General features: G+C 41.9%; 4 protein-coding genes across 9 annotated transcripts in view; all 4 read left to right on the top strand.

The window, feature by feature from the left end:
• FSD1L (fibronectin type III and SPRY domain containing 1 like) overlaps window positions 1-23,624 on the top strand; it is a 33,610-nt gene extending 9,986 nt beyond the window's left edge. Inside the window, exons 3-13 of one of the 4 annotated variants that reach the window (XM_061364953.1) lie at window positions 3,073-3,174; window positions 7,168-7,190; window positions 9,040-9,161; window positions 11,981-12,190; window positions 12,474-12,572; window positions 14,287-14,413; window positions 16,291-16,323; window positions 19,793-19,884; window positions 20,334-20,585; window positions 20,910-20,998; window positions 22,806-23,624. In XM_061364953.1, coding sequence (XP_061220937.1) covers window positions 3,073-3,174; window positions 7,168-7,190; window positions 9,040-9,161; window positions 11,981-12,190; window positions 12,474-12,572; window positions 14,287-14,413; window positions 16,291-16,323; window positions 19,793-19,884; window positions 20,334-20,585; window positions 20,910-20,998; window positions 22,806-22,928 — 1,272 coding nt within the window. In that variant the 3' untranslated portion in view covers window positions 22,929-23,624. The remainder of the gene's footprint in view (window positions 1-3,072; window positions 3,175-7,167; window positions 7,191-9,039; window positions 9,162-11,980; window positions 12,191-12,473; window positions 12,573-14,286; window positions 14,414-16,290; window positions 16,324-19,792; window positions 19,885-20,333; window positions 20,586-20,909; window positions 20,999-22,805) is intronic. The other 3 variants (XM_061364950.1, XM_061364952.1, XM_061364951.1) reach the window with 3 other exon arrangements.
• A 3,948-nt stretch (window positions 23,625-27,572) lies between these two features.
• FKTN (fukutin) lies at window positions 27,573-41,764 on the top strand. 2 transcript variants are annotated; one of them, XM_061364947.1, is made up of 10 exons: window positions 27,573-27,794; window positions 27,862-27,939; window positions 29,051-29,110; window positions 32,403-32,606; window positions 33,742-34,019; window positions 35,450-35,582; window positions 36,807-36,936; window positions 38,024-38,157; window positions 39,037-39,164; window positions 41,436-41,764. In XM_061364947.1, the coding sequence occupies exons 1-10, from the start codon at window positions 27,690-27,692 to the stop codon at window positions 41,647-41,649; spliced, it is 1,464 nt and encodes a 487-aa protein (XP_061220931.1). In that variant the 5' UTR covers window positions 27,573-27,689; the 3' UTR covers window positions 41,650-41,764. The 2 variants fall into 2 exon arrangements, with proteins under 2 accessions (XP_061220931.1, XP_061220932.1); XM_061364948.1 differs by lacking the exon at window positions 27,862-27,939.
• A 5,575-nt stretch (window positions 41,765-47,339) lies between these two features.
• TAL2 (TAL bHLH transcription factor 2) lies at window positions 47,340-72,623 on the top strand. 2 transcript variants are annotated; one of them, XM_061364945.1, is made up of 2 exons: window positions 47,340-48,319; window positions 69,654-72,623. In XM_061364945.1, exons 1-2 carry the CDS (start codon window positions 48,018-48,020, stop codon window positions 70,012-70,014), a joined length of 663 nt encoding a protein of 220 aa, XP_061220929.1. In that variant the 5' UTR covers window positions 47,340-48,017; the 3' UTR covers window positions 70,015-72,623. The 2 variants fall into 2 exon arrangements, with proteins under 2 accessions (XP_061220929.1, XP_061220930.1); XM_061364946.1 differs by lacking the exon at window positions 47,340-48,319 and adding an exon at window positions 59,522-59,915.
• Window positions 72,624-86,801: 14,178 nt separating this feature from the next.
• Window positions 86,802-105,950, top strand: TMEM38B (transmembrane protein 38B). Its single transcript, XM_061364944.1, has 6 exons — window positions 86,802-87,019; window positions 93,386-93,542; window positions 96,899-97,083; window positions 99,447-99,534; window positions 101,517-101,634; window positions 103,222-105,950. Exons 1-6 carry the CDS (start codon window positions 86,914-86,916, stop codon window positions 103,426-103,428), a joined length of 861 nt encoding a protein of 286 aa, XP_061220928.1. The 5' UTR covers window positions 86,802-86,913; the 3' UTR covers window positions 103,429-105,950.
• The last annotated feature ends 37,205 nt before the right edge of the window (window positions 105,951-143,155 follow it).

The following is a 143,155-nucleotide window of genomic DNA, read 5'->3' as shown; positions in this document are numbered from 1 at the left end:
TTACTACTTTCAAATTAATGAATACTTTCTGGGCTGAAGTTGGTGTCTTTCTCCAGTTTGGAATACTAGCATCTGAACCTGTGTACACAACAGAGTGATTTACTTGGGCTTGAACTTGGAGAATCACATCAGATATCTTAAGCACAAAGTCTCTTCTCCTGTTGACTGAACTGGCCACTCCATTAGTTAGCATGAAGGAAATTGTTCGTGCACAGTGAAAGAAATACGGGAATTGCTTGGGAGCAGGTTATACTGGTGCCAGCTAGTAAGCCTGCTGTGTGAGTTTTGGCAGCTTGTAGTTTTATAATTTCATGAAGAAGAATCTTTGTGATGGGTTTCAGAGAGGAAAAAATATTAACTTTCTGAAACATGCATAAGGTCTGGGTTTTTTTGTTGTTGGTTTTCCTTTTTTTTTTTTTTTTTTTTTTTTTTTTCCCAGTAGCATGTAGCAAGTTGGCTTTAGCTTTCACAAAGTCTGGTTGCCTGGGGCCAAAGCACAGTTAAAACTTCTAAGCAGAAATTGTTTCTGCAGCCTTTTTCTTGAAATGATTCTAGTTGCAGTGTTCTGCCGTTTAGCTCTTCCCTTATAGAGATGAATTAGGAAGATACTTGTTCCTGAAAAATTTCACCTTCTCATGTCTAATCAGTTTAAAGACGTTCTAGGAGCAGTTTCCTGAAACAAATTCCACAGGCTTCTTTATATAAGGTCTGTTTGTGTCCATACTTAAAGACTGGGTGTAAAACATTCCAGAACTTCTCAGTGCACAATTGAAGTTAGGTACATAAGTGCACTTTTTAACCTTCAATTTCATCTCCCCGTATGTCTGTTCTGAGTCCTTCTGAAGTGTCTCAACAGACAGAGGTCTGGCAATATCCAGGCATGCTTATGACTTAAATGCTTAAAGAATGAAAAATGAACAGCTCGCAGGTGAAATTCAGCTGTGGCATGTATCAGTTTTTCTGTCTTCCAGTGAAGGAAACCTAACGTTAATCTTGCAAGCAATTATTCTGGAACTGAAAACTGTTTGATAGTTACTCATCTGACACTTAACTTGACCATTGAAATTTTCTGCTAATATCTGTTAGTTTTCTGTTAATAACTGAAATTTAATCTAATTTGATCAAGCTCAGGTGTGTTTGAGCCAAATTATTCTGAAAGCTTGCTGGTGTGGTACAGTTGTCAAGTGTCAGTGTTGAACAGATGAGCTGATGCTTAGTCAGAAGAGGATGAAGAGAAGTGGAAATGTTACAAATCACTGATATAGTTAAGTGCCTTACTTGTTCTTCAGCTGAGGCTGTTCTCTAGTCAGGGACCCAGAGGACATTCGCTTTGGTCTGTAACAGACCAAGCATCCTCTAAGGGACTGCAAGAGTGCTTTTCGCAACAGTCAATCTACTAAACCAAACTAACACATGAAAACTATTGCATTGAGTGTATTAATTCAAGCCATTATCTTTGCCTGGAACTGAAAATTAACTTTGTATGAAGAAACCAAGGAACTTCAGTGAGATAAAACATCCTGCTTAAAGGAGTGGACTTGCTTAGTTTATTGTACTTGTGTCCTTAGTTAATTGTGCTTGGGCTGTAGTTAGTCTTCTGTAGTTGACAAGATGCTCTTGTGAAAAATAAGCTGTAACTTAAAATACTGGGGCTACATATGGTGGAAAAGGGTGACGGTTTCATATTTAGACTGATCCCTCAAAAATAATTCCTTGGATTGGCTGAAAATGGGAAGTTTTCCTTAAACCCTTGCTTTAAAAATATTGTTATATTTAGGATCAGTGCATTTTAGTAACAAAGTATTTATTTTTAATGGAAATGCAAGTGCGTCTCAGGAAGATGCTGATGGAAGCATCCAGTTACTGTATCAGTCCTGCAAATCTGTTTGAAGATGCCTTTGGCATTTTCTTCTCTGCTCTGAGGTGTTTGCTTGAGACATTTTGGGAGTATCATGGTGTATCTGAGTTTGTCAGCATGGGGTATCTTTCAAAGAGGAGAGCAGCTGTAGTAGATGAATCACAGCTTGCATTAATGGCATGCTTCAGAAGTTATCTGGAAACTCTGTACGAACTTCTGGCTGTTGGACTGTTTCCTTGCTGCTATTTTATCTCTGAACAGTAAATCTGAGGGGCAACTGGCCCAGGCCAACTCAGCCCAATTGCCAAAACTGGTTGTGCTTCTACAGTGCACAGGCAGGTCTGTTCTTGAAGTTGATGCAACTGTTGGTTGCTTTTGAGGCAGTGATGACCTTAGAACAAGCTGTCTTTCCTTAGGTATTTTAAAGAAAAAGTTACTTGCTATTGATTTGTTCTAAGATACTCTATCAAGTATAATATGAGTATAAAACCAGCTGTAGGGTGAATGCTGACGCAAAAGCTGCTGCCAGGCTTAAAGTGTGCATCATTAAACCTATTTAGGATCCTGCAGTATATTCAGAACTAATCTTTACACGATACGTAATACTTGAAGTTCTCTGTGGACTGTTTTATGTACTGGGATTGGTAGTTTACTAAGAATAGAGTTTCAGCTAATCCTGAAAAATTTCTCCGCTGTCCTTCTTTGTCTGTTCCTTTTCATCTACTATCCCCATTTGTTATACAGCAGTATCGATTTTTCAGGACTGTTTTTGTGATAGTTGTAGAGCTTGTTGGGGATATAATCATTGCCTTTTTCAAGACTGCTGTTACATTAAACACTATCAGTTAATTGATGAAGTACAGTTTTGGAAATAAAAATTGTGCACATAAATGTAAACATTCCTTTGCTTCTGGAATCCTGATGATGTGAGAAAAGGGCTTTAAAAAGAAATCTGATTTTTAAATCAGACTTCGGCACTTATTCAACTTTTTCCCCTTTGGATTTATAAGATGTGGCATATATCACTGTGCACTTGTCAAGCACAGTGAAATTCTAGTTAATATGATGTGTCAGAGGTGATAGCCTCGATCAGATAAGGTATTAAGTTGTTACAAACGAATAGCAAAGCCATGTTGTTCTAGTACTGGTAGTTTATAAACCAGTTTTTTAACATGAATACATCTAGTTACTCTTACTTTCTGTTTTTGCTTCAGGATCAGCTTAGCCAATGTCGTAATGCCCTAGAGAGTTCTGAAGAACTGCTGGAACTTGCTACTCAGTCACTGGACATAAAGGACCCTGTGGAGTTCTTAAAGGTAGAAAACATTGAACAAATGCGCGTAAGGCAGATGCTGGTATCTGTCTGTTTGAAATATCCTTGCATTACTGTACTGTGACCTTACCAGGAATGTAGAGAATATGGATAGAGAAGCATATGAAAGTGCAGTTAATGCTCTGTTGAGGAGGCAGAGCCATGCATTATAGTCTTGAAGTTTTATGCAATCTCTAATAAAATAAAGTTTTTTCTCTTAGAGTGATGGGGGAGGGGAAAGTAATGACTTCTCATGGGCAACAGTCAGTGTTAAGCAAACTTGCACTGATGGTAGGTAAGTGAACCCAGAAAGTGAGGGTAAAATAAGTCTCTAAAACTGAACCAAGACTTACAAAGTGTGTGATGGCCAGAACTCAAAAGCTGTGGCAAGTGACCCATCGGTTGTTAAGTCCTGTTACATGACACTTGCAGAGAGTCACTTGCTTTGCAGCTTTGCAGGGGGCTAACAACAAGACAGCTCTCCACAACAAAAGAAAAGCCAGTTGCCCTGCCACTGAAGAAGTTACTGGTGCTTCTAAGGAAAGGTGGTAGGTTAACAGATGGTTGAAGGGGTGGTGCATAGTCAGGGGTTTGGTTACTTAGACTGTGGGACTTGCTTTGGGAAGCTGGGTCTACTCGGGGCTGATGGGGTCTGCCTGACAAGGAGGAGAAGAGCATCTTTGGTAGGAGAATTGCCAGGCTGATAAAGGCAGCTTTAAATCAGATTTGTTGAGGGAGGGGGGACTGATCAATCACAAAACTGCTAGTCATCTGCCAGCACCTGCAGTGAATGCTTGGAGCAATGCAGAGCTAATCCAGCCATTCCAGCCAACGAGTCAGCTTTATTTAGAGCTCGGCTAAGATGCCTCTATACATATGCCAATAGTATGGGGAATAAATGAGCAATTAGAGGTGTGTGCACGTCTGTAAGGATATATCATTTGCATGAGGGGTACATGGTGGCACGGCTCCTGTGACTGGAGTGTTGGAATGGAAAGTTACAGGCTTCTTAGGCAAGACAGGTCTGGGGGTATAGCCGTTTATGTCAATGAGTAGACAGAGTGGGGGGAGCTCTGCCTGAGAATGGATTGATGAACCAACTGAAAGCTTATGGGCCAAAATTGAAGGGAGGGCAGTGACTGAGGATGTCACTGTGGAGCATAAAGGGGATGGAACACCTCCCGTATGAAGACAGGCTGAGATATTTGGGGCTGTTCAGCCTGGAGAAGAGAAGGCTGTGTGGAGACCTCATAGCAGCCTTCCAGTATCTGAATGGGACCTACAAGGATGCTGGAGGGGGATTCTTCATTAGGGACTGTAGTGACAGGACGAGGGGCAATGGATTTAAACTTAAACAGGGGTAGTTCAGTTTAGGTATAAGGAAGAAGCTTTTTACTGTGAGGGTGGTGAGGCACTGAAACAGGCTGCCAAGGAAGTTGTGAATGTTCCATCCCTGGCAGCGTTCAAGGCCAGCTTGGACCTAGCCTTAGCAACATGGTCTAGTGGATATCCCTGCCCATGGCACAGGGTTAGAAATAGATGATCTTAAGGTCCTTTTCAATCTAAAGCTTTCTATGATTCTAGCTGTAACCATCTGTGAATGACAAGCGGTTTGTTTTGCAGAACCTTATGCAACCTGTGGGTCTTTAATTTGCAAGCCTGAACTCTATGGCTTTACTGAAAGGTCCTATGAAACTGAATGCAGGGCAAGTCTTCCTCTGTTTCTCAACCTTCTAATGCATTTATATACTGTATAAGTGAGAGCCTGACTTGGGTCTCATGTTGCGATTCTGATACTCGTGTACTTTACAACAGACTTGTAAACAAGGCAGTTTATCTAACTGGAAGAGTATACTTACAGATTAGTGAAACAGTTTTACAAATGGACTGAGTCAGTACCCTAGGCTTGCTAGCATAATCTGTTCATTAGTAGTGGGGCCAAACCCAAGACCCAATTACTTCTGTATTTCTGAATTTTAACTGGAACAAGGACATAAATCAGTCTAAAAGAGTGGGCAGGAAAGCTGTCTTAATGTCAGTTATACCTTTTGGCAACACATTTGTGTGGTGTCCTGAGTGTCATCTTTGATTTGTGTGCTTTGAAGAGTGACAATTCCGAAACCGAGTATTTTTCTTAGCACTTCAGTTTGAGTTGTCCTTTCTGTCTTGTCATTCTGATGTGTAAAACTTAAGTTAGCTCTTGAGCACTAGGCAGAATGTAGCTTTGAATTTATTGCAAATTGTTTCGTTTCAGGTGTATCTAATACATCTTTTTTTTTTTTTTTTTAAGTCTATACATTTAGGAAAATTATTGTTTGCTGGGAGTTTCGAATTTAGTGTCTTGTATTTAGGATACTGAAATCTGATTTAAGATTTGAAACTTGTCTTATACTAGTTGCGTTTGTAAATATGCGTTTGGATATGGTGTTTTAAGGTAATATTGCCTTAGCTATTAGCTAGCTAAATCTATTTTTCTGCTAATAGGAATACCAAGTGTTCCTGGAGCACAGGACAGCTTCAGACCTGACAATTTTTTTGTTGGCAGAAATTTTCTTTGGATCCTCCAGTACATCAGATTATGAGAAACTAGCATAAGACTGAACTAAGATTACTTTAAATTTCTTTTTTCTGTGTTAGGTTTTTGGGTGGCTTTATTGGCTGAATTGAGTTACCTGAAAGTCAAAAGAACGTGAATGCCAGCATACAGAAGGGTTTGGTGATTAGACAGGATGTGATTTGACTCTGCTGGGCAGGTCATCTGAGGCGGGCTGAAACCCATAATTGTCTGCAGCCTGGAAACAAACTAAATTCAAAGGAGTTAAGCCAGTCCTGTCTTACAGTAGGCTGTTGAGTCCTGGCTACCACACATTCCACAAGGCACAGAGGTTATGAAGAAGGCCTTTGTTTTAAAATAGCTTTGGAAAGTTAGGCAGTAGTTCTTACAATACATTGGTTTGAGGTAAAACAAGCTAACTCTTAAGCTAAATTATTTCTAAAGATGTTTTTTTTTTCTGCTTCTGACTTTGGGAATATAAAGTTGGTTTTGTGGTAGGGACATATAAACAATTTTAATTTTTTATTTTTTTGAGTGTGCTTTGCATTTAATGAAATTATTGAAATTCCTCCACTTTTTTTCGACTTTAAGTTGGAAAACTACCTGATGTTTGTGTCCCCTTTGGAAGGGAGTGGTTCAGCTGAACAGCAGGTAGATCAAGTAGCAATGTCAACTCTAGGCATGGGTTCAATGGACTTAACTAAGCCATCACTACTTCAAAGTAACATTTTATCTTGGGTTTGCAGTTCCTCTTGGTGAAGGACAGGGATTTTGTCCTTCCTAATGACAGTTAATGTTTATCTTTGAAATACGCCATCACCACTTGTGCATCTCCTTCAGTGGTAGCATTTAAATGCTGGGAAAACTAGGTTCTGTAGTTTTGAGTGGTGGCATAAGGAGAGAGCCTTTTTTGAAGTATTTCATGAATAGTACAACACGTTTAGAAGAAAAGTGGAAACAAGCTCTAATTTTTTTTTTTTTGGAGTTTGTCGGAGTATACATTCTGTGATGTATACACAAACAACTCAGGTATGTTTACATGCCACTAATAAGCACTTAATATTTTAAAGAAAATACCATAATAGTTAAATTTTACCGACTTAGTTGAGTTAGTCTTTCAAAATGTGTTGGAGAGCAATTTAGCTGATTAAGAGAAATCTGAAGAGACGGTCACACCCAGAAAGTTGAGTCCTTTGGAATTAGTTTGGTGTGGTTCTTGATACCAGGTTTTTTTCCTTTGTGATTAATTGTTGCAGTTCTAACCAATAGTATATATGTGCTTAATGGGAAAATTTATCTTAATGAAAATGTTAAACTCATTTTGATCTTCAAATCTGAGCAGTACATCTGAGATTGTTCTCAACCTTCTTGCATGTTACCACCATTGATAAATGCATGGAAATACTAACTACTTTCTCTCTCTTCTCCCTGACATGCATCAAGGCTGGCAGAGAGATCAAAGATAGGTACAGTACAAAGTCTGTCACTTTTGTCTTTGTATTAATCTTTTCCTTGAAACCGCATTTATTTTGAAAGGGTCATAGTCAGCTTAAATCAAGTTCATTGACTCTTTCCAAAGTCTTTGTTGTGATGTCACAACTTTGAGAGAGCACTAAAAACTTCTGTGCTTCTCATGTAGTGTTTTTCTTTGCTGTTGGCCTTAGTAAAGAAAAAGATGTTTTTAATGTAGGGAACTACAGCTCCACAGTAGCCATTATTATCATGATACTATTATCATTATCATAATCTTTACATATTATTAATAATAAACTTCTGATTTGTTATTGATACCTGATGGCTGAGATTTAATAATTTTTCAAGCTGACTCTGTCCCTTTAAATTATGAGAATCTTGCTGCTGTTTGTTTTTTATTTACAGACTTTTCCAGCTAATATCTCTTTGAATATAAGAAGTCCTGTAGCTGCTTGAAATATTGTTGGTGAAGTCACTGCCATTGTCAGGCAAATTGCTATTTCTACTAGTTTTTTCTTTGAACTCTGTTTTCAAACTGTTGTTTAGAAAGCGAAACATTACTATTTTGAAAAAAAAATAAAGCTAAGGTCATTTTTTTCTTCATTTGGAATAATGAGAATGACCTTGTGAGAGTCTTAAACAGAAGTTAAAAAGCTGTGTGCAGTTGACTATTTGATGTTGTCTTACTGCTAATCAGAGGATTATGCTTTCTTAAGGTGATACTTACCTCTCTGGCCAAGTAGTGAAATCTGCTAGGCAGCCCATACTGAATTTCAGAGCATCAGCTCTGTCTTGGGAAATCAGTTGACCTGTTCTTCTTAAGATTTTTGGTTTAGTGTCATAACTGTCTTATATTCCAAAATTGTAATGCTTGTCACTTGACGTGCTTATGTCTTTAATGCTCAACTTCATGTTTTCTTCCCCTTTTTCACTACCTGAATTTCATAGTTTTCTCCTTACTTAATGCACCTGGAGTTAGCACACAATCTCTCTGACAATCAGTGGTATTCAGATTCTTCTGTGTGGCCTGGTATCTTCATTGTTACAGAGCTATACAAGAGACTTGTCTTTTTTTTTTTCTTTTTTTTTTCTTTTTTTTTTCTTTTTTTTTTTGTGGTGTCATTGATGGAGTACAGGAGTGTCTTAGGAGTGTTCAGAATAAGAACTGAGCAAAGGTTTGGGAAGTGGAAATAGAAGATGTGGTTCAGTGTATTCTTGTGAGACTGATCAGATATGCTGTCTGCAACTTAAGTCTTTCTTCATCCTCTGGTAAGAGCAGAGGTAGATACGAAATCAGAATACTCAGCTTGTTCACTGCTACTTACAAATGCCTTCTGAGCAATATTTAATATGTGGAAAATGCACTTTGGAGATAATGAGTGGATCTTATTGACCAGAAAAGTCTTTGGGCCTTTTTAAGCTGAAAGTTAAAGTTTCAGATTTCTAAGTGCATAAAAAATGGTTGTGATTCTGCAGTGCTTTAGATTATTTCATGCTTCTTAATTTTGTCTAGAGTTTTGCGAATTTTGATTTGTCACTTTTCCAATTTTTTTACTAGTAAAAGAAGTTAGTTACATCTATCATTTTCTTAACGTAGTAATATGAAAGAACTGGGAGCAGCTTGTACCATATTCTGAGACAATCGCATTAGGAAAACTTTCCGTTTTGGACTCTGGGCTAAGTGGTAAATAGTTATTTAGAAAAATCTTCTGGTCGCGGACCAGTGTTTTGGCTAACAGTTTGACAATAACAGTACAGATTATCTGACTGTTGTCTGTTTTTGAAAATGGCTGTAGGACTTACTGCAAATACATTTTGCTAATGCTGCTTTCTTGACTTTAGAGTCACCATGGCTTCAGCGTTCCGCCTGTCTCTGAAACCAGAGGTCAGTGATAGTATGACTCACTTGATGGTGGACTTCTCTATGGAAAGGCACATGCTCCAGGCTATGAAGTTTTTGCCAGGTAAAATCTGTATGCAGTGAGTTTGATTTTTGTTACTGCGGGAATAACTTACCATATTTAAACAAAAGAAAAACACACCTTTTGCATCCTAATGAGCAAATTTTTCAGAGTACCTAAACTCATTCTTAGTTATTGAATATTGAGCTGAATACCTTGAAAGTAAGAGTTTTCTAGTTTTATTATTTATTTTTCTACATAATTTCAGAATATAACTGATCTCAGAAGTGAGGATGAGTCTTCCAGACTGTTCTTCCTTGACTTGCTAGTTCCTCTATTTTCCTAAAGTTCTTAATTTTCTCAGGACTGTACCTGCTAGCTTGATGGTGACACTCCAAAGTCCTAGTCATCTGCAGTAGTGTTATTCATGAAACTGTAAGCTAATATATCCCTTAAAGAGTAGTGACACTGTCTGAAATGCAAGACAGGGACAATCTTCTAGGCCAGTAATACTACAGTAATACAAAATGTGTATTGATGCATCTACTTATTAATGTTTGAAAGTATACCACTATATATCTTTCATGTCTTTTTATTCATATTGCTTTCCTATTTAAACCACTTTGTCCTTGACTGTTACCAAGAATATATCAACAAGAATACTGTTGGCAGGGATATAAATTATTTCATCTATAGGTCACTAATCCAAATCTGTTAAGGACTTGGCAGCTTCAGTTTACATTTCTGCACACTTGTATGCTGCAGATACAGTATGTGGTAGCAGGTGTAGCAGATGAGCAGCATTATTCCTAGTGGTCAGCTAGTAGTCTCTAGGCAGAAATTCACCTTTTAGTCCCAGAGCAATGATTGCCACCCAGAGTCTGTATTTCATAGATAAGAGAACAAGGTAGGTAAGCTGATCCAAGTGCACCTTTTAACAGGAATGGGAGTGTAAAGATTTAAAAGCAAACATGAACAAAGTCTTGTATATAGGCGAAGAGGATATTAAGTATGACCCTCTTATAAATGCATTTTCCATATCAAATATGTAGGAATTTATATTGTTTGGGCCTTTGATTTGTAAACAGGAAAATAAACTTGCTGGTTCTCAGTCTTGCTTTCTTCTACTGTAGTGCCAAGCTATTGAATTACTCTGACACTAAATACCAACAGCTCACTGTTGCAGGCAAAATGGCACTAAGTACTGGTAGACCTTCAAAAATCAGGAAATACTAATCTGCTAGTTTGGGAAGTTGGAAACAGGTTTGGTGGTGTGGTAATGCAGGTATTTGAACACTGCTTGCCAGAATTACACTGAAGATTTTGTTATGTCAAACACATGGAAGGTTCTTATCTGGTATCTTATACAGTAACAAAAATAGTGGGGGTGTTTAATTAAATTTTCAGGTATATGTTTTGAAATACTTCTCATATTAATTTCAATTTTGCCTAAGAAGGGATCTTAGTAATATTCTCAAATTATTTTTGGATGACTTTGAAATTTGATGGTAAAGGCATGTGACTAACATTTGAGAATTTGTTATGGTTTAGTCCTGTCAGGCCGCTAAGCAATGCATACAGCTGCTTGCTCACGCCGCACCCCCTCCCACCCCCCCCATAGCTGGGGGGAAGAGAATAAGAAGAGTGAAAGTGAGAACTTGTGGGTTGAGATTTACCACTTGCCATTGGCAGGCAGGTGCTCAGCCGTCTCCAGAAAAACAGGACTCCATCGTGTGTAACAGTTACTTGGGAAGACAAAATGCCATAATGGGGAGGGTGCCTTCCATTCTTCTTGTTCCCCCAGCTTTATATGCTGAGCATGATGTCATATAGTATGGAATACCCCTTTGGTTATTTGGGGCCAGCTGTCCCAGCTGTGTCCTCTCACAGTATCTGTGCATTCGCAGCCTACTAGCTGGTGGACAGTATGAGAAGCAGAAAAGGCCTTGATGCTGCTCAGCAATAACTAAAGCACCTGTGTTATCAAAACTATACACACACACACACAAAAAAAAAAGGCATGGCACCATACAATCTCTATGAAGAAATGTAACTTTGTCCCAGCAAAAAAACAGTATGTATTTGAATATGTCTGCTTTCAGTCTCTTCTGTGCTGTTTCTTTGTCCCAAAGCTTTTTAAACCTATACCACCAGTTTCAGTGTAATCGCTGCTTGGCTTACACCACAAGGATGCGAGGGGTGAAAAGGTGTATTTTGGTAGTGCTACGTTAAAATATGTGAACAGATCATGAAGGGAAGGTTTGGAGAGGTGTGAAACGGTATGCGTAAAACAAAGTATATTTCCTGCTTCAGGTGGACTGGTTGTAGCTAGAAGGTGTTGATATCTGGGTGATAATATTACACATCTCTACAAGACTCAGCCATAACTAGTGTGATGCTGATTGTCATCAGTCATTGTGAAGGGGAATCAAGGCTGACAACGTTAAAGAAATAGTTGTTTCACCTGCATAAAGGCAGTTGTAATTAGGACTTGGTCACTGGGACATAAGTGCAGAAGAACACAGTAAGCTTACTCTTGCTGTTCTTATTGTGTAGCATTATTCTGAATGTGTGTCCACTCTAGCATCTCCTTCCTGCTGCTTGCAGAAGGGCATCAAACCCAACTTACTGACAGAACATCTGGAAAAGGTGATGCAAATGTTCAGTACAGAGCTAATGTGAATTTATTCTGTAAACTGCATGTTAAGTGCAAATTATATACTTCGTCTTCTGTGATGCTTTGCTAATGGAATAAATCATCTAAAAGGAATGTGTGTTACTGGGCCAAGGGCAACTTCTGAACTCTATAAATCCAAGGAGGAAAAATGAATATTCAGTCCATTTTCTTCTTTAAACCGATCTGTATATTTGTCTTTCTGCAGTCCCTAGAGCTCCAGAGATAGATACAGCAGCCTGTGTGGTTGCTGATAATTGCATAACAGTATCATGGAGAATGCCAGAAGAAGACAGCAGAATTGATCATTTTGTACTGGAGTATAGGAAAACCAACTTTGGAGGCCTTCCTAGAGTAAAAGATGAACAGCATTGGGAAGTGATAGACAGTATTAAAGCTACTGAATATACAATATCAGGTAAAGGTTTGTTTTATATTTAAAAAAATCAGGAATGTTTATACAATTCTTAATGCTTGGAAGTTTTGCAGAATATCCATTTTCCTGTATGTAACGAAGCTTTCATTGTTTCACATTACTCTTAGGTGTTTTGTATAATAATAGCTCTTCCTCTTATTTGTGGGAAAAAAAAAAAAGTTGTAGCTTGATATAAATGGAAGACAGCTACATGGAATAGATCTTAGTCTTGTAAAAATTGTCGGTAATTAGTATCAATTCAAGTCTCTGAACTTTCACTTTCTAGGTCTGAAATTTGATACGAAATATGTGAATGCTAGAGTAAAAGCTTGCAACAAAGCTGTGGCAGGGGAATACTCTGATCCTGTGACTCTGGAAACCAAAGGTAAAATTTGAGAAACTCTAACCTTAGATGTAGTGAAACCGTATACTTACTGTTCTGTTCATATATGAACTTGTATGCTAGACCTGTTTCTGCATGAGCACTGCTGAAACGTGTCCCAAGTGAAAAGGAAAACAACCATGTCTTTAAAAGATTAAGAAACTTACTGGCACAAAGCTGGCCTTTTAGTGTTCAAACACTAAAAATGAGATAGTGATGTAACTTCCCTAACAGAGCTTGGCACTGGTAGTTTTGAACTGTGGATTGACTGTGTGCTGCCACATCATGATATAGCAAAAGAAGAGGAACTTTGTGGCTGAACATCAGTAGGACTCTTGGGGCATCTAAGTAGTTGGTATAGTTGGACTTAATGTGTGAAGGGGAATAGCTTCCTGTAAATAGAAAGGGCTGAAAAGCATATTTTTTTTAGCTACTTTGTAGCTATAGATTCTAATCACTGCCAAAATTAAAAAAAAAAAACAGGCAGTTCCAAATTGCTAAAGTTATTAAGTCATTTTGTTAGAAACAGTTGGCCTGAGGGCAGTGGCTTCCTAACATAGTTTTGTAAATAAACTAAATGAAAAATATCTTGGAAGTGGTATTTTGGCAGAACACATCTTAACTATTATGATGGAGATAAAGATGCTTTAATTTATAGCCAAAGCTATAGTGTGAAGGGAAAATGGACGATATAAAATACGTAAAATGTAAGTTGAGTGTGAAGGTTATTTCATAAAAACAAAGCTGTATGCAGTTTGAATGAACTGGTGAGCATTTTGGTAACTTTTCTAAAATGCTTTTAATACTCTGAAGCAACAGTAATTGTCAGATTTATAGTATCTATTTAATAGCCACTTGCATTCCTTACTCCAGTACCAGAAAAATAATCCTGATTTTAATTGTCTGGGCAGTTATGCTTTCCATATTTTCATTATTTCTATTACAGCATTTAGTTCACCTTCTTCAGTAATCAGCCCATAGGAATTCAGTATCATTGCCTATGAGTTTACCTTATTGTTTTTCAGACCTGGGTACTGTTAAGCTCTAAACTCTTAAAATCTCAAGTATGCTTTCTTTCAGAATCAGAGTATAATACCTCATGATATTAGGACACTTGCAGAATAGTTCGTAAATAAACATCTTTAGGGAACTTGGCATGTTGTATTAGTTTCATATTATTGGATGAAGGACTTGGCTGGGATGAATACAAAGTCTCTTCTAGCTGCATGCATCCTGTGCTGTCTTGTATCTGCAGCTGACTTCATAGTTCAGCTCTCTCTGTATGTGCTACCCTGTCAATTCAGTATTCTCCAAGTTTGCAGTCTTTACTAATAATAAACACCTTTTTAGAGAGTTAGTACTGCAGAGGGTGGAAAATAAGCATACCATTTTAAATCATTCATGGTTGCAAGAATGTAGGGAGTAAGCTGTAACTAATAGAAAGCACTATCTGAATTTAATTGCTGATATTGCAGCATTATAAAAATGGAGAAAACGTTACTTTGATTTAACCTGTGCACTGAAGGTAGGTAGTTGGGCTTTATTTAAAGAGCTCCTTACCTTGATTACAAGTACCAGATTTAAAAGCTAATATTTCTATGAAGTCGAACAGTACTTTCCTACAGCTTTACTAGTGCTTTTGACATTTTCTTTGAATAGCCACTGGTTGGGAGAGAGCATTATACCATTTCACTGTCGTACATTTTCTCTTGATCAGCATTTGTGTTCAGTTTGGACAGTACTTCATCTCATCTAAACTTGAAAGTTGAAGACACCTATATTGAATGGGACCCTACTGGAGGCAAAGGCCAATTAAAAATAAAAGGGAAGGAAAATAAAAGCAGGTAAGAACTGTTTTGTAAATGTTTACATTGTCTGGGATGCAACATCTGGCAGTCAAAGGAAATGGGCAGGAGGAATAAAATCACTTGAGGACAGTGGGAAACCAAAGGAATTTTCATTCAGAAATCTTTATCTGGAAGAAATTTTTATTTCCCTTTTTTTGTCAGAGAGATGCAGAGGCTGTTTATGGAAGCTACTAGAAATGTGCCTTAATCATGCAGTCTATTTTAAAAAGAACTAAATCCTATTTGTAGTGGGTTGACCTTGGCTAATCATGAGGTGCCCACCAAGCTGTCCCTCCTCAACTAAACAGTGGGAGAGAAAACACAGTGAATAGTTTGTGGGTTGAGGTAAGGACAGAGAGATAACTCTGCCATTACTGTAGTGGGCAAAACAGACTTGAGTTGGGGAAATTTTAAATTATTGCATATCAAAAATCAGAGTAGGATAGTAAGAAATAAGAACAAATCTTAAAATACCTTCCCTCTATCCTTCTCTTCTTCCCAGGCTCCACTCCCAACTTTTTTACCACCTCCTCACAAGCAGCGCAGGGGGATGAGGTGTAGGGGTTGCAGTGAGCTCATCGCACATTCTCTGCTGCATCTTCCTACTCGCACTCTGCCCAGCATGGAGTCCCATCCAAGGGAGACAGTCCTTCACAAACTGCTCCAGCATTGGGCCCTTTGCACGTGGTGGAGTCTTAAAAAACAGACTGCTCATGTGTAGGTTCCCTGTGGGGCCACAAGTCATGCTAACAAGCCTGTTCCAGTGTGGGCTCTGTCCATGGGCTGCAGCTTTCTTCAGGGCACGTCTGCCTGCTCTGGCATGGGGTTGTCCATGGGCTGGCTATAGCAGGGTGACTATATTCTCACTTCTCTGTCCCAGCTGCTCTTGCACAGCAGTTTTTACTCTTCCCTAAATGTTACCACTGGCCCTCTAGTCCAGGCCACCTTCATGGAAGGGAATGAGTATCCTGATATCTGGTTGTAATTTCCCTTGGTACAATGAGTACCAGGTGCCCCACAGCTATCAGTGTGCACCCCTCTGAGAAAAGCCTGGCTTGATCTTCGTTGTACCTTCCTGTTATATTCTTTAAAGACAGCAGTTAGCTTTCTTCTTTCTGATCCTGAGCAAACTCAGTTGTCTTCCTATTCTCCAGTCCCTTAATTGCATTGCTCCCCTCCACTGGACTTGCTCTAGTATGTTAGTATATGGTCCTGAGGAGCCCAGACCTGGACACAGGACTTCAGGCTTAGTAAATGGAAGGGCTCATTGCCAGATGGATAAGAACAGTCATTTGCTTTGGCCTCGTGGTTGTTGTCTTGTTGCTAGTCCAGAATGTCACTGGTCACCTCTGCCACAAGGGCACAGTGCAGTATGTTGTCAGTTCCTGTTGTCCACCAAGAATCCCATCTGCCTTTCTGCAGAATTGTTCTTCCCTCAGTTGTTTCCCAGCCTGTCCTATTGCATGGGGTTCTGTCATTTGGAGAATACTCTCCACAGCTGTGAGCCTGCTGTTCAGCTGGTTCTGAACACAGCTTTATGGCCCACTATCCAGTCTTGTATCTCAACTCCTGAGGTTTGGGGATGTTGTGTTGGAATGGGTCAAAAGCCTTGCCAAAGTCAAGGTGTGAACAGTGTCCCTTCCTCTTGCCTTGTCCACTGAACTGGCTACTTTCTCAAAGACAGTTGACTTTCAACATGCACTCTGGGGTATAGAGTGCTGCTTGAGATAATTCCTAACCCTAACCCTAACCCTTCCCTACAGGCATATGCTGCCAGCAGCATGGTAGAGTAAGTTTTAGTGGCATCTTAAAAATGGTGTAATTTAGTGTGGTAATAGAGCAGTTGTTTAATGGCTATTTATTTCTGTTGACAGTGGCCAGAATTTTCTGCTGAAGAGCAATAGAAGGTGATAATATACCTCTTACTAGTAGGATCTAGCACCTGATTTTGTTGCGAGTCCATTCTGCTTTGCTTTGCTTGATGTAGTGAGAAGTCTAATAGCCTTTATCAGTAATAGATATTTAAAATATAGTACATCATTAATAAATACATTTAAAATTAGTCTGAAGTCTTATTTTTGTTCACAGATTACGTATATATTTTTTCAGTGACTGTAAAACAGTCTTCCTGGAAGGATGCTTCCTACCTCGTGTGTAGAAGACCTGATCTGCAATGGTTGAAAGAGCGTTATGTATTCTAATGTTGATACAAAGATCCCTGTTACAGACCTATTGATACTTAGTTAACCTTATGGCACACTCAAATTTTACAAACACAACAAAGAGTTCTTTTGAGAACTTTAAATTTTTTTTGTTACCTTTTTGCCTCTGAACTTCTGCTATAACTGTTATTAGAGATCAGATGAAAATAAAATCACTGTTTTTACACTTAAGAGAGGAGAAGATGTAGCCTAATGGCATGTGGGAAAAGCTTCATGGCAACTCTACTTGTGGAACTAATTGCTGAAATAGGAGCACTTCTCTTTTTGATATATAAAGGCAGCAAAAATACTCTCCTATTTGTTGTGCAGTTGTGGTTTTTAGTGGAATTTTCCCCATAATTTTTCTAACAGAAATCCTGATAGAAAATTACTTCTCCTGGTTTGCTATCTTGTGTTTTCACTGGTTTAAAAGCTGTGGGACCAAAACAAGGGCTCAGGTTCCTGATTTCTAGGAGGTTTTATTCCTTTCTATTCATCCATCAGGTGGATCTGTCTTTTGACTTGGTATCAGCAGTAAATCTCCAGTACTTAGAGCTCTGCTACATAAAGTGTATCAATTTCATGGAATCATAGGATGGTTTGGTTTGGAAGGGACCTTAAAGCTCATCCAGTTCCAACCCCTTGCCACGGGCAGGGACACCTTCCACTAGACCAGGTTGCTCAAAGCTCCATCCAGCTTGGCCTTGAACATTTCCAGGAATGGGGCAGCCACAACTTCTCAGGGCAACGTGTGCCAGTGCCTCACCACTCTCACAGTAAATAATTTCTTCTTACTGTCTAATCTAAATCTACTATCTGACAGCTTAAAGCCATTCCCCCTTGTCCTGTCACCACATGCCCTTGTAAAAAGTCCATGTCCAGCTTTCTTGAAGGCCCCCTTTAGGTTATAGCCCCTGAAAGGCTCCTATAAGGTCTCCCCAGAGCCTTCTCCAGGCTGAACAGCTCTCTCAACCTGTCTCTCAGCTGTTCCAGCCCTGTAGGCAACTTTGTCCAGGTCTTCCTCTGGACTCACTCCAGTGGGCCCCCTTCTTATATTGGAGGCCCAAGAGCTAATGCAGTACTGCAGCTCGGGTCTCATGAGAGCAGAATAGAGGGGCAGGATCACCTCTTTTGACCTGCTGGTCATGCTCCTTTTGATGCGGCCCAGGGTATGGTTGGCTTCCTGGGCTGTGGGCGCACACAGAAGCCGGCTCATGTTCAGTTTCTCATAGACCAACACCCCCAAGTCCTTCTCCTCAAAGCTGCTCTCAATCCCTTCTCTGCCCAGCCTGTATTTCTGCTTGGGATTGCTATAAAATTGCCTTAAATTTCTTCAAGTGCTCAGAAATAAAAACAAACAAACAAAAAACCCCCAAACCAAACAAACCCCTACAGCAAACGAACCCAAAATTGTTTGCTTTTGTTTGGGGTTTTTTTTCCAAACTTTTATGCCAAATATTTGATGTCATTGTCTAAACTGTTAAAGGTTATTAGATTTGGATTAGACAAAGCACATGCAGTGGCTGTTTACGGAAGACTTGAACAAAGTAAATGATACTGAGGATGTTTTAATGTCTTGCTAACCTTGAGAAAATATTAGAAGCACAAGCATTTTTTCTTACAGTGATTCTTTAAATGACCACATTGCTTTCTGCATAACTCATACTGAATCTAACAGAAAAATTTCAGCAGCTTTTGTTGGGTGAGTGAATGATCTCTGATGTACTGAAGCAGGATGGCTTCTGCAGTTATGTCTCCCCCTGAAATTATGCTTTAATTCTTGGCTTTGTTGTTTTGTTTCTTTTATGCTATCATTTTTCAACTTTTGGTAAGTAAACTACAGCTTATTCCATGTTAACAAAATTCAAAAGCATGATGTGGTGCACCTGCAGTATATACTCTTGTCCCCTCCATGTAACTTACAGGTTATTTAGACGCTTCTGATCAGCACTGGGAAATTTATATGATAAACAGTGATGCTAAACTGGACAACTTTTTCACTGGTGATTTCTTGTAGACTGTATAAACTGCATAGCTGTTTCTGAGAAGTTAAAATTCTTTGCTACTAAGTGCCTTTAAAACAATAACCAAATGTAATTCCCTGGCTACTGAGGCTTAATATTTGCTGTAACTTGCAAATGGCCTTGTTTTTCTTTAATGGTTAAATTGCTAGGAATTATTTTTGAGGATGTAACTGAGGTAAAATAGAATGCTTGAACACCTCATTATGTTAAAATTATTGTTTTATGCATCTGATTACTCATTAGAATATTCTCCAGAGCAAAGTATGTCTCCATTTATTTTGCTGTTGCTTCCTGAGAATGCTTTTGAAAAGCATGATTAGAAAATTTAAGCCTTTCTTGATTGGGATTAGACTCTTAAATTTTATAATGACTCTTAAGGAGTTCTTCCTAGCACAATGTGTTGTGACACAATTGTATTTTCTGCAGTCTACGATAGAGTTAATATAATCAAATGAAACCCCACCCTTTTGGTGTTTGGGTGGTTTGGGTTTTTGGGGGGGGGTTGCTTTTTTTTTGTTGAGAATTCTGATGGACTAAACTCCAGAAGTCTCGCTCAATATTTTTATTTTTTATTGTATAAACTGCACTTAGCTTCAACACCCCTGTGTGTATTTTGAAAAGAAATTATTACAATTTTATTCCTTTCATCTTCATTGGGTTACACTCTTTCCTGGGATTTCAGTCACTGCTTATACAAGCCATACATGTTCTGAAAAACCTACCTTTAATGCAAATGGTGTTGTTTTCTTATTCACTGCTATTAAAATTCCAGTGATAATTAGGCATTTTGGCCTGGTGTGTTCATATTTACCTGACTGTAGCTGATCTACAAGACTTTTCAGAAATCTAATGCAGAGAACAAACGTGTTCTCCAAGATACTGTGTAGCACAAGTAAAACACTTTTATACAGGTGTTGGTTCAAACCATGTGCCCCACATTGGCTTTTTTTTTTTCTCCTGCTGTTTCCTTTCTCACCTGCCTCCAAACTTGTCTGTTATAATGCCTTGTATATTTTCTGGCTGTCTTTTCTCTCTGTGGCTGAACTCATATGTCAGCTTTATGTATGTTTATTGCCTCCTAACTGTCTGGGGAAAATCTGAGTGTGCATTTCTGTAATGGTGCCAATCATGAACAGTTCATTTCTTCTTAGAAGTGGTGCACTGTCTCCAAAGAGGACATTTGTTGGACCTTCAGCGAGGGGCGGCAGAGATCGTTTTATTGGTGAATCATATACAGTGTTAGGTAAGGTGAACCGTTTGCTTTTCTTAGAAGTAAAAAAATTCCACAGCATACTGCTGTGGAATGGCAGATTAGGGTATGTGATTGTTCAAGGCTGTGTACTTGATGCTGTCAGTAGGTAGTTTTGCCTATATAACACCAGAATCTTGTGCTACAGCAAGGGTTTTCAAGTCTGTTGAAGCTCTCTATTACAAAGCTTTTAGTCACTGACATTCACTGCTATTAAATGGGGAATTGATGTTAAGTGCATCTTACTGAGTGTAAGTAAAACCGTCTTATTATTCTACTTTGTATTCTGTCATCTTGTACATTAATTTTGTTCCTTATAGTTCATATTTTTGTATTTCATCTTGAAGTAAAACAGAGAAGGCATTACTTAAGTGTCTACAAGGGAGCAAGCATTGTAAGGTGCACTTAATTATAGCAACTAATTTTTATTTTTTTTTTGGTAGGAGACACCACTATTGAAAGTGGACAGCACTACTGGGAAGTGAAAGCCCAAAAGGACTGCAAATCATACAGTGTGGGAGTAACCTATAGAAACCTGGGGAAATTTGATCAGCTGGGAAAGACTAGTTCAAGCTGGTGCATCCATATCAACAACTGGCTGCAAACTATACTTTCAGCAAAACACAATAACAAAACAAAGACTCTAGATATATCTGTTCCAGACAGGGTAGGAGTATACTGCGACTTTGATGGAGGTAAATTATTATCTTAATCTAAAAATTTGGCTACCTGTGTGAAGTTGAAACAGTACAAGGCTAAAGTACTACATTGCTTCAAGATTGATACAGTCTTTTATGCAAATAAGGCCCTGAGCTGTTTGTGTAATAATGCTTGTAATGTCAAATTACCTGAGTTCATCTATGTAGATACTGAGCTACTGAGAATTTTCTAGTCAATGTAGACTGTATTTATTGTGTTCTGGAAATCTTTCCCTGTGGAACAGTGAACTTCACAAAAAGTTATACAGTAACACATAATAACCTAAGCATGTATTTCAGTTTCTTTTCTGTTTCTTTTAGGTCAGCTTTCATTTTATAATGCAAACTCAAAGGAGCTGTTATACACCTTCAGAGCAAAGTTTACCCAGCCATTATTACCAGGCTTCATGGTCAGTATTCATAAGATTTTCTTCAGTTTCTGCAGTAAATTAAGTTTACTGAAGACTTAATTGTTTATTTGTTTATTTTTTTTTGTTGGGTGGTGGTGGTGGTTTTTTTTTTTTTTAGAGGAGAAAACTGGGAGCACTGGTTTTGGCTAACTAGTAGGGTTTTTAAATGTTTTAACTGTTTTCTCTTTGATTTCATATGGTGCTTATAGTAGCACTCCAGTAGGAGAAATCTGCACCTGGATGTCTCAGCTATGTACATTAAAGTATTTAAATTTTTGTAGGGTAAATTAACAGCACATTCTGGTAGCTGATGAACCTGCTGTAATAACCAATCCAGACCAATGCAGGTAGGAATCCAAGATGCTGTGAGCTGTCAGAATAGGCGTCACGAGACAAAACACCACCAGATGCTTCCCTGTTGAGATACAAGACTCTTAGCTTTCAAGTCTTTAAAAGCTCAGTTGTTTCACTGTTCTGCATAACTTTTTGTGGCTCTAAACTTAACAGTGAAAACTTGCTGCAATTCTATGCAGGATAAAAAAAATGCACAGGAGAAGTGTTAATTACTGTATTTAGGCTTGCATTTAATGGTTTCAGTAACTAAATCTGGAGGCCTCAGTTGTGTTATAAGCTGCCATCAAGTGCATCATACTTTGGGTGCAGAGTATAAGTCTAGGAAAACTTAGGAATCTGAAGGAAGCTAGCATACTAGTTCATACTAACAACTCAGCTGCCTAGGTACTGATCTCTAGCCTATTATAATTCAGCCATAGAAAACACAGCATGGTAATTCTGAACTGTGATTAGGCCAATTAATAAAGTTGGTTTTCTCTTGGGCATGGAGGAAGAATCAAAAAGTAGTAATTTGCCCCAGCAGCCTTTATATATAGCACTTCCAAACACCTGATTTTTCCTTCTATTGGACAGAATATTTTTCACAATTTCTACTGTTAGCTAGATGTATTGACAATAGGATTTTGGACTTTTAATTGCTAGCTATTTGGAGATGACTAAGCAAGCTGCTTTACTGATCCCTTCAACATATGGGGAACTTAACAGCTTCAGAACTGTTGGAATGCAAGTATTAGTCATCCTTTAGCATTGTGAAGACTGACTCTTTGAGTCAGTTCCTGAAGCATCCAAGGAAACGCTTACCACACTTCAGGCTGTTAGTCTGCATCTCATACAGCCCCTCGTACCTAGTGATAGCAGTCTTGCAGACATTACTTGGGTTAGCCTGAACAGTTAAAATAAAAACAAAGAAGCTAATTACAGTTCTCCATTCATAAACATGGAGATACGTTTTTTTATGTAACTTAGTTGTAGAATAAAGGTCACTAGCACCTGTGCTGCTGAAGCTTCTCATAATTTAATGTAAACATAGTACACAAATCGGCATAATCCTGCTGTGTCATACTAAAACTAAGAACTGCTTTCAAACACTGGAGCATAGTAAGAGTATTACGTTTCATTGTCATTCTAACTACTTGCTACTAGTCTTCAAAGAAGTTTTCTTATTGGGAAAACTTTTTGTGTTATATCTTAGACTTGGTTGCTCTAAGTTCATAATGAAGTATAGCATGTGAAGCATCTTAAACTTTATCATCTTAAATTTATCAGATTAAAAGTTAGCTTCTATTACGTCAGAATGTTTTATAGAGCGCTGTGACTAGTGAACAAGAGAAGACAGATGCAGCTGCAGGATAAGTTTTGTGGTAGTTCCATTGTGGGATGGGAGAAGAGAGATACAGATGTTTCATAATATTCAGAATATTGATCTTCTTATTTTTTTTTTTCTTCTCCTTAGACCTGGTGTGGTGGGCTTACAGTGAGTACTGGATTGCAGGTGCCAAGTGCTATTAGCATGGTCCAGAAAAGTGAAAATAGATTGAGTGGTTCAACAAACAGCCTAAACAATATTGCCTACTAATGTCTGGTAAACACTTCTCTTGCTGAATGGGTGTTTTTTTTTTTCCTATGTAGCTGGTACTCACAGAAGCTTGTGAGCACTGGATTACACTGGGTTAGCTACCTACTGTTGTTTAAGGCCTGCGTACTGATAGTGCAAAGGTTTGGGGCTATAGTGTTGATAAAACCTACTGTGAATTAAGACAAATGTCAGAAAACTGAAATGTTGCCCTTTTGAAAAAAATAAGTGAGAAATCAAAAGCTGTAACTTGTGTACTTTTCTAATGCTGTAAACATTTTATTATGGACTTGAGTATTTTTATTTTTTTATGAAGAATAAATATAATTAATACCATTTTCTTAGCTGTCCTAACATCAGTTACTTCACTATATTATTACTGGGCTTCCTGTTAGAACTTGTGATGTGAAACATGCATTTCAAAAGGATATTTATTTGAGCCCAGGCACACATTTTTGCTAGCTGATTTGACTAGAAAGCCTAGTGAGGATTCCTGGAAATTTCTGAATAACCAGGTAACTCCAAAAATTGCATGAAATTTTTTACCCAGCAGAAACATGGAATTTCATGCATAACCTGCTTGCCTTGTTCCGTACACTATGTTAATGTGGCTGTAAGACTGTTTTTGTGGATAAAAAATCGGCTGGATGGCTGCACGCAAAGATTTGCAGTCAACAGCTTAACGTCCAGTTGCCCTCAAGGATCGGTGTTGGGACCAGTCCAGTTCAAAATCTTTGTCAGTGACATGGACAGTGGGATTGAGTGCGCCCTCAGCAAGTTTGCTGATGACACCAAGCTGTGTGGTTCGGTTGATACGCTGAAGGGAAGGAATGCCATCCAGAGGGACCTTGACACACTTGTGAGGTGGGCCAATGCCAACCTCACGAAGTTTAGCTATGCCAAGTGCAAGGTCCTACACCTGGGCTGGGGCAATCCCAGGCACGGCTACAGCTTGGGCAGAGAGGAGATTCAGAGCAGCCCTGTGGAGAAGGACTTGGGGGTGTTGGGTCAATGAGAAACTGAACATGAGCCAGCAGTGTGGACTCGCAGCCCAGATAGCCAACCATATCTTGGGCTGCATCAAAAGGAGTGTGACCAGCAGGTCGAAGGAGGTGATCCTGCCCCTCTACTCTGCTCTCATGAGACCTCACTTGGAGTATTGTGTGCAGTTCTGGTGTCCTGAACATAAAAAGGACATGGAGCTGTTGGAGCAAGTCCAGAGGAGGACCACGAGGATGATCAGGGGGCTGGAGCACCTCCTCTGTGAAGACAGGCTGAGGAAGTCAGAGCTGTTCAGCCTGGAGAAGGCTGCATGGAGACCTCATAGCAGCCTTCCAAGTATCTGAAGGGGGCCTGTAAGGATGCCAGAGAGGGGCTCTTTATCAGGGACTGTAGCAGTAGGACAAGGGCAATGTGTTTAAGCTAAAACAGGGGAAGTTCAGGTTAGATGTAAGGAGGAAGTCCTTTACTGTGAGGGTGGTGAGGCACTGGAACATGCTGCCCAAAGAAGCAATAATTGCTCCATCCCTGGCAGTCTTCAAGGCTGGGTTGAATGAAGTCTTGGCTGATGTAGTTTATTTAGTGTGAGATGTCCCTGCCCACGGCAGGGGTGTTGGAAGATCTCTTTATAGCTTCCAACTTAGGGCATTTCCTTTTTTTAAGGGCAAGGACAAAGTGTACAGTGAACAAGTGCTTTCCCAGCTAACTTAATCTGCTGCTGGATCTGCAGGTTTACATTTTCTTTCACAAATCAAATGAAACGTTGAGCCTTGGTGTTCCATCATCTCAATTTCTATTGGGAAGCTTAGTAAACACAGTCAAATGACTATTAACAGTGGGAGAGCTAAAAAAACCCAAAACAAATCATGTTACATTCTTCATGGAAAATCCCAGCTTTTCAATGAGAATAACTTGTGTATTATAGACTGCTTAAATTAGCTTTCTTCCCTCTAATCAAGTCCAGGAGCCTAGAAGCAATTTTCAGATACACAATTCAATTGACTATTTCCTAACTGAAGATTTTTTCTTCCTAATATCACCTGAGAATTGTTTCTGCTTCGTGCTGATAGGGTCCATAATGAATTGGCTCCTTTCCTACAGGGCCAATGTAGGAAAGGAATAAAATTTTTTGGTATATGTATCTCTCAGTCCATAAAAAACAACCATCTAATTGTGTTAAATTTTGTTAGTATCAGTGGGTCCTTTGCATCCATCAGGATTTCTCAAGAGGAGGAGAAATTCCTTAAAAGTAATAAACTGGTTGTGGTGTTCAGTGGAAAATTGAAATTTTCCTTTTCAGCGGAAAACTTAATTTTTTTTTCTAATACCTGCTCTAGAAAGTTTTGTTTCCCTTGAGAAATCATGAAGTTGACAGGACAGTTGAGCCCCTAATGTTCATTTCGTATCTGGAACTTGAGCATCCCTAAATATTTGCATTTTGAACAGTTAGCTGTAATAGTTCTTGCAGAGGAAAGTGCAGAACAATTCCTAGTTTAAGTGCACCTTCCTCTACCAGTCGTTTTGGATCTTGAAACAAAAATCCTGTGACATGGTTTTAAAATCAACAGTGTCTGAATCTTTCACCCATTATCTACAGTTGTTGTTATTCACATAGTCTGTGTAATAATTTTCAACATTTCTTCCTAACTTCTTTCATTTCTACTGCAATTGTCCTGGGTTCAGCTGTAGCTGACTGGGTGTTTAGGGGCTCATCTGCTATTAATTCAGTGGTATATGAGGGAGGATTGCATGCTTGGACCCTGGTGGTGTTTAGAATGAGGATGGTTAAGACAGATGCTTCATGTTTTGAGGCTTGTTCTACTGAATGACTGTGATAGACATCGAAAGAGGATTGTACCTATTCCCAGTGCCCAGTCATTTGCTTCCTCTTGGGTGTTCAACTACAGTTCCTATTTAAATTTCCCTTCTTGAAAAGAAAGGGTATGTTTACAGTAGTTAATGTGGGATGTGAAAGAACCATGAGTAATCTCCAACCCTTCATAAAAGCATTTAAATGATGAAGTTTTTCTAGCAAGATGTTGTGCAACCTGCAAGGTAAATTTGATATGCACAAGTAAAAATGTAATTTAACACTTAGAAGAAAGCTTGAAGTATTTCATACTGTAACTTGTGACTTGCAAGTTTTAACTGATGCCCTAGATGAACTTAACATGTGACTTTTTACCCTTAAAAGATAAATTTGTTACGTAATAGTTTGCACAGATGTCAGATTTTTGCTGCTAACAGCTAGTCCAATTATTTCTAGTAAATGGGGATATGAAGAATTGCCTTAAGCACTTTAGGGTTTTTTTTACTCTTTTTTTCTGAGCTAGTGTCTGTTGGATACCTATGTATTGCTGATGCTTTGTTACAGTTGGTGCACTGTTTGTACCTGCAGCTAGAGAGGGTTGTGGCTGGTGAAGCTACCGTTTTTTTTCTGGGGATGGGAGGGCTTGTTCTTTGGCAATGGATTAGACCTTTGAATGTCTGTAGCTTTTGCCCCGCAATTAACGCTAAATGTAATATGCCTGATGACTTTAATATTCTGTGAGCCTCTCCTGTGGGGTTAATGCTGTCTGGTGGCTAGGCAGTTTCCTGCTATATGACCAAAATGAATTTAAAATAACTTCAGGATGACTTGTGAGGAACTGAAGATTTCTCTGGAATTTCTGATACATCAGAAAAGTGTAACTTTGTTTCTGCATAAAGCTGTATGGACTGCAGCAAGGGATGCCGCTTTCAGAAAGCATTTAAAAGCATCCAGGTGGTAGGTGCTCCTCCAGATACCAAATCTGAATGGCAGAGTGTAACAGGCTTATTTCTTTAGCCATCCTCTTCAGCAGAGAAAGTAATGTACAAATCCTGTTTCCTCCTGCTTTGCGCCCCCCCCCCCCCCCATGTTACTAGTTTCTTTCAAGGACTAGGGAAACCAGTTCCCCCGGTAAGAACATCTGGCTCAGCAGTATCTTAGCCTGATAACGGTCACAGGTTATGAATGATGCCTAGTTTGACAGACAATGGCATCGACTTCTGCTCATCATTGCCCCACCCAGCCTCACTGGAACTCAGACACTCTGGATGCCCTGTGGAAGGGGAAGCCTGAATGTAGTCTTCCCTCCTCACCACGCCGAGCAACGACGTCCTCCATTGCCTCTTCTTGCGGCGCCTACCCTGCGGCCGGCGCGGGGTTTACCCGGTCCTCCCTTGGCTCTACCTCAGGTCTTCTCCATCAGTGCTTCACCGCGGCTCTGCGCAGCGCGGCCGGGAACGACAAGAAGGCGGCCCCCGGGCGTGGCTTTAGGGCCGCGCGGTGTTTCGGGATCTGTGACTTGTGTGAAGGCGAGCTTTTTCTATTAAAGAGACACCTGGAAGTGGATGTGCCCGTGTTCTCGTTTCATCCTTCCTCCGCGGAGGGGGGCTGGCTGGGAGGGCCCGGTCCCCCGATAGTTGCATGCGAACCCCAGGCCCAGCGGCGGGCGTGCTCTGCCCCTCCGCGCATGCGCGGGCGGCCGCGGGCGGTGCTCTGCAGCGAGGGTGGCAAAGTGGGTGAGGGGCCGGCGGCCCGGTGCGGTGAGCGGGAGGCGCTCAGGACCGTGCAGTGTCGTGCCGGTGGCGTTTCCTAGGGCCTCGGCTCGGACCTACTGGTTGCGGCCTGCTGCGGTCCCCGCTTCCCTCCGGCGGCGCGCAGGGAGGAGCTGGGAAGCCGGAGAAGATGAGCGACGTGACGCAGCTTCCAGGCGGTGATCGACAGCGCCCCGAAGACTAATGCAGAAAATCAACAAGAACGTGGTTCTGGCGCTCCTCTCTCTGACCAGCCTAGTTTTCCTTCTCTTCCAGTTGTACTATTACAAGTTCTATCTGTCGCAGAAGGTAAGAGAGCTGTGCTGCACAGGCTTGCTTTTGTGGAATAACGCGGTATAACCTCTGCGCTGTTCAGAGGCCCTTAGCAGCGCCAGAGCCACCTCCGAACTGCCCTCGTGTGGCTAGCAATTCCTGCAGTGTTGACGTGGAGCAGGTAGGTAGCTCTAGCAAGGTACTGGTGGCAGAGGTAATCAGGTGAAGTTGTCACCCTGATATTCAAGTCATTGTGTCAGCCGGAGGCATCCCGTTAATTCTAAAAAGGGATGTTCGCTGCTTAATCTTCACAAGCCTTCTTACTCGTGTTGTTAAGTGACTTTTGTGGAAAGTAAAGTCAAACCAAGTGCTGTCTTGGGGCTTTGAAGAAGCAAGGAAGGCAGCCTTTATTGGCTGCAAGTTTTTCCAGCAGTGGTGTTTTTAAAAGAACTGCAGTTGCCGTGCTGTTTTGTGATTCAGGGTTCATAATTTTCTAGGTGACAGATTAAATCGTGCTTTTAAGCAATAAGTGGGGTGTTTAGGTGAGGCTGGTCTTCTGTAATAGAGAAAGAGGTTCAGTGTTACTGTTAATTAAATACTGTGGGGCGTTTTTTATGGCTTTGTAATTTACAGTTGCAGTGCAGATTGAACAAACTATTTTTATGGAAGAACTGCGTAGGTATCATATTTCCTGAGTTTCTTTTGGTGAGGACTTTCTTAACAAATGCAGGCAGTCTTACTGCTGGGTAGTACCACAACCTTTGACTTTCTTCTAGTTTCTGACTGTGAGCAACAAGGCTGTGAATGAGAAATTCTTCATGCTTTTGAAAAGCTAAAAGCCAAGCCATTAACCACCTTGGCTTTGTCATATGAATATATTCTCTTTCAAATTTAACTCTTTAGGATTACACCTGGAAAGACTGAGGCGTAATCCTGTTGTCTTTCCCCTAGTGGTATTTGCCTAACAGGGTTTGTATTTGTCATCTTCTTATTTTACTTATGTTGACTTAGAAACCTGAAGTCTGATCATGCAGTCCTTGTATGTCTGGAATTTCTCAAGGCTTGTGTTGTCCCTCTAAATACACTATGCCAGAGCAGTTGTTTATGATTTCATGTGCAGTAGTGTAGTTGAGTGACTGGAGACATAAATAACGAGAGCTGTAACTATAAAATGCTGATTGAATAAATGCTTCTGAATGTCCTGTTAAGAAATCCTGAGCAGGAATTCAACCAAAACTTAATTTTTCTCCCTTTTCTTTCTCCCTCCCACTTCCCTTCTTTGGTTTTGGCAGAATGGAGCAGTGTTTTCCAAAGTCAGAGGAAGCCTGTCAGGACAAGACAGCACTAGATGGGTATGTACAATGTTACTAGTTCATACGGTGATTCTGCCAGTCTCTGAGAACTCTCATGCAACTGTACAGTTCTCTTTCAAATTCACTGGGGGTTTTCTAGTATTAACGGCTAAAAGATTCTTTCTTCACTGAGTAAAGTTAATGAAGTGTTTCAAAACATCAGTTTAAAACAGAACTGGGAAGCAGTTACAGGTTAGCAGCCTCTTCTGTGCCGTCCTTACTAGTGTTGTTAAAGTTCTAAGCAGCAGCAAAACTTGTTCTTTCTGATACAGAAGTTTTGATCCAGGCTTTTGTATTCTTTCAGACTGAGTATTGGAAAGATTGGCTTATTTCGAATGCAGCTTGTTGCTAGTCAGTAGCGTAGTAAAAAAATCAGCTGCAGGTTGCAGGTCACAGGATACCCCTTTGCTCACTCACCCCAGCAGTTATTTAACCTGCTGCTCAGTGTTTTCTGTTACTTGCTTATGCTGGGTCATAAAGTTCTTCACAAGCAGGAAAATGTTACATTTCAGCATTCACCAGTTTCTGTATTCCAGGGTTCAGGAGCAGTGATAGCAGTGCCATTAAATACTTGAAATGGGGTATTTTTTATTGTTTCTTGTTTAAGGTTTGAAGGATTGAGTGCAACCAAAGCATCATGTTGGCCCCAGGAAATCAGCTCAGTATGATTTCATAGTTAGCATTTGTTTTCTAAACACTTTATAGAAGCTTTTTGTTTAACAGATCTCGCAGAGAAAAACCAGCACAAATGGTTAAAGAACAATGTGCTGGGAGCTGGCTGCTGTTTTTTTTGGATGCTAATGTTACCAGTTAGCAAAACAGCCATTTAAACACCTTGCTTCTGCTGAGGAAGAGGAAGTGTGCACTGATTAAGAGCTGTTCTTAGGAGTAATCTTGATCAACTGCCCTATGGACTGTTGGATTGCACCTGGAATGTCTCGCTATTCTTGGAGGTGGCACCCCTTGGAACTACCTGCCATGTTAGGTGACATGGTCAGAGTGGGCTTCCAGTTTGTGGGCAGAGTTCTTATTAAGCTTTAACTTGCGCTTACAAGATCATCAGTAACAAAGCAGAATGTTGCACTCCAAACTTCCTTGAGAGTCCCTGTGAGATGAGTCCAAAATGCTCTGTTTGAATGCATTTCTCTTAGCTGCTTGACATGATCACCATCTCTTTCTGCCAATTACTTGTTTCAACTAAAAGCATTTGACCCTGGAGAAGTGAAGGAGGGGGTAGAGGGGTGTACATACCAGTCTGATATGCTAGTTTTAGTTACAGAAATAGTGCTAGCACATAACTCACCTTTCAGCTCCATGTAGATGAAATCACTAAAAGGGTGGTTGTGCTCCTGCCTGTACAGCACATGTAGCACTGTTGCCTGAATTCTGTTTGTTGATCCACATTCTGTCTTTACATTTTTACATCCTTCTGAAGCCAAAGCACTATGCCAGAATTGGAGGTTGGCCTGTGGAGTCTGACTGAACAGATTCAGCAGCTGGGCAGGAGGAAGGTTAGAGCTTCACTTTTAAAAAAGCCAGAATTATCTTGCTGGGTGGGTAGCTTGGGCTTACCACACCTCTTCTAGAAACCTGGAGATGTGACAGTCATAAAGCCTGGCAGTTCTGTTCTAAGAAAATGTTTTGGGGTATTTTTAGAACAGTACTTTAAGTAAATTTATCTGTTACAGGTAAAAACATTACATTTTTAACAGCAGGGTGGCTATGACTGTTGTGAATGGCTTCTGTGTGCCAGTGTCCTGGGTTCAGCAGTAGCAGTCATTTTCCTCCTTAGTAGCTGGTGCAGTGCTGTGGTTTTGACTTTCAGCCTGGGAACAGTGCTGATAACACTGATGTTTTTAGTTACTGCTCAGATGTTTAGTCTGACCAAGGACTTTCTGAACCTCATGCTCTTGCCAGCGAGGAGGGGAAGCTGGGAGGAAGTAGAGACAGGACACCTGACCCAAACTAGCTGAAGAGGTACTCCATACCACAGCACGTCATGCCCATGGTGGAAAACTGGGGGCAGTTACTCAGAAGGGCTAGCTCACTGCTGGGTTGCGCTAGGTATCGGTATCGGTCAGTGGGTAATATTGTATTCTCTTCCCTTGTTATTTCCTTTATCATTACTATTATTGGTGGCAGCAGTAGTGATATGTGTTGTACCTTAGTCACTAAACTCTTCTTATCTCAACCCGTGGGAGTTACATTCTTTCAATTCTCCTTCCCATCCCTCTGGGAGCAGGGGGAAGAAAGGGGGGAGGGAGTAGACTCTGTGGTTCTGATTTATGGCTTGGTCTTAAACCACAACAGTCAGGAACACTTAAAAGTATTTAATTAAAATCCTCCACTGAGTCAATTTAATAAATCTTCTCATCAGGCACAGAATCATCTTGCTGCAGCTTTTAACCCCTTATGCAGTGTTGCAGTGGTTAAGTGCTCTGGGTACACAGGTATCCAAAGACCGGATAGCACTCAGTTCCTACCTCCTCATTGGGTCACTGATGATATACAGCAGGTATCATGTAAATGATTTGGGGAGTGCATCAGGAACCTTGCTGAAATCAAGGTATGAACAGTGTCCATTGCTCTTGTCCACAGACTTCTTCAAATACAATTGGTGTGATTAGGTGCAGTTTGTCTTTGTCTTTTCCCAGTCATGTCCTTGTCCTTTATGTGCTTGGATTTGACTTCCCAGGGCCTTTTCTTCCAGAAGCTTCATGGGGACTGAGAGTAATGTGACCAGAGTTCTCCAGAACCTCCTTTTTGAAGATGGCATGAGATTTGCCTTTTCTCAGACTTGAGAAACTGCTCCTGATCATGGCCCTTCAAGATGTTGCAGGGCAGCCTCAGAATGGCATCAGCCAACTCACTTAGCACCCACATGTGTGTTGCATCTCATCCTGTAATTTCTGGTTAATTTAAGTGCTTTCCAACTCGCTCTGAATCTCCAAAGGATCTAGAGTTTAGCCTACAGTCTGCTTTCAAGTCTAGCACTCCACAGTTAAAGTGCTGTAAATTGTAGAAAGTTCTAATTGAAGCTGAAAGGTTTTCACTTTAGTCTGAGAGATGTGGAAGGGCTGAGAGCAGCCTGTTTTTCTGAGAGAGAAAATTTCCATTTCCACAATTGTTCATGAAGTAAAATGGATACTCAGAAAATGTATTGGGAAATAAAATGTCTTTCTGTCAGCTGGTTGGGGTTGTTTCTCCCTTCTGTCAAACAGTTTTAATGTATTAACCTTTGTATGCTTAAAGATGGTGTTTCCAACTTAAAATCTTATCTTCTGTCAAACAGCACGTGGTTAGGAAGTTCTTAGGCTTAATATCCAGTCACAATATACCAGTGTATTTGATCGATCCTTTGATTCTGGGACTGGTTGATAAAGATATTGAACAGATCAAAAGTTCTCCTGATGGCCCTAGTCCAGAATGCAAGTACTTTTGTGCTCCAGGAGACTTTACTACATTTGCACTGCTGGACAAAACATGGAAACATGAAGTAAGTGCCTTTTTTTCATTTCGCATTTGTGTATTTGAATGTACTTAACCGTTCAGTGATTTTATTTTTTTTTACACAGTGTTTTCATGTTTATATTAAGCCCTCTTAATTCATTGTGTGGAAATCTTGTAAAGGTACTGCTAGAGGAAACTCAGTTTTAATAGTGAAAGGCATCCAGGCACTACCCTGAATACATGAGGAGTAATTTACTAAAAGTTTTTGGAAGCTGTCTGGAGCATGCATAAACACTTGTAGTAAGAGGCCACACCAGAAAGAACCAAAAAAAGTGGTCTGTTAGGAAAGAAGAAGTCTGTATTCTAGATACAGCTGCAATAAGTCTTGTGTCTGGGGAGGAATGCAGGTGTTGATGTGACAAGGCTGGAAAGATTAACATAGTCTTAGAAGACATTTAAACCATAATCTTACAGTTTATATTTCTGTTAGTACATTCTTGTACTTAACACCATTTTATTTACTCAGTGTATTGTTATCTCTGCTTTTCTTTGGTGTTCTGAGATTTTTAAATGGATGAGTTAAAAATAGAGGTGTAGCAGGTAGCAAAGGACAAAATGAAATCCAAGATTATTCCATCAATTAAGCATCAGCTGGAAATATTATAGGCTATACAGACTAAATATACCAGTGACAAACAGGAAAAAGCAGGGGACGTTAAAATGGTCTGTGAGTATTTTTACTGCATAGCTGTAAAGGACTTAAAGAAACTGAAAATAAGGTTGTGTGTAGCACACTTATTTAAATCCATCTCCCCATTCCTTTGTGGCTCATTGATATTATCTGTAGCATCCAGAGGAGAAGCTGATGTGCCTGTATAAAACAGTTCAAGGGGGGTAATTGAAAGCATGTTCAGATGATAATTGGTTCTTTTCTTATCAGCCAGAATTTAATTCCCTTTTTGTATAGAAATATGAAAGTGTGTTACCTAGTGCAGTGTTTGGTGAGATTTAGGCAAATACTTGTGTGCATCGTAAAAGAAGATTTTTGCAGTGTATTTTTGAGTAGTTTGTGCTTAAGTCGAATTAGAAACTGAAAATGGCAAATAATGTCACTTAATAATAAGCAATAAGCTTTTAATTTTGGTTTCTCTAATCTTTAGCCTCTCTCTCTCTTAATATAGGTGGGCCTTTTTAGAACTGCTGAGAAAATGGGGTTCCAATGGCTAAAAATTATAAACAAGGACCCCCGCTTGGATGGGATGGATGACCTGTCTGGGATTGAAATTCCTTTGCACTACATATTTAAACTGGCATCTCATGCCATTCACCTGGTGGTCTTCTATGAGAGGAGTGGTAATTATCTGTGGCATGGCCCCCTGAGACTCAAGCAACATATGGACAGAAAGTTTGTGCCTTTCCGGAAACTCCACTTTGGTCGCTACCCTGGAGCATATGAAAAGTGAGTTCAAAACAGAGGAGAGAAAAAGCCATAATGACACTTCCAAAATAAGTTGTTTCTCCTGTATATAAAATTACTCTCTTTCCTGAAGCCAAGTTGTACAATTTAGCTTACGTATGATTCAGCCCTCAAAGTGCATGTAAGCTAAGGCATGAAGGTAAATCCAGTTCTGTTTACCTGGCAGCAACAGCTTCCCACGATTCATAAATGAAGAAGTGCATTTTAGAGGAAGTTGCTATTTGGCCATGTCAAAGCAAGGAGAAGGATGTGAGAAGTCATGACTGAGGTTGAGTGTATCACAGGATCTTCTGCTTGAGTCAGTGGTTTACCATTAATATATTTCAGAGTTTGAAATCTCTTGATGCCATGTGCTATAAACACAGGGGTAAAGTAGAAGTGGCAAGAGATTTAGTACTAGCTGATAGCTATTTGGTGTTCATTCTATAACAGTATGTATCCAAAAGTTGAATACAGGTTCTGAGCATTAAATGAAAAGGTGAAACAACAGGCATCCATTCCATAACAGTACAAATAATCAGTGTTAAAGAGCATGAATAAAGAAAGGTGACTCTAATACCACAAAGACATGTGCCAACCACTGAATCTAGACTATGCTCGTAACATGCTCCGGGGACTCCTTTCTTGCATAAATGTTTGAATTGCTGGTTTTATTTGTCCATAGTCTTACACTTAAACTTTGCATTACATTAGTAAAGTTACTGTAAATGTCTGCCTTTTCTTACAATGCTTTCAATGGGAGTATTTTAGGAAATAACAGGTCTTGTCGCTGTTTTCAAATCCAAGCACATGCCACTAGGCTTTGAGGGCAGTTGTTCCTGTAGGATGCGTGTATGTGTCATATATTAGAGAAAAACAGCCAAACAGATCAAACTTAAATCTGTTAAACTTTCTCCTTAAAATTGACACCATTCTTTCTTCCTTTTAAAACATGCAATCTGTGCTGATTATGTGCCTGAACATTTGAAGTCAGCTGTGTAAGCTGTTAAATAGCACATTTCATTCATTGTGAAGGCCGATCATTTTTTTAGATTTTAAATGCAAATAACCTCAAAGTACAGGGTAACTTGGTCCTTAAATGCATCCCATATTTAGACAACTAAATAAGCAGCACTGCGTAACAGCTCTGAACAAATTCAGTGCAATTTATGAGTCAATAAAGGAGTCAGTGGTCTGACAAGGTAACTATGGGCTTTTAGGCATGGAATTCCTTTTAAACAGAATTTTTAATTGCTTGGGAATTTGTTTAAGCTCTTGTTGGTCTCCTTTTGTAATTGGGTTTGGGTGTATTTGGACATAGGTGTCACTGCCAGTTTTGTGCATTAAGATTTTAACCTAAGCTAGAGGAAAAAGTGGCTTCTGATTTGTAGAGCAATTGAAAAGGGTAATAGATCATCTTTTTCTCCCTGCAGGCCAGAACTTTTGCTTGTTTCCATTGATGACTTAAAAGTTCAAATTCCCAAAAACCCATCCAGTTTTCTAGAGGAGATGTCACACTCTAGATTTCTTGAATGTAGGTACAGAGAAGCTCGGGCTTTCTTTCAGGTTAGTGGTAATCAGGTAGTGTCTCTGAGATGTAATGTATGTTTTCATTGCTTGACACAAACCTACAGTTTACTGTTTTTTACCTAGATGTGACTGCTTGCATACATAAAGCTAAATACAGCCTCTGAGACTCAATCCACAATTTAAGTGCTAATAAAACTAAAACTTTAACTGAAAATTATTGTTTTTTTTAACTTGTTAGCACATTTTTTTCCATTTTCAAAACTTTGAAAAGAAGAGGTAACCAACACGTCCACAGTTCTCACGCATTGTTACTGTTAAATCGATTTCATGTAAATAAGACTTAAGATCTTGCATATCTTTGTAGTTGGAAATTCTTCTTATGGCAATTCTCAAAGTTTTGAGTAGTAGACTTACAGAACAGTTAGGGTTGGAAAGGACAGTAGGGTTGGAAAGGACCTTAAGATCATCTAGTTCCAACCCCCTGCCATGGGCAGGGATGCCTCCCACTATTCCAGATTGCTACCTTGGCTCGAAAATCATCAGGCAGTATTCATCACAGGCAGAGAAAATGTGCCTTAGAAGGTATATTGAACTTTGCTGGAGCTTTAATATTGAAATAAGCAACTGGCATGTTTTGAAAAGTATTAATTTCAGCTGTTTGTTGCCCAAGAGCTCTTAACCATCATGAAGCTGTGTGGTGTGATGCTCTTCTGTTCGATTTGGTAACGTTTGCCCAGACTGCCGTGTTGTTTTGGGCTTTGCATTACCAGAAGATCGTGCCACGGTTGCAGCTGGAAGATAGGCATGATTTCCTCCTCACATTTTTATTGTGTAACAGAAATTGTCAATGTCCGGTTGTAACACTTGGTGGCGCCAAATAAACTAATGTGCTGCGAGTCGCTGATCCTGTCCCAGCTTCTCCCTGAGCTCTGGGTACTGAGTTCTGCATGTGCAGAACTAGGGTTCGTCTGTGTTTGTTGTCAAATGCTGAGAATGAGTGTCTAATACATATATTATGATTCTATTTTACTGTGACTTTACATTATGTTAGTCCGAAAAACTTAAGATTGATGTCTCAGGCTTGAATTTTAACTTGTCATTCTAGTGGAGGTTCAAAAACTGGGCTGTATATGTGAAAACAGATACTGCCCAGATACTGGTAAAGTAACTTTTTAAAGGTTGTTTTTTCTTAGGACACTGAAAACTGAATGGACAAGTTTGCTGTCTTAAAAGCTTGCTTACTCTTTCTTTGCCTTCCAGTTGTATCCTGATGATGCCTCTCTTGATGCAGTGGAGTTCAGAAAGAAAGCAAAATCTTTGCTCCATCTGGCTGCCCTAACACTCAACAAATTAGGGGTAAAGTTCTGGCTGAGCAGTGGAACATGCCTTGGTAAAATATCTGTATTATGTTGTGTTCTTAAACTCATCTGAAATGTTAAACCTTTCATCCCCTATTGCTTGTGATGTTAACTCAGGTTAAATGTACCATGCTGGAAGGTAATGCGTGGCATTAGCTATGTTGTCAGGAGCAAAAAAGGCCTGCTTCAAAATGCTTTTTCTTTAGAAACCTGAGCCTTGGAGATGCTGAACAAATTTCCAGTGAAGCATTTAGTGTGGTTAACGTTTTTCTGTGTTGTGTTCACTGCGATCACTGCTTAGGAAATAATCATCTGTTCCCCAGACTGTGTGAGTTGGAATTTACTAAAACGGTAGTTAGAAAACACAGTGATGGATACACTGCCGTCCATGTAGGCTCTCATCTGATTTTTCTTCCCATGCAGTTTGGTGATTATCACTCACTGATAAAATATTTATTTATTGTAAACCACATCTTTTTAATAAAATGTCAGCCTGTTAGTGTAAGTTTTAAATTGTGCTGAAGAGGGAAATAGTATCTTATCACTGGTGAAGAGTCTTATTACTGAAATAAGTTGTGAAAACTCCTGTGTGCACATTTGACTTGCATCTGTTTAGTCCTAGGGGATATGATTTTCTGAATGGACAGTTAGTAAAAGCTTCTTTAATCAAGCAGACAGAAGGGATGTCCCATTTCTCATCTTACTGGTTTCAGTAGGGACTGAAAGATGATTAATGTCTCAGATACTACATAATAGTTTCAAAGTAAAGCACAGCTGTTAGCCCTGTTAGACTAGGGTCAAGATATAAAATGCTCTTTCCTGAAAGATATTTAGGTTAGAAAACTGAAAATATTGTCTCTTTGAAAGAATTAAGCGTTTTCTCTCTCCTTCATGACTTTCTGGAGGAAAGAGCTGGCTATAAGTACAAGAATACTTGTTTCTTCAATGTGGTTCATTTCGTGCTGGAGAAAGCAAGGATTATTGTTTATGGCCTCACTCGGATATCTCTGCCTGGTGATTTTTTTCATCAGGTCATTTTTATGTTGCCTTTATTCTATTGATGTATTTCTCATGTTCCTGAATTAAGTAGTTTGGGGTTTGCTTTTTTTTTCCCCTTAGGTTGGTTTAGACAGTGCAATGTCATTCCGCACAGCAGAGATGTAGATTTGGGAATCTTTATAAGGGACTACAGAACGGATATCATTCCAGCCTTTCAGAAGGCAGGCTTACCACTGAAGCACAAATTTGGCAAGGTACCTGAACCATTTGCTTCTTATGTCTTTCTGTACATTTGTAAGTTTGAGTACAGCTGCAGATCAGCTAGGTAGAAGTGTGTATCCGAAGTCTCCCTGACAGACATATTTACTCATTAGAGTTTTACCTAAACATATAATCTTGCTGATTTTGTGTGTTCTTTTGGATGGAGAAAATACCCTTCTTAATAGCATCAGCCCTGTGCTGGGGCCTCTGAATTCCTCCTCAGATTATTTTTTTACTAGGTTTCAAAGGGGTCTAATATGTGTCAGTGGTTTCAGGGAAACCTGAGAATCAGGGTAGAATCTAGTCTTTGAGATCGGATGGGCCTTATTATACTGGAGCATTGGTGATAGCTCTGAGATAATCTGTAGCCCTGTAAGTAGAATGTTCAGAAAAGAAAGGATGGCTTGAGGTGGGCACTGGGCTTGTTCATTATTAGCTAATGTGGATCTTTATTCAGCTTTTTCAGAGTGAAATTTCAAGAATACCGATTTTCAGACACAGTTCAAGTGATGCAGTGTTACTGGTGCTAGTGAGCATTTTATTGTAGAGGAAGCATGTTATAGGAAGACACTAATTACGTGTTTATTCACTGAGATTATTTTGCTTGTGGCAGAGGGCAGGGAGATGGTGCTGCAGCTGTTGGAGCTAAAAGGAGGCAAGAGAAGGTAGTCCCACTGAAGGGCAGAAAGATTCCAATGTTCTCAAGGCATTAAAAATAGAAATAAAAAAACTGCAGAGTTAGCATATTTTCTTCAGTTAGGATAGGAGTCATTATTCATACCTGACCAAAATAAATTTGTTTTATGACACCTGCTGACATAAATAGCCTGTTGTTTTTATGAGTATATACACTGAGTATTTTTGTCTTGCAGGTAGAAGACAGCTTAGAACTCTCTTTCCAGGGAGACGGTGATGTGAAACTTGATATTTTTTTCTTCTATGAAGAGGATGACCACATATGGAATGGAGGAACTCAGGCCAAATCGGGCAAGAAATTTAAGTATGAACTGGATTTATACCTCTAATAGGAAGGAAATTGAACCGATTAGTGTTTACTGTTGGCATTTCATGTGTTACGTGTTGTTGCCTTGCAAAATCTGTGCTTATTGTGAGAAAGGCAGTTGTTGACAACAGCTAAAAAGCTATTTGATGAGTTTAGCTTCTTTTCCCCGTGGTAGTTGGCATTTTGTTGCTTTTTGGTTTAGTCTAGGGCTTATCAGCAATCTCTGGATATTCATATGAAAGTGCTTGATTACTTTTTTCTCTCTATCCATTTAAAGCATAAAAGCGAGGTTGTTTTATTTGCTGATACTGTTTGCTCAGTGCTTAGAAGTAAAATTAACTTTATGCTTAGAGGAACATGCGGGGGTTCTAATTGATGCAAATGCGTAAATCTTTTAGCCTTCTTCAAAAAGTCTAAATGTTTGTGGTTTAATTTTAACCTGTGAAAAGGAATTTTAAGATTGCTTTTTCTTGTGGAAGACTTCACAGATTCAGAAGTCAAGAGTAGTCCTCTGCAGAAATAGTACATAGGCTTAACTTGTTTAACAAATTGACACTATGATCGTACAGGATGTCTTTCTGATTAGTCTGTGAAATTTACCTGTGAACTTCAATGGGTGTAAGCATGCCTGTAGGTAGGGCTTATGTTGGCCCTTCTACAGGAAACAACAGGTCAGATTTATAGAATAATTTATTTGGGTTTTTTTCAATTTAAATGGGCTGAGGAGGTTTCAGAAAGTACAGGGTAGCAGCTGTGTTTTAATGCTTTGCAGCTGCTCCAAGTCTGGCACACCATGTTTAAACATGGGTGCTGAAGGGGAATTGCATGCTTTGTTTGGCAAGATTGAAGAAAGGTAAAAACTAGATTTTAAAAAAGGCCTGATTCATAATAAAGTATTTAATGCTGCTTTTATCAATTCTCCTCTAACATGTATCATCATCTTGACACAATTCTAAATGAGGTAACTGTTAAATCTAGTTTCTGAGTGAAAAAAGTAGAGACAGGGACTAAGTGATTTCCTAGAGGTGCCAGAATGGTATGGAAATAAACTGCAAAAGGATTAGAAATGCTCTTTGCTAGGACCCCGTGGCAAATGTTAACCAGTTACTGTTGATAATAACATCCTGTGGTGGTTTAACTGCAGCCAGCAATCAAATATCAAGCAGCTGCTTGCTCGCTCTCTCCCTTCCTCCCCAGTGGATGGGGAGGAGAATCAGAAACAGGTTAAAGCCTGTGAATTGAGATAAGAACAGTTTAATAATTGAAATAAAGTAAAAGATTATTATGATAATAACACTACTACTACTACTAATAATAATAATAACAATGACAACAATAATAATAACAAAAAGAGAGAGAAATAAAACCCAGGAAACACAAGTGATGCTCATCACCCACTGACCGATATCCAGCTTAACCCAAGCAGCAATCTGGCCTTCTGGGTGACTTTCCCCGGTTTATATACTGGGCATGATGTGCTGTGGTATGGAATACCCTTTTGGCTAGTTTGGGTTAGGTGTCCTGTCTCTGCTTCCTCCCGGCTTCCTGTGCCCCCCCCCCCCCCACTGGCAGAGCATGAGAGACTGAAAAGTCCTTTATTTAGAGTAAGTGCTACTGAGCAGCATATGAAGTATCAGTGTGTTATTGGCATTGTTCTCACATTAAATCCAAAATACCAGCACTGTACCAGCTACTAGGAAGGAAACTGACACTACGCCAGCTGAAACCAGGACAGTATCCATCCCTTATTCCATATCATTTATGACATGTTAGATCTCACACTTCTTAATCATAGAATCATAGTGATGCCATCTTTCCTGTCCAAAAAGACTGTTACGAAAAATGGAACCCAAGGTTGTGGACTAAATGAATTCAACAGACTTTTATAGCAGTGGTCCATAGACTAAGGGAATGATAGCTGTATGTATACACTAAAAACTAGGAAAAGTGATGGTGTACCATTCGATTTTCCCAGAGGGTGGTGCGTGATAGGGAATGTGATGTACCCACTTGACTTTGTGCTTTCTGGCACAGGTGTCTATGAGGTTTTTTTCAGAAATGAGTCCCGTTGTCTGACTCAATTATCTCTAGGTTGCAGCGTTGCCACAAAACTGTCCAGTATGTAAGTAGCGTTTCATAGATAGGAAGGTGTGAAATAAGAAAAAATACAAATACCCAATTGCTGCAGTTGATTGCTTTCTCTGTGAAGTTATTTAGAGGTGTATTTCAGTCTTCTGCAAGTGACCATGTTCTTTTGCTATGACACAGGTATCTCTTTCCAAAGTTTACTCTGTGTTGGACTGAATTTGTAGAGCTCAGGGTACATGTGCCCTGTGAAACCCTTCAGTATGTTGAAGCCAACTATGGCCCAGACTGGAAGGTTCCTGTGAAGACATGGGACTGGAAGAGCTCACCGTCTAACGTACAGTACAACGGTATCTGGCCTGTCGATGAATGGGATGACGTCATTCAGATCTACTGACCACCTGACTATCCTTGGAACCATCAGTTTGTAATTTCCCATTTCACAAAGGCATCAAATTCCAGTCCTTCTGTAACTTCTCATCTGTTTCCTGAGGAGACATTTGCCTTTTTTTTTTTTTAATATATGTATATTTTTTTATTAACAGGCAACTTTTTCACCTTCAGCATGCATTTTCCAGGAAAAGATTGAAGGCAACTGAAAGAAAGAAGATCAGAAAGAAAAACTGCTCAAAGGGAATAGAGAGAAATGCTGCAGTAGATTTATGGGCTGTTTAACTGACTATTTAATTGACATTTAATTCACTATTTAATTGTAAATAGTGGCAAGGTGGCTTAGACTTTCCTTGGATCGTCAAAACTGTGGGACTCTTCACTTCTCAAGCTTAATAGAGGGATAGGATGGAAGAATCACAGAGAAGTTCCTTTCTTTCAGAGGAGATCCACTGAATATTCAACTTTAAAACTCCAGAGTTATGAGTACCTCAGATGTGCCTGATCTGAGACTGCTACATTCCTATGATGCACAACAGGTTGCTCTTGTCAGTTGAATGTTTCTATTAGACAGAACCCATGTGGCTCACCTGCTTTAATGTAGGAGGTGTTGGGTAATACTAAATGAATGGAAGGAGAAATTATCGACATTGGACATATTCCAAATAATAGCTGTTTGTTTTGTTTTGTTTGTTTTGGTGTGGGTTTTTTTTTGTGAACTATTGCATGCAGTTATGACAGGGAATGTTATTTGCCTTTTTTTTTAATTTTTTATCTTTTTAAGGACATGAAGGTGTATGCTGCAGGGTGTCTTCTCATGAAAAAATACATATTCTGGGTTTAGTGTCCCAATTAGTGTGCTCTCCCTGTAATGGTTTTGACTGGATTTTAGAGAATTATAGCTACCTCTGATTTCTTACAAGGAGGTGGAAATGGGTTATTCATTGTTTTCTGTTTAACATGGACCCACAGAACAGAGATGTTGGAGGACTGCGGCTCTTTAAGCAGAAGTGTGTAAAGATGCCAACTGTCCCATCAAATCTGCAGTAGCATAATTACACTAACACTCCACTTGCAGCATTAGGCTTTGGGTGGGAAGAAGGTGGAAGCCTGGTAACTCTTCTGCTTCTGCTTGTGCTTTTGGTGAATGAAATAAGCTTGCTGCTTATTAAAATAAGCATTTTTGAGTGAGATAATAGCTTTCATATGAGCATGTGTGTCCCAAGTTTGGTCCTGCTGTGTGGGGAAAACAAGGGCACTAGAGCTGCTAGTGAGTTATGACTGTAATATACAGTACAGACCCAGGAGTACTTGTGAATCAAGGTACTGAATGGAGCTTATACTTACTTGCACCAAACTTGTATCCATTCCGTCCCTCTTAAATAAGAAAGGTGTTACCTGTGGGTTGCAACTTTTCCACCTTTCATTGGGAAGAGGTGGGTTGAGTCTGTGTTTTGTGTTCTGTTGATCTGCAGTTCTCTGCTGTGTATTCAAATGTGTACAGTTCTGGAGAGATGAAATAGCTACTGCTGTGCAGCTGTTTTACTATTGTATCATTCCAGCTGCAGGCTGGGCTTCCCTGCTGTTTTCATCCTGGAGTGTGCTGCATGCTTTCTCCTGCCAGCACTCTCAGTTCCAGCAGTCAGGAGGCTCAGTGCCACTGAAGCACTGGAATAAATTATTCAGCTTCTGGCAGCAACTTGTCATGTTGGCTCTTCAGTTGGTGTGGTAACTTTGTTAGCTTTTGTCTAATTGAGAAGGGAGAAATGTAAAATCCTGCTAATGCCATTTACTCAGTAAAGTAGACTTTATATCAGAAGGGATAATTTCTCAGAAGTTGTTGTAGTTTTTCCCTTAAAATGAAAAAAAGCCAATGTCCGTACATTTCTTTTTGTGTTCAGAACTCTGTTTTCACCAACTTTTGTTTAGTAATGTACAGTCAGCTTATCAATTTTTCAAATGTAATAGATGTTTAAGAGTGGAAAGAAAAGATACTATCAGAAAATTATAAGCCTGCCAAATTTTTTACTTTTTAGATGGGAAGACTAATGGAAAAAAATGCCTATCACTGAAAGGGAGGATGCCTTAAGCAGTTAAGTTATGTAAGTTAACCTACGTACCTGTAAGTTATTCTTCAGGTTAAAATACTTTCTCTTCACAAGACACTGATTAAAAGGAGAGTCTAATTTGCATATCAGGGTGTTGTTTCATCCTCTGAATCCTTCAGCATTTAACACACTTCATCACAGTACCGTGACGTAACGCACCGAGAAGAATTTTGAACTGTTTCTCAGGCTGCTTGTTGACTGTCTTATCTTGAGCTTTTATTTTTAAATAAAGATACTTAAACGCCACAAAGATACTTGGAATGAAGCAGGTGACCATGTGTAGAAAAAAGGATCTCTCAACTGCACACACACATTTACCTTCTGCATGTCTCCAGTCGTATTCTGTGCAGTGCCCTGATGGCAGATCTCCTGCTTGTAAGGGCTACATCCCAGGGAACGGTGTGAACATGGCAGAACCGGTGCTCTTTGAAGGCACACTGTGAGGCTCTGAAGCCTTGTCATGCCCATGGAAGTACACAGATGTAGGCATTTCTGTGTCCTGTTAGGTTATCCTGAATTGCCTCATGTGAAATAGATTATTAATTCTGTGTTACCTTCCTAACTTACTACCTACCTTCATTTTGAAAGTTCTTTGAAGACAAGGGCAATTTCTGAATTCTTTTAATGGCATGCATTTATGGTCTTAAGAAGCATCAACATGTGAAATACCTTAAGAAAGCACATTACATATGTGTAACTGTTAAAGGTAGCAGAGCCTATTCAGAGAATGCCCATGAGCTGAGATGAGGGTCACAGGATGTTCAAAGCTTCAGAGTAACTGCAAAGATTGAAGAAATAGGGTTCCCTGAAGAGAAGGGACCCTGAAGAGAAGAGATGCCATATTCAAAAGATGGTTGTACAATGGAAGAGATGTATGTACTCCCTTTCCATGACTGTTAGGGAAGTAAAAGGGAGGAATGTAAATTGAGGTGGCCTGCATCGCAGAATCCTGGAGTGTTGTATATGTGTGTAAATGCGTAAAGCCTTTGATTTTTAGGGTTTCTGAGAACAGACGAAAGTCAGCCAAGACAGAAGGTAGTTTGCTTTTTATCTGTCCAGAAGGAATCTTGCCATAGAAGGGCTTGTGTATGTTCCACCCTACTCTTCTTTTAAAGTCAGAAGTGGAAGGTAGTCAAAACTGTAATGATACAGATGGGAGAGAGTCCTGAAAATATGGTTGAATCTTCCACTGCTGTCCAAATGGGAAGAATTGGCTGATTTTGCTATGCCCTGTCCCTTGAAAGAGTCTGGAATGTGTTTGTTCCCAACAAACAGTTGCATCCTTTGCTGCTTTAGAATTCTCTCCGTCATATGTCTTAAAGTCTGTCAAGAGAAAAACAGTTTCTGCTTTGCACTGTCAGTTGAATTGTTTGTTTTGCACAGGTGAGTGAGATGCTTAAGGGGTAACATCTGTTTATAGTACAGATACCGAAGGAGCAACATCTGGGTAATAGTAAGAAACATTCCTTCCAAGGACTGGCTTGTCACAGTGCAACAGCTTTCAGGAGCTTAATTCTGTCCTTTATTACCCATCGGCAGAATTCTCTGAGATCACATAGCAGTTTGAGAAATTTGGGGGCAGCTACCTCACTGTGTAGGCCTGCTTTTTGCTCTTCATGTAATTCTGTCATGCTGTGTATTACAGAATTGAATGTGGGAACTTGAACACTGCCAGGGATTAGGCATCCACAACTTCTCGGGGCAACCTGTGCCAGTACCTCACCACCCTGACGGTAAACAATTTATTCCAAATATTTAATCCACCTTCTTTCAGTTTAAAGGTATTATTCCTTGTCCTATCACTGTGCTCCTTGATAAAATGTCCCTCCCTATCTTTCCTGGAGCCCCCCTTTCGGTACTGAAAGACTGCTAATAGATCTCCCCAAAGTCTTCTCTTCTGCAGACTGAACAAGCCCAACTCTCTCAGCCTGTCTTCATAGTAGAGGTGCTCCAGCCCTTTGAGCATCTTTGTGGCCTCCTGTGAACTCATTCCAGCAGTTCCATGTCCTTTTTATGTTGAGGACACCAGAACTGCACACAATACTCCAAGTGAGGGCTCACGAGAGCAGAGGGGCAGGATCACCTCCTTCGACCTGCTGGTCACGCTCCTTTTGATACAGCCCAGGGTACAGTTGGTTTCTGGGCTGAACTTGCACACTGCTGGCTCATGTCCAGCTTTTTCAATCCACCTATGTCCTTCTCCTCAGGGCTGCTGTCAGTCCATTCTTCACCCAGCCAGTATTTGTGCTTGGAATTGCCCTGACCCCATTCACGTGGGCCCACCTCTCAAGCACATCAGGGCCCTTCTAGGTGGCAACTCTTCCCTCTAGAGTATCGACCACACAGCTTAGTGTTATCTGCGCTGAGCGTGCTGAGGGTGAACTCAGGCCTTTTGTCCCCGCCACTGACCACTGCCAGTCCTAACACTGACTGCTGAGGAGCACCACTCATCACTGGTTGCTACCCAGACATCAAACCATTAATTGCAACTCTTTTGAGTGCAACCATCCAGCCAGTTCTTTATCCACAGAGTCATCCATCTGTGAGATCCATGCCTTTCCAGTTTAGAGACAAGGATGTTGTGTGGGATGGTGTCAAATGCTTTGCACAAGTCCAGGTAGATGGCATCAGTTGCTCTTCCCTTACCCACCAATGCTGTGAACCCATCGTAGAAGGCCACTGAATTTGTAAGGTACAATTTGCCCTTAGTGAAGCCATGTCCAGGACTTGTGTCAGTCCAGGAGTGGTGTCAACATCAGGATTTTGGAGTTTTTGACCATGGGTCAGTCTATACAGCACCAGGCCTGCTGGCAGCAGATGGGGTACACCTGTCCCAAAGGGGGAAAAGAATCGTAACCCAGCAACTAGCAGGGCTTATCAAGAGGGCTTGAAACTACATTTGAAGCAGGAGGGAAACCAGGCTCACTAAAAATGAGCCAGGGGGTAGCATGCCAGTGTTGGAGGCCAGTCCCCCAGAGCAACTTAAATGCATCTATGCCAATGGCAGCAGCATGGGCAACAATCAGGAGGAGCTAGACACCATTGTGCATCAGGGAAATCATGACATAATTTCCATCACAGAAACATGGTGGAATGATTTTCATGATTGGAGTGCTGCAAGGGACGGCTACAGGCTCTTCAGAAGGGAGAGGCAAGGAACAAGAGGTGGTGGGGTTGTGTTGTACATTGGGGAGCTCAATCAACTGCCTGGAAATCAATGTTGTGAGCAAGAAGGCTGTGTTTGTGGTGAAGATGAGGGGGAAGGCCAACCAAGCACGTATTCTGGTAGGATTCTATTACAGACCACCCAGCCAGGATGAAGCTATGAATGAAGTGTTCTTCAAACAACTGGAAGAAGTTGTCTGAAGGGGTTTGATCGCTTGGCCTTGTTCTTATGGGAGAGTTCAACCTACCAGATGCTTGCTGGAAGTGCAACACAGAAAACGGGAAACAATCCTGGAGGTTCCTGCACTGCATGGAAGACCACTTCCTGATCCAGCTGGTGAGTGAGGCAGTGCTCCCCACCGGCTATGGTGGGCTGGGGGGACCTGGGTATGTGGAGCTGTGCCCTCTAGTTGCTGCAGCAGCAGCAGGTGTTATGCTATAAAGGGAAGAGAGGCCATGGTCATTGTCTGTCCCAGGGAGGGGTGGTGGACAGTTGTGGTGCTTCAGTCTCTTTGCTTTCTACCAGCTCAGTCATTTCTGTTCATACCACTTCGAAATGAAAATAAACCAAGTGGCCCTCCTTGACATCAAGCAACTAATTTCAGTGCCTTTTATGCCATCACCTCCTGTTAGAAAAAACTCCTGAGCTTAGCAGCTTCCACAAGGAGCTACTGTTGAACTCTGTGGCCTCTCCTCTTGAGTTGACACTAGCCCTTTTTTATCGCCTCTGCTGTCCTGAGTGGTACCTCAGAACCCTGTCAGGGCAGCAGGAGACTCTTCTGTTGAAAAATCTGCATGTTTGCTCTTCAGGCGCTTGTAATCATCTCACATTGTCAGCATTCAGGCTTTGGCCGCCCATTAATACCAACCTTTCCAGCTGCACTGACAGAGAGATATTTCTGAACAAACATGGAAGGGGAGAGGAGATTAAATAGGTGACAGCTGGTGAAGACAGGAGCCAGGCCAGGGCAGCTTTTTATAATTGATTATTTTATTTGGGGAAGCCAAGATACATTTGTGGCATAGGGGGATTTGGGGTGTGTCTCCATGACTGACCAAACATACAGTGTCTTCTCCCTGGGAAAACTGTTTATCTATACACATGGATGCCTTGCTAAGTTGTTGTTATGTGTTCCTTTCCAGGCATATTCATAGAGTAAATGCACAGAAAACCCAAGGTCTTGTCTACGCACTGAAAAGGCAACTGCCTGAAACAAGCAATAGTGTTTCCAAGCACGCCCATTATGACTGTATCGTTATACTGGCATGCAGGCTTTTGTTCCAGAGCAGACAGGCTTTAGCAGGAGAGGGAGTAAACCAAGCACGCACCTGTGATCTGAACTCACATTCTGTCCCACGAAGGAGGGGCCATACCAGTGCAGACTATACTCTTGTAGCCCCCAGGTAAGTGGATGAAGGGGGTTCTCATGCAATATTTGGAAGAAAATAAGGCGTTTTTCTTGATACGTACCTTCTCATCCCTGGAGACTGACTTCCTGCAGCAGCATATGGTGCAGCCTCTACACCTCTACAGCCACGGTGTTCTGCTCTGCACTTGGGAAGAAAAGGCACATTGCTGTGACTCATGGCCCTAGCACAGAGAGGGAAAAGGATATCAGTAGGTCTTATAGCTGAGAGTTGGAGGTTACTTTGTGGTGTTCTTGGGTATTGGTGTTTGGTCTGTGAACCTAATTAAGACATTAACATACCTGGGAACATAGGAATGCCGTCAGTGAAGAAGCTTGGGTACCACCTGTGATGACTTACCTGCACTGCTGGTGCCTTTTGCAACCTGAGGCTACTTGCTGTAGGATCTCCTCAGGTTAATGATGCCTCTATGATGCATTCATTGTTGTTCAGAAAAAGTACCTGTTTTGTCCTACTGAGATCAAAATGTTGCTAAGGGACAATGTGCTGAGACATTTGTTGGCCTCATTCATTACTGGTCTTTTACAGCCACTTCATTGCATTACTCCATGATGTTAACAAGATAAGATTGAAGTGTTAAGCCCTACCAGAGTACTTTCTGCCTTGCTAAGGTCTTTCTGCCAACAAACCCTAATAAAAGTGTGTACAGCAATGGCAGCTGGAAACAGCAGATTACACGCTGACAGTGCTGGCTGTCAAAATTTAGAAGACCTTGTGTTGTTAATAGTTAGTATGGTGTGGTTTGCGCTCCCTTGGAACTCACGACCCAAGGTAGGTAGACAGGGACTTAAATCTGAATTGCTGTGTGATACCTAAATAATGGCCAGGTTCTGTGCAGAAAAGGGCATCTACCTCCTGGAAAGGCAGCACTGTCCAAACAGAACAGTCCTGGGTCTGATATATTCCCTGCTAATGCTGATGTTGTAGAGAGAGAACACAGGGGGCCATTCTAATAGTGCTCCATTATTCAGCAAGGCTGTTTTACAGCAAAATGCCTGGCTAAGGCCAGTTTGTAAAGAGAGAAAAATGCTGGGGGTTGGTGAGTCCTTTGCAAGTTTTCTCTATATGGGAGGAAAGGGGAAAACATGAAGTAGAGGGAAATATCAGATCCCCCTTCATGACCTGCCCCGTACCTGGTACAAAGCAGGAAGGCTGCGGATGCCAGCCCAGCTGCATCCAGAGCACCCGCCAGGTGGGCATTGCTACCCTCACACATACTGCAGATCAGGACCACAGCTCTAACAGCGACCAGTTTCAGCTAAGAGGTTTTGGGTTATTCTTCCTTTTCCTCCCCAGCCATCCCCCCCACTGCCTCTCATCCTTGGTCTGTGCTCAATCCCAGGGAGCTGGGACACAAGCAGGGAGCTTTATTTATAGGGAAGAAAAACTGTCAGCAGCGGTGGGCAGAGGGGTGTGAGTGGAAATCAGTTGTGCTGATAAGCCTTCTCACTGTATTTTATTTTACTGAGGTTCTTAACAAATGATCTTTATGAAATGCAAACCTGGCTTATCAGGCTAATGCAGATTGTCTGAAATCCTTATCTCCACGGGCCAGTTAGCTGGAGTGATCCCCTTTTCACAATGAATAGAGAATGAAGAGCTGCACACAAGCCTACCCCTCCCTCCTTCCAATCATTGCCATTTACTGGCAGTGAACCAAACAGCTCTGATTTCCAAACTCATAAATAACGCAGAGGCTTCAGAGCTGAGCTGTCCTGTGTTTGGAAACAGTTGCTCAGCTGAGCAGGGGGCCCAAGCTGGCCTTGAGGGGCAAGGGGCAGGGAGAGGGAAAAGGGGCAAGAAGTCCCTGGTTTGTTTCACTTTCTGAGAACAGTCTACGTTTAAGCCAGCTTCTAGTGGTAGATACAGCATGATCTCACACACACAGGTGCGAGCCTCCCTGTAACTGTTGTCAGTGGACCCAGACCCTGACATTTAAATGTGTTTTCTCCGCGTGCTTTTTTGCTCCGTAGCGTAGTGCTATCTGCCAGGGAGAAGCTGCTGTTATTTGTAGGTTGAAGATTTATGGTGAGAAACTTGCCCACTGCTCAGGAGAAGGATATTTCTTCATTGTGTATGTATTTTCTGTACCTCCTGTGGATCAAGTTTGTGTACCTGGGGAATGGATAGCAGCTAAATAGCTCTGCTGCCTTTTCTGGGGATAGAAGCATGGAAAAAGTAATGGCAGCTGTGGGAAAGTTTTATTGTTCAGGCTGCTGAACTCTGGGAACATCTCTGGGAACACACAGTGGAGCAAACAGATACCACTGTTCTCTGCCTGTGATGTGTGGTGATGTCCTCCATTCCTGGGGTACTATGAGATGCAAGATGATCTGCACCAGGTCCTAGTCCTTTAATTCCAAATTAGAACAGGCCTGTACTTAGGTGACAAAACCTAGTGAAGAAGCAGCCTGATTTTATCCATCAACATGTGCACGTTCTTTTAACTGTATTTTGCCCCTTTTGAATATTTTTCTTCTCAAGAGGCAAGGGCCTAGATTTAGCATTCGGTGCAAGGGGACCTCACAAAGCCACAGTTGTACGGAGAAACAAGGCTCTGTAGGAAGAAGGTTTCCCACAGCATGTGTCACATAGAAACGCTAGTGGAGCTGCTGTCAGTTCCTCATTCTTCTTGACATCTGGGCAGATGCCAGTACGAAGGATTAGTTCAGCAACAGAGATGAACTTCCTCAAAGCAGGAGAGCTTTTGTGCACCAGGATGCAGTTTACCCTTTGTATTGATACTAGAGTTAACTGCTAAATCTGGGAATATGAATTATACCAGAGCATGGAAATATCTTGATGATATGTCTACCATGGAGCATAGAAGTAATCAATGTACCATGTGTTAGAGCGGGCACCTTGTGTGACATGCTACACCACAGAGGTGCAATTGCTGTCTAGCTTTGCACATTATGCAAGACAAATCCTATCAGCCAGCGTCTGGGAAGAGTTATTTTTTCCAGGCAGCACTGAGGTGTGAGCTCTGATCTCCCTTCAACATAGAGCAAAAAAGCAACTCCCTGTGTTGCAGCTCCTTGGAAAACAAACCCAAAACCACACAATGGAGACGACTGTACATGTGCTGTCAGCACACACTATGTCTCATATGGTGGCTCCTTCCCAGCTTTTGTCCTTGTGCTTTTTTACCTGGAAGTCAGAAGTGTTTTCCCTTTCTGGCTTCAGAAAAGGAGGAAAAAATGGAGAAACAAGCTTGCAGGATGGCTTCACCATACTCTGCTACCTCCCTATTTAAATAGGTAACTATGTAGCATTATTCATTCATGCTGCTGTTGGTAGGCCTAAGGAAGACACATTCCACCGTGAATCTGTTTAGGTGGTATCTGTGAATGGCAGCTGTCATGAAGGTCTTCAGAAGCCCCCAGACAAGTACAGCAGGCATAAGTGAATATGTAAAGCAACACCAGCATCTCCAGAGCTAGCTGTGAGGATGGAGTCTGCTCCTGGAAACAAAGGCTCACAATTAGTCTTGGGTGATTATATTGCAGCATTTCTACTGAAGGATTAAGCTTTATTGTATCTCTTTTCTTCTAGGAAGTCCAGTTTTCCTTTCCTTGTAAGGCTCAAAACCGTGTTACAGTTGCCTAGCCTTACAGATGTCCCTCTGTACAATAGAAAAAAGTCCAAACTCTTCCTCCTTCCCTGGCTTTGATGTGGATGCACGTGGGAGAGTTCAGCTCCTGCTGCCTGCTGTTTCGCCTAATCTGGAGACTGTCCCCAGTACTTTCCATTCCACAGTTACCATGTTTCTTAGCTTGGAGTTTCACCCCTTCAGCGTGAGTGGACATTTGGGGTGCAGATCTAGTTCTGTTAAAACCAGCAGCTGAACTTGTCTTGCAAGGACCTGAACTTCATCCATCTCCCTCTCCTCCTGGAAGAGCTTGACTCAGTCCAGTCGATGCCCTTAAGCACTGCTGAAGTTTGTAATATGTCCACGCAGCTATGGCATTCAGCTTCTCTTCATTAAGTCTTGTCTTTAGCCTGCCTGTTGAGTTGTTATGGCAGTTAGGTGCTCTGCTGTATGGGAGGTCTTGGGCTGTGCTTGTGAGAGAGCTGTTTTGCAGGCTTACTCCTTCTCCCCTGAGCATGCAGCTGGGCTGCCCTGGTGGGTTCTACTGCCCTTCCCACACTTGCCAACGCAGCCAAGTACCCTTGATAACCGTGGCACTTGTGGGCAACAAAAGATGACATGTTGGGTGTGAGACTTTGGGTGCCCTGAGCATACTCATCCCCCTGTCACTACATTGCTCGTGGGGAAAGACATATGGGCTACAGCCTGTGAAGCCCTCTGATGGTGTTAGGTCTGTTCTGCTCCCAGCTGAACAGGGTACTGGTGAGAGCAGTGAAAACTACAGTTTTGGTTCTTGCATGCACAGGACCCTTCTATTCAGCTCCCTTCTATGGCAGGCCTGGATGGGTCCTGCTGAACTACCCACAGGGAATGCGGGAGGAGCCACACAAGCTGGCCCTTTTCAAAGGTGATGGCTGTTCCTGATAATGCCAACTGGCTCAGCTTTCATTTCAGCTTCCTGAAGACTCATGCAGACAGATCAATTAGGGACAGCACACATGAAGCTTCAACGCTCCCCCAGATAATAATAAAAATATGCCCCTGCTTTTCTCCTTCCTTGAAGTCCCCAGGAGAGAATTAACTGGTGCTGCAGGTGCAGCTGTCCTGCAGGGTGGTGAGAGCAATGAATAGTAAGGTTTTTAGCTCAAGCACACTAAGGCTGTTCAGCAGCCATTGGATAATCTTCTGTTAATCAGATTATGTAAATTACTACTTCAGCATCCCTATACCATCTCTCGTCCCCCTGCTCTTCAAGCTGGAAATAAAAGGCACTCTAAAAAGAAACATTTAACTGCAAAAAGGCAGCGCTGCTGAAAGGGGTGGGCAGAGGGTGCTGGGACGAGGAGCAGGGCTTTGTTTCTGTGCAAATGGGTGTTTCTGCTTGGTAAAGCAGCAGGAGACACCAGCAAACTAAAGGTCAGGAGTGGGCGCTGCCTGTGTATTAACAGTGTCTCAGTAGTGGGTTGAGGAGGGCAGTGCTGGTGCATTCCTGGAGGGATGTTCTTTGCCCTGGGATGTTACTTTTGCTGCACTGAAAGAGCATCTCTGACCTCCCTAGAGCAAAGCGGCTTCCTGCCTTTGCCCTCGTGATATAAGTTCATTTATTGACAATGTAAAGCCCAAACAGGGTTTGGATTGAGAGGTGCTGTCAGCAGTCCAGGCTTAGCCAGCGAACACAGCGACCAAACTAAATGAAGGGACAGATTACCAGAAATGGCCTCTGAAGCTGTGTCTGCACAGCCTGGCACTGTATCACCTGATACCTGCACTTGTGCTTTACAGCATGCAAGGCAATCAAATCCTCTAGCTCTGGGTTTCGTAGAGGGTTATGTCTTCCTGAAACACATGTTGAGCAGTCACAACAGCATCTTACTCAGCACTCAAAACATGGCTTACGACACCTGATCTCCGAGGCTGTCACATTCATCCAGGTAGGCACAGTGACAGTGTTTTTACAAACTGGAGTAGTAAGCTGAAGAAGGCAAGAGAGGTCAGCTGCAACTAAAGCAGAGCTTATTTATTCTTTGTGCAGCCACTGAAAGCCACCCAGAAAGCTGAGCTGACCTACATTTGCTGTATAATACTCCTGGCTGAAAGCAATTCCTTTTGTCTGTGACAAAGATGAGGCTGCCTCTCCTATGGCAGATGCCACACAGTGGAGATGAGGTTTTCCACCCCACACAGGGTTTTCCACAGGGTTTCTGGTACTTACAGGTGATCAAGAGAATTTGTTCCCCCACCTTTCTCCACACTGTTGAACACACATCCTGATTTTTATGTCTTGTTAACAGTGCACGGGCAAAGCTGTCTGAAGGGCTGCTCGTGGGCTGTTAAAAGTATTTCACGTGCAGGGTTCATACACTCCTGCTTTGATGGGTCAAGCTAATCACAGGACATCTCTTGGGTTCAGGTGAAAACATGCAAATGCCTACACTAAAGACTTTGCTGTTGTTAATGGGGCTGCTTCCCTGTGCTGTGTTGTGAGTCTGGGACACCAGCTCTGCAAGAGGGATACTCACAGTCAAGTGGGGAATGGGCACCCTGGTCTAAGCTCTTAGGAGCTGCTGCCTGGCCTTGCACAGTAATTATGACAGTGCAGGTGGTCAGATATACACATTGCACAATTATTACCAGGAAGAATTTCCTCAAAGAATAGTCTTCCTTCCTCTGGGTGCTGTTGGCTTTTGTAAAGCCAGTGGAAAGTAAAGAGACATACAGCACAGTCATATGATGAAACACAGGTGAACAGGAAGAGTAACGGTGTGATTTCTGCATACTGCAGATCAGCCCTGCTCTATATTGACTAATGAAAGCACATCAGTTGGTGTCAGCTGAGCCCCTGAAATACAGAAATGTATTTAAAAACAATAGAAATAAAGCAATTGAAAATGAAATTTGAAATTAACTGTACCATCTCTCCATCATCAAGGCAGCAGTAAGGGCATACATTCATAACAGGTCAAAAATAGGATGGCAAAACTTTAGAAACAAAGGAAGAAAACTACCATTCAGTCAGAATAGTGATCAGGTCTGGGTTTCCCACATGAAACGGACAGCCTAATGGTAGTGAACTCTTGAGAGGATGGGTTTCTTAAAGTTTCCCTTTGCACACCCATGCGCAGCTGGTCTTGCAAAGGGAGCAGTCTCAAGCACGAAATATGGGACCTCTCCTTCAAAGATTTCAACCTCAGCCATTGCCAAGCAGCAGCCTGTGCTAAGATGGGATGTTAGGGAGATTCAGAGCAAATTCCCTTGTTCCTTGCACGAGCTCACCACAACAGCAAGCCATGTGGTTTCGAAGACTTGCACATGAAGAAAGAAAACTCTGTTCTCACAGACTGTGTGAAAGCCTGGAGACTCCCATCCCATTCAATAGCCATGGCTGGGATGGCTGCGCCTTGAGTGTTTTGCTTCAAGTCACACTTGAAGTTAAATCTTCACATCCCTACTTTTTGACATCAGTTAAAAGTTCGTTGTAGAAGGCGCAAACATGTCTATAGCAAAGACCCTTCAGAGCTTATAACCTGTCCAGGAAGGTTTTCTTATATTGAGTTACATGTTTCTTTGAATCCCTGCTTGGAGTGATGAATATGTGGTAGCCTTATAGCTGCATGCCACTTATCTGAGCTCAGCATCATGTGCCAGTGAAAATGGCAGTGGCTGATTCTCTGGTATGTCTGCTTTATTTTTCCCTATTTTAGGTGATTTCCAAAGGACTTTTAATGTGTAGGTACATCTGTGTCGAAGGGAAAATGACCTGCTTGTCTCTTTTCTCTTGCTCCCAGTGGAAGGTTTAGAAAAACATTAGGTTTTCAGTCTCATTCTTTTGTGGCTAAACATTTTCTTCAAGGCTATCAGCAACTTTTAGCATTAAAAAGGAGAAGATTTTTGGCTTCTGGAATTAAGCCGAAAAGTGTGGCCAGAATTTAATGCACCCCCTGATGTGAGTGTTTTGTTAACACTAATAAGAGATTCAAAACATTACAAGAAGCTTCAGATGATGGAAGTTTAATACTTCAGCAGTCTGCATGCAGCTGCTGCTCTGAACCTCAAGCAGCCTCCTCCATCTCGCTGTATTCAAAACCTATTGATCTAAATTCTGATTTTAAAGCGCAGGAACCCAGATGTGTATAATTGCTTCTTATTGTTCCCATCTGCAGAGCACGGCTCTGAGCTCACAGCGATCATGTGGCAGTGTCTGCAGACTCTTGCTGTCCTTTTTCTGTCCATCATTTTGTGTGTGCTGTTTTCATCAGACTTAAAGGGGTCACACCACAAAGGGGAAAAAATAATGTGAACCCAGGTCCATCTTCTCTGAAATCTCTACCCGTATTTAGGCGTGATCCTCTTTGATTTCCTGAACATCTGCAGTAAGAGTTTGGTTGGAGAAAGACAGGGTTTGAGGTCTGGCCCAGTGTGAAACGCAAACATGTTTTTAATCCATCTAACCAGTACTCTATCTTGGAGAGGCTTCTGTTGGCCCTGGAAGCTGTGTAGCAGCAGGATAAAGCCTTTTGCTCCTGCTTGCATACCGCACAGTCACATATGCCAGGAACAGCTTTTCTTCTTTTTAGGAAGAAAAGACACCAGGGTTACTCCCCTAGGATGTTTCAGGGGCTGAACGTGGATGCTGGGGTGAGTTTAAAATAGGACGTAAGAAACCTGGTTTTGAGATGTTCACAATTTGCCCACATGTTCTTAACTTCTTCAAAGGGCGCAATTCTCCCATCTATTGCTTTGCAGAGCCACAGGGAAATGTTGTTACATAAATGACTGGCAGTGCAGGCAGTCTGTTGCTTCATCCAGGCCAGACTGCTACCGAGGCAAGACAATGAGCTGACAGAAGTGTAGCTTTCAGAGAGTGCACTAAATGTGAGCTCAGCACAGACTCTGAGGGGAGGATGTGCTGGGCACGATAGCAGAAATGGGGAAAGGGTGTTTTCTCTGGATGGGGTCTGTACCTGTTCTCTTCAGCCTCAGATCTTACCCATGAGAGGGCCAAGACTACATTTTCCTTTCTCTCCTGGCTTTTGTTTCATCAGACTTGCCAAGGAATGTCTCTGCTGGGAAGAATGTGTACCTGCCTGGCAGAATGGCTTTGTATTCCAGCAAGGGGCAGCCAGCACCGCTGCAATAAATCAGCGCTTTCTGTACCTCAGACACAACAGCTCTATGTCCCCAGTTACCCCATTTACACATACAGTGTTCCCCATCCTCCTGTTCTCAGTGCTATAAGGGCAACTGGGACTCTACTTTCTGAGAGAGGTATCTGAGGAGGAAAAATGTGTCCATGACACAGGCAAACATGCTAATATCAACTGCAGTCTGGAGTCTGAGAGTTACAAAACATGCTGTTTCTCCTTGACTTTTCATGGAACTGACAATGGGTGGCTACTAAAACCAGACCTGTTGCAGGTGAAGAGTTACCCCAGGCTCCAAGGAACTGCCAGCATAGATCCTGGCAGAAATTTTTGTAGTGAAGAACATGCCCAGGGTGCAATATTGCTTTCACCGGTCTTGTTCCCCTCTTCTTGCCAATGGCTGAACTATGCTATCCTGGCACCTATGGATTGGCTTAGGGAAAAGCAGTCACAGAGATGTATTCCCCCTACTGCCATGTCACTGACAAGTACAGAGAGAAAGCTGAAGGAGACTCGTGTGGTTCATCGGTGCCAAGTAATAGGAAGCTTTATAAATAAACAGTGAAATGGACCCCTTCAAGGGTAAACTGATAGGGTGGAAAAGACCGTTAAAGTTGGTGTAGAAGTCAGCATCCCCGTGCCATCTCAAATTGCATCACAGATGTGGTGCTGGCTTTTCCAAAGTACATGGGATGGGGCTAAGATGTCCCTTTTTCTCCTTGTGTTTTCCCAGTGAGGCAGGTTTCTCACCATGAGCCTGCTGCTAGAGGGGGCATGTATCTGACAGCAACAGGAACAGAATCCTGCACTCTTGCATGGATAAGTGAGTGAGAACGAATAGCAGCCAATCCCGTCTGAAATGCCTGCAAGGGCAGAGGCTTTTCTGGCTGCATATTTTATAATGCTTCATCTGGCCAGGTTTTGAGAGCCCTCGGCAATGAAGTATCCAAGCAGTTAGGGCTAAAGAGCTCTCTCCCTTTCCTGAACTAGCAAGTCCCCTTCCCTACTGCTGTATGCTGGATGGAGATTCTCAGGGCAGATTTTGGGTAAATAATGGGTTGGAGGAAGTAACAGAGAGGAGGGGTTCCCTGCAACTTTCCAATGTAAATTACATGGAAATTAGGCTTCTGTGAGGCCAAAGGCCCCTCTGGAATAGGGCCTTTAGTTAACATAACACTTGTGCTAAATGAAGCGGTTGACACAGCTTTCAGGCTGTAGTGCTGCTGTTAATCTACCATGTGAAAGGGCTGAACCTTCAGTCGAGCTCTGCAGGGAATGACTTGCCCCGGCAGGGACCTGGGGCACATTGTCGCCGGAGAGCAACCACATCATTCCACTGCTGTGTTGTTAGTAATTATAGAGGCAATCACATTAACTGAAACATTCACAGTGCTTTTAAAAACCCAGTAGGTGAGCTCTACCTAGCCAGCTTGTAGTTTGGGTGAGGTGGTCTGGGTGAGCTGAGCTGTCTTTAGGCTTGGCCGAGGAAAGCAATGGAGTGTGCTTAAAGCTCCCTTGTCTATTCTGGATGCAGGTGTTTTCCTGCCCCATGACTGTAGTTGAATGATTAACTGGTGTTTCTCCTTCCCCATTCCTTTTCTCCCTGTAGTATCCTGTTGCTCCCAGTGCCTAACTGGGTATCTTGCTCTTGTTCCCCCTATTTACTCTTATCTCCACCCAAAGTAAACTCCCATCACTTAATGGAGAAGCAGATGGAGATGCAGATGAGCTCACATGGGTCCCAAGGCTTTATATGTCTGTAGCAAGGCTACATCGCTTCATTGGCTTGTGCCTGGGGAAATTTTTCATAGACACATAGAATACTTTGGGTTGGAAGGGACTACCAAAGGTCATCCAGTCCAACATCCCTGAAATGAACAGGAACACCTTCAACTGGATCAGGGTGCTCAGAGCCCCGTCCAACCTTGAGAATTTCCAGGGATGGGGCATCTCCCCCCTCTCTGGATAAGCAGGGAGCATAGGCCCCGAAGTGGATGGCAAGCTGGCTCACATGTGAATTCATACCTGCAGCCTCCTGCTGTAACTGCAGATTCAGGCCGAGGGCCAGCGCAGGTCTTGGGGCAGTGCTGAGCCTGCAGCGGCTTTAGCTGCCCATGCTGCAGAAGGTGCTAGCTGTGTCCCTAAAGTGAAAAGGCACTTTCACTGAAAAGTGAAGGCAGGATTGATTTGCCTGCACATGATCACCCCCACAACCTCACCACACTTGCTGTCAGAGCAGAGCATTCCCTTGCTTAGGAATACGATAAATACAACCAGCCTCTTCCTCAGTACTGAGTCACGTTGAAACTGGCTTTTACATCAGCACTGCATCTTTGTCTTTGGAAACATTTACAAGCTTAGAGATAAGTTTTATTTATTTTATTTTTTAAAAAGCCCCCATAAAAAAGAAAAAACAAAGCAAAACAAAAAAAAAACACCAAAAAAAAGAGAAAAATCAGATACTTGCCATGAGCAGTTTCCATCCTTTCCCGCAAAGTTCCCTGACCTATCCGGAGTTCTTCTAAGGCTAGTAAGAACTACCAGCCCCAGGAACAGCAGAGGGTGAGAAGAGAAAAGGCAGGATAGAGATAATCTCCTGGGAGATGCAAAACAAGCTCCCTGGATTGCCAGGACTAGTGGTGACACGCGCCAGACAAAGGACCTGCTACTCTATAAATGAGGCAGCCAGGACCCGTGCTAGGCTGACTCCAGCGAGAGCAGACTCTGCAGCCAGGCTCTGCGAGAATCATCAGGAAAGCAAAACAAGAAGTGTCCAATCCTGCTGTCTATTTGCCTGCTGACCAGATCTGAAGAGGCACAAGCACCTGTGACCAGAAAAGTGAGTGACAATGGACTCTTCTCTTTACAGTGTTGCCTCCCCTCTTTTGGGCTTATTTTGCAACTTTCTTAGGAATGCCAAAATTTCTTCTCGGGGCAGGAAATATCCTTAAAGGAAGGAATTTCTGCAGTAGCCTTTTACCATCCACTGATTTTTTATCTCTTATCATGGCAGATCTAGGTCTTGTCATCAAAAAGTTAAGAGTAAGGCACCTGATCTTACAAACAGAATAGTTACAGAAACTGCCACTACAGGTGATTGTGTTTAATGAGGCAAAGTAAACCTGTAGTCTATTTTTGTGCCTGGACTTGTCAAATTCTTAGTATCCACACAGAGAGACAGTGAATTGGACATGATGCTGAGAGAAATGATTAGTTGGTTTTACTACTTTGGAGAGAAACGTTGATGCTTAGAACTGGAGCAAACTAATGTTACTACTACTCCTAGATTTTTTTACATCATAACTATGTAATTACACACAAGGCAAACTCACACCACTGCAAAGTGCTCTAAATTTGAGTTACTGCACTGGTGCAGAATGGTTACATAAAGCACCATAGACTTTCTGAGTTTAAAAGTAAAACTTAACAGAATTGTCCAGTAGTGTTTGATGATCAGAACAAATCATTCACAAAACCATAGATGGTCATGCATTCATTAGACTTTACTGTATGCTTGTGCACTAGACTGTGTAGAAATCTTACGACAGTATCAACAGGTAAAGATGTAAAGAAATAGGTTTAAATTCCAATCCTCACATGTTTAAAAACATTCCCATTACTTCACTGATTGTCTTACAGCTGATGTGTATGTCAAGTACATAGATACTTGAATTTTGCTCAGTTCAACAGTTCACTTAAGAGGAAAAGCTCAGCAATTTTATTTATTTCATTTCTGCTGGCAAATATTAATAACCCTCAGATTTGTAAAAAATCCCACATTCTGAAACTGTCAGTCTAGAACAGGTTTATATTTCCAGGGGTAGTCTTTTACATAAAGCTGTGTTTGCCTGAGAAAGTTAATAAAATAAGCATTTTTTTCTGAAATAGGCGTCTCTATCATTCATGATTTCCATATAACAGTATAGGATGATATTTGTTTTTCAAAACCTTTTCCCACCATGCATTTCTATATCATTTCACAAAAAGTAACTAAAATGAACGCTGCTTGATTTTACTGTTTGTTTACATAAATCATTAGTAGCTGTGATATGAGCAAGAAATTAAATGCTGATAACATGCTGGGTAGAAGGCTTGAGGACCAAATGCAGATGCCCATGAGAATGTGGTTGAGGCAGGAATGATCTTCTTTCTGGTGTTTCTATCAGGTGTAGTCCCATGGAGGTGAGCAGCATGATACTTAAGGGAAACCAGGATTGTGGTACCTGTCTTGCAGTGATTTGTATCACACTTTTGGAAGTTACAATTTGCTGCGGTGGTGGTTTTTTTCCTCCGTGTTTATGGTGACTTCTAGTCTTAGGCACAGCAGACCCAGCTAGTTCCTGGGGTGATGGCATGGGGATCAGTAGGCTGGTTTTAACTTGTATTTGATAGGAGAACAGGGCATTGCATGCCACTATCTGGATGCTGTCAGACCTTTAGCCTTGCTTTGCCTGAAGTCAGAGAGATTTGCTATCAGACTCAGAGCAGGCCTGGATAAAAATGCAAAAGCAAATGCTGTCTGGGGGTCATATACAAGATGTATCTTTCCCCGGATGCAATGTCCCTTACAGCACTGGATTTTCCTTTCTCTGCCCCTAACAGCTCCTGTAAGCAGGATGTGAGTTTTCCTACATAAGCAGGCAAGGCAAGGGAGTTAAAGCAAATGGACATTTTTCTGCTATTAACAGCTAATTTACTGCCTCACAGTGGCAGGTGCAGACAGGAGCATGCAGGAACGAGCGCTGTAACAAGGTGGGAGTGGATACGTGTATAGAACAGGGCTTTGCACACAGGGTCTGGAAAAAAGAAAGTCTCTGAAGACCTCCCTGAAGATAACCAAGCTGATATTCTTCTCTGTGTTAACCTGAAGCACAGGGATAGTGTCTATGTGAAGTATTTGAGAAGTTAATTTGGCAGAGAATGCTGTTAAAGGAAACCCACTAGAACTGTAGTTGAGACTTCGATACAAGATAGCGTTACTGGAGAAGGCACCAGGACGACAGTGAAGCACTTTTCCAAGGAAGGCTCTTGGATCTTCTTGAACAGAAAATAGCACAAGTGCAAGTTTAGTGAATAAAGGCTAAATCTTCTGGCAGTGTTCTTTTCCCAGCTTTGCAAGCAGCCATGTCCACTGCTAATACACTAGGCATCCATTTAGCAAAAGTTATTGTGGCCCATGGGTGGGTTCTTTGTTTTGCATGGAACTGTGGTATAATTTGACTTTACTGCAAAGGAACATAAAAAGCACTGACAAGAGAAGAGCCACAGGGAAACCAACCAACAACCAAAACCAGTCCCATGCGCAGAGTAAACCATTCTTTGGGTAAACATCTCCATCAGTATTGGTGAGTTCTTAACCACACGTTTTGTGCTCTCCCAAATGCCTTCTGGGTGCTAGCCCATTGCTTTACAGACCTACCTTTCCCAAGGCAGCCTTGCAGGATATGCTGCCAGGGTGTCTGGGTTACAAAGTAGGCAGGCTAGGCTGATTTCTCAGGAAGCAGCAAGCTCTCTCCCCCATTACGGTGAAGATCTGCACCCTCTAGGAAGGCAACTGGATTACAAAGCTAAGCAACTCTGGGGCAACACTGGGTCGGGTGAAAGATTTGCCTTTTGGAACTGTGATCACTTAATAGACTAGTATCCCCAAACATGATGGCTGACTTTGCCCGGAGACCTTTGCACAGTTGCTTTTGCAGACTCTAGTGATTTCTTTTTCCTAAAGGTTCAACAAGAATACAGTGTGGCTGTGAGTTTCTGTAAATGCTGCCCTTAGACAGGAGGGGTCCCAGAAGCAGAGATTTCACTATGTGCATTTCGCCCCAGATTTACAGACTCTGAAAAAAGTAAATCACCGTGTCAGTGCTGGCTGGTTTTTATAGCACTTTTGTTGCTCTGCTGTGCTTTGTACTGTGGTTTGATTGTCAGGTAACACTCCCAAAAGAGGCATGAGGCAGTGAAAAGAGCCCTTGTTTACTCCCAAAGTAGCCCCTCTTCCCACATGTTATTTGAAATGAAATGAAGTTCACTGCTGTTGTTAGGAACTGTCCTGTGAGAGCTGAGAGAGGCTCTTCTCTTTCCTTACACAAACACAGCATCTACCAAACACACAGACACAGGCACGTACACACACACATACAGACAGACACAGACAGGCACGCATACTTTCCCACAAACCTTGCAGCTGAAACAAACTAATTACCGGCAGAAGGAATACTGAGGTGCCACAAAGGAAAGGAATTTGCCTGAGGCAAAGGAACAGCAGAAATGAGGACAGAAGTTAAATTCCCTGGTTTGTTCAGCTCACCGCATTGTGCTCTCTGTTTCCTTGTACACCAGTACACCCATGGGATTTCAGGTGGGAGACACTTGGGAGGGCGACAGTGCTGAGATACAGGGAGGCAGTGATGGAGAGAGGGGGCTGAGGAAGTCTGGGAGGGAAGAGCCTGGACCTAGAGGTGCACTGCTCCTCTTGTAACCTGTCAAGATGGGATGCATTGTCTCCTCTTACCTCTCTTTCCAACCCAAAGGAAGTCCTCGCAAACCAAGCAATTGTGCATCTATCAAAGCATGGTTCAGCTGCAAAGAGTTTCAGCTTATTTCTCCTAGGTGGTGGGGGAAAACTCACATGTTATGGCTAGGCAGTGAAATGCATAGTGACATTCATGCTCAGTCATGCCTTCTGCATGGAACTGAGTCCCACGCTCCCATGAAACTGCAGAGGGAAACAGTGACTGTCCTCTTTCTCCTCTTCTCCAGATCACACTGATGTAAAGTGAACAAAGCACAGCAGCGACAGTTGATAGCTGGGGAATCTTTGCTCCCCGTGGTAGATCAGGCTCACAAGCACCTGCCTGATACAGAAACAGACACCATCTGCTCTTCTGTTGCCATTTATTTAAGGGCTTGAGGGGACTGCACGAAATCCAGTGCAATGTGTTAAATAACCAATTTTAGCAGCCACTGGGTTTCCCCTGTGGGGTGACAGTGTGGCACTGCAGGTTTACTAGAAGCACTCCAATTCTTGCTAGCAGCAGGCATCTGCTGTCTGATTAAGATTTGCAGAAGTAGGTCTCCAGTGGCCAGTTTCAACATGGATTTAACTTCACTGAGGTCAAAGGTATAACTTGAGGGAGGAACTTTCTCATCCAAGATCTTTAGTTAATAGCAGCCTGCTAATTATGATTGAGTGCTGGGCTCCTGGATAGTCCCTTGCCAGCCCTCAGACATTAACCACTGGCTCAGGGGCTGTTTGCTGGGGAATGCCCTAGCAAAGATGGTGTTTTGTGCCGAACCTGCTCTGCTGCTGCTGCCTGAATTGCCTGAACAGCTTTCTCATAGAGAGGCTGTGAGAACTGCTGCTACTGAGGGAGAGATCTTCATGTTTTCCATTGTTTAGTCTTTTGTCTGGTGACACTTGTGGCTGCATTAATCACAGGCAGTATTTTTCTCTCCTCTATTCTTACATTGTTCAAATGGGTAGGCAGGGGGGTGGAAAGAGCTTCACTTAACTGGTGGGGTTTTTTTTCTCTTTCTGGCTGTTGGAGCAGATTTGCTGCTGGGCTGGATTATTTGTTTGCACAATTCTCTTTACACACTGCAGGTGTGGATCTTAGCCCATGAAACTGCACTTACCTAGTAGTTCTGGACATGGTGTCTTCTTGATCTGTGTTAAATCCTGTCCATTTTGCCCTGCAGAGTAATTTTTCCAGTGAAAATGGCATATCTTCCAGATACACATTCCTGAGAGCAGAATTAATCCTCTTGAATTTAAGCTGCTGCCTTCCTGGGTTTCTTTATTGTCAGCTAAATGTGGGGCTGTTAACCTGTGGTAAGAAAGATGACCAGAAAGCAGAGAATCCAGGCTTGTGGGTTAATGCAATTTGTCAGTCCATGATATGTACAAACACGTGATTTCTGCACAAATTTAAGATAGACCAGTGGGATATAAGCTGCATGCAGCCACTAGACAATATGTATTTTATACAGTGCACCAGAGAAAGCTAAAGAATAAATTGCTCTGATGTGCAACATCAGCAAAGACCTGAAGCTGCAAGTAATATCATAACGAAAGCCAAGCCTGGTGGGGACCACTGGAGAGAAGGCGGGAAGAGGAGGAAGGGAATGAGACAAAGGGAATGGAAATTAGATCCCTTGTCAGTAAACTGCATTTTAACTGGAAGGCGTTGTGTTTACAAAAAACCTCAAGGGATGTGTAGGTGACTGTATGAGAAAAGAAGCTGTGCTGAAACATTGCAATTACCGCAGAATTGGACAAGGCTTGCTTTTCTCTTATGTTTCTAGCTGAAACTGAGCACAACAACAGGAAACCTGCACCAGTAAAGGGGGAAAGGAGAGAGGAATGTAAATTGGAGAGATGTACAGAGGTGGATCACGCCTGAAATGAAGCTCTCTGTAGAGCTATCAGGGCAAGGGGTGGGGGAGTGGGAGGCATGATGAGAGGGAAGGAGCTGTTGTTTAGTGAGCTTGAATGAATGTCAGAAATACAAACACACATTTTTGAAGTGTAAATCATGAGCTGGTCTCACAAAGACATATGTTTGCTGACAAGGCTTGTGACCACAAATGCAATATTGTCCTTTCCAAAGGCAGGAAAAGAGAGACAAAGAAAGCGTGATGTCAAGGACTAGGCTGGGGTTATTTTTCCACCAATAATACTGCTGACAGGTCAAGATGAGATGTTCACAGCACCAGGGCTGGATGCTAACCTGCTGTTCCGGGCACTGTCTGCAGGAGAAGAAAGAGAAGAAGCAGACCCTCCGTTGGTATTTGTAACTGAGGTATGAAGAGGTATCCAGCAACCTGGGCCCACATAACGATTATAGTGCAGAAACTGAAAAGCCTGGCAAAGTACAATCCACCTGATCCATTAGAAGAAACAAGGAAGCCCAAATAACTTTCCTTATGTTATAAATGTGCCTTTGCACTTGGGTAAATTTGTCCTAAAAAAAGAAACAAAACACCAAAACCAGAAGAAACAGAGAGAAGCAGATGGCACTCTGAATTTCATATGGACCCAAGCAGCTGCTTGGAAGAACAGAACTATACGAGTAAAAGTTCTACTTTCAGGAGCGAACGTGCCACGGTACAGAGGAGCACTGGAAGACAGTGCTTAAGATCTGTATCACTGATATAGCAGTCAAAAAGGTACATGCTAGCTGTTTTAGGTAGGTGCAAAGCACAAAGTAGATTTGTTCCCATAACAAAACCCAAAAGTAATACAGTAGGAGTAGGAGAATAAAGGAGTGGGAGAATAATTAAAAAAAGAAAAAGAATAAAAATATAATCCCCATTTAGGTCAAGCAATGGGGCTCGATGTAAGTCTACAAAAAACATTAAAAGCTCTCAGCAACCTGAAATATGAGTGTGTTTTAAGTGTGCCACTCCTGAAGCAGGGCATTCTGGTAGGAGAATTTTCTCAACCCCTGAAGGCAGAGTAGACAATTGAGCATGACAGTGATTTCAGACTTCTATCAAAATAGAAATGTGGTAGTTCTGTAAGGTCTGCAGCCAAGCAGAGCCTGCAAAGTATGGGCAGCATGAGTCTAGCCATATATAGTACACATGGGTGCATCTGTATTAGCTGTCCAGGTCTCTGGATATGGCTCTGATATAATTTATGACACTATAACTGTGTTTCCCTGGTGATTTGTAATCAGCGCTGGCCTGGGTCTTGAAGGACCTGGGAGAGAAATTCTCTGCCTGACATGCATGTTTTGTTTCCCTACAACAGCACCCCAATTAACCTCTGAGTCACAGTGCAATTTCTTTATTTACCCAGACTATTAACATGTATTTTGGTGAACCCTGAGTGTTCTGCATGGTATGAGGCTGCTTAACATGGACATGGGATCACATCTGTGCTGTCACCCAAAGTTTCCTCTTTATGAGGGTAAAGAGTGCTGTCTCCCCTGCTCCTCAGTCCCCTGTGGGATTGCTGTAAGGATGGGTTTGCCAATGAATATAAAAAGCTGAGGTTTTTACATGCATAAAAGGTTAAGTGGAAACGTTTGTCCTTTAGTCTCTTGGCTGCAGCTACTTTTTCCATGCCCCAACTGTCTCTGTGCCATTGGCATAAAAAGCAGCTTCAGAAATGGAGAAGTGAGTGTCTCCTGCAGGGCTGTGGAAGAAAAGAGAAGACTTTTCAATGGTCGTAGAAGTAGGGTTACGGCAACCCCAAGCACTTTTGATAACCTTTATGGTAAATGGCTTTTAAAATTTGCGCCCATTGCACAGTGCCCTTGTGTTGCCAGGTCTGCTCTGGGTACTGGTTTCCTTTTGCTGCACATCTCCTGCTGCTCCAGGCAGGATGGGCAGGTAACCCCTCTGTAGGCATTTTGGCTAGGATGCCTACGAGTTTTGTAGGAATCACACTTTCCCTCTTCAGCTTGCACTCATGGCACTTGTGGCTTAGTCTTGGCAGCTCAGATTGGATAAAACAGAAGCCCGAAAGGATCAGACTGTAGTGTCTCTGCCACCAGCAGTGAGCAGTCAGTGTGGGCTGCGTAGGGAACCAGACTGTTGCTTCCCTGGAGGAGTCTCCTGAGATAACTATAATCACAAGTGACTGTAGTGTCAGCTGTCTGCTCACAGAAGGCCATGATGAATGTCCACCTAGACTAGAAGCAGCTAGGAGTCACCAAGCTAGGGCCAGCTGGGAGCAGACCCCAAGAAGGTGTGAGCTGGGGCTTGGGACAGCATGGATGTGCTCTGCACTGAACCTGCCTGCCTTCCCTTCCACCTTCCGGGTGTCACTCCTGCAGCCTAGTAGGATGACTAATGCATTCTGATTGGGAATTCTGCTATGGAGGAACTCTCAAGAATCTGGAGGAGCAGCATTAAATGGTTGTGTGAGAAAATAAAATTCCATTTACTCGTTTATGAAGTCCATACTAGACTCTGGTGTCTGTTTGCAGCTGCCATGATTATGATCATGGCTGTGAATAGGGACATGACTTTAGGAATTAGGGTGAATCTGTGCAGGATATGTAGGACAAGGGCATCAGCCACAGAGGGCAAAAATTAGAAAGGTCTAGCACCACCACTCTGTGCTCACTGCTGGCCCAGAGCAGCAGCTTGTGTGAAAGCCAGGGCTATCTATCCAACTGCTGAGGTGAGCAGCTCAAGAGAGGATGCCTTGAACACCGGAGCGGGGGAGATCAGCGTCCAGGAGCCTCAACTCAGAGCGGCGAGAGCAGAGCCACCGAGGGAGCCTCAAGTCCTCGACAGGACCTGCCCAGGAGCCGGCAGTTCAGCTGACGCGAGCAGGGACTCACAGGGGGCGGAGCCAGGAGGAGCTGCGCTAGCCCTGATTGGTTAAAAACCTGCCCCAGGGAGCGCGGGGAGGCAGTTCGAGCGGGATGGTGAGCACTCGCCGCATGACCAGGGCTCGGTCTGGGAGCTCTGCTCTGGGGGGCCTGGCAGTGGCCACCGTAGGCACCCAGACAGAGCCGATGAGAGGGGAGGCTGCAGTGCTGACTTCAGAGTTGTGGTCAATGGCTCAATGTCCAGCTGGAGACCAGTTACGAGTGGTGTCCCTCAGGGATCGGTGTTGGGACCGGTCTTGTTTAACATCTTTGTCACTGACATGGACAGTGAGATGGAGTGCACCTTCAGCAAGTTTGCCAATGACACCACGCTGTGTGGTTCGGTTGATATGCTGGAGGGAAGGAATGCCATCCAGAGGGACCTTGACACACTTGTGAGGTGAGCTGATGGCAACCTCATGAAGTTTAACCATGACAAGTGCAAGGTCCTTCACCTGGGTCGGAGCAATCCCAGGCACAGCTACAGGTTGGGCAGAGAAGAGATTCAGAGCAGCCCTGAGGAGAAGGACTTGGGGGTGCTGGTTGATGAGAAAATGAACATGAGCCAGGTTCAGTGTGCGCTTGCAGCCCAGAAAGCCAACCGTATCCTGGGCTGCATCAAAAGGAGTGTGACCAGCAGGTTGAAGGAGGTGATCCTGCCCCTTTATCCTGCTCTCGTGAGACCTCACTTGGACTATTGTGTGCAGTTCTGGCGTCCTGAACATAAAAAGGACATGGAACTGTTGGAACAAGTCCAGAGGAGGGCCTCGAGGATGATCAGGGGACTGGAGCACCTCCTGTATGAAGATCGGCTGAGAAAGTTGGGGCTGTTCAGCCTGGAGAAGAGAAGGCTGTGTGGAGACCTCATAGCAGCCTTCCAGTATCTGAAGGGTCATATAGGGATGCTGGGGATGGACTCTTCATTAGGGACTGTAGGGACAGGACAAGAGGTAATGGGTTAAAACTTAAACAGGGGAAGTTTAGACTGGATATAAGGAGGAAATTCTTTCCTGTTAGGGTGGTGAGGCACTGGAACAGGTTGCCCAAGGAGGTTGTGAATGCTCCATCCCTGGCAGTGTTCAAGGCCAGGTTGGATGAGGCCTTGGGTAATATGGTTTAGAGTGAGGTGTCCCTGCCCATGGCAGGGGGTTTGGAACTTGGTGATCTTAAGGTCCTTTCCAACCCTAACCATTCTATGATTCTATGATTCTATGATCTAGCATTCACTCACCATCTCCTTCGCTTTGCAGGACGTTAAGGATGACAAGGAAGATCTTCACCAACACCAGGGAGCGATGGAGGCAGCAAAATGTCAACAGCGCCTTTGCCAGGCTGAGGAAGCTCATTCCCACCCACCCACCAGACAAAAAACTGAGCAAGAATGAGACACTCCGGTTAGCGATGAGATACATCAACTTCCTTGTCAAAGTTCTGGGAGAGCCAGGCGTGCAGCAGACAGCAGTGGCAGCACGGGGCAGCATCCTGGGCTTCTTCCAGCAAGCTCCACGCTTGCAAAATATGGAGGAGCTGACACTGATCGAAAACTGTGTCTCTTCTCCTGCCATGAGCAGCAATATTGTAGGGTGCTGGTCAGAGACATCATCTCCCTAGGAGACAATGAGATGTGCAGTCTTTGTGTTAGTCTGATAGTCCCCCTCTTTTTGCAGAATCTGTGGGTTGCTCTTCTATGGATTGTGATTATTTATTTATATTTATTACTGGTTTATTTGGTATACATTTTTATTTAATAGGAAAGGAAATCCTTTGTCAGCCAACAACCTGTAAGACCAGACAGAACTTGCAGCCCCTCTCAACTTGGAAGGACTCACTGCTGTCAGAGCAGAGACCAAGAGAGAAAGGCCTTGTGCCTTGATCAAAGCCATAAATCAGACCATAGAAATTCATCCAGTGTTTCCAGGAGGGAAAGAGATGATTCTATTCTGCCATGCTATTTCAAGAAAGCACTAATAAGCTCAAGAATTACAACTGCATTGCACAATATGTCCAGCAGAGACACAGGCTTAGGTAGTGAAAAATTTTGAGAGGTGCGATACTTGCCGCAGTCCTCCTCCAGTGATTCCAGGGGATAATTGCACTCACTCTTGAGTCGGTGAATCTTACTTCCAGCTTGAGTCTTCCTTTTTTAATAGAAGTCCTAGCCCTTGAACCTGGCTACATCTTTCTCCATCAGACTGGAATGATCCCTAGTGCCAGAGCAACATGCTATTAAATTAAATTAAAAGCAGAATTAAAAGCAAAAATGAATTTTCTTTTTTAAATAAAAGACAACATAGTAATAGATGAGTTTCAGTGGGCTCAACAGGCAGAGTAAACCTCCTCCGTATCAGTGACAGCGTGCATTTGAAGGAAGCTGATCAGCTACACTCCAGCTGCCTTAAAAGCCCATCAAACAGTTTGATGGCTAAATGTCTTTGTTCTTCAAAAGCTGTAGCAATGGGGGAGATCCTGCTCTGGGAGGGAGGTCGCAGGAGAAAGGCCTCAATGATGCACCTCGAAAACCTTCATGGGAAAGCCAGTGAGCAGTGTCCCTTCCTGTGACACGGTGCAGAAGCAGCAGGAGCATGTCTGGGCCTCTCAGAAGGTGCTGGGAATGCACCACTGGTGCACTGCGGTTGCCATTTGGCACAAGGCTGTGTGTCATGGGTCTTGGGCATCGAGTTCCTGAACCACTGCTTTTGCTGCTGTGAGAGGCAGAACCAAACTGCACGTATCCTTGCTGTCATCTGTAATACCCCTGGTGCTATGATGCTGGGCTGCATGAGGTTGGTTTGATGTCTGCCCTAGGTGGGGTACCAAGACCATGGACAAGACTAGGGGCATGCTGCCCACATACTCACCTGACTGCCTTTAAACTGCCTGCTTTCACCTGCTGTAGTTAAGGTTCCTCCATCTGAGCACTATGACAACTGGGCTGGTGTAGCAAGGACAAAGAAATTGGTGTAAGGGTCTTCCATTTGATTCAGTTGGTCAGTCCTCTGTAGGGAACAACAACCACCATGCTGTAGGTTTTTAGATGATAAGTAGGATTAAAAGGGGTTTTGTGAAGGTTACTATTGCGGGTTGTTGCCCACATACCAATTTAATTTCTTGATTGAATTATAACCTGTGCCAGCAAAGGCCTTGACTGCTCAATCAAGTTATAAAGCTTCCCAGAGCAACAGAAAAATGACACCAGGTTTAAGCAGAACTGCTTCCTGCTCAGATCCTTCTCCCACTCACACAGGTCCTTTTGATTTCCATGTGGACCAACATACCTGTCAATGTTAGAAAAGACAACTATTCACCACTGGTGAAGAAATGGAGTTCACATGTGCCTTGGCATGCTCCTGCACTGTTTCTGTTTATTCATGAGACAATGAGCTGCCTTCAGGAAGCAGAGACAGGGTTTATGCATGTGACATGTACAGCCCTTCTGCATGAGGGGATTTGGCACCCAAAGCTGAGCTGCCTTTTAAAGCACCACCACCATTAGGTGCACCAAAGAAGCCAGGACTGACTTCTGCTAGGTGTGTATTGGACTGTCCTGTGCACTGGCAAAGACTGAGGTCTGTCAGGAGCACAGCTCATCCCATCCAGGTCTGGTGCTGTAAGATACAGGCATGCCAGTGGACTGATTCTGACCAAAGAAAAGAAAAAAAGACTGAAAGGGTTCATAGTGATTTCATTTTGTTTCTGAATGCTGCTCATCTTGAGTTTGCTTATCCCTGCTTTTGTGAGCTATCAGGGCTGGGGACTGCCCTGGAGAGCAGCTGAGTGAAAACACACTAAAGAGTCTTTTGCACAGATTGTCAAATCAGTACTGCTTTCTCTCCACCTCTGCTCACTTTAATGTTGATGAATGGAGTCTGCACAGCTCCTTAAAGGTAATGAGCCAAGTCCTCCTCCTATCTTTCTGTTGACTTGCTGCATGTTACAGCAGGATAAATTAGTTCAAGTAAATCAGAGCACTTATTGGTGTGGTGTGGTGCTGTTTGGTCTATCAGTTACTTGCTATCTTAGGAAATACAGGTCACCAAGGCAAGCTAAAACATCTTGTGAGCAGAGTTATTGTCCAGGAAAGGGGAAAGAACACCTGGGAATTTTGTAATGTTATATGCTTGTTATATTTTCTATCCAAAAAAGCTTTCCTTCTTATTATTGCTATTGTTCATACCAGCGCTTTCTTTGTTCTTTCAGTTTAGGAGTTCTCTACTTTCATGTCCAGCATGTATTTCACTAGATCTACCAAAGACTTTTTTTTTTTTGGTCAAGTTCCTTATTCATATTTCGTGGATTTTGTGGATTTCTTACAACTGTGTAACTGATCATATTTTGTGTTATATGTTGTTATTTAACATTTAATATATTATTCCAAATAAATTATTTAAGCAACTGATACTTGTCTTTTTAAACCTCTCTAAAATTTGATTTTATGTTTGCATACCACTTGGTAAAGGATACCAAAAACATTACAGTGTAATTTCCAGTAGAGGATCATTCTACTGTCCAGTAGTCTTAATGTTAGAAGCAGTATTATCAGATGATGAAGAATAACGGGAATTCTTTGTTTACTACTATTTCTTAAACTTTTTAGTTATATTGTATTTTAATCTACAGTCTTAGGAGATTTTGACCAGCTATTGAAAAAGACAGATAAATACAATTTCATTGTGCAATACTGTTGGGTTTGTCTTTCAAATATTCACCATTCAAAAGATTTAAACCAACTCCATTTTAAAAAGCAGAAGTAACCCTGAAAATTTAATTTGGGCTCTGATCTGAGCCTGTCATTGTCTGAAGATGTTCAGATAGGCACAAAACCTACAGATTCAGACTGGAGTGCAGGTTCAGATACAAAAACTTGTCCAAAGTTGAGGGGAGTTCAGGACGTAAAGCTGCATTTTCTGGCTAACATCTGATGGGAAAAACCTAATCCCCAATTGAATACGAGGCTGGGAGACGAAGCACTAGGATAACAGATGCAAAAGTTGTGAGGAAAAGATGGGATAATCTCTGGGACACAGGGCCAATTTCAGTTTCATGCTTAATTGGTTGTCTCATAGCCCTGACTGCTCTATGAGACACCAAGAGAGGGATATCTGAACAATATGTGCCTGAGAAAGGTATCATCTCAAGAGATTATATATAAATGTAATGGAATCAGATGTGAAGTTCAAAATATGTATTTATACTAAGTAAGATAATGCCAGCTTATAAAGGACCCTCTGCTTACAGCAGGCAATGCTGAATTAGTTTGTATGCTCAGGATTTTGTGTGAATGCCTCCTCTGGAAGTGGGCATGGTAGAGCCATGTTAACATGGTGTTGTGCTGTGAGATAATAGGGTCTGTGGCATGGAGATGTACCAAGTCATTTGGCTTAAAAAATACTAACAGGTATTGCAGCAGTGCCAAAATCTTAGTATAAATCACAAAAAATATCCATAGTCTTAAGGCCCCTACTGAGTAACTAATTGGAACTAGCAGTGTTAAATAGAGTTGTGTTGATAGCACTTTATCTCCTTTTTTTTTTTTTTTGGGATGATATGGATGTTAGTATCACAAGGAAGATGAACTAAGGTGGTATCTTCTAGAAGCATCTTTGGCATCTCCTGATGTGAAGTTAAAAGAGTCATGGCTCCCTCCAACCCATAGTGCTCCTAACCAGCACAGCGCATGTGAGGTATCTTTGTGATGCAGAAATCCAAGTGAGATACTCTGTTTACTTGGAATTTCCAACAGGATCAATAGAAGAATATACACCCACATTCCAGGTCAGATGAGGATTACGTTCATCAGAGACTGGGTGCTAGGAGTCAAGCACCACTCTTCAGCTATCGCAGCCTAACAAAACAGATCCCAGGAGATGTGCAATGTATACTGTCCTTAAAAGTAACCCATGCATCACCAGAAAAAAGCCTGCCGTGCAGACTGCTGTTCATCATGTCCTCTTTCTCAGTATCGTCTCCTTTGTGGTCACAGAGTGTAACTGAAGTTGGATATTTGTGTTGGGTAAGGAAAGAAATATGTTGCAGCTGTGTCTTGCAAGGGCACTGTAGCCTTGGGCATGAATCCTAGTGCTGGCCAGCTTGTGGTTAAAGGAAGGGCAGGTCTGCAATCAGGGTTTTGGCATGAGATTCAGTGGATTTTGATCTTGGCTGACCTGAACACACTGTGCCTAGCACTGGAACTTGCAGTGCCTTTCTTTTTTTGCATGGTGCCTTTCTTTTTTTCTGGAGTGTGGCTGAGGAAGGCTTTGTGGTAAGGCATGTACTCAGCAGCCTTGCCGCTTGTACTGAGTCTGAATCAGGGAGGAGGAGAATGCAAGGAGCATAGCAGAGGGTGACTCACAGGGTTCCTGAGCCAGCCAAATTAAATGGCAAAACAGAGTTGTTTTAGCACACTAAGACTCTGCGCAAGAAGTTTAAGCTGTGGGACTGTTGTGTTTCAGAGGCATACGATTCATGAACCATTTAGTAATTTATCTTCCAGTATCTAACTGGGTCCCACAAATTTTTTAGCTGCTAGTGAATGATATGCAGTGACCATGGCTAGAATGAGCAAGGCAGATCTGACTTTTGTTCTTTGAAGGCTGGGTGATGAAAGGAGTTGGAGAGAATGGGGGACTTAACTACTGACCTGTGGGGCAAGGGTCATCTGGGAGGCAGTCTTAAATCTGAAGGTCATCAACAAAGTGACAGAGTCTAAATCCATCACTTTTCAGGGGTATAACTCTATTTTTAATACAGCAGGTGCTGAGAGAATCAGAGGGGAGAAGGTGGGTGGAGGAATCAGCTCAAACAAGTATTTGGGTTACAGAGGTAGAGATTGCCCTGCGTCTGTTTAATCCATGTATCTGGATGAATATGTTCCTTATTGTTCTGTTCATAAGCCATGGGTAGCATTTTCATTGCACTCTGAGTTGGTCCAGCTCTCTCTAGAAGAAAAAGACTTAGTCTCATCCCATTGTATTCTCCCCCCAGCCCTTTCCCATGTGTGAAAACAAATGCACATCCCATCCCTCCATGGTTTGTTTCACTGCCATGGACTGCAAACCCAACAGTGCACAAATAAGGATCCTCAGATAAGCCTCTTTTGGGAACTTCTTCTGGAAAAGGGCTGCCCTCCTCCAAGGCACTGAAAGACAAAAAGAGAGGCAAAGAACAACCAACTTTTTCTGTGGCTACATATCCCCTGCTGAGCATCAATGCCATAAAACAGCACAAAAGTGGCTCAGGATGAAGGGCAAAAAGAAGTCAGGGAGACTCCTGTGGATCTCAGCATGGACTGCATTGGGCCTCACATAAAGTCTCCAACTTTTAAGCTGGCAAGTGATGCAAAGGGGTATTCACAAGCACAGGGCAGGAGAGATCTCCCATACACCCACTGTTCTGTCCTATTACACAAGGGGGGCACAGTGAATAACACTGAATATCTCAGACCTGGAGAAGATCCCTCACTTTCTTTGAAATTCCCTACTCTGCATCTTCAAAGACATTCTTTTTTAGGTAGCATAAAACCTTAATGGAAAGCTAAAGGATGAAGGTCCACAGTCAGCAAGTCTCATGGGGTGTGTTCCACTTCCAACTGTAGGTGTAGACAACGTTTAGCATTGATTTTCTCCTGGTGACTCTATTTGGCAAAACCTGGTAGACAGCAGTAGTCAGTCCTGGAGCTGAGAAAAGCTAAGAGCAGCCAATATTAAATCTCCCTTCAAATCACAGGAGAATTACTGTGCTCAGATATATAGACGTACAACCAACCAAAACATAACCTGTAGATTCCCCCAGCTCAAGACTATACAGCTTTAAAAAGCTTTATGCTTACTGGAAAGACCTGAAGACTCTCAAGAGGAAACTACAGTGCATAAAAGCACCTTGAGTGGAGGCTATTAGATATAGTTAACCGCAGAAGCTCAGGCCAACTGAATGTGACCTGAAGTGTTCTGCTGTCTGAAGGTTAAAAGGAGTTTCAGAAGGAAGTATCTAGCCCTGCTAAGAGGCTCTACAGTGATCTCTATCAGACTGAATGGCAAAAAGTCTGTTTCTAGTTGAGAGTTCCCAGCAGAGCGAGAGAGCCTGGCAGGTGGACTTGCCAAAAGCTCTTGGTGCTGGCATAGCCTGCTTGGGTGGGAAATGATCCCACCACTTGAAGAGGAACTGAAAATAACTCAGTGCTGAACGGATTGAGCTGCCCATTCTGGCTCTTCCTCCTGAACTATGCTGCAAGTGTTTTCCCTACATTTTCAGGCACAGAAGAGCAGACAGCTGCTGTCTGCTGAATATGCCCAGCCACTGTGTTTGGCACGGTCTCAAAGCTGACATTTCTGCATAGACATGTGGAATGAGAATGGGTATTCCCCAGATCTCGCATTTGGAAACGAGGGGAGAAATTCATGCCAGGTAACTTCAGCAGCATAATTTTACCTGTCAATTTTGAATTGAAGAGCTGACCAGTTTAGAAAACATATATATATATATATATATATACATACATATATGTCTGTCTGTCTATCTATCTAGCTATCTGTCCTACCCTTATCATAAATTTGTAGCCCCTGTTGAAGTTCAAATAAGGTCACATGCAAAGAGAAAACCACCAAGTTTGCCTTTAAAACTGAAATTATTTTTCTTTCTGACTAAGAAAGAATAAAAATGACAACAACGAAAACAAGACAAGTTGACAGTGAAAGTGGGAGAAAGCATGTAGGATGGCTCTTCCGTGTCTGACTAATGCCTGAATGGTCATTACTGTTGCTGTAGAGGGAGGAATTCTATATTACTTTTACATATATCATCTACAGAGCACCAATACCTTGTTTCTGTTATGTCTAACAAATAAGTCAAACTGTCAGATAGGTTATTCTGAAAGCCCTGATATACTGGCTCCTATTAATTTTGAACATTTCCAAAGACTAGAGGCTGCTGAACCAATACAGATAATCATGAATTGATCATATGTTTTTCATTATCTAAGCATGGTTTGTATTTTCCTTCATGATATAGTTGTAAATTAATTGCTTATTTATAGAGTTAAAGAAATGAAAAGACTGTTAAAATAATAGTAAAAGAAGTTTCTTTGCTTTTTATCACATCTTCATCAGTTAAGTACTTATAGCATTTCTCTGCCATGTGCAGTTAAGATAAATCACAAAGACAGTATTTCTTCTTGAAAACTGCCGGTTCAAGTTAGCCAGGGTCTTGTCATAAATACTGCCTCAAAGCTTGACTTATCCTGACATTTCTGTTTGCTTTAATCCTGACCCTGTGAAGTACTGAAAAAGTCTAAGGCTAAGGCTAGTCAGTAAGACTCTTGATCTTGCAGGCTCAATTTAAAACATTTTTGGGTTGTCACGACTGCTTTGTGGGGTGCTTTTCTTGTCATCTTTGTTTTTGTATACTTTTAAGGTACCTCAGAACTGACGGTGACTGGTCACGGGATGCAGCTGGATGAGCTAGTGGTGCGAAAGCAGCCTTGTAAGGTATCTGAAAGGGCTTTTTTTAAAAAACAGGCACATTCAAGTCATTTCACTTCATGCTCCTGAAAAATGAGCATATAAAGCCCCTAGGTGCCTTTAAAACCTGTGACTATGGATTTGAAACCCGAGTCCTCCGGGAGGGTTTCTCTCCCGGTGAGGGCAAAAAGCAGAAAATTAGCGGAGTCACTAAGGCAATCAAGCAGACTTTTTACTACTCTTAGCAATGCAAGCCCACCACAGAAAATGACCAGGAAAAACACCCCCAAAACCCACAACTCACCCCCCCGCTTCCTCTAGCCAGTTTGCTTTTTTTGTACCATGTGTCTTATCAGTCTCCTGCAGAGACTCTAAAACTCTTATCTTGATAGGCCAGATTACCAAACTCATGATAGGCCAGATTATCAAGATGATCTACCCTCCATGATGAATAGGAATCGGTGTTTTCCATTGTCAGCAACTATACATTCCTAGTCCAGTTAATTAATAGAAATTCTCCTCTCCTAGCCTCTCCTTTTTTTTTTTTCTCCTTCTCTCCTCTCCCCTCATTTCTATCCCAGCTCTCCTGTCAGTCTCTCCCTGCCTCCTTACTCTCTCCCCAATTAATTCCTATGCTTTAATACCATCTAAGAGTCCTTAGTGAGAAGAGGATCTGCTTGCTATGCAGGTGCAAGTTTTCAGCACCACAACACAACAGCAATACCACCCCCTTCTGCCCTCCTCAGGGCTTCTCTTTGTGAATCACTTTTTCTTCCTTTTCAGCTCCATGCTGAACAACCCCAAGCAGCTAATCTGATTATGCTAATTTGTACTTCATGAACCCAAAGACTGTAAGGGGATCTGCGGAGGGTGAGCTGGGCTAGGGATGAGGGTGGTGAGGACAGGAGAAGGGGGGGGGGGGGGGGAAACACAGACAATAGGTTCAAGTCAGTTAACAAAAAAAGCTGTCTGTATTGCCAAACAAAGCACACTTTGGGTAACCCCTTGCTGCTCTTGACAGTTTAGAGTGTCCCAAACTGGCCTGTGCTACTGACCAGAAAAGGGAGCAGGGAGAATATACAATGAAGGGGCACAATGAGAAGTCTGTTTCCTGCTGAATGTTGCTTTTCTTTCTCCTTAACTAATCCTTCCCAGAATCTAGTAGTTGAAGTATGGCCCACGAATTTAGTCAAATGGTAGCTATGGCACTAGACAGCTTCTGATCACATACAACCTCCTCTATCCAACTAGACTGATGGTGCACTTGAAATTTATTGAATAATGGGGCAGTGACTTTGAAGAGACAGACTCACAACTCTAAATACGCATCCTCTCTCTGCAGGAGCTGACAGTGTCCCCAGCCTGATTTTATCAACATTACCTTTGCTAGAATTCATAAGGAGATAGTCTTGAGAGGAAACAGAAGAAGGAAACATGGAAAATTTGTTTTCAGGATTAAAATAACCCTATGATAGAATTTGGCAATCACAGAACTGTCTGCATTGCCAGGGGCACCCATGGATCACCTGGTCCAACCCCTTGCTCAAACTGATCTAGAGCTGCCTACCCAGGATCAGCCTCTCTTTCTATGCAAGATGTTCCAGTCCCTTAATCATCCCTGTGGCCCTCTACTGCACTTGCTTCAGTTAGTCCATGTCTCTCTTGGACTGGGAAGCCCAGAAATGGGCACAGAACTCCAGATGTGGCCTCACCACTGCTGAAGAGAAGGGATGGATCAACTCCCTTGCTTGCAGGACCCTGATTGCTCCTCAGAATACTGGTATGGGTGCAGGATCAAGACTATATGTTAGTTTGAGCTAGTTCCAAGGATGGTGTGAGCAAGAACAACTCTACCACTGCCTCTGCTGTGTATGTTTGTCACAAACCAGAAGCATATTTTGTCTTTCAAACTGGAAAGTTTTGGAGAGAGGTACCTTGTTTCCACACATAATAAAAGCACTGTCCATACGTACGTGCCTGTAGATATGATAAGGCAGAGAAGGGGGCATTACAACACTTTCAGAGATGGGCTTGACCTTGTTGTCCATAAAACAACAGTGTACATTGTTTACTAGCCAAACACATACAGGGAATATTAACTGTTTTCTTAATGATCATTTTTTGTTTTGTGCTCCTTTCAGGCAGAAATTCATAAGGTTAGTTTCTGAAAGACAACTCCTGCCTCTGGAATTTTTTTTTGCTGTTTTCCTCTCAATTTGCTATATTCCTCTCAATTTGCGATTGAGAGGAAAAAGGGAAAATGGAAGGAAGACATTTGCTTTGCACTCCACCTTAAAAAGTACCCTTTCTTATCCAGAGCCGACTATCTGTTCAGTCCTGCAGCCCTAAGCAGAGTATTTCAGGACACCATTTTATGAAAGCAAATGGTGGAGGAAAAATTACTGTCTTAAAGCTGTTGTCTCAGGACCAGGCTTGAGTTCAGCTGCATTTGCATTATGTTTCAGAGAGGGGATTGCATGTATTGTATTTGATAGGGTGGAAATTATGCAGTATCTTTCCAGCATTGCTCTTTCATATCAGAGATCTCAGCTGCTGAATGTGGAGTGCATTACAATGCATATATCAGTATTTAACAAAACTAGCTCAAAATAACGTTGAGTGGAGCAACTAAGCAAAAGAGCAGAAAACAGTATCAGAAACATAAGATTAATATCTTAAATCCAAATAAAAAGACTATGCTTTTTGAAATTACCACACGCTGATTGGAGTCTCTATGTTCATAATATGCATGGAAATGTCGCTTGCTTTTCTTTTCTCCTCTGCAAAGCAGTGAAGCTTATCAGATGTGAGCCAAACCAAACTATTTTTATGAACTGTGTTGTGTTATGTTATACATAAATACATCTGATTAAACAAATAGTTTGAAATCTGAGACAGTTCGTATTCTCACACTCTAACTTCCCTAAAGGCCAGTTTTTTGAAGGTATTGGAACACCTAAAGTCAATAGATATTTAATGAACTTCAAGGACCTGGGCTTTTGCCCTACTGATGCATCTAACAGTGAAAAGTCAGTACATGCAGCAGGACTTAATGCACAGTAGTCTGAGGCATGCTGATTTGTATTGTATGAGGTCTTACTGTAAGCTTTCTTCCCTTCTACAGCAGGTCTTGGATGAGATCAGACTGGTGAGGATTTGACAAAGGAGATAAACAGAGTAAGCAGCATAATCTAGAGAAGAAGGCCATGCTCTGTCACCTTATCTTTCTTCTGACCTGAGAAACCTGACGGACCTTGCTTAGGCCACTGCTTTTCCTAGCGTTTTGTTTATGTCCATAGTGAGTTATACCAAGCAAGGATGTTCCTCTTGCTGTGTATAGATAGGGAGTTTCATGCAACGGGTTTTGGTCTCATTTGAAACTCCTAAGTAATGTTTTTAGATATAATATTAATACAGTAACAGTTACACTAACAGTAATCTATAAAGGACGTATTGTCAACAATTGTTGAGAATAAGCTTGAAACCAGATAGCAGTTATTATTAATGACTGGATTTTTTCAGAAGAAAAACCTGAGAAGTTGGCTGAAGTAGGCCCACAACTTTCAGACCCAGAACAGACTCTTACGTGGATAGAGTAGGACTGCTCAATTAACTATAATGACAGCTGTGCAAAGACGAAAGGTACAGAACGTGTATTGGGCACATACCTTCAGGAATCATGCATATAGTGAGAGAAAAAAGAGGCTGTCTAGAGCTTCACAGCTGAACCACAAGTCAATACAATGGCTAAAATTTCAACCAGGGAACAGTGACATTGCAGCACTCCTATGCGCCATTGCCTCAGCCCATGTGTACACTGAAGGCGAGTCATGACTGTTAAGGATAGACATCTTTGAACCTTGATTCGATCAACAGAGTACCTGAATTTGTTTCAGTCCTGTGAACGAAGCATCTAGTGATACACTTAATGACACCGCTGGGAGACAGAAAACTAAGAGTTCAAATCAGTTCTGTTCAAAGAGTGTACTCTTCAGGAACAAGATGCTAAGAAGTGGTTTAACCCAACACTAAAACCTAAGCAAAGATGAAAGGAACTAAGCACTCAGGAGTCCAGTGGGCATTTCTAGAAGAGCTACAACCCTGCAGACTATAACTTTTGTATGCGATATCTCTACCACCTGAATTAAGTGGTGGTATCCACCTGAGCTCTATGCAAAATCACGACTGAGTTAATTGCTGCAATAAAGATACAAAAATACACGGAGTGTGTAACTCAAGAACCTGAAGCACATGCTTTGCCTAATTGTGTGGACATAATCTACGGTATCTGCTAGGGAGCTTGTAGGTGAAGCCAGAAGCACTGGCTACAAGCTGCTCCAGTCCCCACTCCCAGGCTTCACCTAGGAATCAAACAATGATGTTGTTCTAAAGATTGTAGAATCGAAATTTTAAATGGATTCCTAAATACTTGTGAGACTATAGTCTGGTGCCAAGCTGGAGGGGTCTGAGGTAGATGTAAGTCTAACTGATGCTACTTAAGAAACACTTTTATTTCTCCACTTTGCAATCTAGATTATAAAAATAAACTGAAGTAATATTGTGTTAGGTGATAAACGGACGTGTGACCTTCCTATTACTTATTTTCTCAGTGATGTTTTCAAAGCACTTCAGCAGACAAGTTCATAGAAAAACCTGAAAGAAGACAGGAGAAGGTGACCTGCTGGAGGAAGATTGTGGAAAAGGAGTAACAGCAGTGAAACACAGAGTTGGAAAGTATACAGACATAAAGGTGAGGCCTGAGTATATAAGTGTTCACTGAAACCATGCATGAATAAGGTGGCAAAGATTGGATGAACAGGCAGATTCTCAGAGAGATGGGAGACTTAGAGGTGTACTAAGCCATGACTAAAAGCTAAGGTTGGCGTGAAGAAAGCAAGAAAGTCAGGGAAACTGGGAGTCTGATAATTGTGAGAAGTGACACTGAAAGAAATAGGCAAGGTTAGTAAATATATGATGCTAAAGAGAGAGAGGGGAGAGAAGAAAATCTACTAGAAGATCAAAATAAGCAGGTTGAGGGGGATAAGAGGGTGTTGGAAAATGGGGAAATATGAATGAGGCAGAAAAGTAACAGGCACAATGGGAACTGGATTAGGAGAAGATAAATAGCAGTGTGGCAGATGACAACAAATCAAAAACGTGGCAGGATGAGAGCAGACAATGGGAATGTCCATTTTCATTTGTTAAAAAGATTACTATTTCACCTATCTTGATTCTGATGTACAGAAGTGAGTTTGAGAGATCTCCTAAGAAATTTTAGTAAATTTAATAATCCATAAAATAGGAATATTTCTGATTTCCTGATCTGGGAAGTGGAATACTGATGTATGAGTTTTGAGGCATAGGGATGACTAAAGAATTCCTTCTTTTATTTCCTTAAGGCACCATCTTTGAACTCCAGGTCAATGTGTGTAGGATCCCAGACATTACGAAATAAAATACTAAATAAACATATTCTACACTTAGCAGCAACTTCACCAGCCATGCATCTATACTAGTTACACAGATCTTTTCAAACACTAAATTAGCATAATTGCCATATGAGATGAACACAACAAATGGACCATGTATGACAGCTCTAGTTCATGTTATCCACAGGTTCTGTAAGACTGAGGAAGTAATGGATTATTGATGTCATGCTCTGCAGAGCTTAAATATGTGGACATGCACATACTTTGAAACCAAGTCTCTCCATTACTTCTTTCTTTGTTACTGTCAAGTGTTATGTGGTGTTTCCAGCTTTGCCCAGAATGGCCCAAGAACCACTATTTATCCAGGATCAGTTACGACATGCAGCAGGGCAGCCATCAGGAATAGCTGACAGGCATATAACATCCTAGGCTTCCACAGCTGTTCCAGAAGTACAAATGTGGCAACTGCATGAACAGCTGGAATGTTTTCTAAAGCAAATTGTATTAATTTATCAGCATCCTCTTGGAAAGAACAACTAATCCTGACAAAAAATACTCTGGTGCATGTGGAAGTTGCATGGCTGATCACTATGTGTGTACAGAGGGTTTTTTTAAGGTCATGCTAACATTCCTTTGGCAAGAGAGTCATTCAAGCTTCTGCTTTGTTTTCATATTGAGCTTTATGCTCATGCAAGACAGCAGAATAATAATCAGTCTATCTTTAATTTTTTTTATATGCATAATGTGCTCAGCTATTTTTATTAGCCTATTCCTAAGAAATGAAGAATGGGGTAACTGTTCTTCCAGTTTGAAACCAGCAAACCACAAAAAAATGTGTCACACACACATAATATGCCTAGCTTACACATTAATACCAATTTCTCACACTGCAGCAGTTCTCAGCATCAGCATATTTGATCCAAGGATGAACAGGGTTATTTCAGGCGTGCTTATATCCTCTGTTACCTTTAAATTATTCCTGAAATATCTAGGATAGCTGGAAAATCAATGGCCAATTTTAAGTTTTCTTATTTGTTACTTCTATTACACAGACCCTGTTCCTTGGTCTGATTTCTCTTTGCTGGGTTCCTCTGTCCTACGCTCTGCTAAGATGCTATCCTAAGTGTACAAAATTCTCAAGAATCTCTTCCTGGTTATCACCAAATTTGAGAAACTGCTATTCTTATTTCCTGCTGGTGCTGGAGGTAGAAAACCGACCAGACCTCCCTTCTAGTTTAGCTGTGTCAGTTTACCTACATTTCCCACCTAACTGTTGTGAAGGTAGCTTGTGGAAATCCAGTTTCACACTATCTAGCTATGTTTTGGAAAGCAATGCTTCAGGTGCATTAAGGACCCCCGGAAGAGGATGCAGCATGTATTTGAGGACTGACTAAAGATTCAGATAGCTCTTGCCAATATACTACATGATAGCACCGGTAGCAATATCATTGCTGGCATTTTAGAGAATTTAAGTGTACTTACATGAGTTGTAAGCATGGCGGTAGCTGCAGTGCAGACACTGCTATCAGGCAAAACATGTTGCTGGCTCAAATTACGATTTACTTTTGTATCAGTATTGATTCGTTGCCCTCATTGCCTTTTTTATTTCTCTCCCTGTCCTTCTATGATCACGCACAAGGTAGTCTGAACCATGTTTGCTTTCTAACAATGAACCTGATGCCACTCAGAGGGAATAAAACAGTACTGCAAGAATTAGAAGCTGGCATTTCTACAGCCTACGGGAAGAGGATCACTATATTGTATAAAACTCTGCCAGTAACTCTCCTGTTGTTGCAGTTGCGTAGACACATATCGCTGTTCAGTGGGAAACAAAATGATGCTGAACTGATTTCTGCCAGAAAATGCAGCTTACTCATTTATTATGTCTCACCATCTGTCAACGTGGCAAAGCAGTATTCCGCTCTAGAAAACAAACTGCGGTTTCCATGTCTGTGCATAAGCACAACAGAAAATAAGAATCAGAAATGCTAATAATAAGACTAGTAAGAGATCACTTTGGCTAAATCTTGACCTCTTCATGTAGATAAAATGCATGATGGAAATCTCTGGAAAATAGAAAGCAGGCATAAGCATATGGCACAAGTGTTAGGGAGAAAACGAGTCACTGGACAAACAGGGAGGAAGAGGCATTGAGAAAAAGGAGAACTTATTCTGTGAATATGGTACTGATAAGAAGAAAATAAATTAAAAGAATGGCTTACTCTTCATGGCAAGGTAAAACTATACTGGGAAAAGTTAAGGTGTTTTCTATCTTTCCCTGCATAGACCTTTTATGAAGAATGATACTCCAGTTATTCCAGTTATCCCATGAAATTAGTTCTTGGTAGGCAAAGCACAAGTTAGAAAGAGCTTACAGAAGTTGTACATGTTTTGACTACTTACCTTGATTAATTTCAACACACTGTGCAGATCTTGAAGCCATTAACAGCTCTTTTCACCACCTTGTGGAAATGGAATGGAAAAGGCAAAAAAAAAAATGTGCCTTTCTCTAGTAGAAAAAACAGCCTAAGTCAAGCTTAACTTGCATTCCTAGGGAAAAAAAAAAAAAAAAAAGTATGCTGAAAAAATTAGAAGACCAACAAACCCTTGACATGGGTCCATCAAGAACAGTGTCACATCAATGTAATCTGATTCTATCACCAGTCTGGTGGCCAAAGAAAATGCAGGGTTACTAGATGCCTGACAAAAGTCCCACTTGGGAAGCTCATGAGCAAACTGTTTTTGCTGAAAATACTGTAGGATGGATGCAAAACTGGTCAGAGACCTACTTGTAGAAAACAGAACTGTTAACAATGGCCTTCACTAGCAAAATGGATGTCCTCAGCATAAGAAAGACTGCTGGAGCAAGTCCAGAGGACATGAGGATGATAAAGGAGCTGGAACATCTGGCATATGAAGATTGGCTGAAACCTGGACAAAAGGCTGAGTAGAGACCTCACAGCAGCCTTCCAATATCTGAAGGTGGCCTGCAAAGAGGCCAGAAAAGGACTCTTCATTAGGAGCTGTAGTGATAGGACAAGGGGTGATGGGTTGAAACTTAAACAGGAGTTCAGGTTAGAAGCACTGCGGCTGCTGAGGCACTGGAATGAGTTGCCCAAAGAAGTGGTAAATGCTCCATCCCTGGCAGTGTTCAAGGCCAGGTTGGACAGAGCCTTGGGCAACATGGTTTAGTGGGAGATATCCCTGCCCATGGCAGGGGGCCTGGAACTAGATGATCTTAAAAAGTCCTTTACAACCCAAACCATTCTGTGATTCTATGTAAAGATGTATTAAAGGGGTCTCTGCTGAGGTCTGACCAGGCTCTAGTACACATTAATACCCCAGTAATTATTAGGCAGGTGACAAACAGATGAGATCAAGCCGTAAAAGGCCACATGCTCCACATCTTGGAGCACCCATGCTGGTAAGCCCAAATGCTCGCAGACCTAAGCAAATACTCCTCCCGCACCGTCCCCCCGCGGTCCGAAAGCGGATGACCGTCCCGTCCCCTACCGCCCCGCCCCGCCGCTGACGGCGGCCGACGGGGGCCAAGCTTCCGCTGAGGCGGCCGGCGCCGCCGCCTCGCTGTGTAGGTTTTTCGGAGTCCTCCGTCTCCCTGTCGCCCGGCCATGGAGCTGTGGCAGGTGCCGCTGCTCTTCTCGCGACTGCCCATGTTCCCATTCTTCGACCTGGCGCACTATGTGGCCTCCGTCATGGCGCTGAAAGAGCAGCGGGGTGAGCGGTCGGCGTGGCGGGACGGGACGGGACGGGACGGGACGGGACGGAGCTGCCCGCGCTCCCCAGTGTTCCCCTGGCGTCCTCCCGTGTTTCCCTGTGTCTCCCGGCGTGCTCCCGCGTGTGTTCCCCTCCGTGCACCCCGGCTGGCCCAGGCCTGAGGCTGGGGACCCTCTTGCCATGCTAGCCGCATGTGGGCAAGAGTGGCCACCGCGCAAGATTGCGGGGGGTACCTGAGGGGAGCCGGGGTGCCGGGAGCAGGTATGGGCTGGGGGGACCGGGCGGTACCGGTGGGACCGGCTTTTGCCGCTGGGTCTCGGCGGGAGCCGCAGGTGTCTCCTGCATCTTTAACCTAGAAGATGCTGGAGAGGTTTGGACATTGTTTTAACTGACAACCTTTGAATTGTATTTGTTTTTAATGAGGGCGAGTGGCTAAAGCTGTTACTGCGCGTACTCTCACAGAATCCCAGGGGGCTTGTGTTTCGTTTGATGTAGCGAGAGGTTTGTCAGCGCTCTTTGTGGCCTCTGGAGTGACAGCCCTGTGTGAGAGTTTCAGTTTTGCACGCAGAGCTTAGCCTTGGCTGAGCTAGTGCCGCTCCCCGCAGCAGAACCCGGGTCTTCTCTGTCGGTTCCTAAGAGTGCAGACAAGATTGTCTGCAGTGTTCATTGTCCATCTGTCCATAAACAATGTCTGACTGGCTGCAGAAGCCGCATAAGAAGCCTCCCGCCAAACTTTCCTTGCCTTCTCAGGACTAGAGGCACTGGTGAAATTGGCCAAGAGTTTTGCTGGAAACCTTTTTGCAGTTGAAAGTTTTAAAAGTTACAAGAATAAAAGGGTTGAACCTGCCCGAAGTTAGGATTATGCTCGCAGAGGGTAAATGCATATCACAGGCCAGTAACTTGTTCTGAGGTGCTACGTCTGAGAGGTGAGAGGAGAGCTTCTCAACTAATAGGTTTATATAATTCACATGCCCTGGATATGCAGGAAGCTCTTAAGGCAATTCTGTCTCCTAGGAAACATAGCTGGGAAGTCTAATGGGCAGGCTGTGTGTTAGCAACTTCTCACATTGTGAAATTAAATTAGGAAAGCTTTTCACTCCCAGTAATAGGATTTTGGATTTTGTATGAATGCACATAAGGACACTTCAATCTCTACATCATCTTTTCTAGAAAATCTTTTGCACTGTGGTTGCTAACCCCAAGTCTGTTTGTTGGTGGTGTTTTTTTTTTTTTTTTGTTGTTGTTGTTATAAAAGGTAGAGACTAGCCTTGTTTTAATATTTAGAATAGCTACCTGTGATGTGGCTTTGGACAGTTACAGTAACTCTGCATCCTGGCTGATAAATGTGTAGGAAACCAAGCTGGCTTTCAGGATTATAGTGCAGATTTGGGAGCTCTTTTTAAGGCTCTGTGCTGTTTGTTTAGTGAACATGTTCTTCTGTCCCTTTCTATACTTGTTAAGGTGAATGTATATTTCCTGCTAAATAAGTGCACTTGTCAGATGTGAAGACTGATACAAAATGCTTATGTATGCTAGCATGTTCACCAGATTTTGTTACTACTGCTGATACTGTTTCTGGGTTCTGACTTGGAGCACTGTGTAATTTGACTGTTCCATTAAAAAAGGACTTCCTGTCTAAGGGTATTTGACGTTGTCACGTATTTCCTTTAAGCTTTCCTATGGAGGGGACACACTTAAAGACCAGTATGAGAGGAGTGTCTCTGCTTTGCTAGAGTCAGGATAACTTTATGGAGGCAGCGTTTCTGGACAGTAGAATTGCTGTCAGAAGTCCGGTCAGATCCGTACCAATAATGTTTTTTATCTTCTTGACTGAATAGCTGGAAAGTTCAGAACTCTTGAGTATTCTCTAATACTTTGCATTAATAACTGTGATTCAGGTGACTGCATACTGGTCTGCTGCTCACTTGCAAGCAGCTCGAACTGAACATTAAATTGTAACTGAAAAACCAGTCACTATAAAATACTCGGGATGGATCTATTATCACTGATTATTTTCTGTAGGCATTACTGTGTATTCTTTCTGGAAACTTAAAACAGTAGCTATATTTCACACAATAGTAACTGGGTAACCTTAATTGGTTGGTGATACAAGAAGCATGTGTTCAAGTCAGAGCCATGTTTATTTTATCCCAGATTACTGGTCTCATTAAAATACCAACCCCCACCCACCCCGCTTAAAATTGGATTACGGTATTTGTATCATGGATGTGCTCACTAACTGGGACTTTGCCAGTTGTAAATGGCTAAAAGCTGGATTTTCCTGCTCACTTGGGAGTGCTGGCAGACTACAGCAGTGATAACCAATATAGAATCGTATCATAGAATCAACTAGAATCATAGAATAGTTAGGGTTGGAAAAGATCTTAAGATCATCTAGTTCCAACACCCCCTGCCATGGGAAAAGACCTTTAAGATCATCAAGTCCAACCGTTATCCCAGGACTGCCAAGTCCACCACTAAACTGTGACACTGAGGGCCTCATCTACATGTTTTTTGAACACTTCCAGGGATTCCACCACTTCCCTGGGCAGCCTGTTCTAATGCCTGAGCATCCTTATGGTGAAGAACTTTTTCCTGATATCCAGTCTATACGTCCCCTTGTGAAGCTTGAGGCCGTTACTTCTTGTCCTGTTGCTTGGTACTAAAGAGAAGAGACTGACCCCCACCTCAGTACAACCTCCTTTCAGGTAGTTAGAGAGAGTGGTAAGGTCCCCCCTGAGCCTTCTCATCTCCGGACTAAACACTCCTAGTTCCCTCAGGCGTTTCTCGTAAGACTTGTGCTCCAGGCCCCTCACCAGCTTTGTTGCCTTTCTCTGGACCCACTCCAGCACCTCAATGTCTTTCTTGTAGTAAAGAACCCAGAACTGAACACAGGGTTTGATGTATGGCCTTATCAGTGCCAAGTACAGCGGGACGATCACTGCCCTGGCGCTGCTGGCCACACTATTGCTGATACAGACCAGGATGCCATTGGCCTTCTTGGCTGCCTGGGCACAAGCTGGCTCATGTTCAGCTCCATCAATCAGCACCCCCAGGTCCTTTTCCACCAAGCAGCTTTCCAGCCACTCTTCCCCAAGCCTGGAGCATTTCATGGGGTTGTTCTGGCTCAAATGCAGGACCCGGCACTTTGCCTTATTGCTTTTCCACATGGTGTTTTCCATGTGTTTTGAACTATGAGTTTTGGTTAGCTCATTTGGGATTGCTTAGGAGTTGCTCATTTGTAACTCTGGTCAGTTGTAGAACTAGCAATTTTTGGCAATTTTATTTTTTTTTTGGGACAGAGGAACAGCAAAAGGTGTTCAGGGTTGAAGATGTTTCATATTTGCAAGGAATGTGCTGGTTTTGTTCTTGCAAGTTTTCTATTAAATCTGATGATTTGGAGAGAACTTTTTGCTTTGGTTTTGGGTTTTTTTTGGCATACTTTTGCTAAATTGAATCTGACTATAAATCCTTTTGCTTAATTGATGTTATTATTTATAGTTCAGCAGGGTGCTAGAAAAAACTTCTATATGGTCTTCTGTTTTTCTGTTTAGCTGTGTATGGGTATGTGTTCCTTATTGCCTATTTGGAACCTTTTGAAAAGATTAACGCAGATCTTATCCTGCTGACAGAAATAGTTTGCTGGCAAGAGTTTGGGTTTTTTAAACTATTGTGTAGAAACAATGTTTAAAACTATATTCAACAACAGTCTTTGCATTTGAAACCTTATCTTTCCTTTCTAAAGTATACCATTTGCAGGGCTAATGGCCTTTTGGCAGGTCATGTTTTGTATGGTTTTGTGATGCCTCATTAGTTTTACAGGATGCATCAGAGGACAAATATAAATGACCACTTGTTTAGAAATATGTGACCCACTTAAAACTCAGTTTGTTTTCTGAAAGGTTACATCCCAGTCATAATTTAGTTACCAACACTAAGATAAGCTTTAAATTGGGTTCAGCATTTTTTGTCTCATTGACTTCTAAGTTGGTTATGTTCCTTGTTGGAAAGAAGGTATGAATTGTTAAATATGGTATTTGAGCCAAGAAAATTCTAACATTGACCAACAGAAAGATCTTGGAAGTCCAGTGAAGTCTGTTATTCTTTTACACATAAGAGTTTAATGAACAAATTTATATGCTTTGTTGTGGAGCTTGTTCACAGAGAGCAATCTGTAATAATAATAGTTACTCCTATCTGTGTCCTCAGAACTGCAACCACTTGCTGCTATTTCTGGGCAAAAGGAAGAGTAGAAAAGCGGTGATGTTGAAAGGCAGGGGAATGGATTTGAAAAGAGAGCAGATAACTAACTAATTTTAGAATAACTGCAATATTTCATTGATTTTTTTAATTAATTTTTTTTTAATCTGGCCTTTGGTATAGGAAGTGAAAAATCACATGAATATTTTAACAAAGTATGTAGGAGAGAATCAAAGTTGTTTGTCCAGAGTTAAAGCTTGTGCATAGCACAACTGATCTATTGGCAGTACTCCCCAGTTCCAGCCCGTGTTCACTTGTGATTTACAGTCACTCCTGTTGTTAGCCAGGTTTTCTCATTGTCCTGTAAAGTTTGGGGTATTTCTTCTCAATATTCTTTTATTGAAAAGAGTAAAAGGTCACTTGCGTTATAATGCCACAGCAGCATTTAGTGGAATTACTCAACAGAGTACTGACAAACATGGGAGTTGGATGTTCTCTTGTTGCATCAAAGGGAATTTAGTCCTTTCAAGCTAAAGTAGGTCTATAGTAGTACTTGTGTCCATGGCATTGAACAAGAGAATTATTACGTGTGAGGGGGAATTTGTAGTTCTTTTGGACCAGTGAGTCTCTCCTTGATACAGTTTTGCTTGTTTTTTTGTTTTTTTTTGAGTGCAATGGCTGTCAGCAATTTTTTTTTCTTTTTTTTTTTTTTTAAGGAAACCTCCATGCTTTATATTTTTTTTACTTTTGCAGTTAAGTAACATTAGCATGCTTTAAAATTTTCACCTGTTAAGGTTATGCACACAAACAGTTGATAGCTACTTTGGAGAAGGGATAGTACGCAATAACAAAGATAAGCATAACCGACTTGGAGCACCTAGTACTGTAGTATGGAAAATAAATTACACAATAGTTAAAAAAAACAGATGTTATTTTATATTCAGATATTCTGTAGTACTTGTGAGTGCTCATTTTTTTTAAATTCGCTGTTACATATGAATTTAGATAGTGCTGGAATACATGATAATTGTGTCACCACTAAAACTGGAACAATCATGTTAATACTCTTGTATAGTGAATTGTACTGAGAGTGCTGTATTTTCTCTGATACATTTGAGCTTTCATCTTTGGTTAGAAGATCTTTTTCCCACAGAAATGCCTGAAAACAAAAGCTTCTCCTCTAAATTTGGAACATATGTCAAACTGCATTTTGGGGCAGACACTAGGTTTCATCTCTGCTTTTGTGAACTTCAGCCTTTGGACTATGGAGACTAGTTCAGGCAAACAGAGCGCTGCATATGTGTAAAGAGGAAATTATGGCAAAATTGGACTTTTGAAATAGAAGAGAATAGTCAAAACAATTTCTTGAGAATATTTCTGGCTTTAAGTGTTGTTTCCCCCTGAAACTGGTTTAGGCTTCTGACTGCCCTCAGCATAATCTTTTAATACAGAGTACTCTTTTGACGTAGTTCAACTGTAATGTAAAAAAATAATTCATTTCAAAAATAAACTAAACTGTGAAGCTTTTAGTAACAAAGGAAACTTAAGATGTGTTATTATGGCTTTGGGTGATCTTTTTTCTGTGTTCAGGATAGCAGGTGAAACTAGTTAATAATTGTTTTGGATGCTGCTTCCACTTTGGTCAGCAGACACAGTGGAATGTTATGATGAAAACGGAAAATAGCGACCTTGGATTCAAAAGCAGAAATGGAATTTGTAGAATAACCACCCAAAAGTAATCAATACCAATCTGATCTAAGTCAGCAAAGCCACTTGTGTATTTTTAATACAAATTTGAAAGCAACTATAAATCTGTGCCAGATTATTAACAATGAGACTTCTTACCCATGCTCTGAAAGCTTTTATTCTTGGTAGTGGGGTAGTTAATAAACCAGCCCACAAAAGACGTTCAGTGTACACAATGTCACTCTTTCACTTTTATTTATTTAATTTCACTTAAGCATATTCTTAAGTCAGTGTACTGTGAAATTTGTATTTCTGAAGACTTTTCCTGTGAAAACCTACAGAATTCTTGATGATTTTTCATTCCCTAGAGGAACCATATTGGACTGAATGATTTGAAAAATACTGAATTTTAAAACATGGTGTGATTCTCAATTGTTTTTTGTACAATGTCTATTTATGTATCTTTTACTTTTGTTTCAGGAGCTGTGGAAGTATCAGTCCAAAGTCCAATTGCCTGCTGGTTTAGTGCTATGCTTCATTGCTTTGGTGGTTCAGTTTTGTCTTCATTGATGCTTGCAGAACCGCCAGTAGGGTTTCTGGCAAAGGGCACAAATATTCTACTGGCATCTTCCGTCTGGTAAGCAGCCACAATTGAGTTAGAGAGTAGTATTGATTCTGATGAAACTATACTTTGTAAACTGATATACCATCAAGCTTCCACATAAACCTGAAAATTAATTTAAGAATATTATGGATTTGCTTGCTGTCTCTTCATCCAGAAAGTCAGTGTAGCAGAATAGCTATTATGATCCTGTTCTATAGGAATAAAATGCTCACGAGAACAACTCTTACAGGCTGTGTATAACCACATGCTAGTCACTAGACTAACCTTTTTGTAGTATTCGTAGTTCAACAGCTGAATAACGTTGGAATAACGTGGACTTTTGTGGATATAGGTAAGTCATAAACCTAGTCTAGTTTTTCAGCAGTAGCTCTTGAAGACCGGAACCTGGCTGATGTAAAATTTTTGAACTTTTCTGTAACCTGGGGTCTAAGACACAGGTCTTCTTTCCTTTTCTCTAGTTTCTGCTTGCTCTGCTTCCTGACATCTTTTTCGTCTTTTTTTTTTTTTCTCTCTACTCTATATTTTGCTTTTTCCCAAATGGATGGGCCTTGTAGTGGAAGATGCTAGGGATCTGAATGGGAAGTCATGTATGTGAACAAGGCAGCAATTTGGCCTGTTTTCGAATTTTTAAAAAGCATTGGAGATTTATATAAACGTTGCCTTTCAGTGGAGTTCATTTGTTACGGAAAGTGGTCTTTGAAGAAACCCTCAAATTTAACAAAATTGGTGAGCAGCAGTGGCTTTTTGAATTTAAAAATCTCAATTCCTATCTTCAAAGAGTGTTACCTGCTTGAAATCCTTTAATATCTGTTCTTTGTAGCTGCTTAGGTTTTATAATTGCAAATTTATTTAAAATGAAGGTAGGTCTTTCTATTTCTAGTCTTCTGGTCTTCATGTTGCAATGGAAGCCGACAGATTTCATTTAGGCAAATAGGCGGAATGAATCATGTGCAGTATACGGTATGGTATTAATAAAGCTTACAAAATCTGCTTATGATTCATATTAGTCTGATGTGGGCAATGCTGCTGTTTATTTTAAGAAATGACACGAGTTAGGGGTACACGTAAACAGAATATGGGTTCTGTTGAACTTAACTTTGCCAAATGGGATCTGCTGTGCAAAAATAATCCTCATGGATTATGTTGTGCACTGCTATGAATGAGGACTTATGCATGTTATGAAACCTTTTAAGCTTCTAGTTTTACGAAGTTCTCTCTTCATGAGTATAATGACTTTCATTCTCTGTCCCAGATCACGTGAAATTAAATTAGCAGGAAAATGAAAGGGGTTGTGCCATGCTTGATAAATGCTCCTAAATAGTCTGTAGGACAGCGACATCTGCTGTTAGCAAATGTTGCTAGCAGAAGTTACAGGAAAAAATGCCGTGGTCCAACTGCTGTGCTAGGTTCAGTCGTTACCCTGTGCATCATGGTCCTAAACCGACATCCTGCAATTAATTCTGAGTAGTGCTATGTGTTGAGTACTGGCTTACGTGGTTATTTGCAGTGGCCATTAAAATATGTGCCCTTGAGACACAGAATCGTAGAATCATAGAATGGTTTGAGTTGGAAAGGACCTTAAGATCATCTAGTTCCAACCCGCTTGCCATAGGCAGGGATGCCTTACCCTAGACCATGGTGCCCAAGGCTCTGTCCAGCATGGCCTTGAACACTGCCAGGGGTGGAGCATTTACCAGTTCTCTGGGCAGCCTGTTCCAGTGCCTCACCACCCTCACGGTGAAGAACTTCCTTACAACCTTTGACTTTATACCAACTGAAGCTTAGCTGTCTACAAAGGCAGTTGGCTTTACAAAAAGAAAAAGGAAAGATATAAGTAGTTCAAAATTAAAGCTAAAACTTAACACCAGAGCAGTAGTAGTATTATGTAAATTCCAGTAAGTTTCTTGTATGTGAGAAATAGGCTTTTGCATGCTCCAGTCTGGGAGGTCTTGAAAGTGCTTTGGATGTTTGCAGCAGCAAGGTACTGTATCCACTGCAAAAGAAGAAAATACATGACTAGTATAGGGCTTCAGCTAAACTTTGCCTGTCTGGGGAGGAAGCATCTTGGCGTTCTGCTATAAAGGATAAGCTGCTTTTTTTTTTTTTTTTTTCCTGAAAATTAAAACCCCAAAAAACAAAACAAACCCCCAAACCCTGTGTGCTGTCCTGGTTTCTAATCTGTAACCATGAGGTGTAACTCCTCTTAGATGTGGTGTTGGCTAGTAGTGCTAATGAAGTAAACTAGATATGAGAAGAACATCTTTGATTGCAGCCTGAGTAAACAAGAGAAGGATACAGCCTTAGAAATTCTTGGTGGACAGGATTGAGCTCAGAAGCCTAAGCTGTAAGGCAAGTATGTTTTTGCAGTTTTGGGTTTTGGTTTTCTGTTGGTTTTTTTTTTTTTTTTTTTTTTTTTCCTTTTTTTTTTCTTTTTTAAGGAAATGAAAAGTACCCTTCCCATCTTTTAAAGCACTTCTCTGCTTTTAATAATTTTTACTCTCTTTATTTGTGTGCTGAAATGATTTGGATAGTGAATCTTGAATATTTTTTGAGACCTTGAATTTTTCTGTAAGAACTGCCTTTTGTTTATAATTGAAGAGATAAAATAAAACACCACATAATCTAATCTTCTAAAATTTGCTGTTATCTTATTGTTAGCTATTTTTACTTTGTTTTTAAAGCAAGTTGATAAAAGATATTATTACATTTTGTGTACTGTGATGCCAGTGCTTTGAAAAAAGAAATACACTTGTAATTGGCAAGCTGGAAAAGCTAGAATTGTTGGTTACTAAGATGTGAAATGTGTTTGAAAATAGATGTACATTTCATCTAGCATGACATTAACTAGCGGAGGCATTCTTGCTGAAATTATATAATTCCTTGTATGTATCAGTTTGAAAGCAGGGTGTCAGCATGTAATTTACCACCCTGTTGTAATCCTATTAAAAATAAACCCCAAACCAAACAAACAAGAAACCTCAACCAAACAAAAATTAAGCTACAAAAACCCAAACCACACAAAGTTAGTCAAGCACTAATTTAATAATTTGAGTTATAACAAATGCTATATGTAAGCTATAAAACTATGTAAAATTTAAAGCTGTTTCTTGTGTACTTTAATGGATTTTCCTCTGGGACAATAGATCAGTAAGAACAATTTCAAGTAATGTTATGATGATTTTGATGCAAGAGTTCGAACATGCTCAAAAGCATTTCAAATTTGTTTTGTCTGCCACACAAGAAAGTAAGTTATCAGTAGTATACCATGCATTGCTAGTCATATTCCAAAAAATATCTTTAAGGGTTATTAGGGAAATCCTTATCAAAAGCATTTGAATGCCACTAATGGGTTTTCTCATGATTTGCAGGTATTTTGTGTTTTACTGCCCACAAGACTTGTTCTGTCGGTGCTTTGCCTTTCTGCCTCTTCGGCTTCTGGTTGCAGGAATGAAAGAAGTGACTAGGACTTGGAAGATAACAGGTGGCGTTGCGCATGCAGACAGTCACTTCAAAGATGCCTGGCTTGTCATGGTAGCTGTGGGCTGGGCCAGAGGTAACATATGTAACATTTTGTTTTGATGGACTGTGATGTTTTGGAGTGGCATTTAAATGGCTAGCCCTTCAGCATAATTGTAACATCATTCCTTGCTGTGCTGGATACGATAGTCCTTATACAGTCTGTTATTCCCTCAAGGGAAAAGCCTGTAGAGCAGTTTTTCTGCCTGGAATTAAGAGTGACATTGAATGACCTGGGGAGCTTCATCTTATCCCTCCAGAAGGTCTTCTGAGAACTTGTCGGATGGGCTATTGATGGTAATGAAGAGATAGCCCATGTAGCTTAAAAGCTATTACTAAATTTTCCAACAGCATATTTCCTCAGAGCTTGCATGTTTTTCTTTCATGTGGCTGAAGGAGAGAACTTGTTACATTAGCTTTCTGAGTTGTAATATTAGTTGATTTTAAACATAGGAGTTAACCTTCTTAGAATTACAGAATCATGGAATTGTTAGGGTTGGAAAGGACCTCAAGATCATCTAGTTCCAACCCCCCTGCCATAGGCAGGGACACCTCACTAAACCATGTCACCCAAGGCTCTGTTCAGTGTGGGCTTGAACACCACCAGGGGTGGGGCATTTACCAATCCTTTGTGCAACCTGTTCCAGTGCTTCACCACCCTCATGGTAAAGAACTTCATTATTATATTTAATCTGAAGTTCTGCTTAAATTTGAAACCGTTACCCCTTGACTTATTACTACAGCCCCTGATGAAGAGCCCCTCTCCTGCATCCTCGTAAGTCCCTTTCAGACAGTGAAAGGCTGCTATGAGGTCTCCACGCAGCTTCTCTTCTTCAGGCTGAACCACCCCAACTTCCTCAGCCTGTCTTCATACAGGAGGTGCTTCAGTCCCCTGATCATCCTCTTGTCCCTCCTCTGGAGTTGTTCCAACAGCTTCATGTCCTTTTTATGTTGAGGACACCAGAACTGCACACAATACTCCCAAGTGAGGTCTCATGAGAGCAGAGGGGCAGGATCACCTCCTTTGACCTGCTCGTCACACTCCTTTTGATGCAGCCCAGGATACGGTTGGTTTCTGGGCTGTGAGTGCACACTGAAGCTGGCTCATGTTAAGTTTCTCACTGACCAACACTACCAAGTCCTTCTCTACCCAACATATAGCTGTGCCTAGGATTGCCACAACCCAGGTGTAGGACCTTGTATTCGGCTTGGTTAAACTTCATGAGGTTGGCATGGTCCCACCTCTCAAGCATGTCAAGAGTCATCCAGATGCCTATGGATGACATCCCTTCCCTCCAGCATATCAACCGAACCACATATCATAGTGTTACTAGGAACTTACCGAGGGAGCACTCAATCCCACTGTCTGTGTCGCCAACAGAGATGTTGAACATGATCGATTCCAAAGCTGAACCCTGAGAAACACCACTTGTTACCCGTCTCCAACTGGGCATTGAGCTATTGACCGCAGCTCTCTGCATATGGTCAACAGCTCAACAAGGGTTCTGACCATCAAATTTATGTCCCTCCAGTTTAGAGACAAGGATGTCATTTGGAACAGTGTCACATACCTTGCACAAGTTCAGGTAGACAACATCAACTGCTCTGACCCTACCCATCCATTCTGTAGCCCCATCATAGAAGGCCACCAAATCAGTCAGACATGTTTTGCCCTTAGTGAAACCATGTTGGGTATCACCACCCACCTATTTGTTTTTCATATGCCTTAGCATGATTTCCAGGAGAATCTGCTCCATGATCCTGCCGTAGTTCTTGCCTGCCGGCTGTTTGAAATACTAATCTGAAAGCTACCTTCCTAGCAGCTGTATTTGTTGTCACATTAGAACCACTTCAGGAAGTAGTAGTGCAGATCTTGGGTTTTATTTTCTTGATTCTGTTCTTGTTTTGGGAAACAACGTGTTACCATTTTCTTTTCCCAGGTTGTAATACAGATCAGTCTCATTGGCTAAAGTGTTCAACACATCCTCCTGTCTTGTATTCTTCTGATGTACAAATACATATGCAGTTTTCTCACATAGGTTTTTTATAGCTTATAGAGACAGTCCCTGCTTACATGATTATGTGAAGAATGGAATTATATAAGCCTCTCTGGAGGTTTACTTTGGCAATTCAGGCATTTGCTTCTAGTGATGAGTGCATCAGTTCAGACGCTATCACATAAAGGTAAACCTGAGGTTCTCACTAAGTAGCTAAACCTCTGAGATTTCATGTCAGTTGCTCAGGTCACGCATGCGTAAAAGATTGGATTAGTCACTTTAAGTCTGAGCTTTGGCTGCCACATTTGGCACCTGGTGTAATGAGTTTTGCTGGGTGCAATAATAGGTCGTGCAGTAGTGGTAGCAGTCAGAGGAGGCTTATTGTAAATCTCTGTTGTTTCAGGAGCTGGTGGTGGCCTAATTTCCAACTTTGAGCAGCTAGTGAGAGGAGTATGGAAGCCTGAAACCAATGAACTACTGAAGATGTCCTAGTAAGTTTTTTAAAAGTGTGCAACACCTTAACTCTTGTTTTGCTAACTCCTTGTGCTGGCACTCACTTTTAGTGGTTCAGATTAAAAGATATATTTCTACTCAATCCTTTGGTGTGTATTTTGTGAGAGATTCATGAGTGATCATAGTTAATTTTATTAGATGTTTTAATAATTTTAGGCTCACAACACAAGAACACCAAATGGGAAAACAAGTCAACAAAAATTACTTATCAAAAAGCAGTATTGAGTCAGTAGGACTGACTGGAAAGCAGTTTTGGCTTAATTTGTTTTACAGGGACATGGTCTTCTATCCAGAATAAAAGGACAGCAGTACCAGAAGTATCCAAATGAAGTCTGCACTTTTGGTGCATGTTCTGAGCATCACTAAGATGGCTTCCTTTAAGCAACGTCACTTTTACTTTCTTTGCCAGCACTGTTTCCTCCATAGATATCAGTTATTTGAGAAGTTGCACACTGGTTGGTCAATATAGCAAAAATATACTGCAAAATAGAAAATCTTAGTTCTCTTGCAGAAGCAAAGAATGGGAGTATTACATTTCTCCCAGTTTAGTTAGTACAGTAAAATGAGAATTGAGGCAGGCTAGAAAGCTGCAAGCTATTATTGTAAGTCAAGATAAGCTCACTGTGGTAATTTCCTGAAATTCATTTGATGTTTCCTATGTTACTCTCAGCAATTTAGAAATTAGTTATTTTTTAAAGTTATCTTGCTTTTCTGCAGCCAATCTTAGCAACAGAATAACTGAAGAGATACTTATAACATTTCCTTTGGCAATATTTCAAGTTTTTATGGCTTTTGTTGGTTGTTGGCTTTTTCTGAAATTCCAGGTATTTGTAATTTCTCTCCCCTTGTCAGTGCCTAAGTAGCAGTCTTGAAAGCAAACTTCCAAAAGGAAGAAGACACTGTCAATAATGGCACTGCAAACCCAAATAATACAAGTGCAACACTAGAGCAATGCTTACTGACTGTGGCACTGTTTGTATATATTGTCCTTTTTTATGGTGGATGTGGTTCAGAGTAACTCAAAAAGGATTTTTAGAAATAAACAATTTCATTTAATATGTGAAGCTTAAGAATATTAAACAGAAGTTACAAAGTTGAATGGATTAAATGTTCTGCAGATGGATGAGATGCTTGTATACAGAGTTGGGTTTTTTTTGACTTTCTGAGGAGGAAGTTGATGCAGTAAATCTGGGAGTTACTGAAAAGACAGTGAAGAATGTGACTACACTGAGATGTTCTGTGATAACAGGAATGTCACCTGTACCTGTCACATGTAGATTCAGATCAAGAAAGCAGAGAATTTTTCTTCCAGTATATTAATGCTCTCTCTTCAGATGACTTCAGATAATTGATGAAAGTTCTCTTGTTTTCTGACTGTATACCTCTCAAGGGATTTACCACCATAGTGAGATAGCTAGAATATGTAAATCTTTGCATGCTCATGTCAACACAACTATGCTGGCAAAACCTGGTAACATAGGCCGGGCTCAGGCCCAGCATAAGCTGACTACAACCCTGTAACTGCCAGCATGTCCAGTTATTTTAAGCAACCTCTTGGAATAGGGCTGAACAGGAGAGGAACCTATTTTTAAGCCTAGCTTGAGCACTGCAAGCTTTGTGATTTAACTCTTCAGTAAGATATGTTGGGAGAGGAAGAAAGGGAGCAAACTGATGTATGAATCTGAACAGAGGCACTGATTTGAGCAGGATTTCTCAAATGTGTTTTTGCTGGGTGTGTAAAGTAGTGCTGAATTTGATGCTTGTCCATATTATGGACAGAAAAGCTTAGCAGTAGTATGTATAAAGTGAGTCTTAGTTTAATCATAGCTGGGTTTTAAAACCTAGCAACTGTTACCAAAGTTTTCATTAGTTCTATTTAGAAATAATTATTTTGCACACTAAGAGCATTATTCTTTTCACTGTAGAGAAGAGAAATTAACTTATATTTTTTTACTTCCAGCCCTGTGAAGGTAACTTTGATAGGAGCAGTTCTTTTCACCTTGCAACACAGCCAGTACTTGCCAATAGCAAGGCACAACCTCATGTTTTTATACACCATCTTTCTTGTTGTTTCCAAGGTAAGAATGTGAAAATGTTGCAAATAACTGAAGAACAGAAAATATTTTATTTCATTATCTTATACAAAAAACATGCCCTCAAACATCCTACTGCAAGTTAGAATGCATGGTTCTGGGTGGGAAGGCTAGCTTCTACTGAAGTGTGAAATGTGTGTTTAGTCTTCTATATGTGAGCAGAACAGAAGATCTGTTACTGATACTGTTGGCAGGGTGAGAGAGCAGGAAGGGAAAGAAAATAAAAAATCAGGAATTTGGAACCCAGCAGTTGGTATGTCAGGCTTGTATGTCCATAAATCTCAAACAAAGCTTATGCTTGTAGTAAGATACTTACTTGTTCTCTGCATTTTGCTAGCTGCTTAATGCCTTCCTTGAATCTGTGCAGTTGTCTGTGCTTTTGCAAAATAAGCCAACCAGGTTCTCATCTAGTTTAAAGTGTTTGCAACTAAGTGTTTAGGTGGGAAGAGAAAGTGTATCAAAACAACTTTGAAGTAGCTATAACTACTTTTACAATAGAATAGATACTAGTTCTCTGTTGAATCCTTCAATCCCTCCAGTTTTTCATTTCCAGGATGATGCCTGTCTTCAGAATTATTAATTAATAAGAAAGTGTAGTCTCTGTGTTAGTAGAGATATGGATAATTTTAAGAGCTTCAGAGTTGGCACTGAAGAAACTGGAGACTGTCTTAAAATGGTGGTTGTTAGTCTCCTTTCTGTGAAGTAGCTGACAAGTTTAATTCTAAAGAAGTTAGGGTTCAGGGAGCCAAGGCTTCAAGCTGATGCTTCTGAGTCTCCACTTACCCCAATAAAGGAGACACTGGGAACAGAGAAGGAAAGGAGTAGAGAAGGAAAGGAAGTGAGAAATTACAGCTGTCTTCAGAAGCTGGCTGTCAGGCTGCACTGAAGGAATTAAGTTTTTAAACTGGTGGTCATACTGACAAACAGGAACTTGAGCATCCACTTCAGTAATAAAGCAACAGTTGCAGACCATGCGTAGTACTGTAGTAGTATCAACTTTTCCTGTCTTTGAAAACTGTAGAAGTGGTTGCCATATAAACTTGTCTAGTACCTGGATCTACAAAACAGATTATTCTATCCTGTTTCTAAGTTACGTATTGTAAGGCATTTCCACCTAAATCTCTCAACTTTATGGAATGAGAATGGCTGTCTGGAATTTTAACTAAAGTCTGGCTGTGTGTATATACTTAGGTGCTTACACATTACATTCTTTCAATTCAAATTGAAATAGCCACTCTGTTTACAGTTTTTCAGTTCAAACAAAGAACAAACTTACACATAAAAGTTGTTCTTCACTTTAGTTGTATGACATTAAGTGTGATTTAGGATGATTTCAGTAAACTGACAGAAAATTTTGTGTGTGCATTGTTTGTATATAGCTTTCTGAAAAAAATAGGTCAGAAAGAAAGGCATTCTTTGATCAATTCAAGCTAAAGTGAATGTGCTTCTGTTCTTGGTGGTATGGCCTCATGCTTGTGTAGAAAGTTAGGCCATACATTTATTCAGCTTTGAACTCGTTTTCAGTCGATATGGAGTCATTAAAACTTGTAACTTGCTCCCTGTTCTTCATAGGTAACAATGATGCTGACAAGATCTGCAGCTTCTCCATTTGCTCCCCTTGAGGCTGCATTAGGTCATATGTTCTTCGGCTTGCAAAAGACACCATCCAAAATGAAGGGTGAAGGTGCTGCATCTTCCAATGGCTCCTCAGTCTGTGACCGATCTTCTGAGCAGCACCATAATGGTGTTAAGAAAAGGCAGGCAAAGAAAACAGAATAAGTGGCTTAAAATCCTTGATGGTCATAACCTTTGAAGATGTTTGTATTTCAGATTAGGCTGGCTGAGAAATTTGTTTAAAGAAATGCATGTGAGGAAAGGATAGGGCTGTATCCTGCTGTGTTGTTGTTTGCCTTTGGAATGTGTTTTGTAAGCTACTGTTCAGATGTCTAAATGCACTGTTGGATTTGTAAGTTAAAACCAACAAATATTCATAGTGATTATAAGTTTACTACGTTTTGTATTTATGATAACTTTAAATGCTTACATGCTAAAAAGATAGTTTCAAAATGCAACAATCAGCCTTGTTAACTTTTCTGATCTATCTCTTGTTTCACCTCTTCCGTCCACTCTCACCCTTCACCTTCTTATGTTTCATTTGGATAGCATGGATTTGCACTGCCAGGTGTTCATGATGGCACGTATCAAATAAGGACATCATCTGAGTAAGGTTTAATCACATTGTGCTGTAAAACCATGAAAATATACTGAACTAATGCCTTTAGGAAAATAACTGAATTACTGTTGTAATTCACATTGCACTGGTCTAGATTTCTATATTTACTTAAGTAATTTTCATATTTTTCTATTTAAAAAAGAGTGAATTATCTGGCACTTTTAAAAATCTTTACAGTTAACCAAGTAGAAACATTTAAGTGCTTTTGTTGTTACTTTTGTCTTACTTTGACGCTTTATTTGCAAACATTTGATATAGCTGTTTTTCATGTTACGTAGGGGATATACGTATTGTAGTCTTTCAGTTTGACTGGGACTAGACATCTCCACCTGTGCTTTTATCCAATCATATGAATATTTTTACTTTTCAAAGCCAAACTTCCTTTAAAAAAAGTAGTATTGAACAGTACATTTACCTTGTTTCTCATGAGTTCAGCCTTGTTATGCCTGATATTAATAAATACCAGCACTAGTTTGTAGCAACTACCTCTGGTGCTACTGGGGAAGAAGCCTGGTGCCACTTGCAGAATTCTGGGGTTTTTGACCATGGGTCGGTTTACATGACACTGGGCCTGCTGGTGTCTGATGGAGTATCCCTGTCTCAAAGGAGGGAAAGGAGCTTTGCGCAGGAGATTGCAGGGCTTATTGAAAGAGCTTTAAATAAGATTTGAAAGGGAAGAGGGATAAAATCAGGCTCACTAGAGATAAGCCTGCAGTCAGCATGTCAATGCTAGAGGGACAATGTGCTAGTGAGGCCCTTCAGTCTGCTGTCTCAGTGGAGGTAGGGGATGGAGATACATGCGACAGCAAAGACACACGAGTTATTGATGTTTTGGATATCACAGAAGTGCCTCAGAATGGCCACATAGGGCCATCCTCATGTGCTGAAAGATGAGCCAGCGGGGAAAAAAAAGGATTGCCAAGCATCAGAACAGGCTGCCCACAGAAGTGGTGGAGTCACCATTCCTGGAGGTACTTAGAAGACATGTAGATGTGGTATTTAGGGACAGTGTCTAGTGGTGGACTTGGCAGTGTCAGGTTAATGGCTGGACTCGATCTTAAAGGTACTTTCAAACCTATCTGATTCTATGGTTCTGTAATATCAGAGGCACTGAAACTATTTATTTGATGAAATCTGCCGCTTCTTGCTCATTGCATCTTTTTTTCTCACGATGTGGAGCAGTCTTCGGTGGCATACACTTCGGAACTGAGAGCTGAGATATTACATTTCATAAGAATAGAATCTTTTCAGAGGAATCTTTCATAGATGTGCCAATTTTTAGAATAAATTAAACTATTTTTAGAGAATTAGAGTATTTTTCTTCAGAGAATACTGCTTTGAAGAGTGTACTTCAGCAGGAGAAGGTAGTTTAATCTTTGTGCAGATATGCCAAAGAGAATGTAAAGGCAGATCTGATTTGAAAAGACAAAGTTCTAGTTCCAGGTACATATCTAAATTTAGAAAAGCTGTCACCAGTGCTGTGCTTAGAGGAAGAAACAGAAAGTACCCAAGAAATCTGTGTGCCTGTCTAGTCACATTTCCATGATGATAGTGACCAAAACCATTGAATCTCCTCAGCTTGGAATCCAACTTCATAGCAAAAGTGCTGTACCTTGAAAGCTAAAATATATTTTTTTTCAACAGAAAATAAAAGAACCAAAAAAACACAAACCAACCAACCAAAAACCACCCCAATTCTTTGAACAAAATAGCAATCATATTCCTGACATTTTACACTGAAACTTGGTGTAGTTATAAATGCTTGGAATAGTTGCTTGTGAGGTGTCTCAGTTTTTTTGTATCTTTGTATTATGGATGTATGGATAAGCTTGAAGCTGCCAACTAACTAGTGATGATGATCAACTAGTTATTCAGCAAAATCAACAGAAGTTGTTTGTTCACAGTTTCTCAAACTCTTTTGGATGTTTTTTTTAAAGCTCTAATTGTGTATACCATATCTCAAGAACCATACAGAATTGGACTGTGGTATGGAACTATGTGGCACAACTGTGAAACACTGGCTTATAACTTGCTACTCTTAGCCCAGATAAATGTGAAAATATGCTTAGACTAATTCTAAATTTACAATTTAAAGGAAGATACATGGGTTTATATTAATTTTGGACTTAAAGACAACATTAAAAAAATTTTCTTGACTGAACACCTTAAGAGAAATACACATCACATTAAAGCTGTACTGTTGTGAGACAGAATGTAAGTTATGCTGAAAGAAATCCTCTTACAAGAACCATGAAAACAAACCTTCATGTTCAAAGATCTCACAGGCTTCTGAAGTATGGGTGCTCAAAAGAACATAGTGAATAGTTACATACAAGTGTTCTAAAACCTGTTTTTTCATAACACAAAAAAGATACTTAGTTGCTCAGTGTTTATCCTGAATTCTGTAGGAGACTTTTAATACAGTCTGTCCAGAATGCCTTAAATAAAGTTACTTCCTAGCTTTCATGCTGATACTTCTGTACCTCAGCTAAACTTCTCTATGTGAGATTGGTAAGAATTCCTTGTAATTGTTCTATTCGGTAAAGCATGTCAGATTCAGCAGAACTGCGTATGTGAACTGTTTGACTCTATCTGATTTTTGTCATCAGCATGGTAAAATTGAAAGTAGTGCTCTTGTGCTAATATAAACTAAGGGTTGAAGGAGTTGTCTTATCAGCTCAGATCTCAGGCTGGAAGGGCCTATTCGTAATTAATCCAGTTGCTGTTCTGGGTCTTCATTTCCATTAAGTATGCCAAATTTCTGTAAAAAGAAATACCTTAAGAAGTGATTCATGAACAGAACGGAAGTTGCTTTAGATGATAAATGCATTTGCTTTGCTCTTCTTTATTGTCTCAATTTCATTTTATTTGAAGTAAGTGGAGACAGGAGGATATCATACAGACAATGCCTTAATTTCCAGCTTGATTCTAAACTTGCTCAATATAAGGGCCATGCTGAAATCTTAACATCTTTGAACAGTCTACATAGTGAATGTTAGCTTGACTTGGAATGCATACTCTTAATTTATAAGGTGAAACCTCATTTCTAAGGTCTAAGTGAAGTCTTACAAAGAGTAGAAACAGAGAAGAAGCATTTGACACTGAAATGAGAATCAAAAATCTGTTGTAAATAGTAATTTGCATTTGTTCCAGTGAAACTGCCCTGTTAAGCAGTCAAATGCCTTTTGTGAAATGTGCTAAAATGTCCAGCAAGGAACAGATAGCGATATGCACACTGACAGAGAAATGCATTAATATTCTCAGGCAAGAACAGCCAATTATACACTGATGTGCAAGTGGGTTTTATCTACAATCAGCAAGTAGAATATGATGATCAAATGCCATACCAAATAAAAACTGCTGCAACCAAATTGGGTCAACTAGTGCATGTGTATTCCAACAACTTCTGTGAAGGAGGAACAGAACTGGTTGTCGGATGGAGATCAGTGATGAGTGGTGTCCCTCAGGGGTCCGTGTTGTGTACTGCGACCAGTGCTGTTTAATATCTTAGTCAATGACGTAATGGGACAGAGGGCATTCTCAGCAAATTTGCAGACAACACCAAGCTAAGTGGTGTGGTTGGCACATCTGAAGGAACGGATGCCATCAGAGGGACCTGGACAAGCTTGAGAAGTCGCCCCGTGTTAACCTCATTAGTTTCAACAAGGCCAAGTGCTGGTCTTTTGGGTCAGGGCAGACCCTGGTATCAATACAGGCAGGGGAAAAAGGGATTGAGAGGGAGGATTGGTCTCTGCCCTGTGGAGAACGACTTGGGGGTGCCGGTGGATGAAAAGGTGGACGTGAGCCGGCAATGTGCACTTGCAGCCCAGAAAGCCAGCTGTATGCTGGGCTGCACCCAAAGGAGCATGGCCAGCAGGTTGAGGGAGGTGATGCTGCCCCTCTGTTCTGGTGAGACCCTACCTGCAGTAGTGCGTCCACCTGTGGAGTCCTCAGCACAGGAAAGACATGGACCTGTTGAAGCTAGTCCAGAGGAGGGTCACAAAAATGACCAGAGGGCTGGAACAATTCTGCTGCGGAGACAGGCTGAGAGAGTTGTGCTTGTTCAGTCTGCAGAAGAGAAGGCTCAGGTGAGATACATTTTGTTTTTCTTTCAATATGTAAAGGGGGTTACAAGAAAGCTGGAGAGAGACCTTATTTGTAAGGGTAATGGTTTTAAACTAAAAGGTAGACTTTGAGGAATATAAGGAAGAATTTTTTTAGGAAGAGGGTGGTGAAACACTGGAACAAGTTGCCCAAAGAGGTTGTATATGCCCCTTACCTGCAAATATTCAAGGTCAGATTGGATGGGGCTCTAAGCAACCTGTTCTAGTTGAAGATGACCATGCTTATTGCAGAGGGGTTGAACTAGATGACCTTTGTATGTCCCTTCCAACCCAAACTACTCTATGATACTTTGATTCTATGAAAAAAGTTTCTTCGTGTTGTCAAAGTGGTGGAGACAGCCTTACTGACCCTGGAAGGTGATAGTGCTGGTGTCATGTAGCTTTTATGAAAGGATGCTGAAAGCAAGAAACATGCATCTGCTGTACTGTCTTTGCATCTGTCTTTGTCTGAAAGTTTAGCAAGCTTTCTGGCATGCCTTTCCATGGTAAATCATGTAAAAATTGTTCCTTATGATAGTCACTTCAATCAGAGTCACCATTAGTTTCACCAGATTTTTATTCTCCCTTAAGAGAAGACAACTTATCAACCACTAGAATATGAAGGCTGGATCAGACAGTCTTTTTTTTTTTCTTCAGTTGGGCTTTTTGGGATGAATTTGGCATAAAATCCCTGAAAGATTTTTTTGATCCAAAGCTCTTTGGTATGCATTCTGTTTTCTGAAAAGTACATGCATCTGGGTCCTAGGATGTTTATGGGGTTATATGGAAGTATTTTTGAGTGTCTCAGTGGAATCTGAGTATATCTTTAAGGCACTTAACAAGAACGTTAATTCTTAGCAAGTTGAAGATGTGAATTTATATGGTTCTTCTACTGTCACAGCAGGCTGAAAAATCCAAGCTGAAGGAACAAGTTTTGTACTGGAAAGAGTATAGTTTCATGACAACTTCTCTCAAATGAGTGACTTCTGTCATTCAAATGTTTGTATGAAAACTTTGCTATCTTTACTTAGTAGTCACTCATCATGCAGCAAAGTGAGCTGTTGTCTTGCAAAGGAGGTGATTTTTCTATGTTGTTTGCTTTCTAGCTCATGAAAGCTTAAAATGGCGGGACAGGGGCTTAACGCTTTACTTGATATTTTGAAGTTGAGCCAAGGGAAAGTATGGAGCATGAGAAAGAGACCCATCCTTCTGAGCAGCTGTGTTTGTATTAACTGGGGCATGTTCTCTGGCTTCAGTCCAATTATCCAATATATTTTTAGGCCCCTTTAATTTAGCATTGAACCTGAAAACATGGAGACGTACCTTACAAGATATGTTTAGCTCATAGCAGACCCCACCAGGGGCACAGAGAACCAGCAAGCGTGTCATGCTTCTTTTAATTGCCCTTTTAACAATAGCCTTTTCTATGGAATTTGTGGATTTTAAAATTATTTTAGCCATCAGAATCTGATATTATGCAAAGAAGAGCTGGTGACCTTATCACCAGACTTGAAGCTGAGTTTGAAGCAATGTTACATGTTGAAGATTTACATTCTGATAATTTGGGTATCCTCTCCTGTAACTAGTACACATATGGTTTATTGTCATACTGGACCTTCTGGATTAAAATGTTCAGGACCAGGTTGGATTCTTCTGAATCCATCTCTCCCAAGTGTAATCCAGATGCCTTGTAGCTGACTTTGGTTTAGAACTGTGTGGCTGATTCAACAGGTACCTAGAAATCAAATTTGTTGATGATTTTTTTCATTCACTTATCTTTACCTAAATGTCCTGCTTATTTCAGATTGAAGCTTTATGTGAGTAAGGTTGGCAGGAACTGGAACAAAACTAAGTTTAGAAGAAGCTGAAACATAAAGGCTTTAAAAAATATTGCAGTGCTAGTGTCTATTAAGTAAGAAGATACAGATGCCAAATGCTCAAGGGTTTACCAAAACCTAAAACAAAATCCATGCTAAAAGCATATACTTAAGAAAAGGAGAGAAATTTCAGAAAACAAACCCATGCATTGCTTTTGACAGAAGTCACTGTACATGGACACAGGAAACAAGTTTTAAATCATTCATTGCTATGTGTTCCTGTCCTCAAATGCAAACTGGATGGATTACACTGTTAATGAGCTTCAGACGAAGCTGAAGCAAACACAGAAAGTCAGGACAAAGTGAAGTAGTTCCTGGAAATGCTACACAGTGTGCTATTACTACAGCAAGAGGAGGAAACCCAGACTACTGGCAGAAATGAACTAGGAGTATGGCTTTAACACTAGAACAGCCTTATTGTAGCTGACCTCAGAGGTGACATGCTGCGTTTCTGAGTCTGTAGCTAGTCTATATGGATGTCTATGAAATTAAAGCATCAATGCTGTAAGGAAAAGCAATGATTAAGAAGGTCAAACTGTGTCAGACCCCTAGGGATGTGTTTAAAGTATGAACTACAAGAATGCGATCAGGCATTTCAGCTATTAATGAGATGTGCTTCTGAGATCTTTAAACAGTGCTGATTTTTTTATTTTTATTTTTTTTTAAGCAGGCTGAAAAGATGTGAAGAGTGGGATTATGTCTGAACAGTTCATTAATGTCAGGAAAGAATAAATTAGGGTGTTGAACAAGGTACTCCCAGTAAAATGCATCTTTGCTTCTTGGTACACTCTAAAATGGTCACATTAGGCAGCACAGAATTTAACCACCTCTAGTGTGGGCAACAGGGAGCTTCCATTTGCTGCTCCAGGGCCATCAGGCTGGCGCAGATACAACATCTTGTTTACAGTGAGAGAGCAAGAAAACTTATAAAAATAATAATAAATATAATAGTAAAAATCAAGATTGCTATAGAAGAGAGAGGAGAACACTGACTACCACAAAGGTCTGTAAAATCAAAACTGAGCCTGATGCCCATGGAATGATTTTTGCATAAAACAGCAACTTCAAGTGAAACTGGTAGGTAACAGACCCTGTGCGAACCAAGAAAGAACTGCTACTTAAGTTGCACAATATATGATTAAGCTGTGGAACTTACTGCCTCAGGCAGAAATGCTAGAAATGGAAAGCAATTAGGTAACAGTTCTGACTCAGGTAGGCCTCATAGTGTTTTGTCAGATGGTGGAAGAGTATTATGGGTACATTATATAGTACATGTCTGACCTATTCTCAGATATTCACTGGTCATTCACTTCTGGCACCTACTCTTGGCAGACCCTGTTAACCAAGGAAAGGTGCAAACAGTCTCTTCCTGCCAAAAATCATGCCGCTGAGGTCCCTGGAAAAATACACATATCAGCATCTGGGAAGTTACAGGGATCGGAACATCTGGAGTGCAAAGGATTGGCTTTGCCCTAGACAATCCACCTTTCATGACACAGTGTCTCTCCTACTAGGCAAACAAAAGACTGCTGGGCTAGAGAGACCATTGTCTGATCTTGTATTGCATTATTAATGTTTATATTTGCTTCTGAAAAGTGAGCCCTTGCTTTTTTAGTGTTTCCTCTCATAAAACAGAAGTAATTCTTTTGCCTCTCTGCAGTTCATTCTGTTATTTGTAGAATGCTTTCAGGAGCCCAGGTGAAAGACTATTCTAGATGCGTGAGCATCTGAGCACACTGATGCTAGCACTAAGCACACTTGTTTTGTTGAGGGCTTTTTTCAAGCTGAAAATGGGTTTGACTGATAGGAAACATATTTTTGCAAGAAAACTACACTGGTGGAAATTGTTTTTAACTCTGGGTAGCAAAGAAAGCCAATAAAGCTATTTTTCTCTAAAAAAACCTATTTTGTTTTGTGAAAATTATTTCCCTCTTTAATCAGTAGTACTGTATATGGAATACTGATGTCAGAGAAAATGATAAAATGTTAAATAAACTGAATAGGTTTTGGGCATAAGAATTTCCTCACTTGCATGCTATCCATTCGCCTAGGTATTGACAGAAAATTTTGTTGGAAGCTGTCATTCAGAAAGCAGACTTCGAGGTTAATGAAAACTTCCAGCAAATATCTCATCTCTGTGTAAAGTGCAGCCATTCTTTTTTATTTTTTTTTACAAGCTGAATTCGATTTTGAAAGAATCATCTCACTGCAGCTGGAGATCACCTGTGATAATATGGCATTCTGAAATCTTAGGTAGTGGGGAGAAACACTCTTACCTTTTCAGGTGGTCATGTGGTAATATTACTGATGACTTGCTGGGATTGTTTAGGTTGCAGATAAGGGTTTTATTCAAGACTCTGGTCATAAAAGAGTTGGGATTATTTTTAATTTTCTGATGTAAGCCCCATTAAAATAAGCACTGCTGTCATGTTGGAGGGTCTCAAAAAGCTTCAGGCTGAAAAAAAAAAAAAATCAACAGAAGAAGAATGTCCTGTTTCTTTTCCCTTCATAGAATCCTAGTATCAGCAAGATTGGAAAAAAACCTTTAAAATCACCAAGTCAACATTTATCCCGGGACTGCAAGTTCACCAGTAAATTACGCCACTAAACTACTGAGTGCCAGCTCATGCCAACTCGTCCACATGGTTTTTTAACACTTCCAGGAATAGCACAAATGCATACAAGTTGCTCTGCTGATCTTGCTTCCAATGCTGGCACACCACTCCCTGTCTCACTCCTTAGCACGCCTGGTTTTACTCCCTTCCCTCTTCCAATGTAGTTTAAAGCACTCTCAGTGAGCCCTCCTAGATCCTGAGCTCCTTACACTTTTGAGCTGGTGCTAAAAGCACCTGTTTAGGCCTATCACAGAGTGCTATTAGTAGTGAGAGGGTATCGATTTTTTTTTGTCTTGTATGAACTCATGCATTCTACTTCTCTTTTTAAAAGAACAGAGCATCCCAAGCAAGGGGGAAAAGCATTTGTTTACCTGCTTTGTGGTTGATGTTATGGAAACATAAGCACTCTTGAAAGACAAAGCAAAATGGAAGAAGTGTTGAAACTGGCATGGATGCAGTGCTAAGCTTCTACCTTAGTAGTGAAACCTCAGCAACCAGAAGGAACATCTGTAAGAGTAAGAGAGTAAGAGTAAGGTGAGTTTTCTTATTCTTTGGTTCATGCTGCCCCATTCAAAGGTATTAAGTGATGGTTGTCAGGACTGTGACTTGTACAAACAGCTACAAAATCTGGGAACCATCTTCCCAGGGAGTCAGGGCTGGGAGCTGTGTTTAGCATTAGCTGAACGTGAAGGCTGGCCTGGATATGAATGGTGAAAAGCCATGGATCACCCTCTATGGCTCTCTGGGTCTAGTTGGAGAACCTCACTTCTTATTATATTTATCTTGTGTTTATCGAATCTGGTCCTAGTTTGGACTGTACAGTTGGACTCCATGGTCTTAAAGGTCTTTTCCAACCTAAATAATTCTATAATTCTGAAGAGTGTTACAAACCTCTCCTTTATTTGCCTGATGCTATTTTGCCCCATATTATTATGAATGGTTAGTGGGTGTGCAGCAGTTTTGCTGCTCAGTGTGCTTTTTTTCACTCAAAAGATGCTCTTTCATACAGCCAACAGACCCAGGACTGTTCAGCATGAAATTGGTGGGTCAGGCACCGTCAGTGTAACCTGTGCAATAGCCTGAATGCTGTTGTTGAATTGTCTGGAGAGCTTGACATGGACAGTTTTGCTGTTATTTCCAAAGCTCCCTGCCAAAGGAATTACAGATAAACCATGAGAACACTTGAGTTAAAATCTCCTTGGTATCTCCAACTGTGATGGCATTCGCATGGCAAAAAACATGAAGGACAGTTCTCTGGAGCCATTTCAGTCTCCTCTATAAATGCATGTTTGGGCACATTTTAAAGTCTGTTCCATCAGCTATGAAATCCTCTTTGCGTGGCTGCATTCTGTTTTGTAAGCACTCTATTTAGGGCTTTTCCAACATGTGTTTACAAGCCCATATGGATGTGCTGAGGATCCAGCTGGAGAATAGGTTTTGCTGTAGCAGTTCCTGGCTCCACTTTACTTTGAACATCTTGCTACTCATAGGGAATTGAAGAGGGAAGAAACACTGTGGGAAATGACATCCACAGTTCCCGATGGCATGGACCAAAGCTGGATGCCTAAGTGTCCTTCAGAAAGTCTTCCTCTTTCTATAGAATGGGCATTTTTCTCTGCTGGTAATAAAGCCATGCTACTTCCATCAACACATACAACTGTTCTCATTTTACCCTTTTTCTCTGCTTGTTGTTTTTATCTAAAATGGTATTTAACCAAAAATAGATTAAACTAACCTATTCTGAATTTGAAGTTTACCTAGTTAAATGTATTTCAAGTGATGAGCTGTAGCTTGTTAAGCTACGTCAGCCCTTTGTCCACACTATGACTGCTAGACTTTTAATTGCCTGCTAAATTAAACTGTTCTTTCCACCTTGTCATGGTTATTTTCCTTTATCTCGTTTGACAGTCACATTAAAATGTAACAATATTGTAATTGTTTTTAAAGAGAATGAAATTATTTTTCTAACAACGTAGGACATTGTTTGGTGGCATGCAGTAGCTCTATACTGCAAAATATGGGAGAGAGGTACAAACAGAATGTGAAAGTAAAGACATGGGCCTGTAAACACACGTGTTGATTTAAGAAGGGAGGTGTCATCTTGATGTTAACTGAGACAAATGTGAACCTGAAGATCAGTGTGTGGAATAGAAGTGCGTAGGTTTTGTGTGTCTTGGCTAAGACTCTGATGAAAGAGACCAATGAGTCAATTACCCAGCATGGAAAGTATTACACTAGTACAGATACACTTGTAGTCCTTAATTAGGACAGCATGGATTAGAATGTGGGAAGTGTTATCCATGGAGTAATACTCCACCTGCGGTGACAAATACTTGTCTTTGAGTGCTCACCTCATGATTGCCAACACGTGGATCTTGCTGAGAAGCATGAGAGATGGTACACATGCCCTCTGAACTGTGTAAGACCCGTGTAGCGGGGAGGCTGAGCTTGAGGTGGTAGAGTACACCACTCAGCTGCTCTGTTCAGTTAGAGAGGCATTCTCTACTCTTGTCTCTGCAGTTCTGGTATTCCCAGTATCCTGATGCTCAAGGAAAGGAAGAGTTTGCAGCTTGGTTCCTTGTTGAAGCAGTGTTTATCCATGTGAGCCCTGCATCACTGCTCTCTGCACACATATCCTTGATGATGTCTTTTAACTTTTGTATTTGAAAATGCATTAGAAAAAGCCCTACTGTCTGGATTGTTTCTGGATTCTCATCTATTCTGCCTTATTATTGTTTTCAGCCACGATATGGGGTCTTCCTACAGCATTCCCATGGCCCTGAAAATAAATATATTAGTCTAGGCATTTCCAGCCTTGTCTGGCCAGTGGGCAGTAATACTGATAAGAGCAATGTACTTTGATCAACACTGAGGTATCCCTGTCGGCTCTGAAAACAGAAGCAGAGAGCTTGGTTTAGCTTTTTAACTTGTCTGGCCACAAGCAATTGTGGAGGATGTTGCAAACAAGTGGTGATGGCTAGTCATGGAGAAAGGGAACCCTTATGCTAAACAGTGAAAGGCATTAAAGATATAGTGTAAAGCATGAGAGGCATTGCACTAGGCTTTGCCCTAATACTTTTTATATGCAGCAGTTGTGCTGCTGAAGCACGTTCATTAAGATTTCCGTATGTCACATCTTGGAATTGTAACAGGGTTTGTAGCTGCTCAGCTTCCTCACTGTCTGAGCACACATGCACAGCCTGAGAGACATCTGCTGGTGGAAGCTATTGTAGCATTTCGCATGAATACCGAATTTGAAACGCAGGCAGTCTAGACAGTAATGACAGAGATGGCAGTAATATCACACATGGCAAGCAATTCGGGGAATAGGAGATTAACAGAAAACTGGTAAGTACGGAGACAGATAGCCAGTCCCATTTAACCAGCTGCTTAAATGTGTAAATGCACTTTTTGCATTTACAGACAACTTCTGCCTGAGTTTAAAAGATGGGTATGTTCAGGCTCATGTTTAAGCAATTAAAAGGTGCTTCTTGACCCATCTGAAAGGATCAATATATTTTATGATTTCTTGTTCATTTTTGGCAAAAGGAGGGGCTGATGTGTATATATATGTATATAAATGTATATAATAAATATATAAAAATATATATATAAAAGTAAAAACAACAAACAGTCTTTGCTTTAAAGAAGCTGTGCTAGCCCAAATTGCCAGATGACCTAGTCTAAAAGCTGTCAGATTTTTTTTTCTTTACCCAAACTAGGAAAATATGATAGCAAAATAGCATGGAGTTCCTATTTTGAGGAACAAAAGCCTTGCATTTTACCTCCTGCATTTAAGTGGTATGTTGCATCACTACAGAATAGACAAGGTGAAAACCATCAACAGTAACATAGACCTAGTAGTTGATTTTCACGTTTATTTACTTTTTACTTCAAAGGAAGAGGTTTGCACTAGAACAGAAACTTAAAATACAGCCAACCTGTCTCCAATCAGATATGCATGCAAAAGTTCTGTTGCTTTCATTGAAATTTGATGGAGGATAGAAATCTCCACTCTCAGAACTAGCTGAAGCATCACCAGAAATCAAAGATGATCTGGAGGACAAGCATCAGGTCTTTGCAATGTTTCCCTCTCTGCACATTTTCAAAACAAATCTCCTCCCGACAATAAGTATCTGTATATAAAAATGGCCTGTGAAAGCCTGTCTCTAGCAGCCGTTGTGCATCCCTGAAACTGGCAATGTTATACAAGTAACAGTCACCTTCTCTGTGCCCTCCCTTATGTATGGAAAATGTGCCATTGTTGAAGTCTATCTTTTGGGAAGTTTCAGAGGTAATTGTCTGGAGTTGCCTTATGGTGCTTCTGTCAAAACAAATTAGTATTTCAGCAACTTCTTGGCCTGCTCCATGACAGTAGTGAAATAGTTGACTGCCTTATTTAGGGGGAACAACTCAAAGGTTTTTAGAAGCAAAATAGTTATCATTCTTCCATTGCTTCCTGCCAGAAAGTTCTTCCAGCCCCGTTCAGGGGAATGAGTGTCTTTATTTTTCTCTCCATAAGCCTCTATTTATAGCTTATGAATATTGGAAAATATGTGACAAGGAACAGGGAGAGGAATGGACTTTAAGCTGAAATATTTTGTTTAAGGGAAGCCTGAGTTGTTGTTGATTAAAAGGACAGCCTGATGGCAAGGCCTTGAGAGGAAGGTGTGTGCTGTGCTTAAGGTATACAGCTGAAGAGGGAAAGTGATTAATTTCAGGAATAAATCTTCAGTGGACACAGAGGGTTCCCCATCACTTCCAAGTTGCTCATCTGGAGTCCAGAAGCCTTTCTTGAAGTTTCCTTTCAGATACGATGAAATTCAGCAGCCTGTGTTTGTGGTCAGATCCAGTGCTCTTTCTCCTCATTGCTCATGACAGTAGTTGCTGTGTGAGAAAATGTTACTCAGCATCAGTAAGAAATAAACCATTTAATTAAATTAAAACTGTGTTCCATCATGAGTTTATTTCCATACAACACATTTTCCCACAGTCATTTTATCCAGTGATGACTGAATCCCAGCTGGAGCAGGCTGTCAACGTTAATGCAAAGTCCTTGAAGTCAAGGTGATTTAAATGGCCAGAGATCCTTTTCCAAGGTTATCAGTTTAAAGGCATCTGGCACTTGGCCTTCAAACCCTGAGCTGTATAATTCTTATCTTGGTAAAGTCAGCAGTAACGTCCTCACTGACTTCAGCAGAAGTGAACCTTACGTCATTACTTCTCAGCTGTGGTCCTTTGAAGCATTTCAGCCCCTACAGAATACAGCTATGTGTCAGATGTGATTATTTCATTGCTTGTTACCCAGGGTTTCTCTCATTTCCTTCTGTTTTTCTATAGCAAATGATATTTCACCTTCACTGTTTTATACTCTACCAGAATCTAATTTGAAATGCATTGGTCCTATTTACAGTTTTTAACGCTACTTATTCCTTCTGCTCCTTGTAATTTTCAGTTCCACAACCTGGGCAGAATGTAAAAACATCTTTCCTAAAAGCGTGGTAGGTAGTACTTCACCTGGGAACTCAGTGGAGACAATGTCCAGTCGCAAAATCACAGTCTAGGTCCAAAGTTACTCAGAAGTTTTATCCGGGAGCTTGATTCCTTGCGGATTTTTATTAATAAAAAAGATTTAAAGGAATAAAATATTTAAGTTTGGATTATGTTCTACAAATTTTCCTGAGCTACTGATTTACAAGTTTGGGTGGTTGTTTTGAAATCATCCCTCTTCTCACTAAAAATAAACAAAGTAAATCAAGGTAAATAAAATACATCTGTGTCACAAGACTCACATATAATGCAGCTGACAGGGCTGGCTGATCCCAGAGAAGACAGAGAATGGTGAAAGTAACTTTTTACTGCTGTTATGTCACTTTGATTTGCATGTGTTCATGAAAACATTCACTTTATGTACCGGTTATGCTTCCCTGTTAACTTTAATTAGAGGAGGCTTTGGCTCTGTGTCACCCTCTCTGGAATGGTTGTTCATGTCCTAACCTTCAAGAGTAAAGTGTGTATGTGCAATGTATAATATGCACATATGCAAAGACTACTTGACTTAAAAATCAATACATACCCCATATTTCATGAAATATTTAAAATAGAGGACCAAATCGTGGCTTCAGCTGTAGTCTGCTGGGTAGATGGTGTCAGTAACAGATAAATCTGGCCTAATGCCTACGTATTGTGATACCTGATATTTTTGGCAAGCCACACAAACAAATATTGTGGTATTATTCTTGGCAAGCAACATGAATACCACTCTTGCTTTATTCTGTTTGTCTCCACAAACATTTTATGGCAAATATTCATCACCAAATAAAATATGAGACCATGTACACTGCAAAACCCACTAGGTCATGTATTCTGGCACTCTGCTAGGCTGCAAGGTCTGCCACAGACTTGAGCTGCCCAAACTTGGCTGAGCTGCACATTACGCTGACAGTATTTCCCATGCAATGTAAATCAGATGCTCTTTTCCCTTTGTACACAGAGGTGTATATTTGAGTGGGTAGTGGCGGTGTGGTACACTAGTACTTGTGTACCTAACCAAGACCCATGTGTAAAATTGATGTGTAAAATTCACTTGTTTAAAATATGCCTTTGTTAGAGTTTTTACAAGCATTTACACCACTGTTGCATTCTTGTGCTTTTCTCCAATCCTTCCCTTGCCCACCAGCCAATGCTTTCCACCTTTTGCACAGCAGACCCCTAGCACCCAAACATCTCAAGAACCTAATGACCTCTCCTGTTAGATCTATGTTAGAAGTTAACTGTAACAATGTGTTTTCTACAAACCCTTCCAGCCCCACAGTATCCTCCTGCCCCACTGCTTCTGCTGGCTCTCATCAGTTTAAAGTATCATCAATTGCCACAAGCAACAGCCTGTTCTTGAAAGATCTTCCTGAGAAGTCTGAGATTTGGCTTCTCCATCAGTATCTTGTTCTGCAGATGATGGCTCTGGCACACATCCTTTGGTTATCAGAGCAAAGTCAAGGAGTTTTGTGCATGCCAAACCTCCTTTTCCAGCAATGCCCTGGGGATGTAAATAGGAATCTGCCTGCAAGTCCCTTTTGATCCTGAAACTCCCACTAACCAACTCATAAATGGGAGGTAGTCACCTTCATATCTCTGTGGCTATGACACTTGATTATTAGGAATTACCGCATCCTGGAATTTCAGATGTGCTGAATATGAGATGTACCTTAGTCTTGGCCTTCTAAGTATCAAGCTTAACGAACCTCTAGTGACCCAGATGATTATTACACTCCACACACGCACTTGATTGGTTTTCAGTGTTTCTCAGCAGTGCTTAGATGTCAAGTTTTGTGGAATCCATCCAGTGAAAGGAATCCATCTAGCAGCATGTACCCTGCATCTGTGATGAAGCCAGGAAGTGCCTACAGACAACTTGATGGTCAGATCAATTCTGCAGTAGTTTACTGACATGATCTTGAGGGCATTTCTAACAAAGATACTGTTCAAAAGAAGCAAACAAAGGTACTGCCAGAAGTACTCTGATTACATTTTTTTAATTATTAAAATCTTTCTTTTGATTCACTTTTCCCTATGCTTTCCATATAAAAAATGAGCATTTGCACCCTGGTAAGTGATAAGTCTGAGAAAACTAACTCGATTTAAGGTAGAGCTTAGAAATATTTATGGAGGGAACCATAAGAAGCAGTTACCTACAATAATAGGTATTCTATTTGAGAACTGAGGGTTCTTCTTCCTGCGTTTCTAAGGCACTGCTGTGTGGATGCTGTAAGAATGCAAAAGATAAAAATATGCATGTACCTGCTGCAGTACTTTTGTGCACTTAGAATGCTATTGTAGAGTAACAGCAAGACTGATAAATTCTTCTAATTTATAATGGGTCTTGGCTGCACCTAGCCATACATTTTCACCAGGAATCTTGGAGGATATGGAATATGGAGGACAATATTGGAGTATCTTGCCCATGTTACTGCCATCCTTAGGTAATCACCTGGAACTGAGCATCGAGGGAACCCATCTGTTCTGCCGTGGCTGGAGGGGAATCGAGTACAGGTGGGTTTTCAGCTCCCCCAGTGCAGGTGGTAATGTGACAGAATTGTTTACACAGATCCTTCTGCACTTGGATGTATTATGACACGGCACAGAATTTTAAAAAGAACACATGTAATAAAGATCCCAGAAGATGGCTACTATCCAAAATTATTTCCCTATTATGCCTTGATATTAAGGCTATGCTCTAATATGGAAGTTTATTATCGACAGATGCAAGTGTTGTTGGTATTTAAAACAAATGAGATTGGAGCACAGATACTTCTCTGTCAATTCCCCACTCCTGCAATGGTTCAGAGTTAAAGCTAAAAAGTTAGCTTTGCTTATGCCCCCTCTAACAAAGGGCAATGCAGTTCATGGGAAATAACCTACTAGGCTAAGTTTCCCGTACTGATCCTGTTGATCTGGGCTTCGTTTTGCTGAATTTGTTTCAGAATTTGGTTAGAACTCTGCACTTTCTCCTCCTGTAAAAAACTCTTTCTGCATGGCAAACGGTCTGCCAGAGAATCTTCATGTGCCCACACAGAGTATAGACTGCTGCAGGGCTTCTATTTATTTTGAAGCTCGGGGCTGTTACTTCTGGAAGACAAACATGTACAAACAAGTGCGCCCGAAGCCAATCGAACTGAAGTACTTAGGGTACAACCGGTGCCACCCTGGCCTCCGAAATCAATGCAGACCTAAACGCAGATGCTGAAAAGAAGGACCCGATGTCGGAAGCCATCCTAGGCAGCACAGAGAAGAGGCAAACGCTTTGATAACCCCGGACGGCGCCGCCACGTCCCGTCCGCCTACCGCACTAACGTGAGGACCCGGGTGGCGAACGTCAGAAGGGACCGGGCATTTCTGAGGTGGTGGAAGAGGGGTCGGGGCCGGGAAAGCCGGCATCCCAGCGCAGAGAGACGCGGAGCGCAGCTCGGATCCCACGTTCCGCCCGGGAGCAGAGAACGCTCCAGGGCCGCTGGGGAAGCGGCAGCGCAAAGGTACCAGGCCAAGGGGGAGAAGGAGGCTGGGGCGGGAGGGGTGAGAGGAGGCGGGCGCGGGAAAGTGCGCGCGCGGGCGCGCCCCCGCCCGGGCGGCGCCACGTGGCCGCGCCGCCGCGTGCCCGCCGGCAGGTGGCGCGCGCCCGCCGCTGCCGGCGCGTGGCCGGCCCGCCGCGAGGCACGTTGGCGTAGCGGTCTCAGTCCCGGGAACGAACCGGGAAGGCGGGGGGGGGGGTGGGGGGCGGGGAGAGGGGGAAATGCCGCCGTGCACCTCCCCGCCGCTCCCGCTGCGAGCGAGCAAGCGTGCCGCCGCGCCCCGCCCCGCCCGCCGCCGCCCCGTGTTGCAAGCCGCGGGAGCCGGTAGCGATCTCCTTCCCGCTCCCTCCCTCCCTCCGTCTCTTTGTGCCTCCGCCGCGACCCTGGGGCCCCGCGCAGCGGTGCAAGCCGTGTGGCGCGCAGCGGAGGTCTCCGTGCCCGGGAGAGCCTGAACCCCTCCCCGGGGCACCGGCCTGTCACCACCTACAAAGCACGTGATGCGCACCCACCCCACCGAGGGCAGGGAGCTGCTCGCCCGAGGCCGCCCCTCGCAGGAGCATCTCCAATGCAAAGGCTGACGGTCACCACCCGCATGGGTGCTGTCGCTCACGGCGTTGTCTGAGGCTCGTGTGGTGGAATCGGAATTATTTTGGTCGCCCGCTCTTTTGTTTTGTATTCTAAACTTTTTTCTTTTTTCTTTTTTTTTTAGCTCATATTTGATTTCCTTACACTATGTTGCTTCTTGTGTTGCTGCATTACTCCAGACGCTGGTGCTTTTTCATTAAGCCTGAAGCGACTCCATATTATAAAATGTGACATTCCACATTTCTTAAAAATTTCAAAAGATTTCAATAAGTTCTGCACTTTTTGAAAGCTTTCTTTCAGCTGTGCCAGTGACCCTTGGCTGGTGTACGTGAGCAAGCTGCAGACCGGGAAGAAGCTACTTGCACAAAGACAATTACCTTTTCTGTACATGTTACGCACACACGTACTCTACATGTCCTGGAGACGGTTTCTGCTGAGTTACACAAAGTTCTTCCCCTACTAACACATGTTCAACTGAATAGTTAGGTTTGACCTTCTGAGTTTTCTCAGCAGACAAGCCCAAACATAAGGCAGCTGTCCAACAGCCTTTATCTTCTTTTGTTTAGGGATGTGGTGTTTTAAATCTATGAATAAGCAATGTGCATGGGTTTCAGTTCTGCAGAGTGAAGTTACAGTGGTAATGCCACCTGTCACTCACAATGTAACCTGTTCATAGGCATTGTCTTATAAATATGTACACAGCAGTAGTACTTGCAAGTCAGCTGGGTTTAGTTTGTTTTGCATTAGCAATGTATGATAGAGTAATTTTCCCAAAAATCTGATTTTGTAAATAGCTTAGGCCTCGTGCTGAAGACTTACTGAAGGTGATGTTCACTGCTAAGTGCGTTGGCAGTTCTTGCTTATTCTTAATGACAAATTATTAACATAATATAGGCAAATACATCTTTTCAGCAGTTCCTTGGTTTTTTTGCTGTTCTCTCTGGTGTTGTCCTTGTAAATTCAATTTCACAGGCACAATCTGTAACGCAGCAGGTGCCAAGTGTAGCCTTCTCATTTCATAGGATCCAACTAACTGTCTATGTGGGATTCATTTAAAGAGTAGCACAGGCAGAAATGAAAAAAACCCTTGTATTTCTGTTATACAAAAAAAGGATGCTTCTCAATTAGCCTGCCCTTGTAGCTTATTCCATGGTTATTTAAGACCACCTACTACCATGCTTCTATGCAAGCTGGTTCTGAAGACATTATAAACTCAATGGAGGAAGCAATTGTGTTATCTGCGAGTATGGCCTTGCTTTTGCAGGTGAAGTTTTGTGGGTCAGGCCCAGATACTTACTGGTGTGAAACCAAATGAACTTAGGCATCTGAATACCTTTGAGTATTTGGTCTTTGGCTCTTTATTGTGTTATTGATATGTTATTTATTGTATTTATTAATCTGTTATTAAGACTCACGAGCTTGCACTATTAATTACTGTTTTGCAGATTCTTTGTGCCTTATGCCTATTGAATTGACCTATGTGTATGTTGTAGTCCTGCCACAGGGAAAGGAGCTACCTAACTCATTGCCTTTACACTTTTCCCTGATTTTTAGAGCAGATGTAGGTTAGTAGTCTTTCTATCCTGAGTAATCTCATGGAAGTTTCCCTTGGGAAAGCCTTTGTGTAGACACACATCCATGATATGTCTGCATGACATGAACTACCCCCACAGAAAACTCATTCTAATTGACACTGCAGTACTGATCAAGATGGGCTGGGTGATTGGTGGGACTGAACTGCATTTTCCAGTGGGATGGCTGTGCAGCTGGAGTTCACATCAGCAGAGCTCAGATGCAGGGATCTGTACCTGAAGTTGGCGGAATGAGGGATGAGCACAGCTGAGAGTGCCAGCACAATTAAAGCTGAAGAGGGCACAAAGAGAGAAGCGCTTAATGCCCATTAGCACCCTGTACTCTGCACCTGAGTACCAGATAAAGCAGGATCTGCTTTGAGCAGGGATTCAGACCAGGGTGGGAACCAACAGAGAACACAAAGGCTGCTTTAAATTTGGGGATTAAATTTTGAGCTTCCCTGTGTTTGACTGCCCTGATTCAGGTCCCACAACCAGACCTATGGGCTCCAGTGTGTGACATGGTGTAGGCACCACAAAGAAGCTGCATGCTGAATGAGGAGCACTCAAAAGACAGCCAGCTGAAAGCTTGTCTAAGCATGAGGAGGTTGCAATCTCCCCTTCTTTCTGGAGTGCTGGCGATGGACTGAGGGCTTTGGACAGGTATTCGCAAAATCATCTCCCAGGAAGCAATGCTTGTGGTCATTTTGAAATGAGCAAACAGAGAGCAAGCACTTGAAGTCAGCACAGTAGCAGGAGAAGGAAGCTGCTCCACTGCATTTCAGAGCCTTTTACTCAGCAAGGTAATGACCAGTGACCTCTTCTTAGATACCTATGCAGGGAATACAAAAGGCGCTTTGGCCATGAAAACTAGGATATGTGCCATCCTTGCATGTGGGTAGATGTGCTGATGGAAGTCACTGGCTAGCATCACACACATTTTAGTTGAACAGTAACATATAAGATAGAGGAGAGACAGTGGGATGCCCCAAAACCCAGGTTTCGTAGGTGTTGGACTGGCCTAAAGCTCATCTGATGCATGAGTTGCTCTCTGCCACTTCTGAGGGGCAAAGAGTGGGGGGAGTAGACTGCACTGGTGGCTAGAGGATGTGGCTATAATGGTGAAAAGTATTTGGCTGATGAGCTGGCAAAGGAGTCTGGCACCCACTCTGATTGCACTATTACTACCTTCTTCTAAAAGAAGTCATAAATGACATTCCTGAAGTGCCCCAGAGAGCACTGAATCATAGAATCAAGTAGGTTGGAAAAGACCTTTTAAGATCATCAAGTCCAACCATTACCCCAGGACTGCCAAGACCACCACTAACACAAGTCCCCGAGGGCCTTATGTACACGGTTTCTGGACACTCCAGGGATGGTGATGCCACCACTGCCCTGGGCAGCCTGTTCCAATGCCTAGGCACCCTTTCAGTGAAAAATTCTTGCTTATATCCAAACTAAATCTGTGGTGCAGCTTGAGGCCATTTCCTCATGTCCTTCACTTGCTACTTGGGAGAAGACACCAGCCACCTCCTTTGTCCATCCTCCTTTCAGATTGTTGCAGAGAGCAATAAGGTCCCCCCTGCACTTTCTCTTTTACAGACTCAACACCTCCAGTTCCCCCAGCTGTTCCCCATCACACTTGTGCTCCAGACCCTTCACCAGCTTTGGTGCCTTTCTTTGGACCCGCTCTAGCCCCTCAATGTCTCTCTTGTAGTGAGGGACCCAGAACTGAGCACAGGATTCAAGGTGCAGCCTCACCAGTGCTGAGTACAGGGGGATGATCACTGCCCTGGCCCTGCTGGCCACACTATTGCTGATACAGGCCAGGATGCCACTGGCCTTCTTGGCTGCCTGGGCACAAGCTGGCTCATGTTCAGCTCCATCAATCAGTGCCCCCAGGTCCTTTCCCACCAAGCAGCTTTCTAGCCACTCTTCCCCAAGCCTGGAGTGTTGCATGAGGTTGTTGTGGCCCAGGTTCAGGAAGCAGCACTTTGCCTTGTTGAACCTCATACAACTGGCCTTGGCCCATTGATCCAGCCTATCCAGATCCCTCTGCAGAGCTTCCAAATCCTCCAGCAGATCAACACTCCCACCCAGCTTGGCGTCATCAGCAAACTTATTGAAGGTGTACTTGATCCCCTTATCCAGATCATTGATAAAGACATGAAGCAGCTCTGACCACAATACCAAACCCTGGGGGACACCAGTAACAACTGGTCCCTAAGTAGATGTGACACCATTTACCACCACTCTTTGGGCTTGGCCATCCATGGAGTTTTTTACCCAGTGAAGAACACACCTGTCCAGGCCATGAGCAGCCAGTTTCTCCTGGAGAATGCTGTGGCAGACAGTGTCAAATGCTCTACTAAACTCTAAGTAGACGAATTCCACAGCCTTTTCCTTATCGACCAGGCAGGTCACCTTGTCGTAGAAGGAGATCAGAGTGGTCAAACAGGACCTGCCCTTCATAACCTATGCTAACTCAGCCTGATCCCTCCATTTTCCAGTATGTGCTGTGTGATCACACTCAGGATGATTCATTCCATGACCTTCCCTGGTACTGAGGTCAGCCTGACAGGGCTGTAGTTTCCAGGCCCTCCTTCCTGCCCTTTTTGTAGAGAGGCGTCACATTGGCTGACTTCCAGTCCGCTGGGACCTGCTATCTAGACCAGAATGGCTGATAGATGATGGAGAATGGCTTGGCAAGCTCTTCTGCCAGCTCCTTCAGCACTCTTAGGTGTAACCTGTCTGGTGCCATAGTCATATGTAGGTCAAGGGGACCAGGAGGCCACTTACCATTTCTTCCTTGATTATGGGGACTTCAGTCAGCTCCCCATCTCTGTCATGCAGTGCAGGAGACTGAATACCCTGGGGGTGGCTGGTGTGACTATGAAAGACTGAGGCAAAGGCATTAAGTGTCTCAGGCTTTTCCTCATCCTTGGTCACTGGGTTTCCTCTAGTATCCAGTAGAGGATGGAGGTTCTCCTTGGCCCTCCTTTTACTGCTAATATATTTGTAAAAATATTTTTAATCTTCTATAATAGTGGTCATATTAAGTTCCAGTTGTGCCTTTGCTTTTCTCATTTTCTGTACATAACTTAGCAACATCCTTGTACTCCGCATGGGGTAACAGTCCCTTCTTCCGCAGGTGATACTCTCTTTTTTTATGAATCCCAGCAATATCTCCTGTTCAGCCAGGCTGGTCTCTTCCCCGCTGGGTTGATTTTCAACACATGGGGACCACCTGCTCGTGTGCCTTGAAGATTTCAGTCTTGAAGCATGCCAAGCCTTCCTGGACTCCTTTGTCCTTCAGCACTGTTTCCCAAGGGACTTTCCCAACCAGAGTCCTAAACAGGCCAGATTCAGCTCTCTGGAAGTCTAAGGTGGAGGTTTTGCTGACCTTCTTCATGGCTTCTCTAAGGATTGAAAATTCAGTCATTTCATGATCGCTTTTCCCAAGATGGCTCCAAACATCACATCACCCACCAGTTGTACTCTGTTTGCAAACAGCAAATCTAGTCAGGCATCTCGCTTAGTTAGCTCACTAACCAGCTTGGTTAGGAAGTTATCTTCCACACCCTTCAAGAACCTTCAGGATTGTTTCCTGTCTGCTGTGTTGCACTTCCAGCAGACATCTGGTAGGTTGAAGTCTCCCATGAGAACAAGGGCAAGTGATTGTGAGACTTCTCCCAGTTGTTTGAAGAACACTTCATTCATAGCTTCATCCTGCCTGAGTGGTCTGTAATAGACTCCTACCAGAATACGTGCTTGGTTGGCCTTCCCCCTCATCTTCACCACAAACATTCAGCCTTCTTGCTCACAACATTGATGATTGGGCAGTTGATTGAGTTCCCTGATGTACAACACAACCCTCTTTGTTCCTTGCCTCTCCCTTCTGAAGAGCCTGTAGCTATCCATTGCAGCACTCCAGTCATGCGTATTGTCCCACCATGTTTCTATTGCAGTGATAATGTCATGGTTTTGCTGCTGCAGTAAACCAAGGCTTTGCCATTTACTCTTCAGAGACTCTCCATAATGTTAGAAAAAGCAGTGTAGTCTTCTGCCAAACTTTATCAGGAATTTACTATGTTTAAGCAGTAGATATTGATGATGCTGGGCTACAAGTAAGTAATAAAGCATTATGTGTTTCTTAGTTACCTGGTTATGTGTAAGAGTTGACTTTAGCCTAAATGGGATAAGAATGGTTTTGTGACTTTATAATTAGCAGTTGTGTGAGATTAACAGCAAGGCTTGTTAAGTCATTTCTGGTAGCAGTTTCCTATTTTCACATTGTTTAATTAAAAAAGAGCACTTCAGTTGCATTTTATAATGCAACTTTAAATAGGCAAACAGACAAACCTAATTCCAAGGGGTGGTCCAGAGGTCTGCTACTGAGATTCATGGTATCTGAAATGTATCTGAGAAACTAAAGAAAGATGATATCCTGGAAAAGAGTGGATTGGGCAGAGAATGCAAAGGAGATACTTGGAAGCATCTTGGGATGATGATTGGAGAAGCTTTGAAGATGTGAGAAGGATATATGAGTGACCAAACCAGTAATGGTATGCTAACTTGCCATGGAATATCTTTGCTGTCAGTTTTTCCAATGACAATGAAGCACAGTTCCATTGACCTAACTATGAGTTCATGGTGCATTTACCCTGTGTATCTCCCTTATACATGTGTTTCTTCTCTCTTCATTTCCAGCTTCTTCCAGGATGTGCTTGTAACACAACCATCTCTAATCATTTTCTCAAAAACCAGGATTTTCAGGAAGACTAAAGGGAGTACTTGCCCAGCTACCAGTGAATTCCAATCTACCTGATGATCTCACCCACACTTCTTTAGAGCTGTAGGCAGTTGAGCTGCCCGTCTCCCCAAGTGCTACTGCTGGGTTGTCAGTTTTGTTTTCAGGGTCTGGCAGCAAATTCTTCTCAGTGGAGAAGATCACAGCCAAGTCTATATGACAAGGCATCCAATACTGGCATTGTATTTACGTCTAAAGTTCCCAACAGGTGGAGAGCTCAGACATGGCCTGGAGAAATTGCTGGAGGACCTCTTATTTGTGTTGGTTTTGAGATACGCTTGAGAAGCTGAGAGCTGAAAGGGTGATGCTTCTGTCAAGTCCTGAACGTTTCTCTGACAGAAGTCAGAGGCAGTCTACTGTCTTCCTGTTTGGCTTCTTCTCTTGATAATCTGTGGTGCATCCCAGGCACCTGGTTTATTTGTATGTCTGAGGAGAGAGGCCTCTGTCTTGCCTAGGTCATATCAAAAGAATCGCACTCAGAAGGTGGCTGCCAGCTATTGCTTGGGACCACAGACCTACCTGATGCTTTATAAACAATAAGAAACATGCCTTAAACTGAAGTTTACATACTTTGCCCAGAAACGGGGCTTTTGAATTGCCTTCTTTTAGGGAGAAGGAATTGTCCCCAGCACCCAATACTTAGATTATCAGCTGGTGTAAATCATTACCACTACATTAATGTCAGAATGAATGATGTCTGAACCCCATGCTCATTTGCCGCCTGTCTCCTTTGTTTTCTCTGTTGATTTCTCAGGGAGGAGCTGCAAGTCTGCTGGGGGAATTGAGCCCACAGTGGGAGATACACAGGCACCTACAGTTGTGAGTACTTCTCCTTCTCCTTGGTCCTGTCTACCCTTTACTGTTTGCCACCACCTTTACATGGTTTGAGATTGCCCAATTTTTTCTGGGCTCAGAGCTGCTAGAGTTTTCATTGCAGCTGGCATGCTGGTGTGCTGTGGCATTAGGTAGCCTGTGCCTGAAATGCAGTGAGAAGTGCCACTGTGATCTCTGAGGCTGGAGGCTTTATTGTGATGGCTTGTGAGAGGGAGATCTGAAAGTTGCACTATTGTTCTGGAAATAATGAGTCCTGCCATCTTCAGCATTTTCTCTGTGGCTGATTTTACAGTCTGTGTGCTTACTAGATTACTAAGCTTTCTGGTGTGTCTGCATTTAGGGAAGTGAAAGAGTGAGCATTTGTTGGATAGACCACAGTATGGCTATGTGGTAGGTGGGAAGCTCATCTTCAAATGGATGCTTTTTTGGGGTTGTGCTGCCACCATGGGTTGCAGGTAGAGAGCAGAGAAGCATGGGTGCTTCTGTTATGGCTCCTCGCCTAAAAACCAGGCCTGAGCAACAGGGATCTGTTTGGTTTTTTTTGTCTATATGGGTGGAAAGATTGGCCAGAGCAGAATGCATGCATGGTCATGATTCATTTTGCATATTGTGAAAGGCACATATGAATAGTTACCCAAGGCAGACCATATTGTCTCTTGCACCCACCAAGCAAAGGAGACTATAGGCTTTTGCATATTTCACTTTCCCTTCTGTGCCACACTTTTCATCAGTGGACCTTTTTGGAACTGCTGTTTAAGGTCATTATCGCCACTCTCATTCTAGACAAGTAAATTGAGGCACTGGGGTTTACTCTGGGCAGTGTGTGACAGTTCTCCCTGGAGAAGGCAGGTCTTCCTGATGCAATCCATGAAGTTCCTTTTGACTTTCAAAGCTTTAAATGACATTGGGTCTGGCTGCCATGGAGACATGATCTCAGCCAGAGTGTTTGAGCTCAGTCAGGGACTTGAATCAATGGCCCCAGAAAGGAGGCAGCAGGGCATTATCAATGAAATGTTTTCAACTGTAATGCCTCCTTGTTGACCTACAGGCCATGCTTTCTTTGCATCTACCTGGAATGACTGGTTCTTGTAGGTTTTCTCTGGATGGGGTGTCACTGCATTTTTATTTTTGCATCAGCTTGAACTGTGGCTGAAGCTTCAGGAGGATGCATTATTTATACATGGGGACACCAATACAAAATGGAGGGAGAGGTGAGTGCTTTCAGAAGCTGCAGATGGTGATTTTCAAGCTATTAAGAAAGCTGCTGTGGCCTCATCTTCCACTGGGGTTGCAGTAAGATGTGAGAACCAAGGTTGGTTTCTTCTTTTGGGAAGAAATCTCCTTTGCAATTTATAAATTATCATTGAAGAAAATTCTCCTCTGACTGCAGCAGCTGCATGGGCTGAAGACACATCTTTTTGCACTGAATAAGAAGTGAAATGGTGACGGTGTGACCCAGCACTTGAAATGCAAAATGAGTGGGTTACTGTGTGTCACACTGAAGAAACAGAGAAAGTGCATACAGTGCCACACAGCTCTAAGGCATCATTGCTGTCTTGCTGGAATCACCAGAATTTAGGATTAACTCTCAAGTCTAATATTTTAGAGTTTTTCTGGAGACAAGCCTTTACCTTTTCATTGTAAATTTTTCACCATGCAAAAGCAAGACAAAGCAAGGTTCTAACAGATGAAACACGTTGTGCTTTCAAGCATCTCCCAGCACTTTCCAAAGCTGAATTTTAGCCCCATCAGCTTTTTTTTGTGGAGACAGGTGAGATGGAAATCATGATTTTTTTTCCCCACTTGTGTGTACTCAGATGACATAGCTATTCAGACTCTTGCAGTCCGCTCTTATCTTGGTGATACTCATGAGAGGTCTGTGAGTAACATTTGGGAAAGCTGCTTGATGTAGTCATTGGTGAGGGTAGTCACAACAGAGATCTTGAAACAAAGGACCCTCTGTGTTTTACCAACAGAAGCCACAGTAACAGGTTTCAGCGTAAATGAGAGTTGTATTGCCTTCCATCAGAGATGACTTGAAAATAAAGTACTTTGATGGTAATACTGCAGATGTCTGCAGGAAACCTAGCACAGCCTTGAACACTGTAGTTAGATAGCTGTGCAAAAAAGTACATGAAGGGAAGAGCTAATGTGCAATACTTCTATTTAAGATAGAGGGAGGAAATAGAAATTGTGATAGCATGCTATTTCAAGTAATAATAGAAAGTACTTGATGTTTACATGGTGAATGGATCAATACTAATTCTGTAGTCAGGGCACATACAGTAGTTTGGATTATACAAGTGATAGATGCACTCGGTATAGCTGAAATTTCCACCCTGCAACATTTATTTCTCACTGTGTGTTAGATGGAATTTTCCACCCAACTATCTGAAAGGATTTGCATAAGAATGGTGATAGAGCAGTATTCTTTAATGATGTGCTTTTCTTTGTTAAACTTCAAAAATGTCTACGATGCATGATGAGGTTCGGATGAATTGCCAAGCTAATGCTTTTATATTTTCTTTAAAGAGCTTATCTTCACTGTGTTGTGGGAGTTACTTTATATTGTTGTCATAAAGGCAGTAGAGTAAAGCCGACTTTGTAGCAACCCTGGTAGGTGTCCCCTCCTTCTTTACCTTCAGGTCTTCAGTACTGCTGAAGGACACAGATTACAACACCCCTTATCCAGCACCTGTTTGCCCTCCTGTTGACTCATTTATACTGCTTCTGTGGTGATATACATGGCACTACTCAGTGTTGCACTGTGTCATTTTACTTTTAAAACAATGACCCTCTTGGCATTTAACCTAGATCAGCCCAGGCTGCTGTACTGTCTGTTGAAACTGGGTCATAACCAGGTTCTTCCCAGAATGATGTGTTGATTTAGAAGATTAAACTGAATGTGAAGATCTGCCAGTGGTGATATTTACAAAATGATAGAGAAGACCCTTTTCTTTTGTTCTTCAGCAATAGTCTATTTATTTATTTGTTTTAAAACATAAGAGAAGAGCTGCTTGAAATTGGTAAATTTTAGGGATGAAACCTGATGAGAAGCAATATTTTCTTCCTTGGCCATTGGCCCATTGAGTCACCTTCTCACCTGCACTGTGGTGAAGCTATTCAGAAACCCCCAACAGCAGGAAAAAATAAGTAGTGCAGTATGTGACTACAAGGTTTGTCATCAAATCCAATTGCATGTAGGGTGCAATGATTCCACTTTTACAACAGCTGTTAGACAGACTGGGGCTAATTTTGCCATGAATCAAGGCTTCCATAGCCCAGCATGAGTGTAACTGAGAAATTATTTGGATTTAGTTGGGTTTACTTCTTTGTTTTATTTTTTACTTTGCTGATAAAATGCATTAATTGGAAAGAAATTTTAACAGGCATAACTTTTTTCCTAATGATTTGAGGCTCTGCTCTGGTATTGAACCTCACATGTCAAATTCACTAGCATTTTATTTTGCTGTGTTTCTGAATGGATAATAGTGTGTATCCTGTACACAAACATTCTAGCTATATATGAGAGCCCAGTGTATCCCATATATACGCCTTGGTAGTCAGTCACACCCCCAGGAGAGTCATGCACCTTCCTGTGCTCTCCTTGCTTCTTCAGCCTGTCTTCCTCAGCCCCCCAGACTGTAGAACAACTCTGTGTAGCAAGAGGAGAGCACAGGTATCTGAGCTGAAAGAAGGGAGGATATTTTTTATATCAAATATCTTTCAAAATCAACATGCAATTGGAAGTAAAAATCTGCACAGTTACTTCTTTAGTGGTAGCTAGCAGAAGGTGCTGTTTTACTACAGTGCAGTTTGGCACATGCACACATGGACATTTGTGTATGTGCATCTACAGCTATACACAGTGTGTATATATTTATATATTTGTATTGACATTTATAATGTATCACAGGATACATTATATTATAATGTAATGAACATATAATTAATTATCACAGGATAATTCAGGTCAGAAGGCACTTTTCGAGATCTCCAGTCCAAATTTCTGCTCAGAGAACGATCAGCTATGACATTAGACCAGGGTGCTCACAGTTTTATTCAGTTAGGTCTTGAAAACCTCAAGGGATGGAGGCAGCCTTCTCTGGGCAACCTACTCCACTGCTGGCCTCTCCTTGGGGAAGAAATGTGTCTTTATCTCCAGCCTGGACCTGTCTAGTTTCAGCTGATGCTGCTGTCTCACCCTCCTGTGAGGTGGGACAGCTGTGAAGAGCCTGTCCCAGTGTCATTGATTCTTTGCTAGTAGGTACTGTGATGCTGTCAGGTGTTCCAAAGCTGTCTCTACTCCACACTGAATCAGCCCTAGCCCCATAGCCAGTCCTTGCAGGGCAGTGCTCCAGCCCCGTTATCTCAGCAGCATCTGCTGATCCCCGTCAGTTTGTTGACATCTCTCGCACCAGCCTCTGAAACAGGGCTCGGTGTCCTGATAATGCCTGTTGAGTCTTCCTCTGTCCCCTGCTGGCATCGCTGCTGGGGCAGGGCTGCCTGCTGTTCCTGCTCTGATTGTATAGGGTCCCTTTCAGCCCCTTTTTCCAACATGTTTTATATTTATGTACAAATGTTTGCCTAAACCATATTTTTAGAAATGTGCCTGTGCTGATATTTAAAGCAACATGTTTAAGACATAGCATCCTTAAACTCAAGTTTGCATTTTTAGTGTTTTGTTGAATTTTTGAGGAGTGACAGTTCCTCACATCTCTGAGTGGGTACTACTCTGTCTTGTTGTCATGGTTTAAGCCCAGCTGGTAACTCAGAACCACGCAACCGCTTGCTCACTCCCCACTTTTTTCCTCCCCCCACTCCTGGAGGGATGGGGAGGAGAATCGAAAGAATGTAACTCCCACGGGCTGAGATGAGAACAGTCCAGTAACTAAGGTATAACACAAACCACTGCTGCTACCACCAATAATAATAACGATAAGGGAAATAACGAGAATACAACCGCTCGCCATCCACCAACTGATACCCAGCCCGACCCAAGCAGCAATCTTGCCCTCCCAGGTAGCTGCCCCCAGTTTATATATGGGGCATGGTGTCCTGTGGTATGGAATACCTCTTTGGTCAGTTTGGGTCAGGTGTCCTGTCTGTGCTTCCTCCCAGCTTCCCCTCCTCCCTGCAGAGCATGAGGCTCAGAAAGTCCTCTGTCAGAGTAAACATTACTGAGCAGCAACTAAAAACATCAGTGTTATCAGTGCTGTTCCCAGGCCGAAAGTCGAAAGCACAGCACTGCACCAGCTACTAAGAAGGAGAAAAATGACTGCTACTGCTGAACCCAGGACACTTTTGTATAGCCCCTTAACATAACATGACCCTTGTCCTGTATCTGAAAACATTTCATTATCATGGCAAAATATGTTTAGACATGGCATCCATTGTATAGGTTCAAGGAGGGAAAATGGCCTAGCTGTGAAACCTCTTGCTCATGGGACTGGTAGTAGGACATACAAAAAGATGACCTGATGGACTAGCCAGTTTGGAGGAAGGGGTACTAGCACAGTCACAGTACTGATGCTAGAGCTGAATGTATTTAGAAAGAATCAAGAAGGTCAGCCTTAAAACACACTTTTGTCTGCATGCATGCTATTTTACATTTATTTATTTATTTTTCACCAAAATGTGCAGAGCTAGTTTCTGCGAAGCTTTTCTGTTCACATGACAAAAAAGGGCCTCTGTGGCTTGGTTCATTCATCACTGCTCACTGCATGTGTGCCCGTCCCACAGTGTTGCTCTGTAGCATCGGGTGAGGTGTGCAGGTGTTGGAATAGCTGTGTATTGGGGTAGTGTGTCCTGGGGTCTGCGTCTCATCAGATGTCACAGGTCATGGCCAATGAGTGTTGCTAGTTCTGCCTGCTAAAATGGCAGTATGCTTTATCTACCAAACTTCAAAAAGCAGCTATCATGAGATAAAGCTGCGTGTTTCTTGCTATATTTTACATTCTACTCTTAGTTGCTATTCTGCTACAGCCCTGTCTGACACCTCAGTATGCCAGCTGTACTCATTTTACACAACAACCAAATCCCCAATTAATGCAATTGATGTTATTTTGCCATTTACACCTGTTTTCTGGCTAGGAACTTGCAGGCATCCCCCTTTCCCCAGTATGTGTTTGATGTCTCTGGGCCAGAATGCTCTGCGGTGGCTGCAGCCCCCCCTATTTATTTTATACCAGTGTTCTCTTAACTGTAGTTGAGCAAATACCTGTTTTGTGGCATGTGAGAGGACAGTAGGTCCCAGATTGAAAGATAGTTGCTTCAGATTTAACTGGTATAATGGGGAACAGTGTATTGGCTGGGTAAGTTTATATGGCATTGGGTATGACAAGCTCAACTTAGTGTCTCTGGATTTATGTCCACTCTACGTATTATTTTAACTTGGGTTTTCTGTTTAATTAACCTGTGTGGTTGGACTGAAAAATAACTGCTGCCTTTGTATCGGCAGAAAATGTGGTATTTGTAAAGCGATTACAGTGAAGATAAAGCTTTGTAACAGTGCAGGAAATAAAGCCCACAAAATTATTTGAGAAGCCACACTATCCAGGATAAATGTTACAGGAAGCATTAACCTTCCATAAAAATTCCTTTACCAGTGAGGAATTTAATACACAGCCTTTGTGAGAGAAGATATTATACTTCAATCATGTTCTGAAATGCTTTATTTAAGAATTAGACATGAGGAAAACCTGGTATTTCTGCAGTTTAGGCTATTTGCATTTAGATATCTTAAACATATTTTTTTTAACAATGCTGCTTAGTAGCTCATAGATATGTAAATAATATTTATATATAAATGATGTGTCCTGTATTTTATACACATACATGATTTTTCTACTTTCTCTTTTTCTTTGTGTACAGCAATCTCCTGTGTTTTTTTTTTTCCCCTCTAATAGGCACCTGGAAGAGGATATGATCACAGCTGAATTGTACAAGCCTGCTTCTGACTACGTTAAATGACACTGAGGTTTTTATCATGGCAATTTGGAACCATAATTCTTTCCAAGCTCAAAGAAAGGAATCCTCTTTTTTTTTTTTTTTTCTCCTGATGAGAAGTGTTAGCTGGGCAGTGCTGGAGAACTAAGCTGTCTGCTGGTTTCTTGAAGAGACGTTGAAGAGACATGGTTCAGGCAGGGATGCTGACACTGCTTCCCACTCACCCCATTATGGCACTTCCTGGCAGTCTGTTCAGCAGGGTACAGGCACTGGCACCATCTAAGAGGAGGCTTGAAGCTCTTCTCCAGGATGCATCCAACCCAGTTTACCAATCAGACAATAAATGGTACCATTCACCAGCTGCAGTTTGGTTTAGGCTGAAACCAGTGTTTAAGGTGTAAGATTTTCCTTACAAAGCAAACTTGGCATGTTTTCTTGCTTTCATTTTGGGTGTGTAGACCTTGGTACTCAATTCAGTGGCTTATCTTGATACATTTGTCTTGGCTTATATAGCTGCATCAGTGTCTTGTGAAGCCCTCATAGAATGCAAATGTGTTTTGGATTAAGATAGTTTGAAGAAAAGATTTTGTTGCAGTTTTATTCTCTAGCCCTCATATTCCTGGAGTCTAGAAAAACTTGTTCTGTGAGTTCTCACTCTTACAGACTCTTGAATGATATAGAGTTATTTAGTCTGCACTCCTTCATAGAACTGCTCAGGCAGTATTGTGTCATGATTTCAGGCTCAGATTTGATCCAGAAATGGCTGAGAATGTAACCTTTAGGAATACCTTCCTGTAATGACTCCAGTTGGTGGAGTCTCTCTTGTAGGAGGTTCTGGTCTACTTCTTACATGAAACATTTCAATGGTGCACCAATTCTACCCTCCTGCTTTTGCCCAAAACATAATCTGTACCTCTCTGTGATTCCCATCCCATATTTCATCAGAGTGTGTTCCCTTAGCTACACCTTTTAGAGGTTTCTGCAACATTTGATGCCAGGACAGTTCTTTGGTTGGTAAATATTAAGAGCTGTCTGTCCTTGGTATGTACTTAGAACAAACTGCAGATAAATGCTTTCAAGTAATGATCTGTCCTGACTGTTGCATGAAGCTTTCCAAAAATAACTGTCTATAAGTAAAAATAATCCTGAAGTGGTGTATTAATAGAATGATGCTTCAGGTCTTCTCCTTGCTGCTTGTGCACTAGAAGAACTAAAAACGAGAGGTCTAAAATACTTTCAGAAGACTACTGATGTGAGGGGATCTTGATCTAAAAATATTCAAAGTCTTTTGAAGAGACCTACTTTTTGAAAGTATTATGAGCACCCATCTTCTGAAAATTGAGTGATTTTGTAAGGTTTAAAGTTCGAACACAAGTTGATGTAGTGTTTTTCAGTCTCTTGGCCATTTTCTATATTAATGTGTTATCTTGCAATCTCGGCATCATAACATGAGCCATCAAGCTGTTTTTTCCAATTTATTTTAATGTTTTTAAAGTGAAGAACATTTGCAGTAGGTGAGGTATTAACATCAAGGACTGAATGCATGAAGTCCTTTTAAAATATCCCCACCTCCCCTCATGAGATTTCTGTAGAAATAATTGATATTTCATGTATTTATCACTTGGTATGAGCTGCTTGTTTTGCTTGAATGCCTAGAGTCTGTGACTGAAATTTCACTCTATTGTGCAAGGTGCTGTAGAGATGGAGACTATTAGACATCCTCTGTACTTGAGAGCTTGCATTCAACAGAGACAAGACAGATGGAGGACAGGATGAAGAAGCATCAGAGAGGTTTGCCTTACTCTGGGTTTTCTTTGTGCTGCCTTTTATCACTCTGCTATCTTCCGGGAGTACATTAAGCTATGTGATTAGTGCTCATTGTGTTCAGTTATCTACCTTTCCTTTCAAAGAGAAAAATTCACAAGCTTCTTGGTCTAGGGTTTTAAACACACTTCCATATTGATCCCTGCACTGTTTGTGTGTGCCAGCAGTGCCAAGGTCACAGAAGAGTTCTTGGTGCAGGGAGGCTGAGGCAGGGTTTTTGACCATCTACTCATTTGATCTGTAGGTGGTGTATAGGTAGGGAATATTCCTAGGGGTACGGATGATTCACCTGAGACAGGAAATTTTGGAGCACCAGGCAATCTGCTAGGTAGCTGCTGCTCTGGAGGTGAAGAATGCGGTCTCTGTACTTTGCTTGTAATAATGATTTTGCTCTGTGAGAAGTCCTGTGGTTTTGGGACACTACAGGGCAGAGGAGCATGGGTGCCCTAAATGGTGCATACTGCCGCCTGGGGAGATTTTGGCTGGGTTTGCTGGGTCGCTAGGATCCATTCAGTTGTTGGGGGTATGGTGTCCCGCTCATGCCAGACTGCTGTGCCTCAGCCTGGTGGCTCTCTCCGTGACCCTTCTAGAGCTGCTGGTCACAAAATGACTGTAATGTCTTTTGATGTAACCAGCTTGGGTCACTGCTTTGTGAAGTTTTCCTCATTTTCACTAGGTTGTAGAGACTATCTTTTTCCTTCGACTTTCTTCATACAGGCAATCAATCACATCCTTGCTCAAACACAGGGCCAGGACCCCCAGCTGCTTTTCAGCCAGGGCTGGCATCTGGAGGCACCCACACCACTTAAGTATGTTCTCTCCCAGTACTCTGGCTTTGCATGCGGTTTTGATTTACCGTTTACCTTTTCATGCTTGTAACAAGTAGGCACCCCAAAGCCTTTGAGACACACTTACTCTCTGCATCAGATAGTCCAAGAGGTCATGTACAGATTGAGACTGAACAGTGAAACATCTGTATACACTTAACCTTGCTTCGCTTCTGGCATTGCTCTTGAGTGTTCTCTGGGCTTTGATCAGACCTTTTTAATCACTCCAGGATCTTTCCTCTTCCTCAATATCCTTGCACATGCCTGTTTCTCCAGAGTCAGAAGTCTCCTAATATTCCTGAAGTCAGTTTTTGCTTCTGCCTTTTCACTCTTAAGCTGAAATAGTAAGACCCAGCATGTTTTTATAGCTGTAGGTCCTCTTTGTCAGGAGGACTCTCGGTTAGTTAACATGACAGTCCATGTACCTTCAGGAGCTGATCTGTTTGTTAGACTAGAAAAACTGGTTTATCTCAACAATAGCCATTTATTTGTGTAAGGGACTCTGTCTGAATGGAATGGATAATTGTGTATTTAAAAAGAGGGGAAATAACCCCCATGTTCATAACAGAGTTTGCAAGTATGCAAGGGAGATCTATGGTACATAGGTTCCCAGATTGAGTTTCCAGCCCTATTAACTGTTTCCCAGCATCTTTATCTCATGAGGTATGGACTTTCCTCTGTGTGCTGAAAAACAGCACAAGCTTCATGCTTCTGAGAAGTTTCTAAATTGAGCATTAGATATTTTTATCAAAGACCGGAGTCAAACTTCAATCTTTCACTAGTAGACCGAAGCCTCTTAGGAATGAAATTTACAATACCAAGATTTCTCTGTATGCATATATCCCTTACTATAGCGTCCTAACTAGAAGCTGCTATAGTTCATTTTGCTTGAGAGAGCTTTCTGGTGAATTATTTTATTTCTCAGTAATTTCTCCATTTAGGAACCCTCCTGAGAAATCTTTACAGTATTAGCTTCAGCTTTGCTGCATCTTTATCTTTAAATAGCTCTTTTAAATTTGCTTAGGCAAATCTGGGGTTTCGTCTGTCTTCAATGGTATTAAAATAGTATCTGAAGGGAGTGTCACCTGGGTAAGAAGACACATCACTAGACGATACTATAAATGAGAGACAGATGGATTGCTGCTCAGAGACAACAAGATTATGGGTAGAAACCTGTTTACCTTTTGCAATGCAGCCACTGAGCTGAACAAGTCATCAGAACAGAGCTGAGCTGAATAATGCATATCTCTACTAGTCTCTAATTCTCTGAGCTGGAGAACTGTTTCTTACACCAAAACTCCTCTTCAGCATGTTTGCAGAGTTATCTAACCAGATTTGAATCCTGGCAGACTCCTTTGGTTTGAGTTGTGCTTTGACGTTTTTACAAGTGCATACATGTTCTTGGCTAGGTAATGGAATGACCCCAGCCTTATTGCACAGGCTACCCTTTTCTTAAATCGGCTGGACATAGAATCATAGAATAGTTAGGGTTGGAAAGGACCTTAGGATCATCTAGTTGCAACCCCCCTGCCACAGGCAGGGACACCTCACACTAAACCATCTCACCCAAGGCTTTGTCCAACCTGGACTTGAACACTGCCAGGGATGGAGCATTCACAGCCTCCCTGAGCAATCTATTCCAGTGCCTCACCACCCTAACAGTAAAAAATTTCTTCCTTATAGCCTATCTAAACTTCCCCTGTTTAAGTTTTAACCCATTACCCCTTGTCCTATCACTACAGTCCCCAGTGAAGAGTCCCTCCCCAGCATCCCTATGGGCCCCCTTCAGGTACTGGAAGGCTGCTATGAGGTCTCCACGCAGCCTTCTCTTCTCCAGGCTGAACGGCCCCAACTTTCTCAGCCTATCTTCATACAGGAGATTCTCCAGTCCCCTGATCATCCTTGTGGCCTCCTCTGGACTTGTTCCAACAGTTCCATGTCCTTTTTATGTTGAGGACACCAGAACTGCACACAGTACTCCAGGTGAGGTCTCACGAGAGCAGAGTAGAGGGGCAGGATCACCTCCTTGGAACTGATGGTGACGCTCCTTTTGATGCAGCCCAGGACACAGTTGGCTTTCTGGGCTGTGAGCACACACTGAAGCCGGCTCATGTTTATTTTCTCATCGACCAACACCCCTAAGTCCTTCTCCGCAGGGTTGAGTTGTTTACCTAGTTGAGTACCTAGTTGTTTACTTGGAGCTGATGGTCTGTCCCTGGTTTGTCAGAATTGTTCCTCTCTGCCGTCTTTGTATGTCACAGGTAGCAGCCGGGAGGACTTGCAGACCACACAGAGGAAATAAACTTGCATGAAATGTGGTATCAAGACCTGACACAGTTACACATTTGCACTGGGACACCAGAGGACAAAAACCAGCAAAAGCAATGCCTGGTAGTGCTGTTGTAGTAGATGCTGCGCAACTGGTATTGTTTTTTCCCTTTTTTCTGAGCTGAGTTTTGAGCTTTCGAGCATTTTGGACTTGATGTTCATACTCAGCTGTTTTTCTTTCTACAGGTGAAGAAAATGGAAGATCACAGTCTTAGAAGCTGTTCTGGGGATTAGATTTTGCCAGTGTGTACTGAATAGTAGCCTTTGTGGCTGAGGCTAGGCCTGTGTTTTTGTATTTTGAGCAGAAGAGGGAGAGGGACCAAGTTTTATGTCAGCTGGAGGATTTTTGTGTTCGCCCTTTTGAAAGCACCACTGAGATCAGAGGTTGAAATCTTGGCATAGATAATAGTCAGCTTCTAGTAAGGTGGTAAAGTCTTTCACTAGCTTAGGAGATCTGCAGATACCTGTGTAACTACAAAGTAAAGGATCGGGACAGTCTGCACCCTCACTGTGCATCTGTCTTTCTTGGCAGTAGCTGCCACTGCAGTGATCCGCAGCGGAAAGGTCCTCCTGTGTAGAAGGAACACTGTGGGAGGCTCCCAGATTTTGGTATGTTCTTATATTAACTGAGGGAGAGACAAGTGGAAAAGCAAGTCTGTGACTTAATAATAAAACAGAACAGTGTTTACACCTCTTTGAATACTGGAGATCAGTGCTGGGCCTCAGTTGCAGGTGGATTAAGTATGTGGATTCTGGACCACAGGGATGAGAAAACACAGAAGGCTTGGCCTTTCCCCTTTATGTAACCCATTTTGACATAGTCAGTGTTAATCAGAGAAAGACAATTATTTGCACAGAATTCTTAAGCTCTCTTCCCTCTGTTCTGCCCATGTGTGATTCCACAGGGTATGGCATCCAAGAATGTATTTTCAGAATTAAAAGCTGGGAGGAAATACATCTGTGTGGAAACATGTTTTGGATCTCAAAATGATGGTGCTGGAGGCACTCTTGATGCTCTCCCCAGTTAATACCCACATTTTGCTTGGAGTAGAGAAGTTCCTCTGGGCATGTGGGCCCTGGTACAACAGGGGATGTCTTAAGAGCTGCTTACCTGTGCACAAACTGAACCACAACTCAAAATAGTTGTACTGGGGAACACTGAGCAGGTGCTGCCATTTACATTTTCTCTTCTTGTTCATCAGGCCAAACAATCCAAATGACAATTTACCTAGTTGTAGTAGAGCAAGTTTTAGTGTTGCAGTACCTCGATACATCTTCAAACTGAATCCCTCCCAAGCAAACAAAATCCCCAAATATTGTGATAGGCTAAAATGAAATGTCATCACGCTGCTGGAGACTCAGAAGACCTATAAAGCCAAAGAGCGTGTGTCTTTTGCCATAAGTACAGGCCCTGACACTGACATTTAGTAGCTGGGACCATTTTGTAGAGAACAATGCGATCTAAAGCCGTGTGTAAGACTGTGACAGTATAGTCCAGATGTAACAACAAAGTAAATGAATTCTAGCTCTTCCAGGCAAGGAAAAAAAGCAGAAACTGAGAGCAGTGAGATGGAGTAATGAAGCTGTTCTTTTAATGAGTATTCTCTAAAGTATTAGTAAACAGTCCAACTTACGTCTGTGCAACCAAGTACATATTCGGCATTTTAACTGGCAGACATTTGTTTGGATCTCATGTATGTGCTTTTGTCCTGTCAGAGGGCAGTGTGGTCCTTGTATAGGTCATCCTGGTGGCTCTTGCTAGCCTCTTCATTAGTGATGGCTGGTTGGGCTGATTTCCTCTAGAAAAAGCAACATGACATAGAGCAGCAGTGTATGTCTCAGGGGTATCCCTAACACTACAGTGCTGGGAGCTCATTGCCTCTCTT

Source organism: Neopsephotus bourkii, unplaced genomic scaffold (genome assembly GCF_033783945.1).
Source record: "Neopsephotus bourkii isolate Nb327-2 ecotype Australia unplaced genomic scaffold, CSIRO-AGI_Nbou_v1 NB_1258, whole genome shotgun sequence".
In the NCBI taxonomy this organism is placed as follows: Eukaryota; Metazoa; Chordata; class Aves; order Psittaciformes; family Psittacidae; genus Neopsephotus; species Neopsephotus bourkii.
This window is presented reverse-complemented; position numbering and strand designations above follow the sequence as displayed.

Coding starts and splice junctions, on each gene's coding strand:
- FKTN (XM_061364947.1), top strand. CDS start 27,690: ATGCAGAAAATCAACAAGAACGTGGTTCTGGCGCTCCTCTCTCTGACC. Junction 34,020..35,449: donor TACCCTGGAGCATATGAAAA/GTGAGTTCAAAA, acceptor TTCTCCCTGCAG/GCCAGAACTTTTGCTTGTTT. Junction 36,937..38,023: donor GAGCAGTGGAACATGCCTTG/GTAAAATATCTG, acceptor TTTTCCCCTTAG/GTTGGTTTAGACAGTGCAAT.
- TAL2 (XM_061364945.1), top strand. CDS start 48,018: ATGGATGCCTTGCTAAGTTGTTGTTATGTGTTCCTTTCCAGGCATATT. Junction 48,320..69,653: donor TATACTCTTGTAGCCCCCAG/GTAAGTGGATGA, acceptor TTCGCTTTGCAG/GACGTTAAGGATGACAAGGA.
- TMEM38B (XM_061364944.1), top strand. CDS start 86,914: ATGGAGCTGTGGCAGGTGCCGCTGCTCTTCTCGCGACTGCCCATGTTC. Junction 93,543..96,898: donor CTACTGGCATCTTCCGTCTG/GTAAGCAGCCAC, acceptor CATGATTTGCAG/GTATTTTGTGTTTTACTGCC. Junction 101,635..103,221: donor TCTTTCTTGTTGTTTCCAAG/GTAAGAATGTGA, acceptor TGTTCTTCATAG/GTAACAATGATGCTGACAAG.